The 144,179-nt window shown below is 40.4% G+C and overlaps 1 protein-coding gene across 1 annotated transcript; it reads right to left on the bottom strand.

The window, feature by feature from the left end:
* Positions 1-35,035: 35,035 nt before the first annotated feature.
* On the bottom strand, positions 35,036-128,457 carry Adgrg4 (adhesion G protein-coupled receptor G4). Its single transcript, XM_032890105.1, is given in 22 exon segments — positions 35,036-35,226; positions 37,223-37,377; positions 39,478-39,586; positions 44,510-44,790; positions 47,766-47,844; positions 51,207-51,475; positions 52,579-52,700; positions 54,142-54,245; positions 55,717-55,762; positions 58,677-58,796; positions 64,524-64,658; positions 73,788-73,950; positions 75,225-75,441; positions 83,323-83,441; positions 85,547-85,679; positions 87,544-87,707; positions 89,364-89,417; positions 90,593-90,631; positions 92,064-92,128; positions 93,742-93,836; positions 95,802-101,732; positions 127,845-128,457. Coding segments are annotated over 22 exon segments (9,132 nt in total). The 5' UTR covers positions 128,386-128,457.
* Between the last annotated feature and the right edge of the window lie 15,722 nt (positions 128,458-144,179).

Here is a 144,179-nt window from a genome sequence, read left to right as displayed (position 1 = left end):
AGGAAGTGGTTCACATTCTGGAAATGAGTAAAAGGTTAAAACGTCTATGTATATTATATCCTTTTGTACCTTATTTGTGTCATGTGATGAGGGTTTGGAGAGAGAAAAAGTAAGAGAGAAATATTATTAAATTATAATCTCAGAAATATAAATAAATATTAGTTGTTAATAAAAACAGAAAATTATAAGTGATTGAATACAATTTGACTGAGTCTCTAGGACTTAGCCGTGAATAGCAAAATTTATAGAAATGCAAACACATTTAGTTTAGTAGCTGGTAATGAATATAGGCAAAAATTCTCACTTATGTGGAATCATTATTTTTGGCAGTAGAAGCATAAATAGGAGTATAATTCAAATTTCTAATTATTCTCCTATGCCAAATGCATCAGATAGAGGTTAGTCATTACACATATTTAGAACAAGTGATATTTTCCTCTTATTTTCTGCACCATGTTCTCTTCAGCTTAGGATTGCTCATAAGAGAGAGAGAGAGAGAGAGAGAGAGAGAGAGAGAGAGAGAGAGAGAGAGAGAGAGAGAGAGAGAGAAAGGTCTCTGTGTCTCCCTGGGTTACTGACGGTTTGTCATCTCTTTCAAAGCAGCCTTCCTCCTCAAATACCAAATGAAATCTGGGTCCTTAATGGCTCCTCTATAAGCTAATGATCATTTAAAAGCCCTTTCTTTCCAGAGTGTATTCTTTCTAAGGATGAAAACTAAAGTATGTACACGTTGTATCACTGAAACTCTACAACAGTAATGAATTTTACTTGCATTAAATATCAGTTCCGCTCTCCCATGCAATGGAAACCTCTACCAGCCAAATAATATGCACATGAAGACTAGACAATGTTTTCCAATGACATTAAGGTGTCCATATGGTATCCCTGCCTGTTTGCCATGCTGTCCCCCTTATCAGCTTGGGAGTGCTAAAACCCTAGGTTGAACGGTGTAGCATTTTTACTCTTTAACCTGTCTCGTCTTTGCTTCCACAAACATTGGCATAGAAAATGTGTGCAGTCGGTTATTGAATGAGTTAATGAGTAAGCATCCCTCGCTGCTGTTTTCTGTCACAGTTTAAAAGCAGGAGTATTAATATTACCCTCCCCCCCAGCTATAATACCCCACCTTGTTTTCCCCCTTTCCCTTTTCATAGTATCCTGCTATCTCAGTCTCTAGAGCCCCTTCTCCTCCTTCACATGTGGAACTGTGCATAACGATAGTTGTTATAGAAAGGGGAGGAGTATGGAAGAGAGGAGATGTTCTGAAGACAGTGCTTGTGCATGAAATCTCAAAAACTAAAAATAACAAACTCTTTAAAAAATTTTAAGCAGAATTTTTTTTCTTTTTTTATTGGATATTTTTTATTTACATTTCAAATGTTATTTCCTTTCCTGGTTGCCTGTCCATAAGCTCCCCTATCCCAGCCTCCCTCCCCCTTCTTCTATGAGGGTGTTCCCTCTCCCCAACACTCCCTTGCCCTGACATTCCCCTACACTGGGGGTCCAGCCTTGGCAGAAGCAGGAATATTTAATGCATAGGTTTCAGGGTAGAAGTGGCAGAAAGCCTCAGGTTTGCTTTGCAGACTCTAATGAACTCCCCTGTAAATCATATGGTCATAGCTACTGACATATGAAAAGAATCAGGACTCATAGAAGCTTACACTGAACAAACAATCAGGGAGCCAGTGTGGGTCTAATCTAGGACTTCTGCACTTACGTTAGAGTTGTGTAGTTTGGAGGTTTGGAGGAATCCTAACAGAGGGGGTGGGGTCTGTTTTTGACACTTTTGCCTGTTTTGGAGACTCATTTTTTCCTACTGGGTAACCTGGTCCGGCCTTAATATAAAGAGAAGTGCCTAGTTTTATTATAGCTTCATCGGATATGTTGGCTGATATCCCTGGCAGGCCTGCTCTTTTCTGAAGGGAAAGGGAGAAGCGGTGGATGGGGAAGGGAAGGTGGGGGAGAGGGGCTGGGAGGAGAGAGTAGAGGGGAAACTGTGGTCAGGATATAATATATGAGAAATAAATAAACAGTAAAATAAACTAAAAACAACATCCTGAAGAGAGAGCAGAGAGATGGCTCAGCAGGTTAGGGGCTTGTAGCCAAGCCTGAAACCTTGAGTTCAATCTCTGGAACCCATGTGGTGTTAGGAAGAGACTTACTGCAAGCTGACCTCTGACATCCACCTGTGAACATGTTGAGTAAAATTTTTAAATGCTTTTGAAAGAATGCCAAAGAATAAATTGGCATTATACCTGAGCCTACTCTTGACCCTCACCCGTTTGTTTGGTTCATTGATTTTTTTAATTTTATTTTGATTTTTGCTCTTAATCCATCCCTACTGTAGGTGAAGCAATCTAGATAACATCTAATAGAAAAGCCCAGAATTCTGATGAATTTGCCTACAGCCGAAACATCTGCTCATCACTAAGTGGAAAATAGAAACAGTACGTTTGAGTCCATGGCCCTCCTTGAGTGTGCTACTTCTAGAAACTGGAAAGCCACTCATCACTGTAGGTAAAGTTTTAAGGGAGCACAGCCACAGCCTGGTTTTGTGTTGTCTGTGACTGCTTTCAGAGCACAGCCAAGTAGCTGTAACAGGGAACACATCACCCACTGAACTGAAATATTTCCTGGCCTTTTTACAAAAAATAAAATGTAAAAATAATTTTTAAAAAAAACCTTGGGGACCCCTAGTCTCTCTGAATGATCATTATTCAACAAGCAGGTAATAGTGCACTGAGCTCTAATAACTGTCCAGAATTGGGAATTAAAAGATCACAGAGGTCCAGAATAGCGTTTGTCTGGAACATTCTCTCAGCAACAAAAGAAAGGACAAATTTTCATATGACAGAGTAAACAAAGAGAAACTTCAAATCTGAGTGTCACAAAGAAAAGTCAAGACATAACGTCGATCTGAGACAGACTGTCTGCTATGGCTTTCTACAGAAGTAATTGTGTGTTTTTAGAAAACTGGACGGCTGTCTTGGTTTCAGCTGAAATTCCTAATTCAACTCACTGATTATCTCAACTAGCATATTAGATGCAAAGGATAAAGACTCCAACTCTGGAAGTAATATCAACTAGAAAATATTGTTCTAAGTGAGGTTATCTCAGACCCCAAAGGACATATATGGTATAAACTCACTGATAAGTGGATAGTAGCCAAAAACAAGTACAGACTGCCCAGGATACAACCCACAGAACTCAAGAAGGTTAACAAGCTGAATGGCCCAGGTGAGGATGCCTCAATCCCACTTGGGAGGGAGAAGAAAACAAACACTGGAGCAGGGAGGGAGGGATCTCGGTGGGAGAGGGGCCAGGGTGGGGGAAAGGGGAACATAATCAAGTATTGGGGGGGACAGGAGTTTCCCCTGAGAGCCAGCAGGAAGAATGCAAACAGGCAACCTCAGGAGAGAGGGGGTGTACCCTCTAGAGTGTACCAGAGTCCTGGGAGGTGAGAGACTCTCAGGACTGAAAGAGAGCGACCTTAGGTGAAATGCCCTACAGTGGGGAGAGGCACTTATAGAGCCTATCTACAGCTGAAAGACAGGGCATCAAGTGAGGGATGGGGTTGCTATCCCACAGTCAAAACTCTGACCCATAATTTTTCCTGTCTGAATGAAATGCAGGGATGGAAATGGAGAGGAGCCTGGGGAAAAGAAGGTCCAGCAACAGGCCCAAAGTGGAATCCAGCTCAAGAGGAGGTCCCAAGGCCCGACACTGTTACAGATGCTATGGTGTGCTTACAAACAAGAGACTATCATGGCTGCCCTCTGAGAGGCCCAACAAGCAGCTGAAAGAGTCAGATGTAGATATTTACACCCAACCAATGGACAGAAGCAGGTGACCCCTGTGGTTGAATTAGGGAAAAGCTAGAAGAAACTGAGGAGGAGGGCAACCTGTCCTGGATCCCCAAGATCTCTCAGACACACCGGACCACCAACCAGGCAGCACACACCAGCAGATATCAGGCCCCCAACACATACACAGCAGAGGACTCCTGGGTCTGGGCTCAGTCAGAGAAGATGCACCTAACCCTCAAGAGACTGGAGGCCCCAGGGAGTGGGAGGTCTGTTGGGATGTGTAGGGGTCTGGGGACATCCTCTTGGAGTTGGGGGAGAAGGAATGAGATGAGGAACTGTCAGAAGGCAGAACAGGAGGGGGATAATGACTGGACTGTAAAAAGAGATTAACAATAATAAATGATAATGATAATAAAATAAATGATAATTATAATAAAAATAAATAAGGATATTGTGAACATCTTTATTTATACACAGACATGCATACTAATTTGTCTAGTGTTCATCAATATTCTATGTGTCAAGATAATTATTATCCTTGCTTTACATGTAAAAAATTTGAAATAGAGAGAAGCGAAACAACTTGCACAAGTCACATAACTAATAATCAGGAGGTTAGAAAATTAATTTCTGGGCCAGAGTAGATGACTTCATGGCTAAGGGAGCTTGTTGACAGTCCTTGGGACAGTTCTGTCCCCAAGACCCATATGGTAGAAGGGAACCACCAACTCCTCCAGGTAAACATGTACCGTGGTAAGGGCTCTCCATTCCATACGATCATTCATTCACTCATTTGTTCAGTGCTAGCTTTAAAAGTTCTTAAAAGGAAAATCAGTCTGTGTAGTCCGGATTTGGAGTCTGAGAGTTCAAGGCCAGTATTGAGGACTGGAGTTTGGGTCCTAGCACCCACAGAAAACCTGTGCATGGGTACTGAGGAAGGGGGTGCTAGCTCTTGCTGGCTGCCAGTCTAGCTCCAGACTCCGTGAGAGACCCTACAAAGGAATGAGGTGAAGAACCACAATAAAGAACACTACACACACACACACACACACACACACACACACACACACACACACATACATGCACCCTTCCAACACATATGTAAATCACACTCATAGAAACTTTGATGCTATGGCTAGAGTTATCTAAGAGATTAAGGCCGAAAATCTTCATATTATGCCAAAAAACTTATAGAACTATTTCTCCCACTCCAGTATTAAAGGCTTTAGTAGGCATTTAGTAGGTATTTACATGTGATGAATGGTAAGAATTACAGGAATAATTGAATTATTCATTCTCTCCAGAAATAATAGGTGACTACACTGTACCAAAACCCCTGCTCTCACAATGCCTGCATCCTTATAGAAGACAATAATAATAGTGAGAAAGTCAGAATATTCCATATATAATCCATGTGACTTGCCTCCTTCGACCCACCCAGCTCTTATTAGCCCTACTGCACAGATGAAAACAGTCAGACTTAGAGAGGTTAAGGTACTCACTGGAAACCATGGTTAATAAGCGGCAGAGACCTGGTCTGCTTCCTCGCAAAGTCTGTATGAAGAACTCGATAATTCCCAGACTAGCCAGGAGCTATAGTCAACAACTGGCTTAAGGAGCCTTTCAGTGCCTCACTGTTTTCTTTTGAAGTGGATCAACTGCAATGGTAAGAACTCAGCCTGCAGAAGGCCTATCAGAAACCCGGAGCCCACAGGCCAGAACACAAAGGTTCTTATGGAAACGATGAACCCTTTGCCTGGAGAAAGGAATGACAAAGGAGATTTTTGAGATTCATAGTCTCCAAAAAAATGCCAGGATTGAGATTGTAAGAGAAAGAATCGTTCTGAAGACTGTTCTGACCTGACTGAGAAAAGGGTGTCCTCAGGACAACTCGCTCTAAGGAAGAGGATGGCTAAAAAATATCGTTGTGCCTTAGGCCTTGAGTTCAAACTCATCTAAGACTGTATTTGTTAGCCAAGGTAGCATTAGTCGAGCACCCTGTCACTCAGATCCATAAGGCAAGAAGCATTTTTACTGGCAAAACTGTACAAGGATTCAGAGTCCAGTCACTCAGTGATTACCACTCAAATGTGTGGGACCTTCAGACACAAAGTCTACAAAACTTGGATGGACTTGCCTATCCCAAAGTTTAGTGTTTAGGTTTCATGAACTCGTATTCATGTAGCTAAGACCTAGCTAAAGTCTGTATAATAATGTAGCAGTTTTCAATATTTCGTCATCTCAGCACTGTGTAATTGTTTTAACAATTGATTGCTCTACAATATTCTCAGCTGGATAGGTAGGTGCTAGGATTTGGCTCTGTCGAGGATGGTGGAAGGAAAAAGAATTGATGGTTGAATCTAAGCTAGGATCTATATGTCTAAGATTTTTTTTTTTTTACTTCACTGAGATTTTCCAGACATGTGTATTAGGAATCCTCATGTTCAACTATGGGAGTACTATGGGACAGACAAATAATTGAATGTCCAGAAAAGACAGACCAAGGCACCACAGAGAAGCCCAGAATAACATCTTTGCTACAAACAGTTCCCCTTCAGGATGGGCTCCCAAACTGGAAAGTGAGTAAATTCAGTCTGCAATTGAGTATTGTACAGGGCCATCAGATGCGATAGGTAAAGATATATTTTATTATCTCCTGTCTTATATTTTTCCATGTTCAGAAACCACTCCAAGAATTCCCTTTCCCCACTAATTTTGTGTGCTGTGCTGTGTCCATTTCCATAAACACCACTCCTGATCAGATCTGACCTCTTTAGTCATCATTACACCAAGCGAGTTCTGGAACCATTTCAACAACAACCTTTGTTATGGCAAATACAATAGGCACTTTTGAATTTACCAGAACCGTCTCTAGCATTAGAGGCTATGGGTTAGTTACTTCCTGAAACGTTCTCCCTTCTTGGTGTCTAGAACACTATATTTTGTGGGTTTTCCTCCTCCTTTCCAACTGGAAATTCCTTCTCAGTGTCTTCAAGGCTCTTCTACAGGATCTCTAACTGTGCCTCTCAGGTTAGAAATCTGTGGCCGGCTCCCTCTTGCAAAGGGACTAATAAGGACCAGAATGTCAATTGTCTTACAATAGCATTTACACAGCTAAACGTAAAGAGGAAGAGGAGTCCCTAAAGGGGAGTACATGTCAGTACATTTTCTGTTAGTTTTCCAAGGCCCTTAAATAAGCCAGGCATAATCAGTACAGAAGGATGATCCTCTATTTTGCTCCATTATCAATTGCTTGGAATTTTAAAAATAGATCTTTTTTAGTATGGGAAAATTCTATACTTTTATTGAAAAACTGGTTGTTACCTGGGCCACACACATTTTCTTCCTTGGCATGAAACAGCAATCTTGTCTGCTATGACTCAGTTGGAGTCCTCTTACATAAGAGCACAGTAGTTAGGGTACCAAACCAGTGAAAGAAATCCAGGGTGTAGCAGCAGCTCTCTAGTCCTCGGGACCTTGTGAGGTTATTTAAGTAACTCTGCCCAATGAAAGAGCTGTTTCCCATGTAAATTTAGAACAAATTTACTTCCCAGCCTTTTAGATATATAGTCTGTGTAGAAAAGCTTGTGTTCATGCCAAGGGAAACCCTGGCTAGCTATCATTCCTGGATCACCTCCTGGGGATATATATGATCAGAGCAATTACAGGAACTTGATGATCAGTATCTCTTCTATAACTGATGACAGTTTCCACAGTGAACTTCAAAGTACAAATAGCCAATGACCCTTTCTTCTACTAACTTCAGTTTTGGGGGTTTGTGATTGGCCTCTCTAATATTGGTCACTTTGAAGACACTGAAGTAACATTTTAAAAGAAGAATTGAGAATAAAGCTATAAGAAGGAGCATAATGAAATGATAATGAGACAATCAGGCTCCACAGACCTTAAATACATTATCTTAATCTTTAAACCATACTTATAGATAGATATCACTTACTATATCTGTATAATAAAAGAACAAATTAAAGCACTAAGAAATTAAATAAATGGGTTGAGGTCACATGACTAATACATGGGAGATGGAATCCAAATTCAGCTCTGTTTTAATCACACTCTCCCTATAAGTCTTTGCTCTGTTAACCTCTGAGAAAGAAAAAACAAGAAGAGATTTAAATGGATAAAATATAAATGATTACATTAAAGTGCCTGAAGATATCAACAGTGTATCTTCACTTATTTCTCCATATCTAATATAACCAAGGAACTCAGGAAAAAAAGAAAATCAGCTTAGTGTCATTGCTCCTAAATAACACATTCTCCTGTGCCCCTTTCCAAGAAGAAAGCGGTCCTGTGCTATTGTGGCTTTTGTCCTTGGGATTAGATTATTGAGACTTCAAAACGCATGACTAACATACAACCAAGGGCTGGAGATGAAGGGGAAGAATAAGACAGGGAATTCAGAAGTGGAGAGGATGTACAATTGGGTATGCCTAGCATTCTAGTCACCATAGCCTTCCCCCCAAGAGATTGTCACAGAAAATGGCAGATAGCAACTGGAACGGGGTGGGGAAATGACTGGAAGTTAATTAAGAGATTATAAGGTGACCCTTTCAAGCTTAGCCTGGCCTTTTGCATGCTCCAGTTTTCTGTTGGGTGCCTCTCTTGCTACCTTCCCCTGGGTAACCACACAAATGCAGAAGCAGCAGTCCTTTCTTTTTGGTGCTGTTTCTTCATCGTAGAAGGCGCATACACGTGTGTGGGCATGCACACATACATCATACACCCACACACGTGTATGCGTGTACACACACACACACACACACACACACACACACACACACACACACCCTGGTCCAGCAATATCAACTCATCTTTCAATGATTAATTTCAAAATCACTTTCTGTGTGAGGGTTTCTTCATCCTCCCCAATTTCAAATTAATCCACTACATCCGCCATGTTGTCATAAATTTTACTTGTACATATCATAGCATATCAATTCTATTTCTGCAAGACATGTTTCCTACTATGTGAGTTCTTTGAGAATCCTTTTTGTTTTTCTCCTGACACACAGTGTGATGGTTTGTATATGCTTGGCCCAGGCAGTGGCATTATTAGAAGGCGTGGCCTTGGCGTAGGTGTGTCATTGTGGGTATGGGCTTAAGACCCTCCTTCTAGCTTTCTGGAAGCCAGTATTCTGCCAGCAGCCTTGGGAAGAAGATGGAGAACTCTCAGCTCCTCCTGCATCATGGCTGCCTAGACACTGACATGAAACTAGACTGAACCTCTGAATCTGTAACCCAGCCCCAATTAAAAGTTGTTCTTTGTAAGACTTGCCTTGGTCATGGTGTCTGTTCACAACAGTAAAACCCTAACTAAGACACACAGGATAAGGACTTTAATCTTTGTTCTATTAATATGTTTTCAGGTCTTTAGAGACTGAAAAATGGACCAGCACAAAGCAAGGCCTGTGATAAATGCTTATTGAGTGAATGGATCACTATGGGATGATGAATTCATGAATGAATGGCAGAGACAAAGCATGGTGTGAAATATCATTTAAACCGTGGGCAAGATTTTTAAAATAATATTTTCTTTGCATCATTTTGTTTACTTCAAAAAAGATTTGGTATGGCTTAAAAATGCTTGGATTAGGGACATTTTGCAAAGGAGAACAAGTGAGTAATTTTGTTGCAACGACTAATCTCTTAGTTTAAAACATGATAAAATACATCTTCCAAGCTCCTTCTCTGATTTTCCTCCCTTCACACAAACACACAACCCTCAGCTAAAACAATAATGCTGTTGAAAGGCTTAAAATACTGACAGAAACGGTGTCCCTTTTCCATTATTTCTTGCTCAGTGCTAACTGCTAGAGGACATGGGTGAGAAAAAAAACCGTCAAGTGGAAATGAAGGAAGTGTCAAAAAGAAATAAAGTTTCAAGTCAAGGGAGGAAGTAACCTTTGCCCACTGAGAAAGCAACCTTTGCCCGCTGAGAAAGTAACCTTTGCCAGCTGAGATGTGCTATTACATGAGTCAGCTGTCCTTAAACCGAACAGCCACCAGATTCTAAAGATTTGAAGAGACTTATTGCAAGACACACAGGAAAGAAGTGGGGAGAGACAAGAAAAGAGGGAGAGGGAGGGGAGGGGGAGGAAGGAGAAGAGGGAGAGACAGAGAAAGATGAGTTAAGGGAAAGGTGAGAAAAGCCAACAATTCCATCAGAAATGGAAGCTTGCATTGAGAACTCTATGAAGATAGAAATTATTCTCTTGACTAGCTCTTTTGAACTATGACACACATAAGCCAGGTTGGCTGTGAGCTTGGGATAAAGGGAAGCTGAGTGTATTACAAAGACACTGACTGTAGAGGAACAGCTTGTTCCTTGTGCCAAATCACTACACTATCTCAGTGTGTGGACTGTGCATGAGGATGTGCATGCACATGCATGTGTGAGTGTGTGTGTATCTGTGTCTGTGTGGGTCTGCATGTCTGTGTGTCTGTGTCTGTGTGTTTGTGTGTCATGTGTCTGTGTATGTATAAGTAATTAGGTTTGTGCGACATGATCTCGTGTAACCTGGACTGGTCTTTTAACTCACCAGGAAATTAAGGATGACCTTGAACTTCGTATCCTCCTGCCTCCAGCTCCCCAGTGCTAAGATTATAGGCATGTACCACCACGCCAGGCTTAAGGATCATATTTTTAAAGGGAAAAGTGACACTTCAAATATAAACATTAGACTATTTACTTTGGCTTCCTTGTAAATTACAATAATCGTTTATTTATCAATGTAGAAAACCCTTTCAGAAAATATAGAAGAAACACCTAAAACTGTCTATTTGTTAATGAACTTTTCTCATTAAACTGCTTAAAATCCATCCCCTCCTCCCCAGAAAGACAAGTTACAGCTAACCCTCAAACATTCATCTTCTCCTTCTAATTACTGTGTAGGAGTAATTCTGTGATTCTGGGAGGAAACTGCAGCGAAGAAATGAACGATTCTCTCATTTGCTATTTGAAAGTTATAAAAATTACAAGACATCATTCCATTATATTCCCTCATTCCCTTGTCATTGGGAAAGGTTCCAACCTTTCATCATATTAAAAAGCAATTATCAAAATGTTTTATTCCATAATAAGTTTGACTACTAGGAGAGAAAGTATTCAGCAATCAAAATAAAGGGGCTCTTTTTAGCATATAAACAGGTGAGTCAACCCTCCAAATTTGAAAGAAAAAATTGTCAGCCAAAGCTTCCTCAGGAAGCCATCCATTTCGGAGTTTGGTGTCTTCATTTCAGTGTTTCTATACTTCCTGCTTCCAGCTATCCCATCCTGTTTGCACTAGACAGGTTACCTTCTTGATAAATAGGAGACCTGATAGAGTAGAGTTACAACTCCTACAAGTGGACACAGGGTGCTTTTCGCCAAGATGATCTGCGTTTTACTAAAAAGAATTCAGTTTGCCTTCCCATGGTCAGTCAACCAATATAGGTTCCCTCAGAAGCTACTACTTACAGGCACTGCACTCCTGAGCTGGGCAGAATTACCAAGAGATTTAAAGCTATACCTCCTAACCTCTCTGTGATAAGCCTTTACAAGTCTGTACATTTGTACAGACTCTTGCAATGTACAAAAGAGTTTCCCTCCTAGGTTCTCCCTTTTATCCCCACAGTAACCTAGATGAGCCAGTAACATACATCTTCATCACTGATAAATGAGATGCCAAGGCTCAGAGAGCCAGCATGCCTGGATGGTAGGCCTGAGGTCAGTTAGCAAAAGAGCACAGCAGCGGGAGCAGATGCCCAGTCCTTCGCGGAAGGGTACAGTGCTCTTTTACACCCTGCTGCTTCTCCCACAGCAACCCATGCAGAGGCATGCACAGAAGAAACAGAGCCAAACAGTGTTGCATTAAAAACTACCAGTCCAAGCAATCAGCCTAAAAGCAGGCTGAAGATAAAGGATGAGACGGGCTGGAGTGTCTGTCACCCAGGTCCAGAACTGCTAGGCTCCTTGGTACTGTTATTGTGAAGTAGGTAGGAGAGGTGTCCTGTTTTAATGAATGCAGTCCCGAGGATTCGTGGAACTCATATTTGTATGAAAGGGAAAGGCTGGAAGATAGGGCACTTCCTCTCACTGGATGTGGCCTGTACCTACCTGCAGCCGGGGGGGCTTGGGTTTCAATCAACATCACTGTTCTCTTCAAATGGATATCTTGATATTAGGCTTTTCTGAGTACATTCTGTTGTTGAGTTCTGGAACCAGGAAACCTAGGAGTACAGAAAAAGCCATAGGCTCTTTGCAGCTCAGTAGCAAGCATTTTCTACTGGGGCATCTTAAATATGCAGCATCCTGGTCTCACTCCCAAACCTATTTTGCCTCTGAATTTGCATTTCCATGAAATCCCAAAGGGGTTGGGATCAGAGAAGCTACAAGCAGGAGGTAAGCAATCACCTCTGAAGTGGCCTGGAGAAAGAGGCTCTGCCTGGAACTCAAGGTACTATCAGTGCTTTTTATTCCCTTCCGGTTTCCTTCGTTAGACTGACACTGTTTGAGCCCTCTCCAATTCACTAAGCCCCACACAGCTTCAGATCTTGGGGAGGTCATGGCCTAGAGATAACAGAGAACATTCAGACCAACACAAGAACAGTGAAGGTGTATGCAGAGTGCTGGAGTGAGCAACTGTAACTGTCTGATATGTGTGTCGGGTGGTGAAAGATAAAAGACTGCTCCCGTACATAGTGTTTCCTCAAGCAAAGGTGCACACCTCCCCTACAGAACTGTGGACCTGGGCAGGGGGTGGGATGGTGAATCTGGAGCAGTTTACATAGTCCTCTTTGCCTCTGCCTCAGGGCCTAGCCCAGTGACCAATGCACAGCTGTAGCTGTCACTCAATGAATACTAGCAGTAATTGACTGACTAAGGGCTAGGACTAAAAAGCATGAATGAATGGCAGTAGAAATAACAGGGGTGCAGACTAACTAGGCAAGTGGAAGCATCGTATAATTTTCCCCAAAATAATATGTTACATTTGGTTATGGCTAGGGAAGAAGCTAAAAAATCTAGTGTGATATTAGTATTTTCTATCAGAAAGGAAAATGAGACAGGAAAGTTAGAAACATTTTAAAACACACCTGTGTTAAACATGAATAATCTTTAACAATGAGCTGGACCAAGCCTGCAATCAAGTCTATTCTCTCTAAATGGGCTGATTGGAGGCCACCGAAAAACGCTGTTGTTCTGATTTTTTTTTCCCCAGTGCACTGTGGGGTTCCATTTTGCTTTGGGTTAGAGAATGGACATTTTCCTTTTACAAATATGGATTGTACAGAATAAGGCAAGAGTTCCCTGAATGAAATGCATTCATTAACCCTATCGCTTACAGTCTGCAAAAGAGTTTCACAGAGGGGCAGACTGAGCAAGTCACAGGGACCCAGTGGGGTTTATCTGGCTGGGCTCTGTTGATGCAGCAAAATCCATTACAACATGTTTGCCTCAGGGTCTCTGTGTACTGGCTATTCAGTTGTGCAGTGTGAATGGCTTGTAACCCAAATCTGCTGTAAGCTGAATGTAGATGACATTTTCTATAATGTGAGGAATACATTTCAGAAATGTAAGTTAGGTTCTGTTCCTGGGCATAAAAAGATTGCTGGGAATCCAGCAATGACTATGGAATCCATTAGGGCAGAAGTCAGTCAACCTGGTTGAAGGCCAAGAGGAATAAGTACTAGTTCCATGTGAAAGGTCTAGAAGGCATCTCCAACCTATGGCCTGAAGACAACAAAAATATTAGATGTATTTGTAACATTATGATACTATTTCTAGCATATAAAAGCATTCAACGTGCAGTTGGCGAAGATGATATAGGTAACAAACAATGTTCTGATGCAATTTCAAAAAGTTGGACAGGGCTTGGTGCAGGGGTATTACTGTAATGGGCCTAGCCATGTTTTTGTTTGAGAGAATGTAGATTGAGGAACTTTGAAAAGCAGTGGAATGCTTTAAGTGTGGCTTAATGGGCCATCCTAGTAGGAATGTAGAAGACATTGTTTCTGAGAGTAATTTGAACTGTTCAGACCTGGCCCAAGAGGTTTTAGTGAAGAAGAATTTCACTATTGGCCTAGAGATTGTTTTTGTGGCATTTTGGTGAAGAATGTGGCTGCTTTTTGCCCTTGTCTAAAGAGTCCACCCGAGGCTAAGGTAAAGAAGTTTCAACTAATTGCACTGACAAAGGAAGTCTCATGAAGAGTTTTGAACAAACATAGCAAACATAGAAAGGAAAAATGTAAAATGTATGTTTCAAGTATTAAAGGGGCAGCAGGAAGTAGAATGGAAGTGAATTCTATGCTCAAGGTGATAAAGAGATTAAGTTAGTGATAACCTTAAAGCAAGCTCCTACCCTGCTAAACTTACTATTTACTCTTTGGCAGTTGGTTATTATTTTGGGTTATTGTTTTCATTTGGACTTTTAATCAGAAATGAGCTACAATCCAGAAATGGAGAGCACAAATGTGGTCCAGATCTTGAGGCTGGAAGACATAGGCTTTGGATCAGGATCTTGAGAAATACTGCCTATGAAAAGCTTAGGCCCAGGCATAGCTGTAAATCCCAGGAGACAGAGGCAAGCAGATCTCTGAGTTCAAGGCCATCTGGGTACAAAGCAAGTTCCAAGTAGAAGAAAGCGTAGGTCCAGGTCTGTTGAAACAATCCTTTAATCCCAGAACTCTGGAGACTCAGGAGAACTGCAGATCTCTGAGTTCAAAGTCAGTTTACAGAGCAAGCTCCAGGACAGCCAAGCTTAGGCAGTGAGGGAGTTGGAAAACAGGGAGCTGGCCATAATGTAACAGAACAAGGGGGCCATGATCCAGCCCTAGCAAGAAGCAGATCTTGGGCAGCTTTAGTCATGTGACTCTGGTTTTAGAGTCCAGAATAGAAGGGACTACTGGGACAATGGATGCTGGTCAGCTGGAGCTAAGAAATTAGCAGTGATTAAGAAGAGGCCAGCATCACTGAGGCGAAATCTTCTGGGGAATGTTTTCTGAGAGTTCAAAGAAGCTGTGTTCTAGAGATAAACAAGGTTGAACCTCATTGTCTTGGTTAGGGTTTTACTCCTGTGAACAGACACCATGACCAAGGCAACTCTTATAAGGACAACATTTAATCGGGGCTGGCTTACAGGTTCAGAGGTTCAGTTCATTATCATCAAGGCAAGAGCATGGCAGCATGCAGGCAGGCATGGTGCAAGAGATGCTGAGAGTTCTACATCTTCATCTGAAGGCTGCTAGGAGAAGACTGGCTTCCAGGCAGCTGGAATGAGGGTCTTATAGCCCACACCTACAATGACACACCTACTCTAACAGGGCCACACCTTCTAATAGTGCCACTTCCTGGGCCAAGCTTATACAAACCATCACACTCATGGTGCAGATGTACTTGGTAATGTATACGAGTCCCCAGGTGGTACTGGTTTGAAGGCATGTAGGGGTCTTGGAGAGCATCTGAGGCTTGTCACTGTGAGAGGTCATGGAAGGCCATTGGTGAAGATACAGCTTCAGTTGCAACTGACAGCCCAAAATTGAAGGGATCATGCACAGAAGTTGAGGCTTGGCACCATGAAGAGAGCCCATGAAGCCTAGTTGCAGCAGAAGACCCAGCATATTGGAGAGGCCAGGACCATGGGGTGACCACCAAGAGGAGCAGCAGCAGTGGAGTGGAGTCAACCAGACAATTGAGGGATAAGAGAAAAAATAATGGATATATGAGGGAAAGAGGTGAAAGTTTATGACCTGGCACAGACCAGTGACACGCTTTCTAGTGCGTATGCCCGTCGAACTTTGGGAGACTGTGTTTTAATGTAGCTATATCCTAGGCCTCTGGTAGTTACAGATAGTTACTGGATCTTAGGAAACTCAGTCTTGATGAGCACAGCAGATGTATCCTTTGGAGACCATGGCTGAGATGTGGTTTGATGTACACTACACCAAAGCTTAGTCTAAGAAGGTGGTTGTGGTTGTGGTGGTTGTTGTTGTTGTCGTTGTTGCTCCCCCATGACGAATAATTTCTTGGTTTGAGACAATACAGTCTGTATAATTTTTTAAGCATTAGCATTGAAATATATTTTGAGTTGCTGTGTAGGCATTATAAGAATAATTGCCATTTATTACACATCTACTCCGTGATACACACATTACATATAATATCATAGCATTCAAAATCTTTATTGACTAAGTGTTCATGTTTTCCATAACCTGAAGAGATAGGCAATGCCTTTGACTAGAGGAAGAAATGAAAGCCTCATCTCACAGCTCTTTCCCACTTAGTTGTTCCTCTTCACAGCAGCAGCCATTAAAGAATTGCCTGTACTCCTGCACGTGCCTTCCATCTTGAAGTCATGCTCGTGAGCCTCTTGTCTCTACCACTAAACAAGACTTGCTGCAGCCGTGTTGCTGGTCTAAATCCATAGGCCCATTCTTAGTCATAATCTTCCTCGGCTGAGCTGCAGCACTTAAGAGAACAAATCAGTCTTCCTTAACATATTTTCTTTCTTTAGTTTTTAGAAAATCACTGTTTCCATTGTCCTGCAGCTTCGCTGATCACCCCAGGTTCCTTTTTCTCCTTTCTGAGTAGGTGAACCTCCTCTAGTTCTACCAATCTTCAAGTAGCCTCATCCTGTCTCATCACTTTGTAAGCCATCAGTATACCTATGATTCCCTTGTTTATATTCCTGGCAGAACTTTACCCTTGAACTTTAAATGTGGGTATCCAACTATCTGTTCATCAGTTCCATGGAGCTTTCTATCACATACATGTCCTAAACACTTCCATGATCTTGCTCCACACTTAAAATCTAAAATAAGTTGTAGTGCATATAGCATAACATTGCTTGGCATAAATTGTAAAACAATAAAATATGCAACTATAACTTATAATTTATATCACATATAGGAATCATCTTCATCTTGATTGTTCAGAATAAAACCTTAAGGTCATTAAATCCAGTCTTAGCCAATGGGCCTAGAAGTAATCACCCATCTTGGAGAAATTTTTTCTTTCTTTTTAAATTCTTTGAAAATTTTATACAAGTTTCAACCATGTTCATCACTCTCCTACCTCCTCCAAGATCTACCAAAATTCCTTTGTGTTGCCTACATATTTACGAATGTGTGGCCTTTCACTAGAGTGTGGTCGACCCACCAGTGACAATATCCTTTTTTTTTTCTTTTCTTTTCTTTTTTTTTGGAGCTGGGGACCGAACCCAGGGCCTTGCGCTTCCTAGGCAAGCACTCTACCACTGAGCTAAATCCCCCCAGTGACAATATTCTTAAAGAAAATTGACTCTAATTCTCTCAACAACTATGGAATACTAATAATTCATCTATTAGAGGTGAGACTTCATGCCTGCCCCCCTCATGCTGGGAGATAGTCTGTTTTGAGATTGCACTGTGACATGTGTGTGGCTGACCTGTTGTGTTGAGAGGACATTGTTTCCTTGTACGCATTCACCAGTGTTGGATCTTACAGTCTTTTTGTTCCCTCTTCCTTAATGATCCTTGAGCCTTGGGAGGAAAAGGCTCAATGGGAATATCCCATTTAGGGCTGAGAATGATGTAGTCTCTTATTCTCCACCCCTTGGCCAGTTATGGGTCTCTGCATTAACCCTGATCTGCTGAAAGTACAAGCTTCCTGCTGAGGACTGAGAACTAACTTGTACTTTAGACCTTGCCGTTCGCCACCTGCTAAACACAGCTCATAATCTATGTCCTAGCTGTATCAATTATATCATTTATTTCTTCGTATCAGAACACAATCCTCATGAGGGCAGAGACTTCTACATACTTGGTTCATTTCACTTTGGTGTTCCAAGCACCCAGAGTAGTACCTGGCCATATAAAGGCTCCAATAAGTGTTTGTTGGATTGAGTTAGACAGTTTAAACATCTTCAGCTGATAAGATGGCTCGGTGGGTTAGAGAGCACGCTGCCAAGCCAGACCTGAGTTGGATTCCCAGAGTTTACTTGGTGGGATGAAATTTGATTTCCTCAGTTTGTAAACTTCTGACTTTCCCATAGTTACTGTCACATGCACGCGCACACACACACACGCACGCGCTCATACACACACACACACACACACACACACACACACACACAAATTGCCCACACGTAGAACAAATAAGTAAATAAATAAATAAACAAATAAATAAATAATAGAAAGCTATTGTCTTAGTTGGGATTACTTTGCTGTGATGAAAGATCATTACCAAAAACAACTTGTGGGGGGAAAGAGTTTATTTTGCTCACAGTTCCACATTGCAGTTCATCATCAAAAGGAGTGAGGGCAGGAACTCAAGGAGGGCAGGAACCGGGAGGCAGAAGCTGATACAGGAGCCATGGAGTGGCGCTGCTTACTACCATGTATGTTTCACATGACTAGCTCAGTTGACTCTGTGTGTGTGTGTGTGTGTGTGTGTGTGTGTGTGTGTGTGTGTGTGTGTGTGTGGCTTAGAAATGACTTAAAGTAATTTAATTTATTTACTTACTTATTCTTCTCTCAAATATTTCATCCTGACCAAAGTACCCTCTTCAACCCTTTCTAGTTCCTCCTCGTCCTCCTCCTTCCCCCCCATCTCCCTCCTTCCCCCCTCTCTCCCCCTCCTCCTCTTCCCCTCTCTTCCTCTCTGCCCTCCTTTCCCAGTTCCACTCCTCCTTTGTGTCCCTTCAGAAAAGAGCAGGCCTCTCAGGGATATTAACCAAACATGACATAACAAGTTATAATAAGACTAGCCACATACCTTATATCAAGGCTGGGCAAGGCAACCCAGTAGGAACTGCCCCCCCCCCCCACGGCAAAGGAGTCAGAGGCAGCCTCTGCTTCCACTGTTAGAGGAGTCTCATGAGAACACCAAGCTACACAACTATAACACATATGCAGAGGACATAAGTCAGACCCATACAGGATTCCTGATTGTTGTTTCAGTCTTGCTCTTGAGCCCTGTTCTTGTGGTGTCCCTGAATCCTCTGGCTCCTACAATCCTTCCTCCCCTTCTTCCATGGGATTCACCAAGTTCCACCTAATGTTTGGCTGAGGGTCTCTGCATCTATTTCCATAAGTTACTTAATGGAGCCTCTCTCTGATGACAATTATGCTAGGTTCCAGTCTGAGTATAGCAGAATATCATTAGGAATCACTTCCGTGTTTGTTTATTTGTTTGTCCAGTTATGTTTGGTTCTATCCTAGTCCTCTGGGCTATCCAGCCTCTGGTTCCTGGCCATCCAGACAGTCAAGTCTGGGTGCTTTCTCAAGGCATGGGTCTCAAAGTGGACCAGTCATGGGTTGGTCACTCCCACAAGTTCTGTGCCACCTTTACCTAGCACACCTTTCAGGCAGGACAAATTGTACGTCAAAGGTTTTGTGATGGGGTTGGTGTCTCAGTACCTCCACTGGAAATCTTGCCTGGTTAGAGATGTTCAGGCTCCATATCCTCAGTTATTAGCACTCTTAACTAGGGTCACCCTCATAGATCCTGGGAGTTTCCGATGCACTAGAATTCTACCTGCCCCTAGTTTTCTTTCTTAACCTAGGACCACCAGCCCAGAGGTGGCACCACCCATCATGGGCTAGGCTCTCCCATATCAATCACTAATTGCAAAAATGTCCTACAGCTGGATCTAATGGAGGCATTTTCTTAGTTGAGACTCCCTCCTTCAAAATAACATTAGCTTGTGTAAAGTTGACATAAAGCTGGCCAGGACAGCTCTAGTATCTTGCTCAAGGTTTGCTATATTGAGACAAATCTAGCATCTAATGCCTAATTTCTCTGACACCAAGACTCAGGCCTTTGATGATTCCAGTCTTCTGCCTTCTACTTCTCAAGGGAGCTCTGGTTCTCAGAAGGTGTGCTGTGTGTGCATGAAACCCTTTTGTCATCCAAGGAGGCAATGTGTTCTTACAACCAAACATTAAGTGATGTGTTGATGACTATTAGAACATTGGTTTGAATAGGCCATTCACTATAATCTCGAGTTCAGACTATTGTAAAGAGATATAGGATGTCAAACCAGTTGCCTGGGATGGAGACATGGCAATTGAGTAGTTGGTATTCAGAGAATATGAAGTACCAATTACATTAACTGAATGAGTTCTAAAAATCTACAGCACAAAACAGTACATATATTTTGTTACTGATATGGTATTGTGATTTTCAAAAAGGTACTAAGAGTATAGCTCTCAAGTTATATGTTCTTACCAAAAATAGGGGCAGGGGCACAAGGAAACCTGCAGGACTCAATATGTCCATTGCTTTGACTGTGGCAATGTTTATGCACCTCACAGGTGTTTATACACCTCAACTCATTACACTACACAAATAGTTTTCCTTTGCATACCAATTATACTACAATAAAATTGTTACGTTCTTTACAAAACTTAACAGGCATAAAAAAATGTCACTGAGGTATATAGAAAGATTGGATGCTTGCGTGACTTAGGGGTATAGAAGTGTGATTAAGACAGAAAACTGTTCAGCACAAATTACAATATAATACTGAGGCCTGTTGACAAACATTCAAGCTTTCTCAGGCCCCATGAAGCCTTGCTATAGTAAATTAGGGCTGGCATTATTATTATGACCAACATGTTAACTGAACTTTTAAAAGGCATTCCAGTAGACTGACCAAAAGTCTAGCACTCAACATTGTGGCATCGATTGAAAAGAATTGTTAGGAAAAGTTGACAGCCTGTACAGTATAAGTATATCCAGCTGGCTTATGCTAATCGTTTTATGTTTAATACGGGAATGTTAAGTATTTGAGCATCGTACACTACCTATGGGCACCAGTTTATCATACAGCACTCCATAAATCAACACAATGAAAATAAAAATTTGAACATAGAATACAAAAAGTTACCAGGGAAAAAGATGAGCTCTCAGCTCTGGGTCAGTGTTCCTGGCTTAAATATGTCCTTCTTGTGAGCAGAGTAGAAGAGCATACTGTTTCCTGGACTTGGTTTCATTTTTCCAAGTATCATGGAATTGAGTCTATTTAAGAAGTGAACAACAACCAAGCAATAAGCACAAAAGCTATGAGATTCCTCCCGAATCCCTGCTCCCAGGGAACAGAGCAGTAGACACTTGGCTCTAGTCCAAACATTGCAATTAAATGAGCAACTTTGACTAGGTCGTTTTCCTACTTAGTCCCCAGTTTCTTCGATGGAAAAAAATCTGTGGTGAGATGAAAATTAGAACTAACATATGAGTGAGTAATCCCAAGCCTGTGCACTCATCGATCAGAAATCAAACCAGCTTGAGAAAGAGTCACTGTGTCAAATGTACCTTTCAAGTGCCATGTTTGTAGCAGCATTGTTTACTAATGCAAACTTAGTTATCCAACAACAGAAGAAGTTATCCTGTATGCACACAATGGAATGGAGAAGAGTGCTCTAAGTTCTGCCTTCCTGATATGACATGACCACTGCAATCATGACCACAGCAACTGTGGCTCCTTGCATAAGATATGCACCAAAACTGACATGGCTGTGGTAGGGAGAAATAGCTGAGGAAAGAAAGGGTCAGTAGGAGAGGAGTGGAAGAGGGTTCAAAGATGATGATGAGGAAGATAAGATGAAAACATATACATGGTGAAATTGTTTTCAAGAAAGATCCCCATCCTTTGTAACAACATGAGTGCATCCGAATTGTATTATTTAAGTAGAATAAGCCAGATGTTGCAAGAAAAGTGCTGTGCGACAGTATTTACATGTAGGACCTGAAAAATGGAATTTATGAAAGCAGAACCTGGGGTTATGGAAAATGGGAAAACACCACTCTAAGGATATCTATTTCCAGATACAGACTGAATCGGTGTTGAGGCTCTGCTGTACAGCTTAATGATTATAGTTAATGACATCATATTGTGTACTTGAAGTTTGATAACAAGAGTACTTAAGTGTGCATCTTGTTGGTTCACACCTTTAATCGCTGTACTCCAGCGGCAGAGGTTGGCAGACCTTTGTGGGTTTGAATTCAGCCTAATCGACATACGGAATTCCAAGTAGCCAGAGCTACATAGTGGGACTTTAATTCAAAATTGGGGGAGGCCAGAAGCGACGGTTTAATGCTTAATCGTGTATCCTATTCTTGCTAGAGGACCTGAGTTCAATTCCCAGCACCCATGTGGAGCAACACACAATTACATGGAAGTCTAACTACAAGAGGATAATGATGTCTCTAGCCTCTTCAGGTATCTGTGAATGTATGTGCATATACTTAAGCACTCATACATGCACGTGTGTGTAGATGTGCACACATACACACACACACACACACATACACACTAAATTTTGAAAGAAATGGATCTCAAGTACTTTTATCACGTGAAGAAAGCAACTATATGATCAATGTCTTGATAGTGGCAATGATGTAAGAAATAAATGTAATTAAAATGTCGTGTTGTCATGGCACTGGAGAAAATTTCCTGAACAAAACACCAATGGCTTATGCTCTAAGAACAAGAATCGACAAATGGGATCTCATAAAACTACAAAGCTTCTATAAGGCAAAGGACACTGTTGTTAGGACAAAACAACAACCAACAGATTGGGAAAAGATCTTTACCAATCCTACAACAGATAGAGGCCTTATATTAAAAATATACAAAGAACTCAAGAAGTTAGACGCAGGAGACAAATAACCCTATTAAAAATGGGGTTCAGAGCTAAACAAAGAATTCACAGCTGAGGAATGCCGAATGGCTGAGAAACACCTAAAGAAATGTTCAACATCTTTAGTCATCAGGGAAATGCAAATCAAAACAACCCTGAGATTTCACCTCACACCAGTGAGAATGGCTAAGAGATCAAGAACTCAGGTGACAGAAAATGCTGGCCAGGATGTGGAGAAAGAGGAACACTCCTCCATTGTTGGTGGGATTGCAGACTGGTACAACCATTCTGGAAATCAGTCTGGAGGTTCCTCAGAAAATTGGACACTGTACTGCCTGAGGATCCAGCTCTACCTCTCTTGGGCATATACCCAAAAGATGTCCCAACATATAAAAAAAGACACGTGCTCCACTATGTTCATAGCAGCCTTATTTATAATAGCCAGAAGCTGGAAAAGAACCCAGATGCCCTTCAACAGAGGAATGGATACAGAAAAATGTGGTACATCTACATAATGGAATATTACTCAGCTATCAAAAACAACGACTTTATGAAATTCATAGGCAAATGGATGGAACTGGAAAATATCATCCTGAGTGAGCTAACCCAATCACAGAAAAACACACATGGTATGCACTCATTGATAAGTGACTATTAGCCCAAATGCTTGAATTACCCTAGATGCATAGAACACATGAAACTCAAGACGGATGATCAAAATGCGAATGCTTCATTCCTTCTTTAAAAGGGGAACAAGAATACACTTGGCAGGGAAGAGAGAGGCAAAGCTTAAAACAGAGACAGAAGGAACACCCATTCAGAGCCTGCCCCACATGTGGCCCATACATATACAGCCATCCAATTAGACAAGATGGATGAAGCGAAGAAGTGCAGGCCGACAGGAACCAGATGTAGATCTCTCCTGAGAGACACACCCAGAATACAGCAAATACATAGGCGAATGCCAATAGCAAACCACTGAACTGAGGACGAGACCCCTGTTGAAGGAATCAGAGAAAGGACTGAAAGAGCTTGAAGGGGCTTGAGACCCCATATGAACAACAATGCCAACCAACCAGAGCTTCCAGGGACTAAGCCACTACCCAAAGACTATACATGGACTGACCCTGGGCTCGAACCTCATAGGTAGCAATGAATAGCCTAGTAAGAGCACCAGTGGAAGGGAAGCCCTTGGTCCTGCCAAGACTGAACCCCCAGTGAACGTGATTGTTGGGGTGGAGGGTGGTAATGGGGGGAGGATGGGGAGGGGAACACCCATATAGAAGGGGAGGGGGAGGGTTTAGGGGGATGTTGGCCTGGAAACCCGGAAAGGGAATAACATTTGAAATGTAAATAAGAAATACCCAATTTAATAAAGATGAAAAAAAAGAAAGCCACCAAATCAAAAACCAGAAAAAAAATGTTGTGTTGTGTATATTTTGCATGCACAGTTTTTAATTATTAATAAAGCTGGAAAAATAAGTGCTAGTTGAAGGTCAATCCATGCCAACCCTCCTATTCTGCTCTAGCCCTGATCCTGTACCAGGCTATTGTGCTTGGTCAAAAATAAAAATGTTGCTTTCAACAAAGTCTACAACAGGCTAGGCAAGCATTTTGATTCACTTATTTATTTCTGCATTTATTTGGTGCCTTATGTGCAGAGTGTTGAATTCATCACACTCAGCTCATGGCACATTTATCATCATTGGTGCCTTGTTTAACTTATTTATTCCTGTCATCCCCACACTTCACTCAAATTCTCCTTGCTTTCTCATTAGCAACTCATCTCTTCTGCGTAATGACTATATTTTATCTGCATATGTTCCTACTAAATGTTCATTATCATGTTTTAAAGAATGATTCTGAATATCTGTAAGTGAGATACTGTTTCCGTGTATATTATTGTGCTCATTTTTACCCATCATGACATTTTTTAAAAAATCTATACATGCTGCTGTTACAACTAATCCTTTGTTTTCGATTGCTGCATGTGACTCCGGAATGTGCATGTACCGCCGCACTTGAAGCATCCACTCTCAGTGATGGATGTCAGATTGTCTGCAAATCTCTATCACCAGAAATAATGCTGCAATGTGAGGCACTCTGATTTAGAAAAGAATTGTAGGTTAGAGTATGAGAGGGAAGCCGCTGAGCAGTGATTAGAATGGTCTGCCAGGGACTCCTTTGCCCCAATATGCCATAGAGCTTTGGGTGATGGGCTTAAATCCAAATTCCTCAGCTGATGTGATAATTAGCAGGTGGCCTTGTTACTTTTGCATCTTTATTGGATTAGTCTGGTGTGGTGATCTGCATGCATGTGTGAGTGCAGGTGTGCATGCATGTGGCACGTGTATGCATGTGGGTGGGTGTGTGAGTGGGTGCGTGCATATGTGTGGTGTGTGTGTGTGTGTGTGTGTGTGTGTGTGTGTGTGTGTGTGTGTGTGTGTGTGTGTGTGTGCTTGAGATAGGCTCTCACTCTGCAACCCACACTGGCCTACAAGCTCACTATAAAATCTATGGAAATTCTCAGGCTTCAGCCTAAGTGCTGGGAACATTGGTGTAAGCCACCACACTTGACTCAAATAATAACAAGTTGGTATTTGAATCTATTGACATCGCTCCACATCTGCCCTCACTTCCGAAAACGGACTTATCCAAACAACGGTCTGCACCTTCAAGCAGATCCTCGAGGAGGATTGCCAAGTGTGTTTCTGTTTGGGTCTTTCATGTGTTCTCTGTGGCAGCTGTTTCCAACCTTCTCCATCACACTACTTCTTCCCCCTTTCCCAGAAGGTTACGCTGCCTCCTTCTTTAGAGAGAAAATAGAATTTATCAGATGAGTTCTCTCTGGAATTATCACCAGTCTATAAATTTGCCTATATGTACGCCAACCCTTGCCTCCTTCCCTGTTCCAGTGGGGTGCCTACCTCCTGTGTGAGAGGAGTCCAGCCTTCTGTGCTGCACACGGCATCAGAGTCTTTATTCTGCTGGCTAAATTCTATTGCTAACAAGATCCAGACTCTATCTCCACGAACTGCTTCTATGACCCTGTGAAATTGTTTGGCTCTCACTGATTTTAATACTGCATTTTTGAAAGATGCCTTTGCCATTCTGCTACCTATTACTTTCTGTGGCACCTTTTGTTTTGTCTTCTAGACAGAGTTTCTCTATGTAATAGCCCTGACTGTCCTGGACTCATTTTGTAGACCAGGCTGGCCTTGAATTCACAGACTCATGGAATGGATGCCTCTGCCTCCAACGTGCTGGAATTAAAAGGCATGTGCCACCACACCCGGCTTCTATGCCAATTTAAAAACTAAAATCAAACCAAAGTTTCTTGTAACCTCAATTCAACCCATTGACGTCTTTTCTCCCAGCCCCAGCAACTTAGTAGCTACAGCTGCACAAAGGATTTTAAGCCTGCACTCACCACCACTATTCAATGGTGCCTGATCCCATCAAAGTTCCTTTGTGGCTAGCGCCGGAAGCCACATTTCTCTCCATAAAGGACTTACACCCTCAACAGCATTTGTCACCATCGAGTGAGCACATCATCTATTATAAATCATTCTTTCCTGGTTTATATAGCACCCGCTTCTCCTAGTTTATCTGACGACTTCTCTGGCCTGTCTTGCAAGGTGCCTTTTCTCAGGCTGATCTACCTAGACCTGTTTCTCATTGTTCTCTGTTTCAGGATGAGCTCATTTCTATCAGTTCATTTCATCATTCACCCCTTGAAATCTCACTGTACCTTTGGTTGACGTGTATATTACCCATATCTCTGTCCCCATTCCTAACTGGTCTCTTCTAAAGACCTACGCAGCTGGCTTTCTTCTTAACATCCCCACCTAAGCATCCCTGAGGTATCTCGAAATCCTCTGTGAATGGATTGAATTTGCCTTGTTTTTCAACAACCCTCTTTTAGTTACCTTTGGTTACTTTCACTGTTACTATCTCAAGAAAACTCATTACTCATTATAATCTTATCAGTAAATATTAAAATATACAACTTTAAGGTTCCTTATATTAAAATTAAAGCAATACAAAATATACATAAGTAAAAGCCTCAGTGATTTCTATCTTGAGAGGTAAACAACTGTCAATTATGATATGTGTGTGATTGCACATTTTTGTGTATATGTACGTAGATATACATGTATACATGTTTTATTTATCATGTATGTATCATAATGCAAATTTTATTTAGCAGAAAATACATTATGCATATCTTTGAATTTTAAACCATGTTGCCATAATTCAGTCTTTTGTTGGCCATGTGCTATTATTGTGCTATTAACAGACCACATCTGAGATTTATGATCTTTCCTTTTCCTTATCTCAAGGTTGCAATAAATAATATTTACCACAAATTTTGTATCCTTGTTATTAGGTATAGTGCTAGACGTGGGATGTCCAACCTGAATCTCTATTATACATTAAAGTTTGTGTGTGCACTACTGAGGTGTGCTCAGAAATGTTTCCAACCTCTGCTTATTAATTGAGGAACAATTTGTATGTGATATGGTGCAATATTTTGAGTATGCTACTGGATGAATTTTTACATGTACATATACTTCTGTAGCCATGATCTATGTAAAGTTGTATACCATTTCTATTTCTTCAGAAGGTTCCCTCCTGTAGCTTTTCAAATGTGTAAGTCTTCCCCAGAGGTCACAACTATTCTGACTTATTTAACCCTTCACAGGTTTTCCCTGTTCAAATGAGTGAAATCATGTAAAAATTACTTGGTGTCTAGCTTCTTTGACACTTTGAATTTATTTATATTGTCCTGTTCAGCCATAGTTCATTGTTTACTGCTATGCAATATTCTCCTGAATGAATATCTCACAAATTGTCCTTTACCACAAGCTTATTTGAATTGTTTGTTTCTTGGGGCTATTATGAATCTGTATACAAATATTTTGATAAGTCCATTTTTTTATTTCTCTAGGATTTGTGCACAGGAGTGGAAATGTTGGATCATAGGGTATATTTAACTCAGTTAGAAACTTCAGACTTTACAAATGGGCTGAACCTGTTAATCTTCTGCTTGTATTAATTTGTATTAATTAAAACCTCTGATAAGGGTGTATGAGTGAATCATACACTGTATTATCACATCTAATTGTCTACTTCCCAGACAATTGTACAAGCTTTGTCTGCCTTTTCCAATGCCTTGAACACGGTGCATGCTCAATAAATACTTCTCAAATTAGATGAATAATTGAAAAGCTACACTGAGTTATGCCTAAAGGCCTCTACCACACGATTTAAAGAGGTAACATATGCTACTTTGGAGAAATTGTTGCAGATGTAAATATGCTATCACTTCAAGGGCAGTGCCTGCTTTTATGGATAGAACTATATCTTTTGTGTTACCAGATACTCCTTTAAGTGGCTTAGTACAGGACTGAGCAAAACGAAACGCCCATTGCTGTTTGTGTGCCACGCTCGATTAAATAACAGATTTAAATAATGTCAAACATCACTGAGACATTTATCTGAATTTTATCTGTTCCATTTCTGGATTAGAGTCTTTAGGGAAATAAAGAGAAGAAAAAGTTCTCTCTCTCTCCCTCACTGCACCGTCGCCAGCCTTCATGCAAGGAAATAGTCTGTCCACCGAAGTCCACAATCTGATTTGCAAGGTAATCTACGTAAGGGAAATGGTTCACTCTAATGTATGTCCTTCTCCCTCTCCTCTTGAAAGGACCAGGGTTTGAAGAGTTTTTTTACTTGGTGTTTATCCTTTCCCTGTAGCTGCAGATAAATTGTCTATTCATCTGGGGGTTTGTGGGCTGAGGATTCAAAAACAATCTTTCTTGCATGAACTAGACCTTCATCAAAATTCACTGCAACTGAGACTCATTTCCATTTCCGGTCCCATTGCTACCCACAACCAAGTGAGCATGATGGATGAGTTGGATAACAATTTGAGGAGATAACTATCTAACCATCTATCTACCTTGTTCCGTGATTTGAGTGCGGTCACCCTATTAATGTACCACATCCTTCAATCTTACCCTCCCCACCTTCACCTCTAAATAACGCACGATGTAAGCAAAAGTCCTCAACTTTCTATAATAAACATGAAGTTAATATAAGTAAATCTTAGAAATTTGGAAATTTACCAGTCCAAATTTTTGTTCAATTTATATCATAGCTTTCACAGGGATGTATACGCTCAGGAAACATCTGTATGTTCCCTGTGCATTTAGATGAGAAAGCATTTTCAATATTTGAAGTCACTGTTTATTATTGATTTCTTTGGAGCCTGTTTGTTTTGTTGTTGTTGTTGTTGTTGTTGTTGTTGTTGTTGTTTTAATCTCTTTTTCTATCCAAAGGATAGAAGCCAGGGTTCTTTGTGAACTATAGCTATGACATAATCAGCAACATTTGTTTTTGTGTTGTTTGTTTTTTTCTTTTTAAGGAAATCTCTATATAGCTCTGGTTGTCCAAGACCTTGCTTTTAAACCCAGATAGTATGGAACTTACTCTATATTGCTGGCATGCAGGCAGACCTTTGAACTCACCCTTCTCCTGCCTTATCCTCTAGAGTCCTTGGATTATAGGCCTGCACCAGCATGCATTGGCTTGAGTCCACTTTAACATACAACAAAGGTTTGTCTGATGCAGAGCCCAGAGCAGCACCTGCTCCCATCTTTCCCTAACTCTCACTTTGGGAGTACTATGCTGTTAGCACAGAGGATGGAAAAGGTCTGCAACAACAGCCATTCCTAACCCAAGCTGAAGACCTCGAAAAGGATCGGGCATTTAGGGAAACTCTTATAAGACACCTTTGGGGGATATCAAGAGAAGAGCTTTAAAAGGTTTGCTTTAGTGTGAACTGTCACAGAGAGCTATGGCTAGACAAACAAGTAAGCATGTTTTTATAAGCTGGTGCCACAAATCTCAAAAGTCATCTCCCTCTCCCTCCTCCCTCTCCCTCTCCTCTCCTCTCCCTCTCCTCTCCCTCTCCCTCTCCCTCTCCCTCTCTCTCCTCCCTCTCCCTCTCCCTCTCCCTCTCCCTCCCTCTCCCTCTCCCTTCCTCCCTTCTTCCATCCTTCCTTCATTCTCATTATGTAACTCTGGCACACTTGGAACTTGCCATGTAGAATAGGCTAGTCAAACATGCGACAACTGTTGTGTCTCTGCCTACCAAGTGCAGGATCACAGACTTGAGCCACCACACTCTGGCAGGATCGCCTTTTCTAATGAACACTCTTTGGTCATACACCAGCATGCTTATGTTAAACTCCTCAGCCTGCTCAGTACCTCCCGATTCACCTCTGTCTTAGAAAAGCAAGGAGTACAGGGATGAGGCCTCGGACTATTTGAAAAGAAACTTCCTCATCTAAGCACTCTTCCCTCCCTGAAAAAGTGTGTCCACTGAGACGTCCTGCTGAGCCCCTACCTCGTGTGCAATGCTATACAGTCTTTTCAAATCCTCTCCTTCTTCACTCCCAACATTACTCCCACTTCCTTGTAGAATGCCTTCTACATTGTAGGTATTCTTCGAGGAACAATAAGTAGAGAGGTTTTTTCCCCTACCAAACCTGAAAGCCCCCCTAAAGGTTTTGGTGCCACATGTCCCAGTCACTGTTTAGTATAGCACAGTTCAGTTGTTCAGACACAGTCCCCTTGAACTGAATCTAAACTGGTAATGTGGGAATATAAGAAATTATTGTTTATACTTCCAAAGTAGTCTGCTCTCGTGAGAAGTGCCCTGGCCAGGAAGCTATCCCTGCCCCCTAAGACTATTAAGTGTCTTGCTTTAGCCACCTATACCCTATTTTGTGCCTTATTCTATAACCTTTCTACAAATGAGTCTAATTGCCAAAATATTTTCAGCAAGGTCCCTTTGCTTGATGACCTGGAGTGGACAACGTGGTCAGTTCAGAGACAACTGTTTTTCTGTTGCTGGCAACTTCAGAACATTGCCAGAAGCATTGTCCTGCAGACACTGATGGCACAGCTGGACTGTGCAGACAGGGAGGGCTCCTTTGGGAAGCTTATCTACTAATGGAAAGTATGTGTTTACTCAGCCTTAACCACCCTCACTTTGGAAAAAAAATTCCATATTGTTTCCATACACTTATGCATCATTATTTTTTAAGTGGGCAAGGAAGATTTTATTTAGGACTATGACAATATGACAATCAGAATTACTGTAGTAGAAGAGAAATCTTGAATTCAACTCTGTTTAAACTAACTGAAGGAGTTTTTAAGTGCTGCAACGAGCTAGAGAAAAATCACTGGACAAAGCTGAGGAAGAGAGCATCCATTTGATTTAGAAATCTGTGTTTGCAAAAACATCTACCTGAAGCTAGGCTCATCATGTCCCATGAAGACTAGGGTACAGAAACACCAGCTTTCATGATGACTCATTTTAAAGGGATGGTGTCTGTCTTTAAAAATACCCTCCTGCCATGGTGACTCACACCTTCAATTCCAGTACCTGGGAGGCTGAGGTAAGAGGATCACGATTTCCAGGCCAGCTTAGGTTATGAAGTTAGACTTTTTTTTTTCAAATACAGAATGTACTAGGGAAAAGGCTCTTCAAATAAAGCACTTACCATTCAAGTCTGAGGACAGCACAGTACAGAACCCTCAAACTCATAGGCAGCCATGGCAGCACTTAGGACTCAGGGACAGGAGATCCATGGGGTCAACTGGCTAGCCTGAATTGGTAAATTAAGCTAGAGACTCTGCTTCAGTAACTAAAGTGGGGCACAATCAAGGAAGACACTCAACATCAGAACATGCACTTACACAAATTGGAACACATATACACATACATAAACACTATACACGTATACAGAGAAGACAAATCAAGGGCTAGAAATACAATTCTGAGATAAAGTACTTGCCTAGACTGTACAGAGCCTTCTGTGCCGTCCCAGCACTGCAAATACAAACAACCAAAAAGGCTTCTAGAGACTGCCAAAGGATTTACATTTTAATGACATAAAGAATTCACAAATCCAAAGGTTCTATAAAAAAAGAAAAGGGGGTTCAGAACTTATGATCAAGAAGAAATCTATCTAAAATTTCTTCAGGCTGAAAGGACTTTTAACCCCGTCATGATTAACTACTTTTGATCAAATATATCAAATGAAAAATAGTTTTCATATGTATTAATTCATATACTATAATTATTTATTATCATTTGAGTCACATATATAGACACTGTAAAGAATATGAGCAGAGAATAATTGTTTCATTTGATAGCTAACCTAACTATCAAACTTAATTACAGATTGGTTTTCCAATATCAAAGTTCATCTGGGAATTTAAATTGCTCACTCATTTGTTTATTTAAGCAAAAATTGCTTCTGTATAAAAGCTCTTAGTTTATGATTTTGGTTAAGAATAGATAAATGCTTACTGTTATGACCTCTTCAGCTTTCTAAAGGAAATTTTTAAGGGCATATTGAAAAGATAAAGTTGCCCACACTTTCAGATAAGGGGAGGCAAGCAGAGTCTATCCATTGACCAAATCTGGCAGAAATTGGTGAAAGCAATTATCGTTGTCACCCCGTGCCCACTCATTTAAACATAACAACTAAGGAAGGATGACATACCATCTGTTCCTATCTCAGTGACTGTCAAGGACTCTCAACCCTTGAGTGTTTGGGGAAAAATTCCAGTAGTGTTCTGTCTTGGAAAACTATTGCTTTGGGAAGTAGCAAGGGCACTGTCTCTCCTCCTTCTCCCTCATTCACAATTTCACACCACTCAGTCATACATAGCCTGATACACACATGAAAAATATAAATTATCCATGACGTGCTGGGCATTGAAAGTGTGAGTTTATGCCATGTCACATAGTTTACCTAATCAACAACAGTATAAGCTGGACCTTTCTCTAGTGGTCCACACTCTTTGTGTCTCTCAGTTGCTTAAAAGCGAAGACCAGGAGCACACCAATTAACCCTAAGCTTGAGCTGTTGACAATATAAATAGAACCCTTATCTTCCCCGGCCCTGTTACCACCCCACCCCACCCCTGCACCTTCCCATATCCCTACATGTAGTGTAGATGAACCATCCCAGGTAGTCATGGTTACCTTTCAAATTTCTGGGGCAAAATAAAGACAGCAAAGGCTGGAGTCCTAGTCAAGAACGTTTCGAGCCTTAGTGTTTAGCACCATTTTGGTTTTGTCAGCATGCCCACAGGTACAGAAGAGAATGGGAAGCCAGATCACAGGCTCTGCAGCTGTAGCAGGCTTTGGAAGTTTGTTACCCAGGGCTGAATTATGAGCATTTGCCTGTAGTATTGGAACTGGAGCCTTGACTTCCTTAAGCTATCCACCCTCCACTTCCAACCCAACTAGACTCTGTATCACTCTGAACCACTTGTCTTGAACCACACCCATGTCATTCTCTACTGCAGTATGTGTGCTCCGTCTCTCTAGTCAAACACCTGCTAAAGGTAGTCGACTAAATTTCCAGCCACCAGAAAGGAGTGGTTGAGCGTCGGCTGCTGATTGAAAGCTTCCTTTCCAGAATTTCTTTGCCCTGTCTTCATAAAATAAACCATTTCATGACCTAAGAAGGACAAATAAACACATAAAATACAGACATTTAATCTCTGGCTCTCCGAGCTATTTCATATTATCTAATTTGCAGAAAGCCTGGTTTTTTGTTGTTTTTGTTTGTTCATTTGTTTTTGCTAATTAACACGAGGAGTCGTGACATGAATCATGAACTCTTATATAAAATAATGTTCCTGCTTGACACAGTATGTCAGAGCATTAGGGGCAAGCTGTGCACTCACCATTCGAGGAACAGGAGAACAACCAGGAGGGATCCTATTACTTGTTGACAATAAATACAACCACAGATATTTTGTAGGCAAAAGACCCACCCACCTCCACTGAATTATTTGCAGAATGCATAGGTTGTTTTTTGGTTTGGTTTGGTTTGGTTTGGTTTGGTTTGGTTTGGTTTGGTTTGGTTTGGTTTGGTTGTTGGTTTTGTTTTGGATATTTGTTCTGTTTTGTTTTCGGGGTTGGTTTTTTTGTCTGTTTAATGTTTCTCTGTGTAGCCCTTGCCATCCTGGAAGTAGCTTTGTAGATCAGGCTGGCCTTGAAGTCAGAGATCCACCTGCCTCTACCTCCTGAGTGCTGGGAGTAAACATATGTGCCACCATTGCCCATCTGCATAGGTTGTTTTGTTGATGGTACTGGTGGTAGTGTTTTGGATTTCTGATTGCAACCAAATCTTGTCCTTTATTTAACTATTTTTGGGTAATAGTAACTTAATGCTATCAATCTCAAAGACATATAACATTCAGGGCACTTTGGTCATCATTTCTGTTAGTCTTCTCTCTCTGTCTCTCTGTTTTTCTGTCTTTCTGTCTTTCTGTCTCTGTCTCTTTCTGTGTCTCTGTGTCTCTGTCTCTGCCTCTGTCTCTCTCTCTCTCTCTCTCTCTCTCTCTCTGTCTCTCTCTCTCTCTCTCTCTCACACACACACACACACACACACACACACACACAGTGTGGGGGGCATGCTATCCACCCCAAACAAATTCAAAAAATCTCTCATCCTGCTTAGCCACAGAACACAAAATCACGGGACTTCCCTTTATTTTGTCATCTTCAGATGGTTCTTTGCTGTCCAAGGCCCTTCTGTAATGCTTGCCCTGACCTACCCCTCACTTCTTAGGAAAATCAAGAGCTTCAGTTAGTTTCTGTTCTGTTACACTCTTCAGGACCCTGCTTGCTGCCCGCCTGAGGGACTGTCTTGGCTGAGAAATTGTCTCTACCAAGGAATCCCTGCATGTGTGAATAGATGATTCACCCTTTACGCACAACATGTTTAAATAAAGGGTTATAATCAAAAAGAAGACTTGAATGCTGGAGGTTTTAGTTTTGCTTTTCTGGGGGTTTTGTTTGTTTCTAATGACAGGCAAAGCAGGGAGGGATTTTTTTTTTTATCAGAAGTTCTGACCTTGTGACTTTCCGACCTACTTCTGTGGGTATCTAGCCAGCTAGAGGTCCTGATACTTTGGTCACTTAACATTGTTTGCCTCTCAGGACAGACCAAAGATAGATCTTTGCCTTGGTTTGTTTGGTGTTTTAAGACATACATTCAGCAGTATGTTAAACAAAATCCCCAATGGTGTGGGTACTTCTCAATTAATGTATCACACATAGATGTCAATCTCCTCCTTAAAAAATGGAAAACAAACAATATAAAACACTGGAGGAGGAGAGGTGGCTCTCCAATTAACAGTAGCATTTACTGCTCTTGCAGAGGACCCAAGTTCAGTATGAAGCATCCACAGGTGGCTCATAAACCACCTGCAACTCCAATGTCAATGGATCAAAAGCTGTCTTCTGGCCTCCAAGGGATCATGTGACACACATCCATTCACATAGGTACACACTCACACTCAGAAAAAATAATAAATAAGTAAACTTGAAAGGACTATCTTTTTCTTCATTGTCTTCTTTCTATCACAATATATTGAATTGTAAAAGTTTTTTAAAGTAAAAAATAAGACTGAAGAGAAGAATTTTTTCCAAGGCCGATATTTATTAAATATGATTTCATTCTGTCTCTCCCAAAGCAATCTTTAGAATACAAGGTAGAGGCAGATTTGATTCACAAATTGAACATTTCCCCAAGTCCAGGGCTGGGAGTCAGGTGAGCATCTCTGTTGACATTTATGGGAAATGATCTTTGTTTCTGAATGGAATTTGTTTTGATTTCTGTAGGCAATGCTCTTCTTATAAAAGTAGGTGCAGTTTCACAACTCAAGGAAGAGAAAGTATAGGGGCCGTCATCAAAGTCACCTGCATGAAAACAAAGAATATTTAAGCTAGGGACCTTAAGGATTTTGCACAAGGAAGGAACAAGATGAAAATTTCATAGAACGATGTGATGTATATTATGTATAAAAAAGGAAAGTTACGAAAAAGATACTGGGGGGCTGGAGAGATGGCTCAACGGTTAAGAGCACTCAGAGGTCCTAAGTTCAATTCCCAGCACCCACATGGTGGCTTATAACCATTCATAAAAGGGATCTGATGCTGTCTTCTAGCATGTAGTTGCATATGCAGACAAGGCATCATACATGTATGAATACATAAATTTTTTAAAAGAAAAAGATACTGTTAGCATAAGTGTGAGGAAGATGAGCTCATTCTGACAGCACTGCCTGAGTAACAGGTACATATGCACTTCCTGCAGAGAAACAGTCACAATCTATGGGTCTGCAGGATTATTGCTTGGTATTAAAGTGTTAGGATTGTCTAATATTTACTACTGTTTCCTCTAAAGAAAAATAAGTTTCCATTTGTGATACATAATGCTAGTGAATGAAAATACCCCTGGGATCCTATTTGCAAAACTGGCGTTTCCCAATCAGCCCCAACTATTAGTTACTAAGAAGATGCCACAACACAGGAACTCTTTATACCATGACTTTCCAGGGTTTCCAGAAGAGCGATAAATATCTGTAGTTAGCTAGTTGCAGGGGAATGAGTACCAGCGGCTAAGGAAAGATGGTTTTTATGGATACCCCTAACTTTTCCATACAACAATGGAGACTGTCTAGTGTGATTCAACCAGAACTGAATCACGTGCTCATCCAGACTTACAGTTAACTGGTAGAGTTATACATTCTAACACTAGAAAGAATGCAGCTCTAAACAAGTAAAAGAGACACAGCCCGATCTTAAGCCAAAGGCCTTTTTAACACACTATGCACTTTTCAAATCAGTTTCAGGCCTGGAAAATAGAATGAGCTTTTGGAGTCAGTGTAATAAAAACTAGGAGTGAGTGATAGAGTCCTGTCATTAGCCCTGAGAAGTGGCAAGTTGAACACAATCAGGCTATCTAAGCTGATCTGTGCATGTGTGTACCTGAACCTGAGTTTGGGCTTAGAAAGGCAAACATGAGCTATTGCATCATGGTCCAAGTAGAAAAGAATGCAGTCATCACAGCATCACCTTAAGGGATTTGCTTCCCCCTACCTCAGATGTTCAAGATAGGGCTTCATTCCACAATCCGGGCTAGTCTCAACTGGGACAATCTTCCTGTAAGTCTCCCAAGGACTGGAATTACAGCAGGTGCCTCTACACCCAGCCTTTAACTTACAGTTTTCAAATGTTCTTCATCCATTTTGCTTTCCTGTTGTTGTTTTCCTCTTCTTCCTTCCCCAGCAATTTCCCCACTAACACCCCATCCTTAGCTAAACATCTGTCTCCATCTGCAAGTATTGATTCCTGTGGTAGTAACTCAAGGGGTATTTGGGCTAGGAGGCAGTAATGGCATGAAAGCCAGAAGAACTGAGTTCTAGCCCAGTCTGCTGCCAATGGTCTTAATGACTGTTCATAAGCACCTTTACCATGATTGAGTTTCTCTCTGTATAAAGTGAGAAAATTGAACGAGAGTATGTCTAAGGTTCTTTCTGGCTTCAACAGTCTGTGATAACTTGAAGAGCCTTTGAAGTTTTTAAACCTTCTGTCTCTTCTCATCCCTTAGTCTAACGGCCTATCAGTCTATACATTCTTTCTCACCCAAGAATACCTCCAAATATGTATCTCCATGTATCTTTAGAAAATCACATAGATCTACATGTAGTTATAATATAGATTATATTTAGTGCTTACTTGGATATATATCATAGGTATTGTATTATATCATCATAACATATAATAAATATTAATTATATATAAAACATGTACTTGTTTTAAGGGAGACATATTATCCAAGATTCAACATATAGTCTCATGTTATTGAGTATCTCTGGAATACAGATGCAAACAAAAGTGTCTTGTACTTTACCATCTGGGAAGTTTATTTCTGAAGGAGTGCTGGGTACAGATCCTATAGATTTGAAAGTACAATTGGTTGTTGCTGACTTGAGTGATGGTGTCAATAATTTGGGCTCACTGATTTTCTTCAGTCTCTTCTGTTTATGCCTAACATTTATTCCAAAACTGTTTCTCCCACCTGAAAGAACACCAGAAAAAAAGTTAAACATGTAAAATTTATCACATTCTGTATTAAAATAGGCGAGACTGTGACATAGTAATTGTACCACCTTCAATAATCCCTCTAAATATAAGGTTCAATGTTTAATAGCTGTTCATTCTGGGCGTTAGCTTTTCGGTGAACTTATGAGAAGTCAATTTGTCCTGTGGTGTGTGACGCACTAAAAGCCAATATACTTACTAAGGATGTCTGCTTTTCCTAGAACATAAGGACTTGTAGGTCACAGGCATATCCAGTATAAAAGATATCTGGGTACTATTTGTAGACTCTTAAAGTAAGAATGTTGTCTCTCCGAAGAAAGAAGACTGGCCTTTATGTGGAGACTGATACAAGTTGCCAGAATTGAAGAGAAGATCATTTGATAATAGAACACTAGTTTATGTTGGAATTTTGATAGAGATTGCATTGAATCTGTAGATTGCTTTTGGTAAGATGGTCATTTTTCCTATTTAATTCTATCAATCCATGAGCATGGGAGATTTTTCAATCTTTTGATATCATCTTCAATTTCTTTTTTCAAAGACTGGAAGTTTTTGTCATACAGGTATTTCACTTTCTTGGTTAGAGTTACTCCAAGATATTTTACATTTTGGAGGCTACTGTGAAAGATGCTGTTTTCCTGATTCCTTTCTCAGTCTGTTTATCATATGTATATACAAGGGATACTGATTTTTCAAGTTAATCTTGTTCTCAGCCATATCACTGAAAGTGTTTATCAGCTGTAGGCATGCTCTGATATAATTTTTGAAGTTGCTTATATAAACTATCATCTTATCTGCAAATAACAATACTTTGGTTTCTTCCTTTCCAATTTGTATCCTCTTGATCTCCTTCAGTTGTCTTTTTGTTCCAGCTAAAACTTCAAGTACTATGTCGAATAGATATATAGAGAGTGGACAACCTGTCTAGTTCCTAATTTTAGTGGAATTGCTTTGTGTTCCTTTCTTAGATAGTAGCTTTGTCCCATCAACATCAGAGAGGTGTCCTCAGGCAACTGATGGGAGCAGATGCAGAGACCTACAACTAAGCAACAGACAGAATTTGGGGAACCACATAGAACTGAGCGAGAAAGGATTATAGGAGCCAGAGAGGTTGAGAACAAGGCCCATAGATTCAACTAAGCAGGGCTCATAGGGCTTCACAGAGGCTGAACCAACAATCCATGAGCCTGTATGGGTCTGACCCAGGCCCTTTGCATGTACATTATGGTTATTTAGCTGGGTGTTTTTGTGGACACCTAACAGTGGGAGTAGGGCTGTCTCTGACTCATTTGCCTGTTCATGACAAAACCATTCTCCTCCTACTGGGTTGCCTAGTTCAACCCTGATAAGACAGCTTGTTCCTAGGCTTATTGTAGCTTGTTTTGCTATGTTCAGTTGTTATCCCTGAGAGGTCTGCTCTTTTCTGAATGGCAATGGAGGAGCAGTCAACAGGGGAGATGAGATGAGGTGTGGTTGGGACATATTATATAAGAAAAGAATAAAGAGGGGAAGGGAGGAAGGGAGAGAGAGAGAAAAAAAATAACATCAGTTTGCCTTCACTGGAGATGTCCTAGAGTGAAGGGCCACTGTTGAGAAACAACATTAGAGGCCATAATATCTCACGTTTGGCCGAGTACCATCAGACGAGCCGCCCAGGCAGCTCACTTGTGAAGCATCTTAGAAATGCTGACATGTCACTCCACCTGTCACAATGCCTTGCTTCTCACAGCTATGCAACCTACTGTTGGCTACTGGCCAAAAGGCCCTATGACCCAGTTCCTGAAATGCATTAAGTACTTGGCCCATATTCTTCTAACTGAACCACAGGTGAGATGACAAGCAGTCCAAGAAATCTGGGCCCAAACAAAAGCTCTACTGAGTCAAAATAGGACCCAAGCTACAGTCTTCCCTTGCCTTCCTCATCTTAGCACAAAAATACAATCATTTTTATGACATGGAAGCAGATTCCATTTTGGAAGTCTTGTCATATGAATTCATTAGGAGACAAATTGATACGATCAACTCTATAAAATATGTACAATTTAAAACCACACCTAAGTGGACATCTTACCTGAAAAGTTGTCCAGCCGAAACCACCTGCAATGGAGGTGCATGTGCCACTGCTCCCGCACAGTCTCCTTCATCACACAGTAAAACACAAAAATGAGGAACCCTAAGCCAGGAGAACAAGGTCAGTCTTTTTCCCTTCTTCCACCTGTGAGCACCAATTCCTTGACTCAGGCCTATTCTCACCATCAATGCTGCTTCCAGTGAACCCCCAGGGCACGATGTCTTTCTAATTTCTTTATGATCTCCCAAAAGGTGATCATAGCACAAAATCAGTATTAAAACTCCATTGTCTTCCCCCTAGGCTGCTATCCATACTAGTGCATGAGATGCAAGTGCCATTAGGATACCCAGCCCCAGACATAGTGCTCAGTGATCCTCATCTTTGTGTATTGAATTCATATCCTTGACATGCTGCGTCCTCCCACATTACCAATGACACATGAACAAAGTCATGGTGTGTCACTTCATTGGGCTATAAAAGACATCGCCGTACATCCACTCACACTTCAAGAAATCATTTATTTTGTCTTGGCAACATCTTGGCATTTCTATGCAGATGCCCACATGGTGGGTCCCAGCTATGTGGCTGAGCCTATTAGGAAGCAGACAGCCCAGCCCTGGACAAGTCTTCAGATGGCTACAGGAGCAGTAGACTGCTTGACTCCAAATTCATAATGGTCTTTGACCAAAAGTGAATCATTAAGTTATGTCTGGATTCCTGACCCTTGGACATTGCTGAGATTAGAAATGTATACAGTATTAAGCTGCTGAATTTTGGGGATATATTGTTACACAGCCATAAATATCCCATGCATATGTTCTTTGGCATAACCAAAGCATGTGTAAAGCATTTCCAGCTCTGACTTCGTCTGGCAAGTGAGAGGGAAGGGCTGGAGATATCAGTCGTTAATGTGGGACATTTTTCATTTCTATCCTATGAAATAGTTCCTGGGGAAATGAAAGTAGGACTTCAGTTTATTCTAATGGAGAAGTCCCTGGAGGACTTTTGGATTTCTTCAAGATGGGAATAGAATTGGCAAAAGAAACTCTGCTCAATACTCTGACTTTTATTTACGGTCCATGCCCAAAGTCATTATCCATCAAAGCCATGCAGATACCTCAACCTGAAAAGCACTTCCTACTTGTGAGCTGCCATGATGCTTGCTTCCATAATATGGGCCCTCCTTAGCCACACCATGTTCTGCAGGTTACCCATCTTCCTGCTGTCAAGCCTCTGAATATCTATCTGCCTTCGGTCTCCTTTTCATCTTCATAGCACTTTTCTCTTTGCCCCCAGGACTATGTGTGGTAACTCAGTAGACAGTGGTTGACTTTCCCTTCTAGGCAGGTGACACATAAATTCTCATTGTCATCTGTAACCTTAGCAATACTTGTTTGGACTTCAAAATATATTTTGTGGGTCAAGTGCTATTTGGAAATCTTTGTTCTCTACAAAGAATGCAACTTGCCTCAACATTGGAAAGTTGTCCTGTGGGTAAATTATTCCTAGCACTCATTGAAAGCTGAGCACAAGTCAAAGGGGATAAATGATTTCAAAGCTACTGTCTCAGTGGAAATATTTTATTATTATTATTATTATTATTATTATTATTATTATTACATGTTTCGTATTAGGGATTGAACATGAGTTCTTATACATGTTCAGAAAGTACTCTACCACTGAACTATATCCCAGCCCTCTTTCTTAAGATTTTTATTTAGAAGCAAGGTTTTACTAAGTTCCCAGGGTAGTGGCCTTGAACTTTCAATTCTCCTGCTTAATCCTTCAAAATAGATGTGATTACAGGTCTGTGCCATGAGGTCCAGCACAATCAAGAGTCTTTGATTGAGGAAAGTGATAAGCTGTTGAAATTGACCCTAATTTGACCACCAGTTGGGTTCAAAGTCAGGACTATGTTTTAAGAAGATGCTGACAAACGGAAGTACTCAAAATGATGGGCATGGAAAACGTTTGGGGTGCTAGGTAAGGAAATGCTCGTGGTAAGTAATAGAGGGAGAGGAGATGCAATGCCATTAGTTACAGATCAGAGAGGGTTGTCATGAAGAGGGCAAACTATGCTTGCTCTCTCTGTGATTGCTAGGTCTGAATTAGGAGGACAAGAGAGGGGCTAAAGCAGCCATGTGCTAGTAAATCACGGCTAGTGTTTACTAGGGACTGACAACATGACAGGTATTGTGTTGCTGTTCTTCTGTTTCTAGGTAAGAGGCTTTGGACTCCATGATCTTTAATAAACTTTACCCAGATCACAGAGCTCATCTGGAGTTGGCAACATCAGCGCTGAGCAAGGCTCACTACAGACACCAAGGTCCTAACCATCTTACTTTCCCGCCATCCAAGGAAGAACAGTGGGATAAGAATCAGAGAGGATCAGGAGCTAAATGCTCTGCTTCATGGAAGGCTGAGCCTTCAGTCCCTGGGAAGTTGCAGAAGAGCCAAGTGACTTTCTGTCACTTGGTGGAGAGTTGGATTGGCAAGATCTTGTTTCCCTGGTCCCAGCCCTGAGGCTCCCTGATTCCAGGTGGGAGGCAGCAATCTGGAAGCCTGTCTCATTAACTCTCCCACGGGCTTTATTACTATGTGGAACTAAACAATGGCAGTGATGGATTCAGTAGTGTTGTCACTGGGCAACAGCCACCCGGAAGGCAGAGCAGCAACCTGAAGAGAGCGAGCCTCAGAGCAGGGAGATGCCTAGCTGCAGCATGATTAAGAGGCAGCTATGACAATGAGCTCCTATGGCTACTCTGACCCACTGCATGCAGTTTTGTGAGTCCTTATACTTAAAGCTTATTCTGTGAATTCCAGTGAGCAGACTGCCAGCTCTCCCTCTTTCCCTGGAAGCTTTCCTTTCTCTCCCACAGCACATTGACCTGCTCATTCACTGCAAGATAGGCTTGAGAGAAAGTATAGGGTTGTACGTTTGTTTGTTTGTTTGTTTGGGTTTCTCCACTAGCATTTCCATCTGGGTCCCCCCTCCTTCACAAAGGCCTTATGGTAAGCTTAATTTTTTTCTCACCTGGCCACAGGACATCCAACATTCAGTCATGGCTACAAATTGACCATTTGTCTTTCAAATTGCTAGTTTGTTCACCTGTTTCATTGCAGTGTGTGTGTGTGTGTGTGTGTGTGTGTGTGTGTGTATCTGTGTCTGTGTGCGCGAGCACGCGCGAACGCATGCGTGTGCGTACACGTGCTCGTGAGTGAGCACACACAACTTGACTTAGAAACTCAGGGTTTTGAAAACACCCTTACTATATGGGACAGCATACTCTATCCTACAGGCAGGACAAGGAATAATTAACATAAAACGTGTCTGACACACAGACGGTATGCCTCTGTTCAACATTGGTTCTGTGAGACTCTTGCTTTCATCTTCAAGAGAATACTTGATTATATTCTACATACTCTTTTCCCTCTGCCAAGGGATGGAACACTGGCTTTTTCAAAAACATCTTTCTTTCAAGTTTCAACCAGCTTTATAGTCTTTCTTCAACCCCACTTTTAATACTTGGGACAAATTTCTCCTCAGATTAGTTAGCCAGAAAGCATCCTGGGGTTAGCACTGAGAAGGGAGCCTGCCACGATCCTAATCCACTTCTACAGACACTCTCTATTGAGGATATCTAGTTCTTGTCATGAAGAATATCAAGTTAGAGCACCTCAGTCTGAGTCAGGTGGCTTCGTCCACTGTAGATCTATTACCTCATTCTTCAACCTCCGTCATAATTACAAAGCACCAAGCAAGAATTTGCCAAGAGTTGCTAAATTCATTTCTACCACCAGATGCAATCAAAAGGCACATGAGTGGCTAGGGAGGTAGCTTAGCAGATAAGAGTGCTTTCTGTACCAACATGAGGGTCTGTTTTTCAACCTTTAGCATTCATGTTAAAAGTTAAATGGCATAGACACCTGGAAGCCCAGTGCTATGTGGGGTGGAATCAGGAGAACTGCTAGAACATGCTGCCTGTCAGCCTATCTCCCAGTTGAGTAAGAGACCTTGTCCCAAATGAATAAGGAATAAGCGCTAGAAGATGTTAGCCTGTGAGTCTCCACATGCACATGCATAGCTCTCTCTCTCTCTCTCTCTCTCTCTCTCTCTCTCTCTCTCTCTCTCTCTCTCTCTCTGTGTGTGTGTGTGTGTGTGTCTGTCACCTGTCTCTTTCCTACACACATTCTCCCACATGCACACATGCATACACACCCACACACGCCACATACATAGCACACACACACACATACAACAGACACAGGCATATACCACACATACACATGTACATCACACACACACATATACAACATATGCACACACAGCACCATACATATACAGCATACACACACATGCACACAGCACACAGCACACAGCACACAGCACACAGCACACAGCACACAGCACACAGCACACAGAAGAGAACCAGCATATTTTGTTTCCCCACTCTACTCAGAGCTTTGGTCCTTGGCTCTTTGCACTGAAGCAGCTGTGTGACTCTGCAATTTTCTGTCCTGCTGGTTTAATAAAATATTAAGATTATATGATTTAACTGGAGCCTGTGGAATTCAAATTGCAATGTCTCTACTGTCTAGTAATAGATATTTTCAGCTAGACCACTCACTCCCCCATTTAAACAGAAGTGTGACCCTGTATATCAGCAAATGCAGTGTGTTGGTGCTATAAGTACTGTAAGAGCTCTTACCATGCTGCTATCTGATGCCAATATCACAACTAGAGAGAACTGTGCTAGCTTAGTTGTAATGCTCCTTCCACTGTTGAGTAAGAGGAGGCAACGTGTGCTCACTCAATGAAGGCTAATACCTAACTGGTATGTCCAAAGACCACCTATTGACTCACTTACTGGGAGCAGGGATTTCCTGAAGTTTGTTGTTTGTTTGTTTTTGTTTTCCTTTATTCTTCTTTAAATTCTGTTATGTGAGATTATTTTCCAAAACAACAAAGCTTTCTTTGTTGGATATCTAGCTAGCCACAGAAAGGGCCAACATGCAGTTAGTTACCTTGCAACGAATTACAAATGGCAAAAAGATACATGAAAAAGATCCTCACAGGTCCCCAGGCAAAAAAGGCAAAGCCCCAGGTGAGGCCAAGTAGAAATGTCAAACTGATGGTGCCTTTAAGGTCATTCAGGATCATTTTCTTCCGAGTCTTCTGGCTTTGGGACTTCACCGCAGTCAATTGAACAAGAACAATGCAGAACATGGAGAGATTCATGAGAAATATGAGGCAAAAATAAGCCACTACCGAGATGTAAAAGATGTGATCATCTTTAATCCAACAACTGCACAGAGCAAGAAAGAGAAAACTATTGTGAGCTGTAAACATCAATGACTACTTTCTGGGGACCCCACTAAAGTCCCTGGCAAGTTTCAACCAGACCTAGAAAGATGAAGCAAGACAAATGGAGTCCACTCCTACCCCGTGGAAGCAGGGTTGGGCTTAAACCTTATTCTCCGGAGCCCTACTTCTGGGTACCTTACAATGCAAGCTCACATCTTGCAGGACACACATGTACAGCAACTGCAGTAAATTTCCCTGAGAAACTATTCTCTTCTTCAACAAGAGAAAAGAAAATTATGTGTTTTTCCCCAAAGGAGCTCTCCTCCCCGCCCTGTGCACACCTTAAAACAGAGCTTTTATTTGAAAGATGAAATCTGTTTTGCATGATAAACATCACAATAAAAGGGCAGGGGTGAGCAAGAACATTCCTGAATGCTATATCAAACAATGATGAGATGATCAGAGTTAATGAAAAATGCAACAAAAAGCTCTCGTTGTGCTACTTTAAAATATGATGCATTTGGACCACAAAAGGCAGCAGTGACTACTGGATGGCTTAATGACCCTACATTTTCTATTATAGAAGATATGTACGGTGGTTCCTGTGAGCAGATGCCTCGTTGAACAACATTTCTAACTACGAGACACATTGCTTCTGAGTTTTGAAGGCAGACAAGCTTGACTAAATCAACTGTGTGTCTAATTAGCTGGAATCTCTTTCTGAATCCAAAAAAAAAATAATCCTTTGGGACATGTTATCCACACTGGTACATATCAGTGTGTGTGTGTGTGTGTGTGTGTGTGTGTGTGTGTGTGTGTGTGTGTGTGTTTGTGTATTAGGAGGCTGAGAGAAAACTTAATTCTCTGAGAGTCTCATTTAGGATTCTCAGTCCTATCATTTTCAGCCTGAGAAAACTACAGAAAACTCTAAAAATGAGGCAACACTAGATTTTGGGGTATAAATGACTGGGGCTGGAGAGATGGCTCAGGAGCACTTGTTGCTCTTGCAGAGGTCCTAGGCTTGATTCCTAGCACACACATGGTGGCTCACAAACCACCGAAAACTCCAATTCTAAGAAATTGTATGTCTTCTGACTTCCCTGGGCATCAGGCAAGCACATGCTGCAGTTCACATATGCATGTAAATGCTCACATGCGTAAAATAAATCAGTCTAAAGGAATTGTTAATGTTGATCACATAGAATGGGAGAGCAGATCAGCAGTCATCAGAGCCTAGAGAGAGTAGGGGGGAGAGTACAAGGCTCCAGCAGACCGGAGGAATACGTTCCTGTGTTCTGGTGCACAAAGTATCATTATAGCAAACAATATGTGTTGTACAGTTCAGATTACTAAGAAGAAAGGAGTTTGGATGTTGGTTACACAAAGAAATGATAAATTTTGAGATAATAGATAATGTTATTTGACCATTTTATAATGTAAATATGTATTCAAATATTTTGCTATATTTCATAAATAAGTACAATAAATGTGTCAAAAATAAAATAACTATCTGGGCTCAGGCTTGTAATATCAGCAATCTGAGAAGCAGAGGCAGGAGTATTACTGAATGTGTAGCCTGGGCTGCACACTAAGTTCCAGGACATCCTCAGCTATATAGCAAGACAAAATTCCAAAATAAAAAGTGGTAATAATAAAATAACATTTAAAATAATGCGAACAAGCCAAAAACTCTGCGTAAGGAAATAGTCACATGTTTGACTATTGGTAATAGGCGTTACCTGAAAGGAGCAGAATTTCATAGCTGGGGGCTGGGAAGAGGCTTTTCAGCCTCTACCCTTTTGTACTTTTGGATTTTGTAGCCTGTGGTGAATTACCTTTCAAAGTATAATTATTTACAAAACAAAACTCTTAGAGCCATCTGCCTCTTACTAACAAATCCACATATAAAAAGGCTCTTTGTGGGGGGAGCGTGGAGTTGATTTTGTTCTGGTTTTGTTTTGCTTTTGATCTTTGAAGAAGAATCACTATGAGACAGATACTGGGGACCTTTTAAGTCACGAAATAGGCAAAGAGGGAAGACAGAGCTGGAGACAAGATAGAAGGGGAAAGAAAAGAGAGGAAAATAAGGAAGAAGCAGGAATTTTAATTAGAAAGCCTCTGCTACGGAGGGCGGTGTAATTTTGACCCACTGGCAACTGCCATCTCACTATTAAAGACAGAGGACCACTAGATATGGGACTTTCTACACTTGATCCCAATGCAGAGGGACAAGAAATCTATAGTGGATGTGAGTTTTGAGAGGCCATGGTAAAAGAAGGCTCCAAAAAGATGGCGTGGAATACAAAGCTGTTCTTGGGAATCTGAGATGGCTTATTCATCAAGTTTAAAGAAAAAAAGGAGGAGGGAAGAGGGAGGGGAGGGAGGAGGAGGGAGGGAGGAGAGGGGGGAGGAGGGAGGAGGCCAGTTTACTACCATGGAAGTTTTTCAGTCTCCTGGGAAAGCTAAAAGAGAGAACATGGGGTTGGGGATTTAGCTCAGTGGTAGAGCACTTGCCTAGCAAGCACAAGGTCCTGGGTTCAGTCCCCAGCTCTGAAAAAAAGAAAAGAAAAAAAAAAGAGAGAGAACATGTTTTCCAACTCATCTCAGTATTTCCTTAGACTAGCCACTAAATCTTTCCCATGGTCTGTGAGATTCTGCAGCCAAAAAGGCTGCCAGTTACATAGCATTTGCCATGGATCAGGCAACAGGTAAAGCAATGACATTTTATCTTGCACATGACACTGAAAGCAAATGATATTCACCCCATTTTCCAGAAGAGATGCATCTAAAAGGCAGATGACTAGCCTACAATCATACAGACTCCAAACACCTAATCATTCCATGGCTGTGTTTGAACAGAAAGGCCAACACTGAGTTTTCCATAAAGCCAGTGCTAAGACTAAGTCCCTGGCCAGAAACATCCCACTATACCTAAAACCCCCACCACCCGAAAAGCGCGTGATATTGGGTACTTACAATGGAGTCGTTGGGCTCAGAATTCCATATAGGTCTTTTCTTACACTGAGTATAATGGCCACTGTGATTGCTGGGATTCCTAGAGTGGACAAGCAAGGCAAAAGAACCTGTTAAATCCAGGAAGAAGGATCCTAAACAAACAGCTGTGACTCTGTTACATTAACTCACTATATAAATGAGCCACAGATGTGTGGACATTAAAATAGCACTGTTTGCAAAATATTTGTGAATTCTTCCTAGTTAAATATTTCTAGGAGTTTTCCAATCTGCTAAACTAAGCAGCATGCCAGTGACTCCAATGCGATGCTCGATACTTATTAAAGTAGCTCAAGTGCCAAAAACCCAGTTTGGCAATAGAAGCGTTTAGTTGATCAGAATACAAATCTACACAAAGCATTTCCTCTTCTCTCGGATGATGGGCTATCACTTTTTCCTTCCTTTTCAATTCTGTTCCTTCATTCTCACTATGTCTTTGTCTAGGTCACCTTGGTGGAAGGGCACAGACCATCAGCTGCAGCCTTCATTACTTTTTTGACAGGCAAGTCATTTAGACACTTGTTACTAGTTTGACATTTTGACTAGATCGACCAGTTAACAGCCGCTCAATTCAGCCAAACTATAATAAAGCAATCGGCTCAGTTAAAATGGTCAAGCATGAAGGGACTACGGGCATGGGCTACACAAATTCAATTTCAAGTACAGTTCAAAGCTGAGCTTACTCTTTTATTCCTGAGCTTGCATTTCTCCTACTGGGAGCACATACGCTCATACATATACACTATATGTAGGAGTTGCAAAATACCCCCCAAAGCTATCCCAATCCCCATAGTGGCAAGCATCTTGAAAAGTCCTCCATTGTCCCAACTGTGATAAAAGACCAATCCCTTCTAACTCTGCTAGCCCACACCTACTACAGGACCTACCCTAATGTGTGTGTGTGTGTGTGTGTGTGTGTGTGTGTGTGTGTGTGTGTGTGTGTGTGTGTGTGTGTGTGTGTTTGAGGGACATGAAAAAAGAAAGGGCCCATTGGTGGGAAGAAAAAGGACCATCAAGAAGAGAATAGGAAGGATAGGAAGGGTCTACTGGAGGAAGAGGAAGGTGAATAATAATATAGTATAATGCATAGAGTATGAAAATGCAATATTGAAACTCATTACTTTCTATGCTAGCTTTTTTAATGCCTCCAGAGGCAGTAAGACAGGTCTGAAAGAAGGCCTCGTATTTAGGATTAAATAATGTGGAGGGGACTGGGGCTGACAGGATCCCTCAGTGGGTTAAGGCACTCGCTTCCAAGCTTAAGTTTGATCCTGGGAACCCACTTGATGGAAGGAGAGAATGAATACCCTCTGGCTGTCCCCTGACCTCCATTTGTACACCACACTACATACACATGCACCCACATAATACTTATCAATATAAAAAATTCTTTTAAGTAGCTCTAGGACTCGTTTTGTTGCTTTTTGTTTGGAGGCTGGGTTTCCGAGGCAGAGAATCACACTGGGAACCCTTCTAAAGAAGAGCTTACTGTGTAGCCTAGGATGGCTTTGAATCTGGGATAGCAGGCATGAGACTCCATGCTCACTTGTTAGTTTTGATAAAATATGGACACAATTACTTTCTTAGAAATTTAAAAGCATACACCTTTGTAACATATTGCTTTGACTTAAGAAGGCCAACTGTTAAATCTACAGAGATCCTAGTATTTGTCTTCCAGACCCCATGCAGCGACTTAGCGAGCCCATCCTCCATGACCTTATAGGCATCCACAACAGAGGCTTGCTGAGGTTTGACAAACTGTACCATGAGTCTTTTACCAATGGGAGAAGACAAGAACCTTGGGGTGGGATATCATATCTCCCTCTTTCCTCTGGAAAGTTGTTATGAGACACTTGGCTTTTCAGTGGTACGGGGCTTTGTACCCTGCTCCCTTTTAAATGGGGCTGTAGAGTAGACATGCACATAGCTTCCATTTGGAACTGACCCCTGACCCATGGAGACTGCCACCATGTGTACAGTGTCATCATTTCACTTTCTCTTTGGTGTTACTCCTTTCAGAGCTGAGAGAAGTAGAGGTCTGCCATTTTAGCTACTCTCCCCTTGGCTGTGAAAATAATAAACTGTATCTATGTGTAGCTCATTGTATCTTTCTTGACTGGTTCGTCAGTCAGACCTTGGCCATGGCTTCTTGACCTTAGCTTGTAATTATACTTCACTTTTCAAGATTCTCCTGCCCTTGTGTAGTCCTCAGACTTTCCTGCCTTTCCCTGTATCTTGGTAGTATAGAACGAGATGCTCTGAGAGACAAGATGTAAGCCGTAGGAACTATATGGTATGGACCAAGAGAAGGAGGAAGGATCTGTGAATGGAACTGAGGAAGAGGAAGCGTGGGAGAAAGGGAAGGAACTATTTATGCTGAGTTCCATTCCTGACATCTCCCAAGGGAAACAGTGGTTGTGTCTGTGAAAAGGTATGGTAAGGGTCAATATGGGGTCTTGTTTCTTGTCTCATAGGCAATATGGCCTGATCATTGGTATTAAAATCCAAACTTTGGAGACAGGCTCCCTAGTTCAAAACTTGGGTGTGTGTTTTACCAAGTATAAGCCATGCCCGCAACACACACCTCCTCGTATATTCAGTGAAAATAATAATGAGACTCATTTTATGCAGATACTGTGAAGACTAACTATGTGAACATGCAAAGCACTTTAGACTATCAGCTGGCACCTATAAAAGAGACCTGACCATTCACTGTCACATCGGGAAGTGGTTTTGCAACTTCTCTAAGGGGAGGGCTAAAATCCCACACAAGCTGCTGCTGAAAAAAAATATTTGGCACAAATTCTTTACTCTAAGTTTAAAAGTTGAATGTATAGAACCACATAAGCAGGAAGAGAAATGCATATCCAAACTCCACTGATGCATTCCTTCCTAAACTACACTAGTAAGAGGCTTGGGTCTGAAATATTATGTCTCCTGTACTTTGAACAGGTCCTCCCAAGAATATATTGCAGAAACTTGATCCCCATTGCCACCGCATTGAGAAATTAAATCTTCAAGAGTTGGTTCAGTAATAAAGGACCTGCCTTTAGGAATGTCTTCTCTATTGCAATAAACAGGTTCCTACTTTTTCTGCATTGGATCTTTTATAAAAAGGGTAAGTCCTGCTCTCTTCCCTTCACTCACGGTCATAAAGACAGTAGAATGGTCCACGCCAAATGTGGACTCTCTGATCTTTTACTTCCATCTTCTGGAACTTAGAAAGAATGCCTTTCATTGTAAGTTACCCAAGAGGAAAGAGGAGGAGGAGGAGGAGGAAGAGGGGAAAAGGGAGAGGAAGAGGAAAAGGAAAAGGAAGAGGAAGAAGAAAACAAAGGTGGCGTCAAAAATTTTTAAAAGACAGTATTTTAAAAGAGACATCAAGTGCAATGGTAGAATACTCACCCCAACCAGCTAGACAAAACTTAAGGATATAATTTGGAATGTATGTGTTGAAGACTTTGACTAAAGCAAAGTACATGTGGACTGCCTCCAGGCCCATCCAAGTCAAAGACACGAGCAGGAAGTAATGAAGTGCCACTGCCACTGTGATACAGAGTCCTTCTTTCTGAAACGATGTCAGCCAGGAATTAACCAGAAATGCTAGGTTGAGCATCAGTAATGCTGTGCATAGGTTGATCAGGATTTTGGAAGGATAATCTTTTCGAAGTTTGCTTTAAAACAAACAAACAAACGTTAGTCCACACAGGGTCTCCCTTTCAAATTCAGCATTGCCACATCTAATCTAGATAGTAAGAGGTGTGCCTTAGGGGCTCATAAGTCTCCTTGCTGCAATCTATGAGCCTTAGAGTGGCTCTGTTTTCTTGTGAACACTTTCTTCTGATACTTTAAATGTTTGTCATCCTGGTGGGTTCCCAGTCATACAATTCTAGGGTTTAGATATTTTGTTTGATCGGTTGTTTGGTTAGTTTTGAATTGTTAATAAAATTAAATTAGTTGCCCGTTTAATTTCTGTTTGTCCTTGAGAATTTCATGCAGCTCTGCAATGAAATATCATTCTCCCTCCATTTCCTCTCCAACTCTCTCCATGCTCCTTCAACTCATCCCCTTCTCAACTTAATGTAAGTTCATCTTTAAAAGAAAATAATTATGGTTTCAATTAGCATTTCCTGTGATGAGCAATGATGTTGAGGTTCTTTTTTTTTTTTTTTTTCAGACCTGGGGACCAAACCCAGGGCCCTGGGCTTGCTAGGCAAGTGCTCTACCTCTGATCTAAATCCTCAACCAATGTTGAGGTTCTTACCATATGATAATACACTACTAACCATTTGGATGTAAATTAGAGCTGCCCCTGGGCAATTTTTTTCTGTGATGTGTTCATTCAGTTCTTGTGTTCACCTTTCAACTTTCTGTCTTGCTTGTTAATTTTTATACATGCCCACTTACACACACACACACACACACACACACACACCACACCACACGGCACAAATCTTCTCCCAATCTGTAGTTACACTTTCATTATCTTAACTTTTTTCCTCTGATGAAAGTATCTTGTTTCTAATAAAACCAGACTTTTCCTTTTATGGCTCCTGTCCTCGTATCAGGGTAGAGAGATTTTACTCCTACTTTCAAGCTTCTTACTTTTAAAATACTCTGGTAATAGTTAATTGCTTTATTTCTCACTTGCCCATCTCAGGAGCTAATGATCTAGCCACTCCCTGTTGTGTTATATCCATGAACTTGACAAGGTTTCAGTGACAACGCATCAGCAGGCCAAGTTCAACTTACTCACAGCTAAGTTGTATCAACTTACTGGAAAGCTATGTATGTCGCCATGGCAATCCCTAGGAAAATGGAGGAGATCCCACATCCTGTATACGTTATAATCACTAATATCCGCTCATTCACTGCATCCACTGTAGACCTGGACAAATCCTAGAATTGCAATATACAGTACTTTACATAGTCATCAGAACAAGTTTAGAATAAAATGCTTCTGGTATGTATGAACAGTTGGTCCCCAGCCTGGGCATATAGCAACCCTGTTGTAACTCTTAGATAGCCAAATGATGTGGATGGCTATGTGATAAGACCATATATGGTTTGACCAGGCCTAGTAGATCTTCCTGTGGAAGAGCATAGAAAGCCATCAACAAGAGTGAAAGTACATTTAGTCCTTCGTTTCATTGTCATTAACATGTTCAGCACTTGAAAATATAACCAAGCTAATGGATTTGAATTTGGGATGCAAACTGAATCCTTATCTGAACCGAGTGTCCCAAAACTCTACACAGAACAGAAAAACAAATGTTCCTTTTCCTTAGACCTTAAATGACTTTTATAAAATTAAGAGATAAAAGTGGTCCTTAGTCTAAAGTAATAATCTAGTAATGTCCCGATCTGAAGACCACAAAAGATCTGAAATGACATGCAAGATTATTTGAATATATACGTGCACTGGTTTGGGAAGAGATCCATAGCTTTCATTAAATGCTTATAGTTTTCTGGCTCATAAAACGTTAGGACTGTTTTTTTTTTTAAGCTAGGAAGTGCTAATCTATTCTGGAAGTTCTCAGCTAGAAGGAATTTGTATCCCCTGCTGCAGCATTTAGCAGTACTTAGGGATAGGGTACAGACCTGAACTGCTGCTGACCATCTTACAATATGCAGAGTTTTTTTCCACATCATAGAATCATGTGTTCCAAATAGCAATAGTGTTTCGATAAGAGAAAAACTGATTCTCTCCCTTCTATTTGTCACACCTCAGAAGAAAGATCTAATTTCCAAGCAAGTAAGGCCCGTCAATCCAGACTATAAAGCTGGTTTGAGCTGGCAGAGCTGAAGTGTGAGCATGGGGCTTTTTGACTCCCGTTGTAAGGCGCTACCTGGTTGGGAGTGAGCCAAACAAAAGCATCATAATTTGAAAATTGCTGATTGGGGTTGGGGATTTAGCTCAGTGGTAGAGCGCTTGCCTAGGAAGCACAAGGCCCTGGGTTCGGTCCCCAGCTCCGAAAAAAAGAACCAAAAAAAAAAAAATTGCTGATTGAATGCTTTTGTGTTTCAAATAAAATTTTAAAGGGAATATAAAGAATGCTTAACTCAGGTATAGATGTGCACTGCTATGCACCCAGTAGTTGGGAGAGTATGTCAGGAGGACCATGAGTTCAAGGCCAACCTGGGCTACCTACCAACCGTGTATAGTACATAGAGCTTCTTCAGCTATCACAGTGCTCTATTTGGGTAAGCATGATAGAGGAGAGCCTTTTTTCTACTGGTATAAAATTTCTCCATTGTCTAGTTTGCAAGTTCATTAATAGCTTGAACCTAGTAGAAGTTGTCAAAATCCCATTGAAGAGTGATGAAGGAGACAACTCACCATCAGGACTCCGAAGTGAGTGAGGTGGTTACACTGACAGATTGTGTAATTTACATTGCTTTCCTTTAATTCACAGCCTGATGGATTCCATCCACCTAGCCCATCTGCGGGGGACAGAAGGGAATTTCAAAGCAATTTTGCTTTTCTCAGAAATGTTTAATTTTTCATTACATGCAGCATCCGAACGTGTGTTATAATTAGCATTGTTTGTTAAGACAGCAAGGTAGAGATACAATTGAACAGCAAAATTCAATTACATTTAATAGACCAAATTGACGTGTGTATCAGGGGTGCAGGGCCGTGGGGGGGGAGGTGGGCTTCTTTGTCACTCACTTCTGTTTCTGTACTACATCATTACAGATTAAGGTAGATTCTAATCATGAGCAATTGCTCCTGTCACTATGCTGGAGCAACATGTTTTGTAAGTAAGCAATAAAAGAAATAGATCTGGAAGTTTTGGGAAGACCTAGACCTTTGGAATATAGGCTGCCACTTAGCCAACTTGGGACTGGCTAAGTTATATTAGCAGTTCCATCCAGAAATCAAATAGGCTCAAGTGGTCCTGTCCTGAAGATCCGTACAACCCATTCGAGCCTTGTAGATCTTGGGTTACAGTGCTGGTTTAGGGCGCTAGTACACCAAAAGACTTATCTCACGACAGGTATACAAGTATGAGCAGATACCATAGATGCCAGATGTTCTAGGCTCACAGCATAGAGAGCCGGGCAAAGGGTCTCCTGGGGGTGTTCCAGCAACTGCCATAAATCAACACAGGGATAAACTTATTAAAGCTGTAGAGGACAGAGCTTGTCACTTTGTAGGAGTATTTTTTTTTTTGACAGACTTGGACAAGGTGGAGAGGATACATTGTTTCTGTTTGTCAGAAAGAGGTGGTATCCTGTTCCCTGAAGAGCTAAGTAGACAGTGTCATCTCTTTTCTCTCAGATTTCTAGATGGGAAAAGTACCCAAGCAGAGCTCCCTAGGTAGAAGTACGTTTCTCACCACTAACCATGACATTCCTAGGAGATTCTGGTTGTGTGGGAGAATTCTATGAGATTTGGTATTAACTATAGAGACTCCAGTAGCAAACCTAAGAGAAACCCAGTCAGGAGTAAGCACACCCATACATGGCATAGTTATCCAAGCAGGAAAGTCTTTGTGGGACGAATGACGTCTCATCTCTTTAATGAAATGATTAACGGATTGGGTCCCTTACAGGACATAGGGTTTACCCAGGGCTCACCATCAATAAAGATGGGGGAGAGTAAATAGTGGTCATTCCTGTAGGAAAGCACACCTCAGTCCTCTTCAAATAGTTTACAGTTATTCTGTACTGGGCCTTCTAATTTCATTTTTCCAAACTTGCTTTCCCAAAAGTTGGACTATTTTTATGATTTCTATAATAACTGTCTTACCAAAAGGAATATTCTTAATTTTTACACCCTAAAAACCACAAAAGGTATCTTGGTCGTGCAGAATCCTCTGTAGTGCCTGACAAGCCCTCTCTCTAACCATCAACTGGGAAAACGATTAGGGAGGGGGCAAAGTCAAAGTCTGATTCTATACATACTTACTATTAGTGTCAAAATCCCAAAAAGCACAGTAAGCTTGATCATAATTCTGCAAAATTAAGAATTATAGTTAAATACCTTTCCTTGTAAGGTTTACTGAACAAAAACAATGCACATAGTGTTTTCAAGGTTTTTAGCCAGTAGAGCAACAAGTGAGTGCGTGCACATGCAAGCGCACCTATGTACGTGTACACACACACACTCACACACTCACACACTCACACAATCATGCACTCACACACTCACACAATCATGCACTCACACACTCACACAATCACACACTCACACACTCACACACTCACACACTCACACACACACACACTCACACACACACACACACACACACACACACACACACACTCACACACTCACACACACACTCACACACACACACACACACACACACACACACACACACACACACACACACACACACACTCACACACTCACACACACTCACACTCACACACACAGACACACACACACACTCACTCACACACTCACACACTCACACACTCATGCATTACACAATCATGCAATCACACACTGACACACACACCACACACACCACACAATCATGCACTCACACACTCGCACACTCACACACTCACACAATCATGCACCCACACAATCACACAATCACACACACACAATCATGCACCACACCACACAATCATGCACCCACACACCACACACTCACACAATCACACATTACACACTCACACACTCACAATCATGCACTCACACACACACACACCACGCACTCACCCAATCACACATTCACACACTCACATACCACACACCACACACACACAATCACACACCACACACCACAATCATGCACTCACACACACACACCCACACACCACATAATCACACACCACACAATCATGCACCCACACACTCCACACAATCACGCACTCACACACTCACACACTCACACACTCACACACTTGCACAATCACACACTCACACAATCACGCACTCACACACACTCATTCACACACACAAAAACAAACACCACACACACACATACAAATACACCACACACACACACATATACATACATCACAAACACTCACAAACATATACAACACACACACACAATCACACACCCACACAATCATGCACCCACACACACTCTCACACACCACACAATCACACACCACACACTCACACACCACACACACTCACAGTCACACACACTCACACACACACACTCACACACACACACACACACACACACACACACACACACACAAACACACACACACACACACACACACACACACACACACACACACACACACACACAATCACACACACTCACACACACACACACACACTCACACTCACACACACACTCACACACACACTCACACACACACACACACACACACACACACACACACACACACACACACACACACACACACTCACACACACACACACACACACTCACACACACACACACTCACACACACACACTCACACACACACACTCACACACTCACACAATCACACATACACACTCACACACTCACACTCACACACACACACACACACACACACACACTCACACAATCTCACACACACACTCACACACTCACACAATCACACACTCACACAATCATGCACTCACACACTCACACACTCACACACTCACACACTCACACACTCACACACTCACACACTCACACACTCACACACTCACACACTCACACAATCACGCACTCACACACTCACACAATCATGCACTCACACACTCACACAATCATGCACTCACACACTCACACACTCACACAATCATGCACTCACACACTCATACACTCACACAATCATACACTCACACAATCACACACTCACACACTCACACACTCATACACTCACACAGTCATGCACAGGGACGGACTGGGAGAGGATCTTTTATAGTTTGGTTTTAAGTCTAACTCCACCTGGCTCTGGACTTCCAAGGAAGAAAACAGCATGTCACTGCATGACGATACAGCATTTGTCATTTAGTAGTTTGGGGATCTGCTAATTGGTACAAGACCCAGGGGGAAGCTATGGAGAACCAGTGAGAGACTGACATATGTTAGATGTTCTTTAGAAGGCTTTGGAATTTGGGACTCGCATCTAGGATCATCCTTTATGAACACACAGTTAAGGTGCCTCCTCATTAAGCCTGTTGAAAATTTCTAAAACTCCCCTGGCTCCTACAGTCTCTGGAAATGATCTGACAGTTAGAGTCCCAGTTCAAATTGGGAGATTTTACCCACGTAACATGTTTTATTTTCAGTCTGGTTTTAAAATTCCCTCTCCCAGATGTGCCTAGTCCTCAGTAACTTGTGTGTATGTTTGCTGGGGGTGGGGGCTCCACCTTTGCAAAGCAGAAGGGGAGGATGGAATGAGGGGAGGATCCGAGTGAAGGGAATACTGGGAAGAGAGGGGGCTGCTGTTGGGGAATAAAGTGGACAAATAATTTTAATAAAAAAGACAGAGACTAAATAAAGAAATAAATTCCCTCTCCTAATCTCCCTTCTCTTCTCTTTAAGACTAGTGGAAAATAGGTTATACCATATGATCCCTTAGATAGGGAATGAAAGAAGCTAATTAATACATGTTTTACCAATTTTCATGGAAAAATCGAAGAATGCAAATCTTATTTTCAATGAAGTTGTGTATCTCACGCAAATGAATGAATTAAATGGCATTTACTATTACAACTAAGAGATCTATTTATTCTTAGTTACTGTCTTGCTAGAATAGACCCACTATTCAGGATCCTTTGAGGATACTGCATTGTTTCTAGAAAATCGCAGTTATAACATACTTCTGCTACCTCAAATTCAAGAGTCCTCATGAAGTCTTTGAATTGAATGTTAATTGGCCATTTTCCCCCCAGGAAAATCACATTGGTGTCCTGAGGTCATTTGGTTCCCAAATGAAAATTGATATATTACCCAGTCTCCTCGAATATGCTTCAGAACGATAATCACTGGATCAGCCAAGTTTTCAATGGATGTATTTGAGATGCTCGCACTCACAACATATGTCATTAATTCAGGAGTGATGTTTTTAGCCTGCAGATGAAACAAAGGCTCTGAACATCTCATTTCTTATATAAGCACGATCACTCTAGAATGGGTGATGCACTACACAGTTTTGGCACAGAAGTGTGGAAGAATCACAATCTAAGGGTGAATTCTCAGAGTCATTCAGATTCACCACATAAAGCTCAATAATAAAAATTAGAAAAATTTATTTATTTGTTTTTCCATTCACCCACTCATCCATCTATCCAAAACCTATCTATCGAACCAACATTGGGTTTACACCAGCAACTCAATTCTGCCCTCCCACCAGAGCAAAATATTCTCTGCCTTAATAAGGCTCCACATTCAGAGACTTCACAGCGTACCGTAATTTTAACTCTTGACCATCCTTATAAGAATACCTTTTCTAATAAGGACTCCAAATCCATTATGATTTAGTTACAAAATAATTTCATGGTCTATAACCCATAGGTAAAGGAAAGTATGTTTACAAGCACCCATCTTGGAACATGTCTGAAAACATTGATGACTACCTCCACTCCAAGGCCAAAGTGTGCACATTATATCCTAGCATGGCCCACACAGCCTAATATACAGAACGTATTTCCCCTTTTGTAATCCAGATAGGTGGGTAAGTGATTTTCATGCATACTCTTTAGCCCTCTGACATCCTATGGCCTTTTTATCCAGCTAAACGGAGGTTTTTGTAGGCTCAGAACCTATATGTACAAAGATCACACAACCAATGAGTGGCAGGGAATGAGTGTTTAACAATGTTAACTTAAAAATAACAAACTAAAAGTTAGAGATATGAGAGTCCCTTATTAACAAGGCCAAAGTTTCAAATGCCAAAGCTCCAGAAGGTCAGATAGTTGAGTGATTTCTTCCAGGATTGCATGTACAAAACCACAGACAGAGCTGGAGTAAGATGGAAGGGAGATGAAAACATCCTGTAATGATTTTCCAAGAAAGCCTGATGTTTAGCTGACATCCCTTGAAGAGCATATTGCACATGGTCAGAAGACTCCACCAGGGAAAGTGTGTGCTTGAGTAACCAGGATGTGGTCTTGCTCAACTTGGAAGTGTCCAACTTTCAGTTCACAGCCATTTGTGTTCATGCTAAACAATATGTTGATGGTTAATATTGTCATCATGACAGTATCTAGAATCATATAGGAGATAAACTTCTTTGCATGCCTCAGAAGGAACACCTAGATTGGGTTGGCCTATGGGTATACCTGTTAGAGATTATCTAGACTAGGTTACTTGAAGCAGAAGATCCACTCTAAATGTGGGTGGCTCCATTACATCAACTAGGAGTCTTAGAATGAATTTTTTAAAAAAGGAGAAAGCTAGCTGAACACGGGTCATTGTTAGCTTCTTTGCTCCAGACACTATGTGACAGACAAGCTTTCTCAAGCTACCACTATCTGGATTTTCCCAGTATAGTGAACTGGACCCTCAAATTGTGAACCAAAATCAACCCTTTCTAATTTCCAACAATGAGACAAATAATAAATACACAAATAACAGATAAACACTCCTGATGTCATAGTGTTCCTTTCTCATCAGAGTTCCCTGAGGCAGACTACTTAGGGTGAACGTCAACAAACTATAATATTGGTAAGGTCTTACTGACATCCAAAAGACCAAGTGCTAGCCCAAGCCTCCGGTTCCTTCAAGACCTCCTCTCTGGGCCATTGGTGACATGAGGAAGGACAGTAGACTAGATGACCTGTAGCTATCCTCCCAGATAAACAGCTGTCTGCAGTGGAAAGGCCAAAATGACTTAGTCACAATGACTAAGGACCTAAGTAACCTCTTCTCTCAATTCATGTTTCTTACCTACACCATGGTGATCATGTGGGAAACGGGAAATCATTTCTCACTCCTCTGGACTGAAGTTGTACTGGTTTTACAACTTTTGCCTCTGACCAGTTACAGACATGTTTCCTCTGTGTCAGCTCTATTAACTCGTCTTGTGACCCCTTCACAGCTGAGCTCTCCCCTAACTCAGGAAGCCCCTGCTTTTCCCTCCTCTGCAGTCCCAGAGTCCCCATGCCACAGTGCGCTCGCCTTGTGCTTTTGCTCCTCCCTGAGAGCCGGAGCTAGTGGAAGAAAGGAGAAGGCGTAAGAGCTCAAGAGTGGTATGTTATCACAATTTCTAAGGTAATATGTTGTAATGACTGTCAAGATATTGATCAAAAGATGTTAGAGGAAGCTGTGTAAAACTAAAGCTATGGGGCCTGGGCATTGAAAATAAAGGTAGTTACAGGGTAGCGTGTCTTCAGTCATGTACTCCTCAGCCACCAGTGACACAGGCCCTACCCCATGTACCTCTTTTAGTGTTGGAACCTTCTACTTCCTGTTCTCTCCTAATTCACTGTTTTCTATGAGAGGAGGCCCAGGTCTTTCTTGCTTAGCACTATAGCCCCAGTACCAGCATCATGGAAGATACATAGTAGGAACAAAGTGGCTATTTGCTGAATAAATAAATTAATGATTGGGTGAATAAAAGGATGAATTGTGTCACCTTCAGCAAAATGCCTTCCCCTTTCCGGGTCTTGGTGACCTCACTGGCAAAATAAAGATGGACACTGTGAGTTTATGAGGGACCTTCCAGCTAGGCATTTGATGCATAACTGGATCTAACCCGTCTTCATCTGGCACTATGACGTCTGTAGGCTAATTTTTGCAAAGGTCTTTAGTCTATTTCAATGGAAGGTGCTAGAGAATCAAAATTACTTATTAAGTGTAAAATCTATGCAAAGCAAGTTTATCTCTTATTCTGAGAGACAAGCACAGTCCTCTGAAGGAAGGAGGAAAATTAAGACCGAAAACTAATAGCATCTCGGATGATGCAAAGCAGTGACAAGAATATCAAAAGGTTGAGAGAGCTATGAGACACATTTTAAATCATTACTACAAAATTTTGTCCACTAATGTTTCCAGGGCACAGAGAATAGAGAATGGACTTATTAATTCTGGGGAGGCATCCTTGGTAGAAATTGAACTAAACCCACTGAAACAAATAGAATTTAGCGGGAGTGAAGACTGTCCACAGAAAGCTCAAGAAACAAAATACTTTGCAAACACATTTGGTGGTAGTGTGGTCCACCTAAATTGGTAGGTGCTAAATGTATCTGTTATATTTGTATCGGCCTACACCTCCTGCCTCCTGAGTTCTGGGATTCACCTATACGATCAGATAGTATATTATACCCCCCAAATCTCTAAATATTTGACCACTAAGAATTCATTCATGTGGATAACTCCTTACAAATTCAAACACATCTGGGCAAATTAATGCATTACCTTTGAATAGAAGGACTTTGTAGTTGGGGAGATGGCTCAGTGGTTAATTTCTTTCTGTTCAAGCAAAAAACCATTGTTTGGATTCCCCCAGAACCCCTGAAAAATTCCAGGTAGGGATGGTGTTCCAAGTTTCTTTCCTTGGAAGGCAGAGACATGGGATCCTCAGACTAGTTTCTTCTGGCAAATTGGTTTTTTGACAAAGAGATCTTGCTTATGTATTTCAAGCTCTTTTTGGGCTAATATCCACTTATCAGTGAGTACATACCATGTATGTTCTTTTGTGACTGGGCTACCTCACTCAGGATGATATTTTCTAGTTCCATCCATTTGCCTAAGAATTTCATGAAACCATTGTTTTTAAGAGCTGAGTAGTACTCTGTTGTAAAGATGTACCACATTTTCTGTATCCATTCCTGCCTCCTGAGTTCTGGGTAATGCATCTGGGTTCTTTCCAGCTTCTGGCTATTATAACTGCTATGAACATAGTGGAGCATGTGTCCTTGTTATATGTTGGAGCATCTTTTGGGTGTATGCCCAAGAGTGGAATAGCTGGGTCCTCAGGTAGTGCAATGTCCAATTTTCTGAGGAACCTCCAGACTGATTTCCAGAATGGTTGTACCAGTCTGTGATGTCACCAAAGCTTCCAGGGACTAAACCACCAAGCAATGAGTACACATGGACAAACCCAGATATGGGTGTCTCCTGAGAGGCTCTGCCAGAGCCCTATTGATACAGATGAGGATGCTTGCAGCTAACCATCGGACTGAGTACCGGGACCCCAATAGAGGAGCTAGAGAAAGGCCTGAAGGAGCTGAGAGGGTTTGTAACCCTATAGGAAGAACAATATCAACCAACCAGACCCCCCCCCCAGAGCTCCCAGGGTCTAAATCACCAACCAAAGAGTACACATGAAGGGACTCATGGCTCTAGTCACATATGTAGCAGAGGATAGCATTGCCTGGCATCAATAGGAGGAGAAGCCCTTGATCCTGTGAAGGCTTGTTTCACCAATGTAGGGAGGGTAATGCCAGGGCATTGAGGAGGGAGTGGGTGGGTGGGGGTGACAACATTCTCATAGAAATGGGGATGGGAGAGGCAGTATGGGAAGAGGAAAAGGGGATAACATTTGTAATGTTAATCATAAAATATTCAAGAAAAAAATTAAATTAAAAAAATTTAAAAAGAGACCTTGCCTTAGTGAATGAAGCAGAAGAACTATTGAGGATAATTCTTGACATCAGGTGAATGTGCAGCCTCCACACATGCGTGTGTGCATGCATGTGTGCATGTGCATGTGTGTATCACACACACACACACACACACACACACACACACACACACACACACACACACAAAAATGAGAAAGAAAAAGCAAAATCAGAACTTTGGTGTTAGATAGCCAGAATCTGATTCTTAACTCTATTACTTCACCATTTTGTGACCTTAGGCAAAACTATTTAACTTTGCTGAGCCTCAGTTTCCCGTGAGAAGCAGATGAGGTAGTAGGCATACACAGTAACAACTAAGCTAGGCATGGTGGGTGGCACATGCCTTTAATCCCAGAACTCAGGAGACAGAAGCTATAGGATTTTTACCATTTTTGGTCTATATAGCAAGTACTAGGCTAGCCAGGGTACATAGTGAGACCTTGTCTCAAAAAAAAAAAATAGCACTCACTGTTTTGCACTTCATGAAATCTCTGGTTGCTGTCATCTGAACAGCAAAATGAGATGATAGAGTGGTCGTAGGTAGAGAACCTTCCCCATCATAACCTCAGCAATGCAAACATTTACTCAGTGCTTTGGATATGCCAGGCAATCCCACGAACACATTATTTGTATTAACTCGTTCAATCTTTTAACAGGCCAATAAGATGTGATTCTTAGACTAATTCACATTGCCAAAAATAATACAAACAAACAAAACCCCTATGGTACATGGATGCTGAATCATACAAACTGATTTTTGCCAGAAATCACACAGGTAGAAGACAGCAATATCAGCCTCGGATCTCAGCATCTGGGCCCCTAGATCCATGCCTCACCACATTTCTTTGCCTCCAGTTTAAGGTAAGGTTTAGAGCACTCAGAGCTAGAAGTCAGGAAAGATTGAGAGGGTGGGGAAGATTAATAAGCTGAAAGGCCATCTCATCAGGAGTGCATGGTATTCTTTTCTGGCTTTGAAACATCTTAGGGCCTCTTTGGTCACCAGGTAACCCTTAAGTTACCATCCAAAGCTTTGGAGCTGTGAAAATTAGTATGCATAAAACATCATTAAAATAAAGCTGATTCATGTGGAGGGCCGGGGTTATGCTGAAAAACTTTGGAATCAACCAGAGCATATTCTAAAATAAACAGAACATCATGAAAGTAGCAGGAGTTCATAATTCCAGTGAGTCATCATGTCAGTTCATGACAGTTACCAGACGCAGGAACTTACCTTAAAGAGTGAGGTTTGGCCAAAAAAATTAAACAAGATGGTTTGCAAGCCATCAAGAGGAACCTTTTCGCTCACTGACTTAGGCAAATATATGGAAGCCAAAGCCTTCCTTAGAGGGATGTCACCGAGAAAAATCTGCCAAGAAAAATCAGGAAATGAAAACAGGAGTCTTCACCCATCACAGTGACATCCTCTCCTCTTCCCATCCCAACCAATTCAGAGTTCCCACAGAGGACTGAAGCTGGGGGTTGTAGCCTGTTTCCATGGATGGACTATAACACACTTTCTACACACACACACACACACACACACACACACACACACACACACACACACACACACACACACAAACTTCTCCTTCCAAGGTTCTCTTCCTTTAACCTAAGTCTACATATGTAATAACAGAGGTGAAAAGGAGACTAACAGATTACATTATTTGTCCCAATATTGAGAAATAAAGTGAGTTGAAACGTCAGACTACCTTCCCCCGTATAGTTCTGAAAGCAGAAACAGCAAAATGCAGTAGTATAGGCACTTGCCTCACAGTACATTGAGCAATGCTTTCACTACATGTGAGCCTGGAAAGGGAGGTAATTGGCTTTAGAATTCTGCTAGAGACTCATAGTTAGATGGATATTTTAGTTACATTGGTCATAAATAGTATTTGGCATATTTTAGATTATTTTTGAGATGAAAATGAGTTTTTAAAAAATTACACTCATTGGAAACACAAACCTCTATCTCTCAGGCAAAAAGGGGTGTATGGACACCCTTAAATACATTCTCTTATTTAATATCTTTGCCAAGCTTGAAACATGTCATGGTAGGGTATTAAGAAACAGAGGTTCAGAGAAGTTACAAGTCACATCCAGAGGTCACAAATCAAAGAAGTAACTGAACAAAAATATGTGATTTAGGACTGAACTTTTCCTATTATCCATGATGCTGCTCAATGAGCTATTACCTAGTTGAGTGTAGTGTGTGTGTGTGTGTGTGTGTGTGTGTGTGTGTGTGTGTGTGTGTGACAGTGTATAATGTTTATGGAATGACTTCTTGAACCTAAAACCCATATGGACTTTCTAGCACAGATGACCCATGCCCAGTCAATTGATGACCTTAGAGATCACAATTTAGCTTCAGCATATAGGTAATTTGGTACCAAGAATGTGACTAGGGTTGATGGTCTGTTTATCTGCTGATGCTCATAATGGATACCTCATATGTAAACAGAGAGGTCAACATCTGCTTCAGCTATAGCTAAAAGGGTCTTAATGGATGAGGGGTTTCCTGCATATAACAGCCAGATAAACGAACAGTCATTTGAAAGCCCAGGAAAATGAACACTAGCAGAGAGATTCTAGAGCGAGTAAAAAAGGTAAAAATACAAGGTGAACTACCTGTTTCAGCTGTTCAGCTGATGCTTGGTTGAAACTACTCTGGCTTTGAAGGGAATCTGAAAATTGCTGCTAGGAAAGTCTATTTATTCTTGTAGTGAAGAATTAGAAGCAAAAGTCAAGAGAACCACAGCCATTGGAAGGACAGGATGGAGACCATCTGGAATGAAGAGAGCTAAACTCTGCACAGATTATATGCATGGTCTCTGAGTCATATATGCATAGGCCAAATGCCAAATAAAAATCAAGGAACTCAACTGAGATTTGAACTGCCACCCAAGATACGGAGTTTACTTTGATTCCAGACAGTTTCATTGCCCATTATAGCCAAATCTATAGCCTTCAGAGAAATATTAGAAGTGAATTTTCACATAAGAAAATTCAGAATGTATGCAATCACAATAGTATGTAATCAACATGTAATCCAGATTTCTCAGTCTATGGAGAAAGAATGCACGTGATCCATATGCAACTACTAAGATAAGCAAAGACGAATCTAATATACTAAAATTAATATACAGTGATTTTAAAGCTTCAAGTACAGCTGTGCTTAGGTGTGTAAAAGAAAGCGTGTTTTCAATTAATGCAAAGAGAAGGAATAATACTACAGAAGGAATAATACTACAAAAATAACAAAACAAATCAATAAGAATAAAAAGGATAAAGAGGAAGAAAAGAGAATTTGAGGATAAATTTTGAAAAATTCTGGTTGTGCTAGATGAGTTCAACAATTATATGAGAACAACAAATGCCATTGAATTTTATGATAAGTGAATAGAAATTATTCTATCAGAAACAGATAATAAATTAATTAGAATATGAAAAGAATCTCAAGGACTCTTGAAGCAATATTAAAAGGTCACATACACATGAAACTGCAGTCTCAAATGGACAAATAACATGGTGAAAAAACAGGATTTGAAGAAATAATAAGTAATGAATTAAAGAAGCAGCAAATTCCAACAGAATAAATACAAAGAAAAACACATGAGGGCACATTATTAGTCAAACTGCAGAAAAATCAAAGGCAAATATTAAAAGTCAATAGGTGCAGATGATATATTCCACATCTCACACAGAAAAACAAAAACTTAAGTGAGACTGCTTTCTCCCCAGGAAAGGGTTAAGGGCAGAAGACAGTGACGTTTATGAAGCTAAAGGGAATTGATGCTGGATGAAGTCTGCTCTTCAAAGAGGAACAAACCTAGTGAGTGCCCAGGTGATGTTAAACAGCAAAGCAAAACAAAAACCAACAACTTTCTGTCAACTTTTTTAGCACAGTTGCATCTGCCTTTAATCCCAGCACTTGGGAGGCAGAGGCAGGTTTCTTTTTTTTTTTTTTTTTTCAGCTTTTTTTTTTTTATTAACTTGATTATTTCTTATATACATTTCGAGTGTTATTCCCTTTCCCGGTTTCCGGGCAAACATCCCCCTCCCCCCTCCCCTTCCTTATGGGTGTTCCCCTTCCCACCCTCCCCCCATTGCCGCCCTCCCCGCAACAGTCTAGTTCACTGGGGGTTCAGTATTAGCAGGACCCAGGGCTTCCTTCCACTGGTGCTCTTACTAGATATTCATTGCTACCTATGAGGTCAGAGTCCAGGGTCAGACCATGTTAGTCTTTTAGGTAGTGGCTTAGTCCCTGGAAGCTCTGGTGGCTTGGCATTGTTGTAATATATGGGGTCTCGAGCCCCTTCAAGCTCTTCCAGTTCTTTTCTGATTCCTTCAACGGGGGTCCTCATTCTCAGTTCAGAGGTTTGCTGTTTACATTCGCCTCTGTATTTGCTGCTGTATTCTGCTGTGTCTCTCAGGAGCCATCTACACTTCTGCACTTCTTTTTGATTCATCCATCTTGTCTAATTGGGTGGCTGTATATATGGGCCACATGTGGGCAGGCTCTGAATGGTGTCCTTCAGTCTCTGTTTTAATCTTGCTCTCTCTTCCCTGCCAAGGGTATTCTTGTTCTTTAAAGAAGGAGTGAAGCATTCACATTTTGATCATCCGTCTTTGAGTTTCATTTGTTCTAGGCATCTAGGGTAATTCAGGCATTTGGGCTAATAGCCACTTATCAATGAGTGCATACCATGTATGTCTTTCTGTGATTGGGTTAGCTCACTCAGGATGATATTTTCCAGTTCCAACCATTTGCCTACAAATTTTATAAACTCGTTGTTTTTGATAGCTGAGTAATATTCCATTGTGTAGATATACCACATTTTCTGTATCCATTCCTCTGTTGAAGGGCATCTGGGTTCTTTCCAGCTTCTGGCTATTATAAATAAGGCTGCGATGAACATAGTGGAGCACGTGTCTTTTTTATATGTTGGGGCATCTTTTGGGTATATGCCCAAGAGAGGGATAGCTGGATCCTCAGGCAGTTTAATGTCCAATTTTCTGAGGAACCTCCAGACTGATTTCCAGAATGGTTGTACCAGTCTGCAATCCCACCAACACTGGAGGAGTGTTCCTCTTTCTCCACATCCTCGCCAGCATTTGCTGTCACCTGAGTTTTTGATCTTAGCCATTCTCACTGGTGTGAGGTGAAATCTCAGGGTTGTTTTGATTTGCATTTCCCTGATGACTAAAGATGTTGAACATTTCTTTAGGTGTTTCTCAGCCATTTGGCATTCCTCAGCTGTGAATTTTGTTTAGCCTGGAACCCCATTTTTAATAGGGTTATTTATTCTCCCAAGTGTTGGGGGTGCATTTCTATTAGCTTGAGGCCAACCTGGTCCACATAGTGAATTCCAGGGCAACCTGGGCTGTACAATGAGACCCTGTCTCAACAACTCAAAAAATAAATAAGTGATCATAAAATTCTCTTGCGGAATCTATAGTGTTCCTTGGTTAAAAAATAATACCCCACATATAAAAATTAGGGACTAGAGAACAGGTAGTATAATTAGGTATTTAAGGTCTTAAAGCTCTATGTTTTGGCGGGGAGCAGCTAATATTCACTTTAACTAGACTGTGACAGTATCAAGAATTGCATTTTAATCTAGTGCGAGAAAATTGTATTAGATATGTGTGTGCTGGGTTTTATGTCAACTTGACCCACTAAAGTCATCAGAGAAGACAGAACCTCAATTAAATAAAATCAGGTCGGAGGCAGGATCCTACGGCATTTTCTTTTGTTGTTCTTGTTCTTATTGGTTTTGTTTAGTTTGGGTTTATTGAGACAGGGTTTCTCTGTGTAGCCCTGGCCATCCTGGAACTTGCTCTGTGGACCAGGCTGGCCTCAAACTCAGAGATTCCCTGCTCTGCCTCCTGAGTACTGGGATTAAAGGGCACGCACCACCATCACAGTTATTGATGGGAAGTTCCCAGACCATCAGGATGGGGCCAAACTTAGATGGTGGTCCTGTGCTGTGGTATAAGAAAGCAGGCTGGAGTAAGTCATAGGGAGCAAACCAGTAAGCACCCCTTTATGGTCTCTGCAACAGCTCCTGTCTCCAGATTCCTGCCCTGTTGGAGTTCCTGTCCTGACTTCCTTTGATGTTGAACACTGACAAAGAAGTGCAACTTCTCCCCAACTTGCTGTTGGTCATGCTGTTTAATCACAGGAATAGAAACCCTAAGACAATGTGATTAAAAGGACAAATGCTGTGGGTGGAATATAACATAGTTCAACCACTATAGAAATCAGTACGGAAGTTCCATCATAAACCAATTAGTACAGCCATATATATTATCTACCGATACAGCCCCTGAGTTATACCCAAAAGAATCAAAGTCATATGTAAGGCAGATACTTGTATTCATACCTTTATTGTGATACTACTCTTCGTAACAGCTAAGATATTGAATTAGCCAAGGTGACTAGATATAAAAGTGGATTTAAATTGCAGTTATACATGCCCAATAAAATCTTATTCAGCCATGAAGAAGAATGAAATATGCCACAGGAAATGAGTATAACTAGAGATTGTCATATCAATTGAAATACATCAGATTCGGAAAAACAAATGCTAAATTTTAGAAGGCATGAAAGTATAAAGGAGATTATCTAAAGGAACCAATAGAAGTGGCAACAAGAGCAGAGGGTGGCTGTAAATGTCATCAAAATCCATGGAATGAAAGTGTCATAAAAGAAATAAATTATTTTGTAAACTAATATTTGCTTATTTAAGATATATAAAGAGTAAATATTAATAATAATATTCAAGCAGATGTAAAAATTCATATAGACTTAGAAAAGGCTTAGCAATCTTAAGTAAAACAAAAGGTTGAAGGGGCTCATGCTACCTAACGCTCACACCACAGGTAGCAAAGAATGAAGAGAGGGCCAAAGGATCTAGCCTTTAAAACAGCAAGCTTTGGGTCTGTCCGTGTGTAATTATTTTAGGTGGTGGTATTTTGGAGCTCTGGTTGGTTGGTATTTTTGTTCTTATGGGGTTGCAAACCCCTTCAGCTCCTTCAATCCTTTCTCTAACTCCTCCCATGGGGACCTGTTCTCAGTTCAGTGGTTTACAGCTACCATTCGCCTCTGTATTTGACACACTCTGGCAGATTTCTCAGGAGACAGCTATATCAGGCTCCTGTCAGCATATACTTCTTGACATCAGCAATAATGTTTGGGTTTGGTGGCTGTATGTATATGGGCTGGATCCCCTGGTGGGGCAGGCTCTGAATGGACATTCCTCAGTCTCTGCTCCAAACTTTGTCTCCATATCTCTTCCTATGAATATTTTTTTTCGCCCCTCTAAGAAGGACTCAAGCATCTGCACTTTGGTCATCCTTCTTCTTGAGCTTCATGTGGTCTATGGATTTTTATCTTGGGTAATTTAAGCTTTTGGGCTAATATCCACTTATCAGTGAGTGCATACCATGTGTGTGTTTTTGTGATTGGGTTACCTCACTCAGGATGATATCTTCTAGTTCAATCCATTTGCCTATGAATTTAATGAATTGATTGCTTTTGATAGCTGAGTAATATTCCATTGTGTAGATGTACCACAGTTTCTGTGTACATTCCTCTGTTGAAGGGCATCTGGGTTCTTTCCAGTTTCTGGTTATTATAAAAAAGGCTGCTATGAACATAGTGGAGCATGTGTCTTTGTTGTATGTTGGAGCATCTTTTGGGTATATGCCCTGGAGTGGTAATGCTGGGTCCTCAGGTAGTTCAATGTCCAATTTTCTGAGGAATCTCCAGACTGATTTCCAGAATGGTTGTAGCAGTCTGAAATTCCACCAACAATGGAGGAGTGTTCCTCTTTCTCCACATCCTTGCCAGCATCTGCTGTCACCTAAGTTTTTTTTATCTTAGTCATTCTGACTGGTGTGAAGTGGAATCTCAGGGTTGTTTTGATTTGCATTTCCCTGATGACTAAGGATGTCGAACATTCCTTTAGGTGCTTCTCAGTCATTCGATATTCCTCAGCTGAGAATTCTTTGTTTAGCTCTGTACCCATGGCTCCAGCTGCATATGTAGCAAACGATGGCCTTGTTGGGCACCAATAGGAGGAGAAGTCCCTGGTCCTGCCAAGGCTGGACCCTCCAGTGAAGGGGAATGTCAGGGCAGTAAGGGGTGGGTGGTTGGGTGGAAGAACACCCTCATGGAAGAAGAGGGAGGGAAAGGCGATAGGGGGGTTATGGAAGGAACCCAGGAAATGGGATAACATTTCAAATGTAAATTTAAAAATCATCCCCCAAAAAGCCAGCAAGCCTCAGGTTCATTGAGAGACTTGTGTCAAGGGGATAAGGCAGAGAATGATGGGTCAGGAAGTTTGACATCTTCCTCTGGCCTGGGCACATATACATATATATGCACATAAATATAATACACATGCACACAGAGTATAGGTACCAAAAGAGAGTAGCAATAACATAAGGATATATAAAAAATAAATAACTGTAATAACACAGAAAGTCTAAAAATAGGTTTATTTTCCCAACTCTTCTTTTGAGAATTTCATGTTTGAGAACTATATTTATATTATTTCCCCCTCCTTCTTCCAATCCTCCTACGATTTTCCCACTCCTTTCAAATTTCATGACCTCTTGTTCTTAAATTATTGTTACATATCTAGAGAAATGTAGATATACACACATTTATAAATATAGCCTGCTGAGTTCACATATGTGCCCAGGGCTGATGATATGGGATTGGACTGCCTATCAGAGGCTCGTCCCTGGAGAAGACTGAATCTCCCCCTCTCAGCCGCTGTTAACTGTTTGCAGCTCTCCATGTAAGGCTGAGGTTTTATGAGATCCTCTTATTTATCTTTTAAAAACGTATTATGACTTGATTTTTTTTTGTCAAAGGTAACAAAGAACACCAGTAGGAGAGGGAAAGTTCCCAGTAAGTGGTATTGTTTTAAAAGCTAAATATTCATATGTAACAAAATGATTTCATACCGTGTAAGAAAATTAGCTCACTGGGGAATCTTCTTCCTAAGCATAAATTTAAAACCAAAGAGTTTTTCAAAGAAAGCAAAAAAGAATGGTTTCATGACTGCCCCATGCCAAAGATTTTTTCCCCAGAGAAATCATATATGGTTACTAGAAAGGTAAAAGAAGTACAAATTAGATTTCAGAGAAAAATTGTAAACATGTGTTTATGAAAAGACCCCACTGAGAAAATGATAGGGAAGTTATAAAACTGAACTACAGGCCAATTAAAATATGAACTAAAGATTGACAGCCAAGTCAACAAAGAAGTTCTGTGAGCAATCAAGATGAAAATGAAAGCTTCGTGTCCATCATTAGCCACAAAAGAAAAGAACACAGGAATTTCTTACCAATAGAAGTATATACCCTATGGCCAGCTACTCAGTTTCTAACTATTTGTTCAAGGTTCATGAAGACTTGTATGCAAATATTCATAGGAGTGTTATTTGTAATATCTCCACATTGGAACAGACAAATAAACAGCAATTGTAGAATAAATAAAAAGGACATGTTTATCCAATCAAATATTATTCAGCAATTTAAAAATATGGACAGCAAAATGATGAATTTCAAAACAATGTAATATGGTTGAAAGAAGACTTCTAGCATAGAATCACGTACATATCACATGATTTTGTTTGGAGGAATCAAGTTCTAGAGCAGAAACAAATTATGGCTGAAAAAAATGTCAGGGTGGTGGTGGCCCTGGAGGTAACATCTTCAGGGATTAACTGGGAAAAGGGGGATCTTTCAAGAGCACTTGTAATAGTCCATAACTTGATAGGGCTTGAGTTATGTGGACATAAGCCTTAGTTAAATTCAGAAAGCCCAGTCTTAGGATGTGCATACTTTCCACATATAAATTTACAATTTTAAGGCATAAAATAAAATCTGCTCCCTCAGATTGCTTTGAAGTTGCATATGACCTGCTAGAGGTGGAACTCCTGTTAGATGGTGGAAAGGGCTGAGACTTCTAATTGATACATGATAGTTGCATTTATCTATGGAATACAGTGGGATGAATCACGGTAATTACTATCTACCTCACATCAAACATTTGACATTTGCCTCTGTTACCTAACTTGAACCCAGAATTTAAAATATGGCCAGACACAGATCTGGTCCAGCTTAGCTACTAGGTTGTCCTTGGGGCACATCCTTGATTTTTCTGTTACCTTATGTGTTCCAAATACTCAGTAGCATAACATCCAACACACAATAAATTATCCCTATATGGTAGCCAATAGTCACTGGATATTTTGGAGGATTTCCATCACTGCACACCACATAGACATTAGTACAACTAAGATGTTAGCCTACCAAGGCTATACACAAAGCTTCCCTGGGGTCTCTATACTTTCCTAATATTCCCATTCATGTTAAAAGTTTCCAAGGGCGCACTTTTTCCTTCTCAGGAACTTCGTGGGTGAGATCTAGGACAGCATTTGGTTGCCTGGCTTTCGGTTTCCTATGCTGCACTCACCTGGGGGGATGTGACTTCTTCAGAGGAGTTGATGCTGAAGGCCATACCCTCAAACTTGTGATCTACCCGCAGCACAGCCAAAGCCAGCTTGGCTACAGTGAGATTTGCTGTTCTCCCTGCAAATTCCATCTTGTGACCAGCCCGTTCGATTATCCTCAGAATCCTGAAAAGAATCACAGGCAAACAGCACTCTTTCTGCCTTGTTGGTAAAACTCATCCTCCCTACAAGACATCCCCACTGTGAATCTTGACTTTGTGATTTCCTTGTCATTGATGTTGTTTGGTTTAAGAGCCCAACAAACCGAGGTCTGCATCTTAGGGCCTCTAATTTCTGTAGCGGTAAACAAAATGACCTCCTTGGCCTGCGTTTTCCCTGCAAGCGAAGTCAGAGGTAGTACCAACATGCATCTTAAAGGGTTGTTTCAAAAAATCAGCTGAAATTATCTTTTATAAAGTCAGATCTATCATGGCCTCATTTGCCTGAGAAGTTCAGATTTTATCAAACCTATAGAGGAATGCCACCAAGTGGTCTGAACAGCATGGTGTGATCCGATGTGTACATCAAAACATATGTCTGACTACTGTGTCGAAAATGGGCCACAAAGTGGCAACAGTACAAGCAGAAGGCTAGGATCAGAAGCTCAAGTAGATGGACAAGGGAAGGAAATAAAAGTAGAACCGAGAGAGGAAGAGATGGATGGATTCACTGATTCTACTAGAATAGTTTAAGGTAGTCGTTCTCAACCTGTGGTTTGTGACTGCTGGAGTCACACATCAGATATCCTGTATATCATATGTTTACATTATTATTACAAGAGTAACAAAATTACAAGTTATGAAGTAACAACAAAATGATGTTATGGTTGGGGATGGCCACAACATGAGGAACTCTATTAAATGGTCCCAGCATTAGGAAGTTTGAGAGCCACCGCTCTAAGAGGTTAAAGGGTGTAAGGACAGTACTTTATATAACAGTTATTTTCTTCTTTAATGTTCTTATCAATAACCCCTGCATCTTATTTAATTAATGCTACATAAGATGGGGATCAAATTATATTGGATAATATAGAAAGTTTTCAGAGAATATATAAACATTTAATAAAAGAGTAAATAAAAATAAGACATTTATAAGTCAGCTTCCCAAGGGGAAATCAAAAACTTGTTATTGACTGTGAAGTAGAATGTGTCAACCAGAACAACTCCTAAGTTTTTCAGGATCCCATGGGTTGGGATCATTTTATATCCAACAGTTAGAGAGATTTATTTCAGGCTGGGTTTGGGGTAGGAACATATTTGAAAAGTCATTATCGCTGAGAGTTCATTCATATTCAAATGGTGCTAGCCACTGCTCTGGACCTTGTCAAGGCATAACTGTCTGTGTGCTGAGGAAGTGATAGGATAAGATCTCCGTTTCCTGAGCAGAGCCTTCTGACTTACTCATTGCTTACTGGAGCCAGGTTGGAAGCTGAATCACTCTGCTTTTCCGTCACAGTGCTGATGATTCGGAGTATGATCTGGGTTAGGTTGATACTTATCTCGTCACAGTTAGAAATATCAGCTACTTTAGACACAAGAATCTTTGTCTCTTCTTCATCCAAAGGTGGGGACTCATTGAGCAGATTTAAAATGTGCTCTGCAACATCGTCCACATTCTCTGGGAGAAACAAAGTGGAAATGGGTGACCTCCATTTTGGCCCTTAATGTGAGGCTATGTTGGATGGCCTCCTTCCTTTTAAAAAGACAAACCAGTGAAAGGGAAACACACAACAAGGAAATGAAGTTCACCATAGGAAACCATTGAAGCCCAAGTTCTGGGAAGAAGAAGAAAAGTCAATTTTGTATTCATTAAGTCTGATTTCAAATGCACTAGGGAAATCTTTTTGTCACTGAAGAATTATCTTGAAACTTGATGCTAATTAAGTTAAGACATTTCAAGTGTTGGCTTGAGTTAAGATCCCACCTATACTCAAATATCAGCAAACATTGAGTCTAAGTTTTTATAATCAAGGGTGGTGATTATGATTTCCTGTCAAGAATTGGCAACCCACAGGTAGAAATCAAATGTGGACCACAGAATAAGAAGCAATTAATTAAGATTTTTCTAAGGAGGAAGAACAATAGCTATTAGCTCGCCCACTTTTTATTCACTTTTTATTATGGAAATTTTCAAGTACAGTAAGAAAGCAAAAGAATTTTTTAAAAAGGCAAAAGGATAACCTAATGAATCGTCATATACTTCATAAATCACCCAGTTTCAACACGTGGCAGTGACAAGCTAACCTTATTTCGCATTCCTTCTCACCCACCATTGCCCCATCTCCACATCCTATAGTTTCACGCACACATACTTCATTACATATCTTTAAAACTAGACAACTTTTATCTTAACCATAACCGTAATCAAATTAAAATTAAGGTGAAAATGATCCCAAATGCACAATTAGTGCTCAACTGTCCTTAGTTGTGTCCTAAATGCTGGTCTAAATCATTCATTTATGGGAATCCTCACCCCCCTTTTTAAGGGAAGGATGCTGTTAAGAAAATACAATGCAAATTAGATTTTACTGTACTAAAATCCATATAAAGCTGATCTTCCTGGCCAAAAAATTGATCTTGCTAAGAAAAAGGGCTCCAGAGAGAGAGAGAGAGAGAGAGAGAGAGAGAGAGAGAGAGAGAGAGAGACTCATGATGTATTTATTCCAGCTCATATTATGAATAACTAGCTATGTTTGGGGGAAAAAACAATTTGAGATAAAATTTTTACACTCTCTCCCCTCTTCCTCTTCCTTCTTTTCCTCCTTTCCTCTTCTTCATCATCCCCCCACAGCTGTCAACAACAGTCCAAACCTCTCCCCCACCTCAAGCTCCCCACAACTTTATTCCTTACGGGGGATTTTTTTTTTTTGCTTTTCTTAATTCTCATCATTTGAAGTTTTCTCCCATTATTCATTTTTATTTCTACAAAGACTCTGAGGTCATCTATGGAGTGCAGAAATTTTAACCAAGGTCTTCTTTAGCCTCTCTCCACTACCCCAATATTCCCATGGCTCATTTAGAAACAAGTTCGCAAGCAATGACAGAATTATCTCTGAAGGGACACAAAGGAAAGAAAGTGACTAACTTTGTAATTGCTTCTAAATGAATATTTCATCCCTGCTAGTACTCATCTTATGGTCCATTCAGAAACAGAAAACACAGGCTTAAGAGATGGCTCAGTGGGTAAAGGCACTTGGCCTGCTGCCAATGTTGACTGCCAGAGTTTGATCCCTGAGATCTACATGGTGAAAGGAGAGAACCAACTGATACAAGTTGTATGTGTGTGTGAGCGCACGTGTGTGTCTGTGTGTGCGCACACACACACAGACACACACACACACACACATGCACAACCACAAACTAATATTAAACGGTGAAAAGAGACTAAGAAAACAAATTATTGGTGGAGAAAAAAATTGTACACTCCTTCCCAGATCTTTCTACTGCTGTTATGAAATTGTTCAGGTTTTGTTGAAAATGGAAAAGTCAGAGCTGCCTAGTCACGATCCTTCGGGCTTCTGTGGTGCGACTTCACTTCTCGCTGTCCCTGCTGTGGCAGAATGAAAGTAAACAACAGGCCAATGGGGAACTAACTACACCGAGGAAAGTAATTATAGACTTCTCATCTGGAGTTAGATACTTTTTAACTTCAATATGAATTATAGTCATTGCATAAAAATTCTAGGTTCCTAAACAAGAGTAAAAAGAAATCTTCCTCTAAGGGTGGCAGAGGAGATTCTCGTTGCTTGAACCATCGTTTCAGTTAATCTGCCAAGAATTTTAACAATCAAACAATAAGGGCATAGTTTTGCTTTTTTTATGATACTCCTGCTGTGAGCCAATGCTTCATAACACCCTCCCCCACACACACACATTCTCACTTTGTAACTTAACACAGCAGTTAGCCATTATCTCTTGTGGTTCTGTGTGTTGAGTGAGCTCAACTGAGCAATTTTCTCTTGGGACTTCACAAGAAGCTGCAGTGGGATTGAAGCCAGGGCTGGACTCATCTGAAGGCTAGGCTGCCCTGGAAGTTCCTCTCACATCTAGCAGTTGATGCTAAACAGATGCTAATCATTTGGGGCTGTGAATGGCACTCCCTCCATATGTCATTTTCCAGTGACTTGGGTTCAGAGGTGTGTTGAATCGAGGGTGTATACAACAGCCAGCTTGTAGAAGCTTATAAGAACCCAATTTGTGAGTTTCTGAGAATTTTCATAGTCTGGTTATTAAACAGAGGCAACTATTAAGTTAAATAGAATAATTAATTAAAAATACAAACTTACAATGAAATTATTAAAAACAATAAGGATTCTCAAAAAAAACATCATCTGCCAAATCTTTGGTTACCTTCCACTAGTGCATTTTGGACTATTTTCATCCATGGTCTCTGTGAGCACCCCTCACTGACTTCACAGGTCACTGACTGAGTTGGTATTTGAATGAGAATATTACAAAATAGCAAATGCTACAAATCATTAATCACCCTTTGAGAGTAGAATTGGTTAGTGAATATTTCTCAGCATATCACTTGACTTCTCAAAGCACAGCAACCGTATCCTGAGAGGAAGCACCCTAAATGAGAATTACCAAGAGAAGGAATGCCTACACTTCAGTCCCCTTGAACACTAGCCCCCTTTGCCTGCTTTTGGGTGGTTTTCCTTCTACTGAGTTGTATCATCCAGTCTTGATTTGAGGGTCTGTGCCTAATCTTATTCTAATTTGTTGTGTGTGTTTGATTGATATCCCTGAGAGACTAGCTCTTTTCGGAAGGGAAATAGAGGAGGAGTGGAACTGGGGAGGAGGCTATGGGGTGGGGGAGGGGGAACTGGGAGCAATGGAGGGAGAGGCAACTGCAGCTGGCATGTATTATACGATAGAAGCATTAGAACCATCATTGACAGTGTTGCTTTTGTCAAATTCTACCACTAGAGCAGCCAGAAGCCAGTTCTAGTGGATTGAATGATATTGGGCGTCTTGAGGATGGGCTATAACAGCAAAGCATTAGCCACCTTACACAATGGTTATTCATATTACCACCTTCACACGGATTAAGACATGAAGACATAGAGACCATCTAACACTCTCTGACTCCAGAACTTGAGTCCTTTTGCATGGTTTTTTGATAGTTTCTGTAGCCTTTCATTGCTTTTGGCCATATGATTGGGGGTCATAGGGCATCATTCTGCTTTGACCAGGGTGTGAAGGGACCCAGAGCCTTCCACATGTTAGTAATGTATTCATCTCTGAGCTCCACCACAGTCCCTGTTCCCTGTCAATCACTCACTCATCATCCTACCTACCATGATGGTGGAAAATACCGGCCAACTTCATCCTGGCCTGGCCTTCTTCAGTATCATGTGAATAACAAAACCAGGGAACCAAACAGAACTCAAAGAACTTGGAAAGAAAGAATCCTTTTTTCTAGTAGTGTGATATAAGGGAGCTGAGTAAAGTAAGGATTTACATGGGAGATCTATAGAGTTTTTCTCCAACTAAGATGGCTAATGTTTGTCACCAGCATTAAAAAGGAATACAATAAACCGTTTCAGTATGAGTTCATTTCTTTCCTTTACACAGTACTCATCCCTGTTAAGTTCCTGGCTTAAAAAGAAGAGGACTCCTCCGAAGGTAAGTTTTCTTTCAGTCATACGCAGCAGAGCCAGCATCCATCCGACTGTTCCCTTTCTCTGTGGCAACTTCTCAGTTAATTTTCTAAAATTCTCAACCCAGTACAGTGCTTTTGTTCTTGTTATGGTTCTTTGTTGCCTTTTTCCTCCACAAGAGAAAATTCGATTAGCATGTCTAAAACAAATGTGTCACTCAGAAGGAGGGAGGTCAGCATGAGGCAGGCCCTCTGTCTCTCCTCCCACTCGCTATAGCCTGCAGCGCCATGTCCTGTTCTGATTCACGATTCCCTGTCTAGGACATCAGAGTTGGGCTGACTCTTCTAACTCAGCCACATTTTCTTTGCTAAAGATCTCAAATGTGAATCTTCCGTAAGGAAGATTATCCGAAGAAGTGCTCTCCCTTCTGACCAATCCTTTGCTCCTTCTGTAAGTTGCCATTGTACCCTATGCCTCAAGTAGTGCCCACATATTGAAGCAGAAGACCTAATCTGGCAGTAGAGCTAAAGTGCATCTACAAAATTACTCAGAAATTGGAAATTCTATAAAGAAAAAATAGAGTTCTTATATTTTCCAGGCCTACTTCCTGGTTCAAAGACAGCTCTTTTTTCATATATATACATATATATATATTTGGCTGAGGTTGGGCATGGGAGCAGAAACATTCAGTCTATAGCAAATATTTCACAGAAAGAGGCATGTAAAGGACAGATAAGCATGCATGAAAAGACGCTCAATCCATATGTCACTGGGGAGTTCCAAATTAAAGAAGTAATGTGGTAATAGTCCAAAGCTATTAGAATGGCCTAAATCCAAAGCATTGATAGCAGCATATGCCGCAGAGGATGCAGAGCAAGAGAACAACTTAGAAACAAGCCAGATGCCCTAATGGAGAAGAATGGATAAATGAACTGTCATTTATCCAGGCAATGGAATACTAGCCAGGACTAAAAAAGAAATGAGTTAGAAAGTCCTAACAAGACATAGGGGATGGGTATGGACATTGAGAAAGGCAGGAAGTCAACCTGGAGAGAGTACACATTGCATGATTTCAACTGTGTAACATCCTGGGGAAGACAAAACCATGAAAGCAATAAAAAACCACGGAGTGCCAGGAACTAGAAGGGATAAAGGAATGAATAAACGTACCACAAGGAGTCTTTAAGGGGGTGCGGTTCTGTAGATACATGCTGCGCTGGCTACTTTTATGCCAACTTGGCACACGAACTAGAGGTATCTGAAGGGACATTAATTGAGAAAAGGCCTCCAAAAGGTCCAGCTATAAAGCATTTTCTTAATTAGTGGTTAATGGGGGAGGGCCCAGCCCATTGTGGGTCGTGCCATCCCTGAGCTGGTGATCCTGGGTTCTACAAGAGAGCAGGTTGGAAAGTTATGGGGAGCAAGTAAGCACCCCTCCATGGCCTCTGCAGCAGCTTCTGCCTCCAGGTTCCTGTCCTGCTTGAGTTCCTGTCCTGACTTTCTTAAATGATGAACAATACTGTGGAAGTGTAAGCCGAATAATTCTTTCCTCCCCAACTTGCATTTTGCTCATGATATTTGTTACAACAACAGTGACCCTAACTAAGATGCATGTCATGTAAATTCATATCTACAGTTACAAGTATCCATTGTCCTTGTTAGTTTTATGTGAAGGTCACACAAAGTAAAGTTATTTGGGATCAATTGAGAAAATGCCTCCGTCATGTTGTCCCATAGGTAAATTTGTCAGGCATTTTCTTAATTAGTGATTAATGTGGGATGACTCATCCCACTGTGAGTAATGTCATCCCTGGGCAAGTGGTGCTGGGTTTATAAGAAAGCAGACTTAGCAAGCCGGAAGGCATCATTCCTCCATGACCTCTGCTTCAGTTCCTGCCTCCAGGTGGCTATGTTGACTTCCTGTTCTGGCTTCTTTCAATGATGGCGAATGGCCTGAGAGTTGTAAGCTGAAATAAACCCTTTCTTCCCCAAGTCGGTTTTGGACATGGTGTTAGGTGTCAGGAATGAAAGCCATAATTAAGGCAGACACTGGGCAGTGTCAAGAGTGAACCCCAATATAAATTTTCAACTGAGTCAGGGTAGAGCCATCCATTGTAACAAAGCTAACTATCTGGCGACAGTGTGGGAGGACTGAATGTATTGTAAGCGCACAGAGGAGCTCTGTATTTTCTTCACCTTGCTGGGCACACTTAGGAGACTGAGGCAAGAGCGTCAGGAGTTCAAGGCCATCATGAGCTACAGAGAGATTTACAGGTCACATCTACCGTGACTCTACCTCCAAAGACTAGATCATAGCTATTAGCCTGCTTCTTCATCTAAACAAATAGATTTTATGAGAAATTCAAAGCTTCTTCTCTCAACTAACCAGGACAAAAAGAGAAAAGACACAAAGTACTAAAATCCAGAATAAAAGTATATGTGCTAGGGAGGAGAGGCACTGCCACCAACTGTAACTAAAAGATGGCTGTGTGCTTACAAGAATGTGAGGACATTGGAACCTTCATGTGGCATCAGCAGGGATGCAAAATGGCTCAGCAGTTTCGGAAAACAGTTTTGCAGTTCCGGAAAACAGTTTTGCAGTTCCTTCAAAGGCTAAAGATAGAGTTACCAGGTGACTATAATTGTACTCTTCAGTATGTCCTAAGTGAAGAAAACATGTCTACCGGTCATTTGCACCACCAATATTCACAATCTGTCTATAAATAATAGCCCAACATGAAAACAACCAAATGGCCAGCAATTGATAAATAACTAAATAAAATATAATATGTCAATTTATCGCAATAGTATTCGACCATTAAAAATGTAGTACAGGCCCATGCTACAATATGAAGAAGCGTCACAAACATATTGAGATGCCTACAATAAGCAAAATCCACACAGGTGGAAAGTGGATCAATGGTTGCCAGGAATTATAGGAAGAGAGAAATAGAGGTTTTGTTAACAGGTACAAGGATTCTTTGTATAATGAAATGGTCCGTTTACAACTCTCCTCTATGGAATTCACAATGATGGTTGCACAACTGAGTTACTGACGAAAAACACAGTAAAACAACCCAGTAGATCGTTTTTGCTAAATGGGGAACCTGTGATATCACCACTGAAAAGGTTTTACTCTACTTTGAGATATCAGGTCTTGATAGTCAAATGACCCAAGACTCCAAAGCCTGATAACATACTTTGTTAATGAAGGAGTTATGAACCAGATACAATCCATACTCTATGAACTAGATTATAAATTAATGCAACTATTACAAATGTATTTGACATTATATGATTGACTTCAGCAATCTCACTTTCCAGAATTTATGCTTAGAACTCATTCACACTGCCCAAATAGTTTATAAAATTAAATAATCTATTTGCAAAATATTGTGACATGTGAAATATTCACTAGAGAAATCTTTCTCCTTTATAATTAATAAATGTCTGAATTGGGAGTTTTGTGAGTGTGAGTGTGAGTGTGTGTGTGTGTGTGTGTGTGTGTGTGTTCTTTTATTTTGTTTGTGAAACAGGATCTCTCACTATGTGACTGAGGCACTGGCCTTGAACCCAAGATTCTGCTGCTTCAATCTCCAAAGTATTAGGATTACACAAATATGCCACCAGGTCAGCCTCTTTAGAGTTTTTAAATGTAGAAAAGAATGGGAAAATAATACTAAAAATGATAAAATGAAAATCTGAAAAATAAAATATAGAAATCTGATAGTCCTGACTCCTGCCCTACTGCCACCTTGACCAACAAACAGGACTGCTGTAAGGTGAATTTTCATAGAGTGACTTCTGCCTATATTCTCTTATCTCAGATCAAGTAGGCAAGCTAAGAGGGGGGGGGCTCCCAGGACATCTCTATGTGCACAAACCTGTCTTACCATCGCTTATGGTGATATTAGCAAGATCCACAATCTTATCAGGGAGTCCTTGAAGCAACTTGCATTGCTTAAGCCTTGGTTTTTCCCATTGACTCTTTCCAGTCTGGATGCTGATGGAACTGCAAAAGACAGAATGGAGGAAGAAGAGGAATTATCCAGCTTTCTCATTAAAGAAACAGACAAGGATAATCCTAAGGGAAATGTTACAGTGGCTCACATCTGTAATTGCAACACTCTAGAGGCAAGAGGGTCACCATGAGTTCCCGGCCAGACTGGAATGCAGGGTAAGACCTTGTCTCAAAATTAGTAATAATTATTAGTAACTTATGAATCAATTAAATAAGAGCAATAATGGAAGACTTCTCCATGCCTATGGCATGGTTTCCATGTCCATTTCTAGCCTGTAGGGCTAGATGGGTGCCAGATTACTAGTAATGGAATAGGGCAAGATTGAGCTCACCAAGAATCAAGGAAGAGTCTTTGCCCATGTAGATATATAACTCCTTTCTATCACTTTCCTTTCTTGCCAGTTTTTAGGAGTCTACTGGAATAGTCTTGTCTCTACACAGTAAATGACTCTAAGTGATTAAGGACTTTCTGTAGTGCATTGTCCTTCACTATCAACCCACACCTTTGCCTCATTTACTTCAGGCCAGTTCAACTCAGCCAATGCCCGCGCTGAGTACTACAGACTCTAAGAATGGTAGCAGGGGATATAGACAGACAGGGTGGGGCTTGAACCTCACCAGGAGTTTGGAATTGAGTGGTCCTGCTCTCGGATTTATACAAAACATAAGAAAGTTTATGTGAACAAAATGGAATCTATCATAACACCACTCAAGAACTTCTTTTCTTTTTTTGCTTCTTTCATTTGTTCTTTATTTCTTTTGTCCTTTCTATGTGTTTGTTGTGGTAGTGGTAGTGAGTTTTGATTTGGGCTTTTTGTTGGGGGGAGTTGTTTGTTTGTTTGTTTGCTTATATGTAAACACGATCTTCCTTTGTAAATCAGGCTAGTTTTGGAACTTCCTAAGGAGTGCTAGCTGATCTTAAACTCACAGCAATTCTCCTGTCTCAGCTCTTGGAGTTCCAGGTATATAAAGCACTCATGTCTGGTTAAGGGGAGAACTTTGAGCATTTGAAGTGAGCAGAGCCTGATATACCTTTCCTGCTGCCACCAACTAGAGAAAGAGACACATGGAAATGGCTGTCACGTCTGCAATAACAAATTATCTCTTAGGCTATAGTACATGGTGAAAGGATGGAGCCAAGCGGTAACAGGAAAGGCAACCTGCTGTCTTGATGACTGTGTTAGAGGTTTGCACTTCATTCCTTAACAAAAGTCTGCCATGTAGCAGCCAGACTCCAGAACATCATGCTGGCAGCAGAGTGAATTGCTGTTGGGGAGTAGCGGACTGCGAGAAAGCATAGAGACAGCTCTGATGTAGGCAAGAGCTAGGAAAAGGCTTGGACTAAGGAGCTGGCTACAAAGGCGAGGCTCCGTGTGAGTTTTCCCTGGGACTGCCAAGGTTGCTTGCTTTGTTGGGTTATTAGGTGTGAGCAGGGGTGGATACCATACAGGCAGAGATGTGACTTTCTACCTGTGCTCTTAAGCCTCTGTTGAAACCTGCTGCCCCTCTGTTCTTGCCCATTTAAGTTGTTTGGCATTAGCAACAGAGTAAGAAACAAGGCTGATGATTTAAAAAGGGGAAATGATCAACCGAACAATACAAAGTGATGGAGTAAATTATGATGGCCCATCCACGAGGCAGCAGCTCGGGCTGCCTTCGAATTGATCATTAAAACGATGAATGCAAAGCATGGAATGTTTGATAAACCATTGAATGAAAGGGCAAATTACATTATTTGGTATGTAAACCGTGGTTACTGCTACAGAAAACCTAAAGGCATTCAAAGGAGGGCCAGGCTGGAAGTCAGAGAGAGGCAAAACAACAACAACAACAACAACAACAACAACAACAACAACAGCAACAGCAACAGCAACAACAACAAAACATGCCAACCTAAACGCAGCCATGTTGAAGTGGCTGGATTTTTGGTGAGTTTTCTCTTTTGTCCTCATGAAATTTGTATTCTATTTTATGTGCATGTTTACCTCTGAAAAGAGAAAGGGAGCCAGAAAGAGGCTTGGCAGTAGAGGAGAAGGAGAGGGACTAAAAAAGGACATTGCAGGTAAGCTAGCATTTGGAACTTGACAGACACATACCAAATTCTTGTGGCGTTCCTATTCTCATTTTTAATGCACCTTTCTTGGGCTGTCTCAGTAGGGTCAGTTAATGGCCACTTATATGTCCCTTTGTATTTTGAGGGTGTTTCATCTGCTTCACATTTTCCTGGTTCTACAGAGAAAAAATGTATGCAACATTTTTCAAGGGCAAAAGGCACTTAAAAGTATCATGAACATCCATTATGACCCATCATTATTACCCTGTGCATAACCATCAGCACATACAAGAGGAAACTATTTCAACCAGAATATTTAAACTAAGCTTCATGGAAATGAGTTCTACAGGCAGCCTTTGTTTAAATAACCCTTTCAGCATGACCTCATGTTTAGTTCTTTTCATTAGAATCCCCCCACCATGGGAGAGGGAGGCTGCTTTTCTCCACTTTAAAAAAAATTCTTTGACCATTTTACAATGTATATAATGAAGTTTAGAGGTTGTTTGTAAATGTGCTATAAATGTATTGCATAGGGGAAATTAATCCACGAAAGGGGTCCTAGACGAGCAAACACATCTGGAACATCTGTCTGCAGGTTCTCTTTCCTCAGAAATTGCTATGTAAACACAGGAGGTTGGGGCAACATCTCTTCCCATGGTAGTCATCCCCTTCTTAATGGTCTCTGGTACATTTGATTTCAGTAAAATCAATATGTCTGCCATGAACAATAAACCCAGAACCCCAATGTCCTGTTGATGGTGGTTCCCCAATGAAAGGCTGCTGAAACACATTTTTGATACCAGGCTTGGTCATGTTAAGAGAGATGTGGTCTAGGCTAAGTCTATGTGAAAGTCCCCAGTCCTTACAGTGTGCCTACACATGTTTCCCTTAGGTGGTGACAGAGTGACCCAATAAGTGATTCATCCAAGGTCTGTCCAATCTCCTCTATGAATGCATGAATATCACCTCCTCGCTTTCAGGACAGACAGATTAGTGTCGTTTACATGGTGAGTTCTGCCTGTGGCCTCCAGTCTTCTCCATTTTCATCCCACTCTAACCCTGTACATCCACAAGTCTCTGCTATTTTCTTGCTGCCAAGGACAGTCCATTCTTCTTTTCTTTTTAAATATTTATTTATTTATTTATTTATTTATTTATTTTACATGAGTACACTGTTGCTGTCTTCAGACACACCAGAATTGGGTATCAGAGCCCATTACAGATGGTTGTGAGCCACCATGTGGTTGCTGGGAATTGAACTCAGGACCTCTGGAAGAGCAGTCAGTGCTCTTACCCGCTGAGCCATCTCTCCAGCCCAGGACTGTCCATTCTAATGCTTGTGTGTTAACTCAGTTTTTTCAGCCATCTACTGGGGAAAAGGAACAAGTCAGCAGTGATGGTCAGGAGGAAAACCGGCCTGGTAGCCTTTCTCTTTCACCACTGAAGCTTTCCTAATTAGAAAAGAAAAGGTTCAAGAGGGAAATCTGGGACAGTTCCCAGATCATTTCCTAAGATGAATAGGTTGGCTGAATCGGTCAATAAATTAGCAGTTATCTATACTGCATGTATTGTGTGTAATGATGAAGCTCGCCATGTTTCCAGGTTTTTATATCAGAGAAGCAAGCACTGTTGATATTCACGACGACCAAGAGTCAGCTTAGAACCAGTCCCTTGCAACTTCTTTGTTGTTTCTATGCATTTTATAAGCCCTAAAAGATAGAAGAGTCTTGAGGACATGTGGAGCATAAGGTTATATGGAAAGATGCTATCTCAGCTCTGCAGAGCGACTCATACCTATAAGCCCAGCACCCGCCACTTAGGAGGCAGAGGCTGAGGTATGAGGGTTTCAATGAGTTAAAGATTTACTTGGTTATGTAATAAATTCCGGACCATCCTGGGCTACAGAGGGAGACCTTGTCTAAACAAACAAAAGATTTTCTTCCCTTTGAACTTAAGAATTGATACAGTATGTTTATTATGAGTTTCATATATTTTTTTAAAAAGTGAATTCATACTGAAATGCCTTGTCAAAATAATTACCTATCTTTTCCACTGCAATTTGGTCAGACTTTACCAATAGAGTCAGTAGATCTTGTGTGAAGTTCCCATGTGTGAAGTTCCCATGTATTTTAGTTCGGATCCTGCTGATCAGTTCCACAGATTCTAAAGAAGAGTTGGCTTTTATAATGACCCAACAGGCACAACTGCAAAACAGGGCAAAAAAGAAGCACTAGTCAGGTCAACAGAGTGTAATTTGCCTGGTGCTGCTGCATTTCTATAGACTTGGCCATCATTGGTAGTCTGCAAGTAGTAAATATTCTATAACTTCTAAATGATAGCTGTTGAACAATGATGAAAGCAGGTGGAGATTTTCTTACATGCATCCAAAAAGGACAACTCAAAACCTATTTTCAAAAGAATGGTCCACAGCATTTGTACTATGTTGAAATTGCCTCACCAAGAGATTTCTCTAAGAGTTTGTAATAATTAATAGGGAAGATGGAGTACTCGGGAGTTATTATCTCAGAGAAAACCTTTTATTGTTCTGGTCCTTCAATTTATCCATCACTACTGCAATAAGGCAAATAAGTCCATGTCCAATTACTCAGAAGTGTTCTGCTGGAGGCTGAGTCCTATAAAATACTAACAATGATGTTAATGACAGCTAACATTTGTGGAGTTCTTGCTCCATATGTTTTGATTCGTTTAATTCTTACAATAACCTTATTAGGTAGTGATGTTATTATTCCCATCCTACAGATGTGGGAGCTGAGAGATAACATTTCCTGAACACTCTACAAAGTATTTTTACCCATTAATAAAGAATAAAGAAAAGAACTGTCCTTGACCTTAAACTCTACAATAAGGTCTTTAAATAGTCCAGGTTACCCTGGTATTCTAATAGAGAGAAGATTTCAAATTCACAAACTTGCCTTCATCTTTATTTCCATCTCGATTTTACATATAGCCTTTGATGAACATGCTTGCTGAGCATCCTCAGAATTATTAGATGTTAGATGCTCTTGTCTTTATGTCAAGCCTCTCCATATGGCAAATCAAGATTGCTTTATTCTTCCCCTGACCTGTAGGTGGTACCCCTTTTGATTCAGCCTATTTTTTCTCCATGTTCATATTTCCACTGTAAAAGAGACCCTTCATTGCAGCTGACACTCAATCTAGCACCTTAGACATATCAATAGTCTCTTCATGAGCCTTCTTTGGGCTTAGATAATTCATTTTCAACCTTCCTAATGCCATGACCCTTTAATACAGCTCTTCATGTTCTGGTGATCTGCAACTATAAAATTGTTTTGTTGCTACTTCATATCTGTAATTTTGCCACTGTTATGAATCATAATGGCAATATCTGTTATGAGACTCTAGTGAATGCCTTCAACTATCCAAGGGGGCCACAACCAAGAGGTTGAGAATCAGTGTTCTATGTCCTTCATGGTAGGTATCAAACAGACCAGCAACAATAGCCATTGTTCCAAGAGGAGCTTGACTGTGAGTGTGAACACTATCTCAGATTTTTTTCATGGTAGTGGTGGTGGTTTTTTCTCAGCATTTTATTGACCACATTGACCACAACAAACACTCCCCCTCCCCTAAATCATATCCACTTTGAACCCCATTTCTTCACTATAAAGAGGCACAGGCTGCTAAGGCTATGCTGTGACCAACTGGAACAACTTAGTCGGTGAATGCAAAAGCTTAATTAGAGCATCTGAGAAATAAGCACCAGGTACTTTGATCTCCCTCCGACAACTCTGACCAAAAGGCCGCTCATTGCACATACAGAATTAAATGGAAGGAAAATCAGAACCAATGTACCAGCTATGAATAAACTCAGCTCCTACCTGTATGGTACATGAAAAATTGTATCCATTCCTTGCCCTTTTTTCTGTTCCAAGCGATGCCACAAAAAAAAAAAAAAAAAGTGCATAGTCACTGAAATCTTTGAACAAACATCAAATTTAAATAGAGGGCTTATCATTAACAAGAAAATCATAATCATTCTTTACATTTACACAGCCACTGCCTTCTTCAAATATCCCTTAAGCACATTAACATGTTAGTGTTCACACCAAGCCTGAAGGGTGGATAATACAAAGACTGTCTGTCCACTCTCTAGATGCAGCTGTTGACACTCGGGAAGTTAATGATCTACTCGGCAGCACCATCCAGCCCTTCCGCATACTGGCATGCTGGATAATAAATGTAAGTGGCTAAAACAACCCTAAGCCTGGGCACTTAAAGAAGCACTCACTAAATACTAGTTAGTTCTGACCATCTAACAGCACTCATTTGACAAATAAGGAAACAGGGGTACAGAAAGGTTGATTCATTCGCCCCAGGTCCCCCAGTCAGAATGTGAAGGATCTGGGAGCTTTGGCAGATTACCACATGAGAGCTTTTACACCTAGTATTTAGAGAAATTTCAGTTATATCTTGTTGACTGCGTGTTACATTTTACAATTCTGACATCTGTTTACAGCAAGTATTTGAAATGATGGCAGCTGACTTCGAATGCGCTATAGGATTTACTGTATTTCATATAGTCAAAACATTTACCTCATATTTAAATACCTTGAAAGCTATGTGGTTTCCAACCATTTTGAGTACACCATTGCACAGCCCTGAGGAGCTGAAATAACTACTCGAATTTGGGTCAAAGGAGATTGAAGATCATTCTGCCTTACTCTACAGATGTACCTTAAAGGAGGGATTTAGTTTTGTTCGGTGAATGGCAGACTTACAAACAATTGCACCTTGGAGGAGGGAGGCTTTTTTGTGAGTTGTCCACAATCAAGAAATTATACTGCCATTTATAATCCCTAAGTCCTTCCCCTCACCCAGCCCACAAAATCATCCTCAAAAAGCTACCAATGGCCAGTTCATAAGAAACAGAGAGATACTTTCTTTACAGGTCCTTGGGCCAACCCTAAAGGGAATAACTTAATTTGACCCTCAACTTTCACCATTGAACTTGCCCAGAAATATACTCCTAGGTAGAAGAGCTGTTTGCTAATGTCTAATTATTTTTAGGATGGGTCACAAGTATCTTCAATTTGAAAAATTACTTACAATATATCTGTACATGGCCATCTCTTCTTTGGAAGTCTTTCTGTATCAAAAGCATCACAAAATTAGAGAACAATAAATGAAGCACCCAATCCATGAATCACAAGGTAAGGACAGTGACAGGTGGGGGTAGCAGAGATCCAACTACTATTTGCATACTAAAGTGGTGGTAAGACTTACTCAGCAATCAATCCCATGGTGTTATAAGCAAAGAGTGCATAAAATACATGCGCAATGGTGGGAACTATTCAAATATCTATGCAATCATTAAAATAAATAAGCTAAGCTGAGAATGGCAGTGCGTGCCTATAATTCCATCACCCCTGAGGCAAAAGCAGGTGGATCTCTGTGAGTTTGAGGCCAGCCTCAGTCTACATTGTAAATTCCAAGACAGCCAGAACTAGAGTGAGACCCTGTATCAAAAAGAGAAAAGAAAGAAAGAAAGGAAGAAGAAAGAAAGAAAGGAAGAAAGAAAGAAAGAAAGAAAGAAAGAAAGAGGCTATTTTTTATAGCCTGACATAAAAGATGCAGATGATGAATTATGAAAGACAAGAACATTGTTTAACAGTATACAAAGTAGGAACTCTCTAAATACATTACAAAAACTATAGGAATATATGATGTTAGATATTCGCGGGCATTCTTTTGTGGGAATTGTGAGTAGATATTTTTTGTAGATTTTCAATATCCATGTTATAGATTTTTATACATTATTTCTACAAAGATTTCGCAATGGCTACATTATTACTCTTGCAGAATCTCTGTATCTAGTCAAAATTCTTATGTTCAAGCCTAATATGCTATGAGATGATATTAGATGATGAGCTCATTGGGAGGTAATTAGGTAATGAGGCTGGAGCCCCCTTGAACAGTATTTATGAACTAGTGAACATGGTAAGTAAAGACAAAATGTTGGTGCTCCTTGGCGTGTGAAGATGAAGTCTGAGGAAAACATTTGCTGGGACTGAAGCCAACCAGTAGGGAGTATTCTGTTTGCATAGCTCAAACTAAGGCAATAACTTATGGTAACCTTCATTTATGCATAAACCTTCGCAAACCTATTTTTATTTGAACACATAACAGAAACCAAAGAGCTAACATAAAGGAAGTAGGACGTCATATGGAAGAGAAGCCACATGTGGCAGTGTTCAGAGGTAGCACCTGGTAAAAGATGTCTAGGTCCTGAAATCTGAGGCATTATGAATCTGCCTGAGCACTTCTTCCGTGAGAATTGCCATTCTCCTGAAACTGGATTTGTTACATTGAGAGTGGAATGTTGCAAAATAGTTCTCAGATTTCCCTGTTTCCTCTGTATTGTCTCAGTTTGGGGTTTTGTCTTATTGTGTTCTTCCATTGGTTTTACAACGTACAGTGAAATAAATGTGTTCTTCATTCCTAGATATCAACAAAGGAAACTCACAGACCCAGGTGGTCCCTTGATCTCCTTCAACTCATAGAAGATGTCATTTACACACCTGCTTTTAATTTGAATAGCCAGGTTAGCAAGGGAAAATTCACTGTTTTGAAACATAGAGTTCAACTGTAAAAGAGAAAAAGAAAACAGATGGTCAGTGTTTGTGTGGCCACTCCTCTGCTGTCACCCAGTGACATCATGGGACAACGTGAGCTGCAGTCGTCCTATCAGTGAGCCCAGCCTTTCCAAACCTGCTCCAGGTTTTCAGTTCCCATCTTTACACAGTTAGGAGCTAAGCTAACCTCCATCCTAACTTCAAATATGGAAGCCCTAATCTGTAATCTGATCATACTTGTGTACAAAGCCATGAAAATTAGAGGGTCCAAATCCAACATGAACTATTATACTTATAAGAGGGCAAAGAGAAAGTACAGACGTATGTGCCCAGAAGAAATACTATTTGAAGGCACACCCAGAAGGCCAAAGAACAAAATCTCACCAAAATCCAACTCTTCCCGTCCTTTTCTCTTCAAATTCTACCCCTACCCCGACTCCTTCTACCCCAGCCTAACTCCTTCTCCCCAAACGTGACTCCCACCTACAACTGCGAGATAACAAACGCTGTTTTAAAGCCATCTAGTCAGTGTGTCTCTGTAAGGCAACCCAAGCACTTTGAAACACTTGCTTATTTTCAAGCACTTAGAATTGGGTCGTACACACTTGAACATAATGGAGTAAAGGAAAAGCAGCCTGCTCATTCACTGCTGCGTCCAAGGTGCACACTGCTATTGTTACTTATCTGAAGACCATTTTTGTAATAATTTTTAAAATGTAAAAATGTTCATGAATTTTGAGCCAATGATTTAAAATTTGAAAATGAATCTTATAAAAAATTTCAAGGACCTCTAAAATAATTGGAAGAACACTGGTTTCTGAACTATTTAGAGAAAAAAAATAACAGAACCTAAATGCCTACCTAAACACATCTAGATTTGAAAACGAAATGCAAGTTTCCATTGCAGACACATAATAAAATCTTATGCTTCTGTTAAGCTGTATGTCGTAGGGCTACATTCAGGACCACGTATATTATCAATGATACATTGTAAAATGTTCTCAGTGTTATAGATTATGTAAGAAGGTTGCCTAATCTGTACAAGCAGCTTGTTTTGCTCCTCAAAATTGAATAACACACATCTGTGACTGTGTAGAAAAATGTCACAGAATATACCTCAACTTATTAAGAGCAGCAGTAGTGGACTGACATTACCTATATTAGATGTCTGCCTGTGAACTTCAATGGCTCAGCATGTATTAGTCTTATAATCAAAAATGTAAGGACAAGTAAACTGGTCACTGTTTTGGAGAGGAAAAATTAAAGTATGGAAAATAAAGGCACAGAAACACTACGCCATAGAGTGTGTGATCACTGCTCTGTTTTCACCAACTAGGAAAATTTAGCAATGACTCAGAGTCTGTGTCCATGGAGGAAAATGTACAGATCTCAACAAATGAAAATAATAACATCTCATAAAAGCTTTCACCACAGCTACTATAAGAGAGATTGCAGATATCTTCAGTGTGTTGCCTACAGAGTAAATACATTTGCAGTAAAAACAATCAAAACTGATTATCTATGAAATGGATTTTCAGTAGAAAACAGAGTCTACTTTCCATCTATCCAGTCCTTGTCCCGTGTATTTAACAAGCACCATAAGTATTTTTAAAAAGCATTTTACCCAATCTTTTGTAAATTCATGTATAACAGTTGTAATAAGGACCCTTGGCTCTTCATCAAAGACAGAGAAGCTCATTTTGATATTGTAGAAGGAAACTGTAATTAAAAATAAACAGGTTAATTTTAGTTATTTACATCAAGAATTCTGACTTTTTGCCAAGCAGTAGCACTCAGGAAGCAGAGGCAGGTGGATCTCTGTGAGTTCAAGGCTAGCCTGGTCTACAGAGCTAGTTCTAGGACATTTGAGGATACAAAATGAAACCCCATCTCAAAAAGAAAGAAAAGAAAGAAGGAAGGAAGGAAGGGAGGGAGGGAGGAAGGAAGGAAGGGAAGGAAGGAAAGAAGAAAAAGAAAAAATGAAAGAAATTTGACTTCTGAAAATTAGATCAGAGCTGCTCTCCACTATAACGCAAACAAAACAATAACTTTTTTCAATCCTAAATTTTGCTTAGTTTAATATCAAGAATCGGCAATTTTGGCTACATAACTAAGAGAAAAACATACAAGATGCTACAATCCTAATTTTGCTTTGATTACCTGCCCATTTCCCTGTGTTTCGAAAGAGTTGATGGACTTGTGGCAAACCCCATAAATTCTCTTTCATTTGCCAAATGGTTTCCAACTTATTCAACAGCCACAGTAAATGCTATGTTTTAAGATAAATTAATCTAAAAAAATGTCTCCCCATTGCCTTCCTTCCTTCTTTAGAGTTTTCTCTCTTTATATTCCTCTTGATTTTGTCGTGTTATATCTTTATTTTGAATCTTAAAAGTTACAGACCCAAACCAAGGAAAAGGCTCAGCAAATACAAGCACTTGCTACCAAGCCCAATTATCTACCAAGCCCAATTATCTCGAGTTTGATTCTTGGAACCCAGGTGCTGGAAAGAAGATGTGACTTGCACAAGTTGTTCTCTTCTTCCACAATACACAGGGGTATGCACATGCCCACACACATGCATACACAGAGAGATAAACAAAGGACTGGAGAAATGACTCAGCAGTTAAGGGTATTTGCTGCTTTTGCAGAGGACCTGGGTTCAGTTCCCAGCACCCATATGATGGCTCACAAACCCCTGTAACTCTATTTCCAAGGGATCTGACCCCCTTTCCTGTCCTCTTTGGTCAGTAAGCATTCATATGGCAAAGATACATACACGTAAGCAAAATATTCATATAAAATAACATAAATGAAATATGTTTAGCAAAATTTGCAGAACTGTTCAACATTTGAACAACATGGAAGCTAAGTACTCCCTAAATATGTATAACCATTTCTAGCCAGCTAGATATAATGATTAGAGAGAGAACTCCAAACCTGCACAGAAAAAAAAATACAAAAAAAAACGGGGACTGATTAAATGTTATTCTGATAAGATAAAAGAAAAAAGAAATTCAAAAATACAAGGTACAATTGTATGTGTGGTTGTTTTTGTTTTGGGGGTGTGTGTGTGTGTGTGTGTGTGTTCTGTTGTGTGTTAAGCACCATCAGACCTAATGGCATGTGACCATTTATGTATTTATTATACATATGGGTGTTTTGTGTACATGTATATCTGTGCACCTTGTTCATGCCTGGTCCCTGAGGATTCCAGAAGAATAAATCAAATCATTGGTAAAATCTCCTATAACTGTAGTTACACAGGGGTTTGAGCCTCCACGTGGCTACTGGGAATTGAACCAGGATCTTCTGGAAGAGCAGACAGTTCTCATAACTGAGCCATCTTGCCAGCCTTCCCACCCCCAGTATGATTCTTTTACAGGGTAAAGATGAGTGTCTTAGTCTGTGTTCACATGGGCAGCATCACAGTCATGACATCAAGAACAGCTGTAAGGAAAGCTTCAAAATTGCATGCTGAGTGAAAAGATCCATCTGTAATATATTTCAATAAAGACAAGAAATATCGGTAGAGAGTTCTGTGCTAGCTAGACAAGGTACTTGTATACCAATGTTCTTGGGATCAAACATATGCACCCTTTCCCTCTTTTCTGCCTTCAGAGATCATGGAGAACACACGGCCCATTGTCCATGCAATTTGTTAAGGATATATGAATAAAATACCTGTAGACACTGTGGCAACTGGTGAAGTTGATGTTTGTGTAAATACAAAAGAAAATACAGAGTCCATCCAAGTTGTCTCAAAAGATGAAGAGACTAGTGAAAATCCAGTTGCTGTAGAAGGGTGTGTCATCTTACTAGACATCAGGGGAAATGAGGCTCCTACAGCTGTGGATGTCTTAGTGGTTATACTCAAAACAGGGTCCAGCGCGGATTTAGAGGGAATTAAAGTGTGAGATTCTGATGTAGCTGGGACTTCACTCCACACAGATGTGTTTGTAGGGCTAGATACAGTCAGAGAACCCATAGATAGGTCATGTCTTGTTGTAGGTGACACACTAAAGGACACGGGTTCAGACATAGCTGTGGAGTTGACAGCCACAGAAGTTCTGGAGGATGGTTCAAGGAATGTAGAAGTGCGCAGACTGTCATCTCTGGCTTTTGCAGATAGGGATAGAGAAGTCAAAGAGTCAGCAGTGGTGATGCCAGTAGTGAAGCTGCAGAAGTGGTTTGGGGGTATGGCACTTCCATCAGAAAGGGGTCCCATTGTAAAGTTAGGGGACGTTGTTATCGTGTCAGAAGCCGGAAGAGTGGATTCTGACATTTCTCCTGAAGATGAAGCTAAAAGCTGAGGAGTAGATACAGATGTCTGAAAGTCTGAAGGGAGACTAGCTAAGCTCCAGGTGGGGGAGGTAGCCTTGGAAATTACAGAAGGCTTTGCTGAGAGTGTAGTTCCAGAGGTTACAGGCACGGCTGTTTTCTCAAATGTCTGCAGAGTGGCAGTCAAAGTGGCAGGGGGAAACGTGGAAGATATTGACAAGGAAGTACTCTCAGAAACCCCCAAACTTGGAAGGTTTTCTGATGTTAAAATCGATGGCATCGCTGTAACATCCCTAGAGCCCCAACCGATCTGAGATGTTGTGGATGTTGACAAAGTCCCAGAAGGAAAGTGCAGAGTCTCTGCTTCCATTCTGTTGGGTGTCATTACATTTGTTGTGAAAACTGGAAAATGAGAGTCTTCAACTCTGGGTGTGTTTCTGGACGTTGTAAGCAGAGCCTGAGCTATACTGGGTGTGATTCCTGTTGCCCATGCTGGAAATTCAGCCATTTGAGATGCAAGCGGAAATGCCTTTGTACAGGAGGGGGTGTGTGATGCTCAAGAAGGTAGTAGAGTTGTACTGGTCTCAGTCCATGAAGGATGGAAAACAGGAGCAGTCACACATGGACTGCTCTTCATTAGTTCACTGGTTAAAACGTTTGTCTTTCCAGTATCAAGGAAAAGGTGTGTCGGTGTGGGTTTTACACTTTCTGTAGGTCTATGGGTCCCTTTAAAGTTAGTTAAAGATGGGGAAACCTGAATATTCAAGGAAGTATAAACACTATCTGAAGGAGTAGATGAAAGCCCACTTGCAGGGACAGTAGCTCTGGAATGGGTATTAACGAGTTCTGTCACTCCACCACCGCTCGAAGTAACTAGGAAACTGTTGGTGATCCCAGGTAACAGGTCCAGAGTGGAAGCCTCATTTTCTTGTGATAGTTGCTGCGTTGTTGAAAGTAAAGGTGAAAACGTGGTCTTTGGGATGGAAGAAATAGCTTCAGTATTCTTAGAACTGGGCAGAGAGGAGGGAGTGGCACTTATAACTGAAGTCATTGTCCCAGTCACACTAATGGTTGGAATTGTTTTCATAGATAAAAAATCTCTCTGTATTGGAGAGGAAACATACGCAGTTGTGTAATTCAATGGTACCTCTACCACCGAGGAATTTGTGAAAGTAGAGGAAACCACTGTGCTTTGTGAAGTAGACCCAGCATGTGCCACTGGTGTGATATCCAATGTTGATGCTTGGGTGGTGTTAGTAGTCTTATGGGGAGGTGAAGACAATGAAGTAAAGAATGCCCCAAGTCTTGTGGAAGTGTCAGAATAAAGCGCTGTAGTTGAGAAATTAGAGTTATTAACTGGCATTGAGGACTTCTCAGACTTAAGCCCAAAGGTACCTATAGAGACACTTTTCAAAGTGCCTGAATGTATTGTTCTAGAAGACTTAGTCATGAGCATTGTTGAAGTGTCAGGAACTATTTTAGAGGTGAAAGCAGTGACACTGAGGGGCAATGAAGCCATTTGGTAAATGGGAGTGGACACCTCCATAGAAGTCTCCTTAGAAAAGTTTGTTGGTTCATTTGGAACAGAAAAGACTGTAGTGCTCCTGTCAGGAGTAATCATTGTAAAATTGGTGCCTAGTAGTCCAGTTGTGAAATGAGAAAAGGACTTAGAGAAATTCTCTGTGCTTGTAGAAGTGGAAGAAGCAATTCGTGTTGCTTCAGGTTGCGTATTAAGTGAAAGTAGGTGTGAAAGAGTTGTGTTGGTGAGCATGGGATGCGATATTCTAGTTGTCTTAGAAGTGTCTACAAACGAAGTAGCTAGGTGACCTGTAGCTTGACGAGTCACAGGAGAACTCACAATCTTTTCCATAGTCCTGGAAGGATATTCTGAAAAAGCACTTGTCCTTTCTTTATCATGAGACAAACATTTGGTTGCTGTCTGAACTTGTGAAGGGAATGCTGTTTTCTCAAGATTAGTAGACCCTTCTGAAACACGAACACCTACTATGGTGCTTGAGGTCAAGGTTGGGGCAGACCGTGTGCTCCCAGAAGATGTGGCAGCTGAATTCCCAGAAGATGAGTAACTCAGTAGAATATCTGAAGGCAAATGTGTTTGGTGACTAGATATTTCTGTGGTCTCAGAAAGTTCTGTGTCTGTCATTTCCCAAGGGAAAGTGCTCTGGGAGTCCAAAATAAGGGAATTCTTGGATGGGGAAATCTCTGCCACCCCCATAGTTCCAGGGGTTTTCTCCCTGGAGATGTTGGTCTGTTCTTTGTCAGAAGATACCATAGAGGTGGGTAACACTGACTGTGTGGAGACTGGTGTGTTTACAAAATATGTGGTAGATTCATGGTCTACCGAGGTAATAAATTTATTGGCGAAGGTGTTGGGAGGCCTGACCTCACCAGCAGCAGAGGTTTCTGTAGGTCCAGAAGCCATACTGACATCACCACCACTACTAAAAGCATAGGGAAAGCTAAAACTATAAGTTGAACCCTCAACTTGAGAGGCAGATGGTGTTGCTACTACTGATGTAGATGTAGTTGAGTTAACATAAGTAGAGGATACAATAGTAATGTTATTAGGGGAAGGCCTTGAGCTGACAAGAGTGTGTATGGATGGACTTACTAAGTCAGCTGAGATGGAGGGAATGGTACTTATAGCCTTAGTTATCACAGAAGTGGGAGGTCTCAGTGAGGTTACCAAAGTCTCACTCAGAGAGGAATCTGCCATGAGTGTCGTTGTGGAAGAGATCTCTGTGACCTCTGAAGTAGTATGACGTAAGTCTTTATGGGTAGACATGGTATAACTGATTGTGGAAGTTGTTGGACTAGCCGGTGGCACCAACTCTGTGGTCAATGTCACTGTTGGTAGAGCTAAACCATCCGAGTGCACAGATGTAGTAAAATCCCTGGCCAATGTAGAAGGCTGAGACAGGGTCACCTTAGACTCATCAAAAAGCAGCATAGTGGTGACAGGAGAGGTGACAGCAGAGATATTAACCAGCAATGAAAACGTGTGTGTAATCGGCTGGGAGGTTACTGAAGAATGAGTAGCAGCAGTCTGTGGAGACAAGACACCAGCAGACAAAGATGCAGCTGTCCTCTGGGAAGGATTATTGGAGAAAGTGACTCCCAATGTCTTTGTTGTTGAAGAACTCAGAAGTTCAGTTAGTGCCTGGGTGCTCACAGAATTGGGTGATGAAGCTGAATTCCCCTTGGATGCCTCTGAAGTCCAATCTACTATGTAGGTGTGGGTCGAGTTAAAGCTTTCTGCAGTTGCATTGTGTGAACTCTCAGGTGTGCTTTCCTTCAATTTTGTTGAAAGCCAACTCACTCCCACCTCGGTAGTTGCAGTTTCATTACTCAATGCAGTAGTCAATTTTTCTATATCTGGAAAGGGGGAAACAGTGACAGAAGTTGTCACCATTTGTGCTGATTCATCTGTCGCTTCCAGCATTGCTGAAAATGGAGAAGCCTCAGCTACTGCTGCTATAGTTGACTTTACCTTAGGATGACAGGAAGTGGTTTCTTTGGTCACAGTGGTATAGACTCTCTGTGTTGTTGCAGACACAGGCAGAAGAGCCATAGTATCACCAAATGTGCTCACACCATTTGTTTCTATTTGTATTGTCTCAGAAATGCTCTTTTCAGTAGAAAAAATTGGTTTAATGTCAGTGAGGGTAGACGTATCCACTGGTAGAACAACTGTCTCCCTTGGTATTGAGGGAAGTTCATTTGCAGCTACTGTGGTCATAGAGTTGCTTTTCAATAGTAAGGTAGTGAGTTTAGACTCAGGCTGACTGGCTATAGATGTGATTCCAGAAACACTTGTGAAATTACTAAACCACTGGGATGTTGGTTTGAATAGAGCTGTTGTATAACTGGCTATAATAACACCAGAGCTGGTAGTAGCCTTGCTCTCTATGGATGCTTCAATTGGCGTGATGTTAGTAGTCATGGATGAATGATCTATATCAGTAGTATTACCTTGGAATGGTAATGTGAGAGTTTCATTAGGCTTGAATGTGGGTATGGTGGTTGTCTTCATAGAAGTCAACGAGGTCTGACCTGACTTAGAAGTCCAAGTGGTGTCGTTGGTGAAGAACTGATAGTCAGTTCTAATTGTTAGAGATGTGAGACCTGATTCCAATGCATTATATGTAGACGGTGATTTAGTAGAAATCAAAGTATGCATGGGCTCATCAGTTGTGGGTATGTTCGGGCTGTATACTCTCCCTTCCATGGTAGGGAAGAATGAAGCATCAGCCAATGTAGGGACAAGTTTGGTTCTGGGGGTTAAGGTTGGATATGTACTCTCAGCATCAACAACTATCTGTTTACCTTGAGTTCCAGTGATTGGAGAGGAGGTAATGAAAGAAAAGGCCACGAAAGAGGTCTCTTTAGGCTCGGAGGCAGATATAGCATCCTTCATACTGGGTGAAGAGACATCTTGGAGATTTTCAGACTCTGACTCTGGTTTCACTGTTCTTAGGGCAGATATGCTCTCCATAGGCAGCACTGAATGGACTGTGAATGGTGTTTCTACATCAGTTGTTGACAAGGTTGATGCAACCTGAATTTCAGGAGATGTATAATTTACAGGAGCTGCTGTGGAAGTGAGCAAAGACTCTGGTGGTAAGGCTGATACAATCCCAACAACAGTAGCAATAGGTGAAGTCTCTTCTAATGTGGACCAAGACACAGTTCTGGCAGCTGAAGATACAAGAAATTCTTGCTGAGATTTAGAGGTAGGGAGTATAGCAACATCTGTGGATTTGTGCTTGGGACAAAGTGTTGTAGCTATGGATGTTGATTCACTCATCAAGAATAAAGTTGTCTTCCCAGCGGCTGGCTTGGATTTAGTTAAAGTTTCAGATACAGTATAATTCTCTGTAAATACAGATGTGTCAATGAAATCAGTAGCTGTAGTTGAATGGAAGATCTCAGTAGCCATGGCCTCCACCATATTTGTTGTCCTTGTTTTTCCTAGATCTGAGTGTTCTGTTACATTCATAGAGTCACTAGTTGTATGAATAGGTGTCCTCTGGGTAGGCAGAGGGATGACTGTTGAAGTAAACAAGGTATCTGCTGAAAATGTAGCTGTCTTTAAATCTTTGGATGCACTTACTGTTGCTAGAGGTGAGGGTACTGTATTAGAATATGATGTGACTGCATGACTGATTGTAGAAACAGACATGTCTTCTGGCAACACTGTGGATGAATAGGCAGTCTTGTGTGGGTTGAGCCCAGTACTTTGGGAAGGAGTTGGTAGGTCTATTTGCTGTGAAACAGTCGCACTTGTCTCTTGAATTGTCATATTTTCAGAAACAACTGAAAAATCAGAAAGCATGTGTTACTTTAGATTCAGCCTTGGAAATTAGGGACAATTCTTTAAGAAAGAGCTCTATAATTTCTTTTCATTTTAAAGAGGGGTAGGTATCAGATATAATCATGTTGTTTGATTACTTAATTTTTCTTAAGATGATTTTCTACTTTGTAAATCTCTATCTGATTTTCATAGTACCCTGGGTAAATAACTAGTAGGATGACATCTATTACATAGTATCTGCATAAAAGATATGGGCACTTGTACAAAACTGTACACTGATTGAGGTGATTCACCTTTGGAAAGGGACCTATCAAAACTCATGGAAGAAGAAATCAATAGCTTGATTAGTTCACATCCATTACTGGAATTCAATTGTGAAGTTAAAAATCTTCCCTCAAACCTCAGGTTTAGAAGCAGACTCAGCTTTAGATGCTGACTCCATAGCCTACACCATTATAACCTCAGTCTACCTCTCTGTGCTTTTAGCACCTTCCTTTTTGGTATAAAAATTATAATCCTACCTTATAAGACTTCTCTGAGACTTGGGTAAGTTACCGCATGTGAAACATCAAGTTTAGTGTCTGATGCATAGAAAAATAAAAAATAGTTGCTTTGATTTTGAATTGATTAAATCTCTTTTTCTTTCCTTTTACCCATAAGGCAGAGTCCTGCTATATAGACTAGACCAGCCTCGATTCCTCACCTTTCTGGTCAAGGCATTGCGGGCTCACACTCCTATGACCAGCTGCCTTGGTCAAATTTCTATCAGTCATTTGAACACAGGAGATTGAAAATGGTCTGATCTGGAACCTCAGAGTTAAATAGTCTTGACACTTTATGGTGTGATTATGAATATATATTTAATGATTATGGATGGATGTAAGATGCCTTGTATATGTTGTAAATCTGTAGTATAAACATTATAAATACATGTAGTAGGATTTTCAAAGGCTGTGATAAAATAAATACAAACTTTAATACTTTCTAGCACCCTATCATAGTGTCTGTTTTCCCCATATGACAGTACTTTGACGACCATAGGAGCACAGTTTATATTCCCTTTCAAGTCAATTAAACTTCACAAATACGGTGAATGCTATTAGAAGTCCTTTGAGAAACAGAAAGATTTCTAGCATGTTTCCTTACTTTAAAGAATTCATACTCTTATTGGAAAAGTTACACATGATTGAAATATGATTGTTCATTCTTTTGAAACAGGGTCACACTATTTAGTTCAGACCTAAAACTCACTATGCTACATAGGCTAGCCTAAGTCAAGATCGACTCATAACTGTCCAAGCACTGGAAAGCACAAGTATGTGCTACCACACCTGGGTTGAATCATTTTCTTTTAAAAAAAATAGACAAAATAGTATTTTAAGCAAGAGCAAAATGATAGGATTTCTAATAATGCCAACAATGGGATATAATCCAGCTCCAAATATCTTTTAAGTATAATAGAAGATCAGTACAGCAAAAGAGCAAAACTGACTCAAAGATAATGAGACGTGAATATGGATGAGTGGAGGAAAAGGTCAGTCTAGATAGGAGGGAGAGGCATTATGTATTGAGTCCTGGCGATGAGTTTACAGATGACTCTGGGGTCTGAAGGGGAGGTAACATGCTTTAATGTATGGAACACATATTCCCAGCCAAGTGCTGTTCCTCATGCCATCTTGATTAAACCACTTTTTGTAGAAAATATAATAATTACCTCTATTTCAAAATAGAAGAAATAGAGCACCAGAAAGTTCACACAATTGGCCCAATTTCATCTTGGAAATTCAAGGTTCCCCATCTGTTCGTCTCCTCTGTGCCTTTATTTGCATATTCAAACATTGATGGACCCAGTTACAAGAGGATACATTTCTCCGAAAAACTCAGGATCGCCAACCTCAAATGAGTCTTCCATACTGCCTCCTACTACGTCTCTCTGTTCAGTTTATGCTGCTATTCTACAATAACCCTTTCAAACATGCCCCATTGTCAAATACCACCTCCACATGTTTATCAGATAATCATGCCTCCTGCTTCAAAGGAAAAAGTAATTGAGATCATCAGACAGAAGTTCAACTGTAATTTAGATCCTGTCATCCGCTATTTCTCAAACTTTGCTTTTCTTTTCCCTAATGAGCCTTTACCTCCTGCTTTAAAACATATTCTCTTCTCTTGCAATAGAACTGAAAATGCCCCATCCCTCTGCCCCAGCTCTCCTCATCACATCTAAAATTCTTTAACGTTATTTATGCCCGAAGTCCCCACTCCCCTGGCTCCTGACCTGGAACAAGCATTGTTCTAATCCCTCTTCCTTTTTATTCTGTGGTTTTTACCCACCTACATTAGCAATTTACGTCAATGAGTCTCATCCCTCTCTAGGCCAGCTCTCAGTTCTGAACTCCACACTTTTAAGAACCAACAACTTTCTTGGCATTATCTTTTGGCTAGCTCCTTAGTATCTCAGACTGAACCCACCTTACCCTAAACACATTATCTTTTGCCCACATTGGGTCTTCTAGGATTTCCTCACTGAGTAGTCCATTCCGTTATGCTGGCCCAAACATTCTCCAGGTGCACTTCCATTCTCTCCCTCCTGTGTTATAACTAATCTATCATTTTGTCCTAGTTATCATACCTACTACATAGCCTTATTGACATTAATTTCTTTCAATCTCCATCACTTACCTTCCAACAGCCTCATGTCCTCCTTTTGTTTGTTTGTTTTCCTATTATTTTTGAGATTATAATAGGTTATTGTTTCTCCTTTCCTTTTATCCTCCTCAATCCTCACATACACCCCTCCTTACTCTCTTTCAAATTCATGGTCTTTTTTTTTATTAACTGTTGTTATGTGCATATATGTATATACAAATATATTCCTAAATATAATCTGTTCAGTCTGTATAATATTACTTGTGTGTCTGTTTTGAGGGCTGACCATTTGGTATTGGCTAACCAATTGGTGTACAATACCCTGGAGAAGATGGTTTCTCCTGCTTTCAAGTACTCCTTAGTTACCTGTGAAGTCTTGGCCACTACTCTTAAGTGTCTTCCATTCTGTGTCAGATGCAAAAAGAAAGAACATTTGGAAATGTGAATCTCATACACACTTTGAGCACACACACACACACACGCACACACACACACACACACACTAAGAGTTCCTTTTAAGGTTTTTCCATTACACTGAGTAAAAAATATTTTTACTTAAAGAGCATTAAAAGAGTGTGAGGTCCTATGGACCCAGCTCCTATAAATGTGTGCTAAACCCTACCCTTCCTTTTGAGCTTCCATCCACAGCTCTCATCTCCCCCAGTACTTAATGTTTAATTCCAACGTTGCCTCTATTTACAGCTTCTGCCATGGTTCTTCCTGTCAGTAACATGTACTCAGTATTCAGATTTCAGCTCATCTGTCCCTTCTTCAGAAAAGCCTCCCCTCCCAAATGTCCATAATGCGCTCAAACTAATCTACAGAGGACTGCTGTGATCTCACTCTCCTGTTCTTTGTAGCAGTTATCAGAGCTACAGTTTTACTTGTGTTTCTACATGGCTGCCTTCCTCAGGACCAAAGCATCATCTTTTTACTGCGCACTATTGTAAACTAAGCTTCCAGTGAGTGCCTTTGATGGGTGTTCAGTACAGAATGTTCAGCTTACTAAATAAACAGAAAGGATGAGGTCAAAAAAGTAGGAAGACCTTTACATCTACTCCTACTGGAGAGGAACTGCTGGCCTGGTATGTTACCAAAGAAGATTAAGAAACAAAGAAGATAGAGAACGCTCAGATGCCATGCATTTCACTTTTGGGGAAAATCACAGAGGACTGATAATGTTAACAGAATTAAGAAACCATCCTGTTAGACCTGCATGTGTGCAACTTGAGGTAGGAGTGAAAATGGCACTCGGGAAACTGCACAAGTGAGTCACAGTCGTTCTTCAATTCAAATCTGTCAAAATAAAATCATGCGTATTTATCTTAGACAAATTGGCATTTTGAATTCATCTTCCTGAGAAGCATATTATCTATGATGTAGAAATAATTGTAGCAGAAGACAACTACCAGCTTATGCCACAGCCTGGATCATAATTAATTCTCCTTGCTATACAGAAAATCTGAATTGTGTATAGAACGCTTTAAGATCGTGTTGTCAAGAGAAAGTTAAAGAATCAGACATTTTCAATCAACTATATAGACCAGTTAATTAAAGTACATTAGTAAAGGGAAAATTAAAGGCAAAATTAACTAAAAGGTACATCTTATCGTAAGCTAATGAGGACATTGTTTTCACCATCAGAGTGATGTCCTGTCAAGGCTTGTCAGAGGGCCATTTTGTTTCATTAGAACACAATTTTAAGATTTCTGCTTTTAAATGTGGCCAAACCGTAAGCAAAAGGAAGAACAGCAAGATTTGGGGTTCCAGTTTTACAATGATTTCGTTTCAGCCTATTAGATTGGTAACTCTCTGTCTAAAGCCTCACTTCTAACACATACAAGGAATGTGCAACCGGGAGCTTGAATCACTCTATGAATTTGTTGATGGGAAGAGGTTACAATTCCCACTCCCTTAGCAAATGAGCTGCACTCAGATTTTTGGGGTGTTTGCTTATTTTGTTTTTGTTTGGAAGGACCTTAAATATCACCCCCAAAAAAGCCTGTTACCTGCTTAGACAACATTCAGAGCACTATCAAAGCAACCTGTAATACGTAATGGGAAACAGTCTTGATTTTTACAAAAGAGGGGATAAGACTCGAAGTAATTTTATCAGAAGGAGCTGAGTCACAACTATAACTATTTTTACTATTTCCTGTAAGCACATCAAAAAGAAAATGAACATTTAGGAAAAAAAATCTTACTAAAAAAGAAAATAAATGCAAAAGAAGACGCATGCCTTTAATCCCAGTTCTCCAAAGACAGAGGTGGGTGAACTCTGTTTGTGCAAGGTCAGCTTGATCTCCACAGTGAGTTCCACGACAGCCATGACTACATAGAGATGCTGTGTTTCAAAAACCAAAATGAAACTTAGATGCTTGCCAAGTAGCTGGCATTTTTAAATGGCAGAGATGGCTTAGGTTAACATGGGTCAAGACAAGAAGCTTGGGCTTGTAAATTTCAGAAAACTTCCTATTGGATCTTTCAGATGCAAAGACTTCTATTATTTTTCTCCATAAAATTATTAATAAAAATTGAAATCTATATTCATTGAAAATCACAGAATTTTAGCTCACTTATTGATTGAGTTGTTCGGGTTTTCAGTGTTCAGGGTTTTAAGTTCTTTGTATATTCTTGATCATAACTTCTGGCAGGAGTGTAATGAAGATTTTCTCTCATTGTAGGAGTTACCTCATTCTCGAGAGGTTCCTTTGCAAAGTCATTTCATTTGAAACTACCTAATCTGCCCATTCTTAACAATAAATACTTCCTAAGCTATTAGAGTCCTGTTCAGGAAGGTCTCCCTTACACCTATTCTCTTGAAGTGCTTACACTCTACTTTTCTTCAGCAGCCAATAAGCACATGAAAACCTGCTAAGTATCTTTGGGGAAAAACAAATTAAAACCATACAAATCTTATCACAACCCGTCATGATTTCAATCCTTGAGAAAACAAGGATCAGCTAATGCTGGCAAGGGTATGGAGAAAAGGGAATATTTACACAAGTCTTGGTAAAAAAGAAAACTGGTCCAGGCACTATAAAAATCAGTATAGAGTAATGGAAGTTTCCAGATAAAATAAAATAAGAAAATAACTAAATATGTTTATAGGAGCAGTCAGCAGCAGAAACCTACTGGTTTCTGCTTGCACCTGTAACGGAACTGAACTGGTCACACAGCTCCTTGAACCCAAATCCCATGGGGGAGAGAGCTGGACCCTCAGAAGTGTGGATACTCCTAAGAACTCAGAGGAAACAACTACTTTCTGCCCACATTCCTGGCAAAAGAGGAAATCACCTAGTGCCATCTGTGCTCCCTGGGCAGAAGGACCTAGGAGCAGTCAGGGGCAGGATGCTTTGGGTTTCTGCCTGCTTCAATAACTGAAAGCCAGTTGCCAGGAGTGCATAAAGAGCTGAGAGTGAGTGACTTCAGGCCCAAGACCAGAGGTAAAACCAACTTTTCTGCTCCAAGTGAGCTACCTGGTGGACTCAGGACACACAAAGACAAAATTCCTCTGGGACCAGACACTTCCAGTTTCTACCTGGCACTCAGACCTCGCTGATCCCTGCACACAGATTCCTGCTCCCAAACCCCATGGGAGAGAGAACAGATCACCCAAAAGTGTGGGCAATCCTGAGACTGCAAGGCAGGAGAGACCACCAGTTCTGCCCAACTTTGCCCACATCCTTGGCCCAAGAGGACACTGTATAGTGTGTCTGGGCTCGGGAAGATTGTAGTAGTCAAGCTGCAGGAGCCCTGCAGTCCAGACTGTGCCCAGATCTGAAAGGACCCGGTCAAACAGCTCCCTGCACCCAAATCCCATGGGAGGGAGAGCTAGACCTTCAGAGGGGCAGACACGCCTGAGAAACCAAAGGAGACTACTCTCTGCCCACATTTCTGACTCTAGAGGAAAACACCTAGCGCCATCTGGGCCCCCTGTGCACAGAGACCTAGGAGAAGTAGGGGCAGGCCCTTCTGGTTCCTGCACACAGGTACAACTGAAAGACAGTGGACAGGAATGACTACACGTCTGAGAGCAGAACACTCTGTTCCCATAACTGGCTAAAGAAAACAGGAAAACTGGTCTACAGCACTCCTGACACACAGGCCTATAGGAAGGTCAAACTACTGTCAGAAATAGCAAAACACCAGAGACAACCTGATGGCGAGAGGCAAGCACAGGAACCCAATCAACAAAAACCAAGACTACATGGCATCATCAGAGCCCAATTCTCCCACCAAAGCAAACAGTGAATATCCAAACACACCAGAAAAGCAAGATCTATATTTAAAATCACATTTGATCATGATGATGGAGGACAATAAAAAAGACATAAAGAACTCCCTTAGAGAAATGCAGGAAAACACAAGTAAACAAGTAGAAGCCCTTACAGAGGAATCACAAAAATCCCTGAAAGAGTTACAGGAAAACACAACCAAACAGGTGAAAGAATTGAAAATGGAAATAGAAACAATAAAGAAAGCACAAAGGGAGACAACCCTGGATATAGAAAACCAAAGGAAGAGGCATGGAGTCGTAGATACAATCATCACCAACAGAATGCAAGAGATAGAAGAGAGAATCTCAGGAAAAGAAAACAGGAGAGAGCATATATTAGCTGCTTGACAGCACACCTAAAAGCTCTAGAACAAAAAGAAGCAAATACACCCAGGAGGAGCAGAAGGCAGGAAATAATCAAACTCAGAGCTGAAATCAACCAAGTAGAAACAAAAAAGACTATACAGAGAATCAACAGAATCAAAAGCTGGATATTGAGAAAATCAACAAGATAGATAAACCCTTAGCCAGACTAACCGGAGGACACAGAGAGTGTGTCCAAAATAACAAAATCAGAAATGAAAAGGGAGACATAACAACAGAATCAGCGGAAATTCAAAAAATCATCATATCCTACTACAAAAGCCTATATTCAACAAAACTTGAAAATCTGGAGGAAATGGACAATTTCCTAGATAGATACCAGGTACCGAAGTTAAACCAGGAACAGATAAACCATTTAAACAACCTCATAACTCCTAAAGAAATAGAAGCAGTCATTAAAGGTCTCCCAACCAAAAAGAGCCCAGGTCCAGACGGGTTTAGTGCAGAATTCTATCAGACCTTCATAGAAGACCTCATACCAATACTATCCAAACTATTCCACAAAATTGAAACAGATGGAGCGCTACCGAATTCCTTCTACGAAACCACAATTACTCTTATACCTAAATTACACAAAGACCCAAGAAAGAAAGAGAACTTCAGACCAATTTCCCTTATGAATATCGACACAAAAATACTCAATAAAATTCTGGCAAACCGAATCCAAGAGCATATCAAAACAATCATCCACCATGATCAAGTAGGCTTCATCCCAGGCATGCAGGGATGGTTTAATATATGGAAAACCATCAACATAATCCACTATATAAGCAAACTTAAAGATAAAAACCACATGATCATTTCATTAGATGCTGAGAAATCATTTAACAAAATTCAACACCCTTTCATGATAAAAGTCCTGGGAAGAAAAGGAATTCAAGGCCCATACCTAAACATAGTAAAACCCATATAAAGCAAACCAGTAGCTAACATTAAACTAAATGGAGAGAAACTTAAAGCAATCCCACTAAAATCAGGGACTAGACAAGTTTGCCCACTGCTTCTTCTTATTCAATATAGTTCTCAAAGTCCTAGCCAGAGCAATCAGACAAAAAAAGGAGATCAAATGGATACAGATTGGAAAGGAAGAAGTCAAAATATCATCATTTGCAGATGATATGATAGTATATTTAAGTGATCCCAAAAGTTCCACCAGAGAACTACTAAACCTGATAAACACCTTCAGCAAAGTGGCTGGGTATAAAATTAACTCAAATAAATCAGTAGCCTTCCTCTACACAAAAGAGAAACAGTCCGAGAAAGAAATTAGGGAAACGACACCCTTCGTAATAGTCCCAACTAATATAAAATACCTCGGTGTGACTTTAGCCAAGCAAGTGAAAGATCTGTATGATAAGAATTTCAAGCCTCTGAAGAAAGAAATTGAAGAAGATCTCAGAAGATGGAAAGATCTCCCATGCTCATGGATTGGCAGGATTAATATAGTAAAAATGGTCATCTTGCCAAAAGCAATCTACAGATTCAATGCAATCCCCATCAAAATACCAATCCAATTCTTCAGAGAGTTAGACAGAACAATGTGCAAATTCATCTGGAATAACAAAAAACCCAGGATAGCTAAAACAATCCTCAACAATAAAAGGATTTTCGGGGGAATCACTATCCCTGAACTCAAGCAGTATTACAGAGCAATAGTGATAAAAATTGCATGGTATTGGTACAGAGACAGACAGATAGACCAATGGAACAGAATTGAAGACCCAGAAATGAACCCCACACACCTATGGTCTCTTGATTTTTTTTGACAAAGGGCCAAAACCATCCAATGGAAAAAGATAGCATTTTCAGCAAATGGTGCTGGTTCAACTGGAGGTCAGCAGGTAGAAGAATGCAGATCAATCCATGCTTATCACCCTGTACAAAGCTTAAATCCAAGTGGATCAAGGACCTTCACATCAAACCAGATACACTCAAACTAATAGAAGAAAAAGTGGTGAACCATGTCCAACACATGGGTACTGGAGAAAATTTCCTGAACAAAACACCAATGGCTTGTGCTCTAAAATCAAGACTCGACAAATGGGATCTCTTTTTTGTTTGTTTGTTTCTTTCTTTCTTTTTTTTTTTTTTCGGAGCTGGAGACCGAACCCAGGGCCTTGCGGTTGCTAGGCAAGCGCTCTACCACTGAGCCAAATCCCCAACCCCGACAAATGGGATCTCATAAAACTACAAAGCTTCTGTAAGGCAAAGGACACTGTTGTTAGGACAAAACAACAACCAACAGATTGGGAAAAGATCTTTCCCAATCCTCCAACTGATAGAGAGCTTATATCCAAAATATACAAAGAACTCAAGAAGTTAGACTGCAAGGAGACAAATAAACCTACTAAAAATGGGGTTCAGAGATAAACAAAGAATTCAAAGCTGAGAATGCGAGATGGCTGAGAAACACCTAAAAAATATTTCAACATCTTTAGTCATAAAGGAAATGCAAATCAAAACATCCTGAAATTTCACCTCACACCAGTGAGAATGGCTAAGATCAAAAACTCAGGTGACAGCAGATGCTGTGAGGATCACGGAAAGAGAACCTCCTCCATTGTTGGTGGGATTGCAGACTGGTACAACCATTCTGAAATCAGTCTGGAGGTTCCTCAGAAAATTGGACATTGAACTACCTGAGGACCCAGCTATACCACTCCTGGGCATATACCCAAAAAGCCCCAACATATAACAAAGACACGTGTTCCACCAATTAGATAAGATGGATGAAGCAAAGAAGTGCAGGCCGACAGGAACCGGATGTAGATCTTTCCTGAGAGACACAGCCAGAATACAGTAAATACATAGGCAAATGCCAGCAGCAAACCACTGAACTGAGAACGGGACCCCCATTGAAGGAATCAGAGAAAGGACTGGAAGAGCTTGAAGGGGCTCAAGACCCCATATGAACAACAATGCTAAGCAACCAGAGCTTCCAGGGACTAAGCCACTACCAAAAGACTATACATGGACTGACCCTGGGCTCCAACCTCATAGGTAGCAATGAATAGCCTAGTAAGAGCACCAGTGGAAGGGGAAGCCTTTGGTCCTTGGACCCCCAGTGAAGGGGTTTGTGGGGGGGGGGGCGGTAATGGGGGGGGGATGGGGAGGGGAACACCAATATAGAAGGGAGGGGAAGCGTTAGGGGGATGTTGGCCTAGAAACTGGGAAAGAGAATAACATTTGAAGTGTAAATAAGAAATACCCAATTTAATAAAGATGGGACAACAAAAGAAAAAGAAAAGAAAACAGCTGAGAGCAGAGCTCTCTGTTGCCAGATCCAGCTGAAAGAAAACACACAGACATACAGACCTTTGGGAGGGTCAAGCCACTATCAGAGGCAGCAAGACAAGCTAACACCAGAGACAACCTGATAACAAGAAGCAAGTGCAGGAACCTAAGCAACAGAAACCAAGGCTACTTGGCATCATCAGAGCCCAGTTCTCCCACCAAAGCAAATAATAGATATCCAAACATACTGGAAAAGCAAGAATTAGATTTGAAATCACATTTTATAATGATGATGGAGGACTTTAAGAAGGACATAAATAACTCCCTTAAAGAAATACAGGACAACACAAGTAAACAAGTAGAAGCCCTTAAAGAGGAAACACAGAAATCCCTGAAAGAATTACAGAAAAATACAACCAAACGGGTGAGGGACTTAAACAAAACTGTCCAGGATTTAAAAATGGAAATAGAAACAATGAAGAAAGCACAAAGGGTGACAACCCTAGAGACATAAAACCTAGAGAAATGATCAGGAGTCATAGATGCAAGCATCACCAACAGAATACAAGAGACAGAAGAGAGAATCTCAGGGGCAGAAGATTCCATAGAAAACATTGACACAACCTTCAAAGATAATGTAAAATGCAAAAAGCTCCTAACCCAAAACATTCAGGAACTCCAGGACAAAATGAGATCACACCTATAGATAATAGGTATAGAAGAGAGTGAAGACTCCAAACTTAAACGGCCAGTAAATATCTTCGACAATTTTATAGAAGAAAACTTCCCTAACCTAAAGAAAGAAAATCCCATGAAAATACAAGAAAGGTACAGAATTCCAAATAGATTGGGCAAGAAAAGAAATTCCTCTCATCACATAATAGTCAAAACAACAAATGCAGAAAACAAAGAAAGAATATTAAAAGCAGTAAGGGGAAAAGGTCAAGTAACATATAAAGGAAGACCTATCAGAATTACATCAGACTTCTCACCAGAGACTATGAAAGCCAGAAAACCCTGGCAGATGTCATCCAGACCCTAAGAGAACACAAATGCCAGGCCAGGCTACTATATCCAGCAAAACTCTCAATTAACATAGATGGAAAAACCAAGATATACCATGACAAAACCAAATTTACACAATATCGTGCCACAAATCCAGTCCTACAAAGGATAATAAATGGAAAACTCCAACACAAGGAGGGAAACTACACCCTGTAAAAAGCAAGAAAGTAATCTCCTTGCAATGACAGCAAAAGAAAAGAGACACACAAACATAATTCCACCTCTAACAACGAAAATAGCAGGAAGCAACAATCACTATTCCTTAATATCTCTTAACATCAATGGACTCAATTTCCCAATAAAAAAAGACACAGACTGACAGACTGGATACGTAAAGAGAACCCAGCATTTTGCTGCATACAGGAAACACACCTCAGAGACAAAGATAGAAGCTACCTCAGAATAAAAGGCAGGAAAACAACTTTCTAAACAAATGGTCCAAAGAAACAAGCTAGAGTAGCCATTCTAATATTGAGTAAAATCAACTTTCAACCAAAAGTCATCAAAAAAGATAAGGAAGGACACTTCATATTCATCAAAGAAAAAAATCCACAAAGATGAACTCTCAATTCTAAATATCTATGCTCCAAATGCAAGGGCATCTACATTCATAAAAGAAGCCTTACTAAAGCTCAAATCACACATTGCACTGTACACAATACTAGTAGGAGATTTCAACACCCCACTGTCATCAATGGACAGATCATGGAAACAGAAATTAAACAGAGACATAGAGAAACTAACAGACGTTCTGAACCAAATGGACTTAACTGATATTTATAGAACATCCTAAAACAAAAGGATATATTTTCTTCTCAGCACCTCATGGTACTTTCTCTAAAATTGACCATATGATCGGTCACAAATCAGGCCTCAACAGATACAGGAAAATAGAAATAATCCCCTGCATCCTATCAGATCACCACAGACTAAGGTTGGTCTTCAATAACAACAATACCAAAAAAAAAAAAAAAGAAAAGAAAAGAAAAGAAAACAGAAAGTCCACATATACATGGAAGTTGAACAACGCTTTACTCAATGATAATTTGGTCAAGGAAGAAATAAAGAAAGAAATTAAAAGCTTTTTAGAATTTAATGAAAATAAAGGTATAACATACCCAAACTTATGGGACACAATGAAAGCTGTGCTAAGAGGAAAACTCACAGCTCTGAGTGCCTGCAAAAAGAAACAGGAGAGAGCATGTGTCAGCAGCTTGACAGCACACTTAAAAGCTCTAGAAAAAAGAAGCTAATTCATCCAAGAGGAGTAGGCAGGAAATAATCAAACACAAGACTGAAATCAACCAAGTAGAAACAAAAAGGACTATACAAAGAATCAACAAAACCAGGAACTTGTTCTTTGAGAAAATCGACAAGATAAATAAACCCTTAGCCAGACTAACCAGAGGGTATAGAGAGTGTGTCCAAATTAACAAAATCAGAAATGAAAAGAGAGACATAAAAACAGAATCAGAAGAAATTCAAAAAATCATCAGATCCTACTACAAAAGCCTATATTCAACAAAACTTGAAATCTGAAGGAAATGGACAATTATCTAGACAAATACCAGGTACCAAAGTTAAATCAGGAACAGATAAACCATCTAAACAACCCCATAACTCCTAAAGAAATAGAAGCAGTCATTAAAGTTATAAAGCAGTCTCCCAACCAAAAAGCCCAGGTCCAGACAGGTTTAGTGCAGAATTCTATCAGACCTTCATAGAAGATCTCATACCAATATTATCCAAACTATTCCACAATATTGAAACAGATGGAGCACTACCGAATTCCTTCTATGAAGCCACAATTACTCTTATACCTAAACCACACAAAGACCCAAAAAAGAAAGAGAACTGCAGACCAATTTCCCTCATGAATGCTGATGCAAAAATACTCAATAAAATTCTCACAAAACGAATCCAAGAACAAATCAAAATGATCATTCATCATGATCAAGTAGGCTTCATCCCAGGAATGCAGGAATGGTTCAATATACAGAAATACATCAACATAATCCACTTTATAAACAAACTCAAAGAAAAAAAAACATGATTGTTTCATGATAAAATTCCTGGAAAGATCAGGAATTCAAGGCCAATACCTAAACATAGTAAAACCCATATACAGCAAACCAGTAGCCAATATCAAACTAAATGGAGAGAAACTTGAAGCAATCCCACTAAAATCAGGGACTAGACAAGGCTGCCCACTCTCTCCCTACTTATTCAATATAGTTCTCGAAGTCCTAGCCAGAGCAATCAGACAACAAAAGGAGGTCAAAGGGATACAAATTGGAAAGGAAGAAGTCAAAATATCACTATTTGCAGATGATATGATAGTATATATAAGTGACCCCAAAAGTTCCACCAGAGAACTACTAAACCTGATAAAAAACCTTCAGCAAAATGGCTGGGGTATAAAATTAACTCAAACAAATCAGTAGCCTTACTCTACTCAAAGAATAAACAACCTGAGAAAGAAATTAGGGAGATGACACCCTTCACAATAGCCACAAATAACATAAAATACCTTGGTGTGACTCTTACCAAGCAAGCAAAAGATCTGTATGACAAGAACTTCAAGTCTGTGAAGAAGGAAATTGAAGAAGATCTCAGAAGATGGAAAGAACTCCCATGCTCATGGATTGGCAGGATTAATATAGTAAAAATGGCCATTTTACCAAAAGCGATCTTCACATTCAATGCAATCCCCATCAAAATACCAATCCAATTCTTCAAAGAGTTAGACAGAACAATTTGCCAATTCATCTGGAATAACAAAAATACCAGGATAGCTAAAACTATCCTCAACAATAAAAGGACTTCTCGGGGAATCACTATCCCTGAACTCAAGAAGTATTACAGAGCAATAGTGATAAAAACTGCATGGTACTGGTACAGAGACAGACAGATAGACCAGTGGAATAGAATTGAAGACCCAGAAATGACCCCACACACCTACGGTCACTTGATTTTTGACAAAACAGCCAAAACCATCCAATGGAAAATGATAGCATTTTCAGCAAATGGTGCTGGTTCAACTGGAGGTCAGCATGTAGAAGAATGCAAATCGATCCATTCTTATCACCCTGTACAAAGCTGAAGTCCAAGTGGATCAAGGACCTCCACATCAAACCAGACACACTCAAACTAATAGAAGAAAAAGTGGGGAAGCATCTGGAACACATGGGCACTGGAAAAAATTTCCTGAACAAAACACCAATGGCTTATGCTCTAAGATCAAGAATCAACAAATGGGATCTCATAAAATGTTAAAGCTTCTGTAAGGTAAAGGACACTGTGGTTAGGACAAAACAGCAACCAACAGATTGGGGAAAGTTCTTTACCAATTCTACATCAAATAAAGGGCTAATATCCAAAATATACAAAGAACTCAAGAAGTTAGACTGCATGGAGACAAATAACCCTATTAAAAATGGGTTTCAGAGGTAAACAAAGAATTCTCAGCTGAGGAATATGGAATGGCTAAGAAGTACCTAAAGAAATGCTCAACATCCTTAGTCATTAGGGAAACGCAAATCAAAACAACCCTGAGATTTCACCTCACACCAGTCAGAATGGCTAAGCTCAAAAACTCAGGCGACAGCAGATACTGGCGAGGATGTGGAGAAAGAGGAACACTCCTCCATTGTTAGTGAGACTACAGACTGGTACAACCATTCTGGAAATCAGTCTGGAGGTTCCTCAGAAAATTGGACATTGAACTACCTGAGGACCCAGCTATTCCTCTCTTGGGCATATACCCAAAAGATGCTCCAACATACAAAGAAGACACGTGCTCCACTATGTTCATCGTAGCCTTATTTATAATAGCCAGAAGCTGGAAAGAACCCAGATGCCCTTCAACAGAGGAATGGATACAGAAAATGTGGTACATCTACACAATGGCATATTACTCAGCTATCAAAAACAATGACTTCATGAAATTCACAGGCAAGTGGATTGAACTAGAAAATATGATCCTGAGTAAGGTAAACCAATCACAGAAAAACACACATGGTATGCACTCACTGATAAGTGGATATTAGCCCAAAAGCTTGAATTACCCAAGATAGAATCCACAGTCACATGAAGCTCAAAAAGGATGACCGTGTGGATGCTTCACTCCTTCTTAAAAGGGGGAACAAAAATATTCATAGGAGAGGATATGGAAGCAAAGTTTAGAGCAGAGACTCAAGGAACGGCCATTCAGAGCCTGCCCCACATGTGGCCCATATACATATACAGCCACCCAAACTAGGTAAGATGGATGAAGCTAAGAAGTGCATGCTGACAGGAACCGGATATAGATCTCTCCTGAGAGACACATCTGGATCATGTCAAATACATAGATGAATACTAGCAGCAAACCATTGAAATGAGAGCGGGACCCTGTTGGAGGATTAGAGAAAGGATTGAAGAAACTGAAGGGGTTTACAACCCCATAAGAGCAACAATACCAACCAACCAGAGATCCCAGGAACTAAACCACTACCTAAAGACTATACATGGACTGACCCTGGGCTCCAACCTCATAGGTAGCAGAGGATGGCCCTGTTGGCCCAATGGAAGGAGAAGCCCTTGGTCCTGCCAAGGCTAGACCCCCAGTGTAGGGGAATGTCGGGTGGGGGGCAGGAAGGAGCTAGATGTGAAGGGGAACACCCTTATAGAAGAAGGGGGGAATATGGACAGGAAACTGGGACAACATTTGAATTGTAAATAAAGAAATACCCAATAAAAAAAGCTAAAAAAAATGTACCAGCTCTGCCATGCCTATGTATTACCTGAAAGAATCCGAGTCAGCATACCACAGATACATCTGCACACCCCTGTTCACCATAGCACTATTTATAATAGCAAAGCTGTGGAATGAGGCTAAGTGCCTGCCAAGTGATGGATGAATAAAGAAAACATCCTATATGTGCAGAATGGAGTTCTATTTATCCTTAACGAAGGATTATGTCCTTTGCAGACAAATGAATGCAACCAGAGACCATCGTATTAAAGGAAATAAGTAAGGCAAGGAAAGACAAATACAACACCTTTTCTCTCATTTGTGAGTCCTAGAATTCTTTATAGATACAAAAAACTATATGCATCTATACATATATAATAAAAGATGAAAATACTGGGAGAAGAAAAGATCAGAGAGACAGAGAAAAAGGAAGGATACACTAGCACCCCTAAATGCGTGCCCCCCAAATATTTCAAAGCCAAGAGAAAGAAATGCAAAGACTGTATTCAAAATAACCAAGGAGAAACAACCACTGATACTAAGAAGCTAAGTTCTAGAATGCTGAAAAGCACAAAAAACAGCAATCATCCAAATAGCGAAAGATATACATTTCAAAGGAGGGCATCACACTGCTAAACTAAAACATTACAGTGAACTTGCTAGCCCAGGAATTGAAAACCAATGGGGAGCTCAAATTACAGCCATTCCCTGGAACAATATCCACCTTAAACTTGTTCGTATCTCCCATAGAAACCAATCAAATATCAATAGCTGTTTAAAACAGGACTCTGTTAAGAATGGAGGATTGATATAGCAGTCATCCTGGGTAGGGGGTGGATTTCGCATCAAAAAGATTGAATGGGAGATTTTGGGAGATTTTTCTGACATATACGAACACAAACTTCCATGGTTAAAATAGAGCAATATAAGAAGTGTTATTCCCTAGGCAATCTCTGGTATTTTCAACTGCTAAGTCTAGCAATCTGTGACAATGGGTTATCGAATGTGTTCAGGGTCATTAGCGTGCAATATGAGCTGATTGTGAACATAAACCGCTTCGATAATTTCATTGGTGCTCCTAATCCACGTGTACTTTGTGTTTTATTAAATTAAGCAGTGCAGACTTTCTCTATAGCCATCATTCCAGAGATGTTAAATTTACAGGACTTCCACTTCATCAAGTCTGTCTCTTTTCTCCTTGTGGTAAAGATTTTTTCTTATAGCCTTTAAATGGTATACTTATCGCCATTGAATATAATGGGGTGTCCTGCTCAGAAATAAAATTTCGCAAGTGATTGAAGCAGCTACAATGCTAACCATGTCAGATCCCTCATTTTGGTACATGCTGTCTACACACACACACACACACACACACACACACACACACACACACACACACACACACGAACTTCTACTTCCCGACAACTGGTATTAAAGGAAAGGCACATTTCTCAACTGAACAAGATGACATAGAATCGCTTTCCCCTGCACCTCACCACTAAGTACAACTACAAGCCCTTTGGGGGATCAAACGGCCCCATTCACAGGGGTCACATATCAGATATCCTGCATATCAGACATTTACATTACAATTCATAACCATAGAAAAATTACGGTTATGAAGTAGCAATGAAATAATTTTATGGTTGAGGGTCACTACAATATGAGGAATTGTATTAAAGGGCCGCAGCATTAGGAACATACAACTACAACAATAATTAGGAGGCATTTGGACTAAGATTTAAGAAAGCAAGCCTGGTCAGCACCTACCAATTCATCATTAGACAAACAAGTGGTCTTTTCCCTTGTTGCTAAAAGCTCCGTTTTTGCAATATTTTAAGTAGATAATGCAGTTACATGGTTCCAATAGTTTTTTTAGCAACAGAATATAGTCCAAGTAGGTTTACTCTCGTTCTGGACCAAATAGGAGACTCTCTATCAAAATTCTAAAGCCCGACACCATCAGCAGAGGAAAGTAACAAGCATCCAAATAAACAGCCAAAAAGCTCTCTGCTCCTGTCAGGACTGAGTTCCTTGACTCGCCAGTAAGCACTTGTTTAATAGCACGTGATCTGGGGAAGACCTTTTCTCCCATTGCCCAAAGAGTGTCTGTACCCAGAGAAACTCAAACCTAAAAAAGAGAGGAACAATGGAGTCAATCGCTCCAAGTGCTCTGAGACTCTTTGTCTCTGTAGCCCATACATTTTTCTCCCCACTCAGAGACAAGCAATAGAGACCCGGGAGCAGCAGGTGGCATAGCCCAGGGAGCTTGATGGAAGGTTTCGTTTTTCTCAGAGACACAGGGAAAGCTAAATCATGAGACATCACCAGTAAATCATAGCACCACCCAGCTCCACTCTGAGATAATCTGGATGCCCTTCCTGAGGAGAATCGTTTATGTTTCTCGAACAGGCAGCACCACCAAGGACCAATGGCTCCCATAGTCACATAATAAACAATGTAAGACAAAGTAACACTGCAGAGACTCAAAAAGTCAATTCGTAGTCAGAAGTATAACACGCAAAGGTAGATTAAGGCTTGTGTACTAAAGAACTACCTGATGAAATTAAAAATTTTAATAAGACCTAGACTCTCCACACGTTAACAAAACATCCAGGACACAAACCCAATTAGAACAAGGAAAAAGAAGCTCAAGAAGAAGGATGACCAAAGTGTGGATGCTTCCACTCCTTCTTAAAAGGGGGAACAAAAATATTCATAGGAGGGGACATTGAGGCAAAGTTTAGAACAGAGGCTGAAAGAACGGCCATTCACAGCCTGCCCCACATGTGGCCCATACATATAAAGCCATCAAAACTAGATAAAAAATTGATGAAGCTAAGAAATGCATGCTGAAAGGGACGGATATAGATCTCCTGAGAGACACAACCAGAGCATGTCCAATACAGAGGTCAATGCTAGCAGAACTGAGAATGGGACACACCCCTTGGGGGAATTAGAGGAAGGATTGAAAGAGCTGAAGGAGCTTGTAACCCCATAAGAACAACAATGCCAACCAACCAGAGCTTCCAGGACTAAACCACTACCTAAAGACTATACATGGATTGACCCTGGGCTCCACCTGCATTTGTAGCAGAGAATAGCCTTGTTGGGCACCAGTGGAAGGGGAAGCTCTTGGTCCTGCCAAGCTTAAACCCCCCAGTGTAGGAGAATATGGGGGGCTTATGGACAGGAAACCAGGGAAGGGAATAACATTTGAAATGCAAATAAAGACATATATCCAATAAAAAAAAAGAATGAGGAAAAAGACAGTCATACTAACATCAAGAGGAATCAGATGTTGGAACTATCTGACAAAGATGTTTCTTTAATTTTATTGCCAAAAATGTACAAAGTAATGGCTTTCATCATAGCATTTTTATGCATGCATATAGTGTATGTTAATCATATTTGCCCCTTTATTACATGACCCTACCCTACCTCTTTCTGGGCCTGCTCTTCCTCTCTAATAGCCAACTTCTATTTTCATTTGGACCATTTTCTAGATTCCACCCCTGAGAGAAAAGCATGCTATATGAAATATCACTACACATTTACAAACATGCTTCATATAGGCAGCACAAAATGCTGTCAAGGAAGCAGAGAAACTAGGTTACTCGGCCATTATGGGTAGGAATGAATGTCCACCCATACACCGGTTCTTTATAAAAGTAAACCTGTAACTTCCATATGGTCCACAAGCCGCAGTAAGCACTTAACCACAGAGGAACAAAAGTTTTGATTTATACAAACCCTATACAAAACACCCAGAACATTTTTATAATATCCCAAATTGGAATCAGTCCAGGTATTCTCCACAAGTTCAAAGGTTAGGAGAACATCCGTGAACCATCCGCACCGTCTACAACGAAGATGCAAACTGTGAATACACGTAACCACATACTCCGCAGAGAGCCTGTGGTCGGAGGAGGTCACACTTTAAAGGCCACATGCTGCAGAATTGCATTCATAAATATTTTTATTTTTATGTCTTAATTTATTTCTGTGTATGGGTGCTTTGTCTGCATGAATGTCTGTGCACCGCATGCATACCCACTACCCTCGCAGGCGAGAAGAGGGCAATGGATTCCCCATAACTGGAGTTACAGATAATTAATGAGCTACGAGGTGAGAGCTGGGAACAAAACCTAGGTCCTATATAAGAGCAGCCCTCTCTCTTAAGAGCTGAGTCATCTCTCAAGCCCCATATTTTTTATGTTTTGAAGATGACAAAAAATTATAAATATAGGACATCATTATCAAATGACAGAGACTTGAGAAAAATATGTGTGGTGGTCAAGGATAGACAGGAGCTGGGTACAGTTATCAAAAGTTCAGCATGAGAAAGGTGTATAGTATAAAACTACTCAAATTTGGGGCTGGAGAGATGGCTCAGTGGTTGAGAGCACTGAGCGCCCTTACAGAGGTCCTGAGTTCAATTCCCAGCAACCACATGGTGGCTCACAACCATCTGTAATGAGATCTGATGCACTCTTCTGGTGTGTCTGAAGACAGCTACAGTGTACTCACATACATAAAATAAACCAGTCTTAAAAAAAACTACTCAAATTTGACTCTAATGGTGAGTATAGCAAAGCACACATAAATATGTATACTGTGTAACTAGAGAATTCGGAAACATACCGATCCATTAGAGCAACATCAGTATCCCTTTTCTTATATTGAAGTCTTAGATAATGTAGCCATTAAGGTAAGCAACAAGGCACACCAGGGATCTCCAGCTGCACTGCAATCTACAAGTCTTTCATTAAAAGTTTTGGTTAAAAATAAAGCAAAGTGTAGGGCTGGGAAGATGGCTCCATGGATTAGAGCACCCAGGTTCAATTACCAGTATCCGCATGGCTGCTCCCAACCATCTGTAACTCTACCAGGGGATCCAATGCCCTCTTCAGCCCTCCTTGGTCACTAGGCATGAACATGGTAACAGAAATGCATTAAAGCAAAACTGGCATTCACATAAAATAAATAAACAAATAAATAATTTCTAAAAAAACAGAGCAAATATGAAGTTTCATATTGCCCAGGTAGTAGTATAGTGATATCAACTATCCTCGGACTGCAAGGACCCCAAAATCCATGGGATCCAGCCTCCCTAGTTTTCCACCCTCATTCTGATTCTTTTTATAAATAAGCGAGCACTTCATACGTTATGTCCATGAGCCTCACTGTATGTTAAGGTACGGATAATCCACGCAAATTCACAGGGGCCCATGGACTTAATTGTCATTTGCTCTTTCACTCTGGATTAAATTGTGTTAGTATAATCATTTGGAGCTGGAGACCAGAGGTATAGAGTAGCTGAATATTTATGAGGCATTTTGTGGCAGATGTACCTGCCAACAGAATATTAAGTAGAACATTTAGTAAGATACCAAATTCTGGTTGTGATTTGGATATATCAACTCATATTAAATCTGTGTGTTGTTCTAACTCACACACTGCATCTGGCTTTTTTTTCAATCACGACCTCTGTAAATATAATTCAATGTGTTGATTAGATTTGTGAGAACTAATGGTGACCAGAAACTGCCACAAACAGATTTACCCATGAGGTATGAAAATCCAAAATGAGTATCTTGGAATAATAAGAAGCTGGCCAAAATTGTGCTTGATTTCAGTTTTCAAGTAAGGAAATGAGAAAAATGAATCTTGTGTGAGAGAGACAGGCTCCATCTGGGAATCTATAGAATGTTACCCTGTGCAGGAGAATACCAATAAGGGAGGTCAAAGTGAACTACAAACTCTTCATGCTTATCTTTCCTGATGAAAAGGGATAGCAGACAGAATTGATGTACAAGGGCAAGACCAAACTGCCTGCTAGCAGCAGAGCCCATCACCACAGAATTGTCCGTATGATAACTGATAATTGGATAGAGGGATTAATGTGAGGCAAACAAAGGCCTTTAGAAAGTACATGGACAATACAATCCATCTCTGCATATTCTCAAGAACGGACAGTTCATAAAGTAATCCAGGGCACATGGAACATTCTACCAATTGATAAAGTTCAACAAATCAATGCCTCCACAGATGGAGGACTACTCTGCCTTTAATAGACTGTCCATTTTCCACGATGGACTCAATTCATATAATTTCATTCTGTTCAATAGAGGAGATTGTCAAATACATAACTAAGATGAATTTGATTTCTGTATCTTTGGAAGACTCGTTGTCTTCATATATTCACACTTTAGAACAGATTCTTTTTCACGTCATGTGTCTGGATGGGAATTAAGAGAACTCAAGTTTGTCATTGGTGCTTATAGTTGCTTCAAGGATTCCTGTCACCACTTATTACTTTTTTAAAAATCATGGAACTTTGGGGAAAGGAAAAAAAACTAGAAGCAAAAGGTTCATCAGATGATTTGAATTTGTGGACCTTTACTATATCCTTCAGCCTACACCCCCAAAATAATCAGGGAACTCCACATTTTCTGAAATTGAAATATCACCAATCTGTACTGGTAAAGCATATACATATATCACCATGCTGTTTAAATATTCCTGAGTTATCTTCAACTGTCATGAATACTTGTTCTTTAAACCCAGATAGAGTTCGTGGTTTCTGTTACATGTTCTCCCAAAGCCTTGTCCTCATGAATATAAATATATATGTATATATATTTTATGTGTAAATAGATTTATTGAGATTTGTAACCTAGTAATAAGCTCATTAAAATTTATTTTTAAGGGTCATAATCCTTCTATGGACCATAAATAGCAATTTATTAGACAAAAGCTAAAGCTAGGCATGTTGTAATCACTCATACTTATCCACCATTTTCCTAGCTGTCATATGGTCAAAACAGAAATAGACATTTTATTCTATTACTCTGCCTTTACTAATGAGGATGGCAGTGACTCGAGCTGTTGCCTAATTCCCACAGGTGGGTTATTGGCACCAGAAATTCCCTATAAAGGAAGCCCCTACGACCATATAAGTTTGTAAGAGGGTGTCACAGCCTCCTTAAACCAGTGATCGCAACCCCTTGGGAAGTGTCAAATGACCTTTTCACAGGGGTCATGTAAGACCACTAGAAAACACAAATAATTGCTTTATATTATTTCATAACCACCAAAATTACAGTTAAGAGGTAGCAATTAAATAATGTTTTGGTTGTGCCACCACAATATGATGACTCTATTAAGGGGTCACAGCATGAGGAAAGTTGATAACCACTGCCTTAGACAGCTCTGCATAGTGTGAGAATGAAAGATACATGGATCTTGTGACTAGACACAGTTCTCTACAAATGCCAGCTTCACCACTTACATGACTGGTGACCTTAGAAAATGCTTGTAACCTCTCTTTTCTCATCTTTAAAATACCCTGTCCTTGATAAGAACTTAGTAAAGGGCAGCAGCCAATATTATTAAAATGGATTCGGAACTAGAGCCTCTGTCTTCAAGGGAAAAATCTGCTTTGGAGGACCTCAAGGGCCTTTTCAACTCAGTCTAGGCTACTCTGGCCCTCAGCTTAGGACCTTCTATTCAAAGGTTTAAAAAGAACACTTGTAAAATCATGAATAGTAGAGAGAACATGTTCTCCTCTTGCTTAATTGTCATTTTCAGTAATGTTTTTCTTCTGTTTACTATGTTGGAATATTTTATCCACTAGGACTCAATCAGCTCAAGATTGTGGGGTGCATATTAAAAGCTATACAGGAAAGAAAAATAAACGGGAGACCTTACCAGTAATTAGACTTTGTGCCTATCAGCCGCATGGTGAGGGAGGGGAAGGCTCCATTATGTTCAAAGGCTGCTGTAAAGTTTGTGTGTTTCTAAGGGCTAGACTTCTGGTTCCTTGGAACAAAGGTAACATTAAACTACATTGCATAGGCTATTCAGGCATGATTTCTCACTGTCTAACTCAGTTTTGTCATTAGAGTCAACTAGAACTAGTCTCCTATATTTGGAAAGCCTCAAAAAAGAGGTAGACCAACAATGAGAACAAAATCAATGTCTTCAGCTACAATAGAATAGCTTTTCTATTCTTCTACACTAGTGTCAAAGCAAGAGAACCCCAGTGCAATGTGTTTCCCAATTAGCACCCAGACTACTGGGGAAATAATATCCCCACAACAAGCGAGAGCATTACTGGGTTTAGAGCTAGGTACCATTCTTTCTGTAACTGGCCCCCAAAATCAAAAGAACAAAACACACACATTTCAAGAAATGTGGAAAATTCTATTGTTACTGATTATCTATACTTCAGGCTATTGGTCATGATGAAAACTGAAAGGAAAATGACATTGTATCGAGAATATATATATATATATATATATATATATATATGAAGACTTTGATTAACATCATTAAACCAACAAAAGAATAAATTATCACAATCACACGTATACAAGTTATATATATATATATACCAAAAGGAACCAAGACTCCTTGGCAAAATGACTAATTCTTAGGCTGAACACACACACACACACAAAAATACGAAATGAACCTGCAGTATTCTTCTTTTCCCAGAAGGCCAGAAAATGTGCAAAGAATGATGAAATGTGTCAAAGGGACAGGAGCCAGATTGAAAGGCTCCCACTGGCCAAATATGGAACAATTGTCATATCAAAATAAACAATGCTAACAGTGGAAACCTAGTGAATAAAACTTGAATCTATAATTCCATGCCTACATAAATAAACATGAATTAGTTAAATAATTTGGAAGAAGTCTCCCTTAAATGGAATAAACAGAAGCTAATGTGAACTTTACCATCATCATTTTACCACCATCCTAGTTGTGAGTGATCTAAGCAAGAGCCATGATTATAATGTAAAACTATTGGGTGGAAGGTAAATTAGAGGGCATTTACATTGTCTCCAAGCACCTCCATAGAAATTAATAATTGAAAAGGAAAAAGACAATCCATTTCCAGAGACAAAATCTGAAGGCAGTATTCTTACCAAAAATGCACAGCCAGAATCTAGTTACCAAAGAAGTAACAAATCCAAACTAATACATGATCTACAAAACAAGTGGACTACACAACAGAAATGCCTAGGATTTTAAAAGGGGGAAAAGACTGGGGATCTAAATAGACTTGGTAGCTAGATGCAATGAATGGCTGTAAAACAAATCTTACGCCAAGCAAAAAGCATAGTTACAAGGGAAATTAAGATGATTGACTAAATTTTTAAGATCAGCTAGGAATTTAATGTTGTACCCATGTTGAAGTTTTTTATTTTGTTCATTGTGATATGGTTAAGACAATTCCTTATCCTTGGGGAGCACACTCTGAGACAAATGGTAATAATTAGGAATTATGCTTTCTTCATACGATCAAATGACTCAAAAACAAATAAAGGGTATGATATAGAGGGTGTGTGTGTGCATATGCATGTGAGTGCATGTGTGTTACAGACAGAGAGATGCAGAGAAAGAGAGAGGAGAAAGTGCATAGCAGGAAAATTAAGGACCAAGATGAGGACGGGGAGAATGACAAAGCCTGTGAGTGGAAAGGGTTAACCATTAACAAGTGTGGGAAATTAATCTATACATTTTCTTGTACTTATATATTGCCTATGAGTTTGAAGTTATATTAAAACAAAAGGGAAAAGAAAACAAGTTTTTTCCTCTACATCAAAAAGCAGGTGGCAAAATGATGGGAACCTTGGGCGCCTTGGAGGAAGGCAGAGCCTTGATCTAGGAATGGATAATTTTAGCCTTGTTTGTGAGCAGAGCTGTGATATACCAATTCTACTCTTGCTGAGGAAAAAAAAAAGTGAAGTTACTCACAGCAGCGCAGTCTCCTGTCAACAGTTGGACTTATCTTGTGGATGAGCCAAACATCATCTTCCCAACTAACTACATTTCCATATAAACATGTCATAAACTCCTCATTTTCCAGGATGCGGTCCCAAAGCTGAAAGTAATAGAGGCTGCTTGTAAAGCGAGGTACCACAGTTTTAATCTGGCCCTCTCCATTCCTCCGAAAGTGCCCCAAGACCAATGTCCCATTTGGAGACAAACTGTGTGGCTGATCCATTATTGCAAGTATCCTTTCCTTGTTCCGGAAGAGCTCTAATCTGCCCCTCACACCATCCCATACCAAGCAGAGGGTATGCCAATGAAACGGAATCAGGCGATAACTGACATAAAAGGTCTTGCCAAAGTTGTACAGTATCAGCTGCTGATGGTCTCCTGCAAGTCCAAGGTCTACATCTTCTCTGCCCAGGAGAGTGTTATTAGTAATATAGAAGAAGGCCATCCAGTAATGTGAGCTGTTAGTCATCGATATCAGATCAATACATGCTGTGAGTCGGCTGAGTTCTGGCATGGTGTTGGCGAGGCTGACATATGTCTCGCATTCTCCATAAAAATCCAGCCTTTTTCCTTTCAGTGAAAGTGAATCTGTCCAAATTTGGAGAAAAGAAAAAGAGAAAACAAATGAAATTTCAGTTAATTTTTTTCTATCATCTTTGGCAGTATAGTCAAATTGTACAATAAAATTATGAGTCAATCTTGATGCAAATAAGGAAATGGTAGATACACAAAAATCATCTCTATTTGACATTGACATTGACGTGTGATTCTTTGGCAGGAGAATTTCTCCCTAATTATATTTGCTTGGGCTAATAAGAAAAGTTAGCTTAGTGTCCCCCGAGCACACACCAGCTGAACGGTTTGAAGACATAGTTGATAGTAAATGGCTAGTGGTAGGAGAAGGCTGAGGGAAGGCAGCCCAGACTTCAAATTTGCTCACAATCCTCATGCATATAATCAAAAGAGAATTATTTCCACCCACCTAACTGCCTTATTACATTCATGATGCAATAGCAACTTGTTTCTCAGATGCCTTTTTCTGGGCCAAATTACAGATTTCTTCTGCCTCTGGAGACTGCTTCTCACTGAGCAGCCCTGACAAAGGATTGCAGCCTGCATAGCTGGACAACACAGAAGCTCTGGCGTGTCTGCTGGGCCTCAGGAATAGTAGACATAGCTAGACCCAATGGCATCCTTGCATATCCTTTCTGAGGCCCACATAGACTTAAAGACCTCAAGGAATCCACAGAACCAGTTACAAACAGTATGGGAGGTCTGGCTCTGGCATTCATCAGCTTTCTGAACTTGGCCTCAGTGTTTGCTTGGGAAAAATGAAGATTTGGAATGAAAAGGGTTATTTATGCAGCTGCCTCCAGAAGGAGCCACCATTTATTTACATTAGAATCTATACCAGATAACCCCTACCTTCAAGGTCTTTGAGAATATTCGAAGACTAAGTGAGATGGTATTCACAGAGTCTCCCCAAATATCGCTGAAACATCTCAATGGTACTCTTTTTTCTTTATTCTTCTATAATGGTTCCTTGATCTAAGTTTCCATTATCCTCTCTTATCCACTTCCCCCTCCCACCAAATCTTTTTTATCCTCAGTTCCTTCCCTACTTTCTTGTCTATTTTCTGCGAATCCACTCCATTTAATAAGGATCGTGTGCATGAGTACATGGGATATATTTATTCAAGTGAGGACAATGCACCAGTGTCTATACCACTGAGGAATTCAACTCACTCTCTGTATAACTTTTAATAGTCTATAACTACTCTGGGAAGAGGGAGGTCTTATGAGCCCTGTGATAGAATGTTAATGGGTCCAGTTGTGATGGTTTTATATGCTTGGCCCAGGGAGTGGCACTATTAGGAGTTATGGCCTTTTGAAGTAGGTGTGTCACTATGGGCATGGGCTTAAGACCCTCCAAATTGCCTGGAAGTCAGTCTTCTGCTAGCAGCCTTCAGATGAAGATGTAGAACTCTCAGCTCCTCCTGCCTCTCCTCCATGCCTGCCTGGATGCCACCATGTTCCCACCTTGATGATAATGGACTGAACCTCTGAACCTGTAGGCCAGCCCCAGTTAATTGCTATCCTTTATAAGACTTGCATTGGTCATGGTGTCTGTTCACAGCAGTAAAACCCTAACTAAGACAGAAGTTGGTACCAGGGACTGGGGTATTTCTGTAATAGTCCTGACCATGCTCTTGTTTAGAAGAAGGTGACTTTGGGGATTTTAGATTTGGAAAGTCATGAGATGCTTTAAATGGGGTTTAATAGTCTATCGTAGTAGGAATATGGAAGACTTCATTGCTGAAAGTAATTTGAACTGTGCAGACCAGGTCCAAGAGGTGACCGAAAAGAATTTCAGTGTGTGGTGTAGAGACTGTTCTTGTGGTATTTTGTGGAAGAATGTTGTCGCTTTTTACCCTTGTCTGAAGACTTTACCTGAGGCTAAGGTAAAGAGATTTATATTAATTGCATTGACAAAGCAAGTCTCAAAAATGCCCAGCAGAGATTTTGTTCTCTGGTTAAGTCTCATAAAGAGCACTTTGAAGAAGCATAGCAAGCTTAGCAAGGAAAAATATAAAATATACAGTTCGAGTATTAAACGGGCACCAGGAAGTGAAGTGAAACAGAGTCCTGTGTTCTAGGAGAGAGCAGATTAAGAAAATGAGACTTTGGAGAAAGATCCTACCCAGCTAAATTTAGATCCAGGCATGGTACACACATTTAATCCCAAGAGATAAAACCAAACAGATCTCTGAGTTCAAGGCCAGCCTGGGACAGAGCAAGTTCTTGGTGAAGAAAAGCTTAAATTCAGGCATGGAGGTACAGGAGACTGGCATGCAGATTTCTGAGTTCAAGGATAATCTATAAAACAAGATCCAGGACAGTCAAACTTAGGCAGTGAAGGAGTTAAAAAACAGAAAGCTAGTGAAAATGTAATAGAATAAGGGGGCCATGTTACAGGTCCTGCAAACAACAGGACTCAGCAGCTTAGGCCACGTGACTCTCGCTTTGGAGTGAAATATAGAAAGGACTTCTGGGACCATTGAATCAGATTAGCTGAAGCTAAGAAATTATTGGTGATTAAGAAGAGACCAGCATCACTGAGGGGACTTCTGGGAAGTGTTTTCTGAAAGCACAAAGAAGTTGTGTTCAGAGATAGCCAAGGTTGTACCTGGTGATGCAGCCATACTTGGTAATGTGTAAGAGTCACCTAGGTGGTACTAGATATGAAGGCATGAAAAGGTCATGAAGAGAAGCTAAGACTGGGCACTGTGAGAGACTATGGAAGGCCATTGGTGAAGGTGCAGCTTCAGTTGTAGTTGATGGCCCAGGACTGAAGGGGTCATGCAAAGGAGTTAAAGCTTGGCACCATGAAGAGAGCCTATGAGAGGGTATTGATGAAGTCTACTTGCAGCAGAAGACCTCAGTGTATTGGAGATGCCAGTGCCATGGGATGATCACCAGTAACAGCATCAGCAGTGGAGTGGATCAACCTTAGTTAGCTTAGAGTGCTACAGAGGGCAGAGCTGGAGAAGTGATGCAAGCCCTTTGGTGGACCCCAGAAGATCATGTGTCAAACCCAGACACATGTCAAACACAGAAACAAGAAGCTATAACAATGAAGTTGCATTGGAGACCCCAAGATGTTTGAGATGCCATAGCCATGGGTTATCTGCTGAGGAAAGCTGCTAACGGAGTGAAAACATCCCAGGAGAAAGATGTTTGCTGCAGTCAACAAGGATGAAAAAGGAGTTGGAGATCTGAAGACAGCTTTGCCATCAGCCATGGAGATGCAGAGTTTGGAGTTTGCCCAGGTGGTTTCTCATCTTCTTTTGGAGATTACAGTTAAGTGATTGGATGAATCATAGAAAAGACTTTGAACATTGAACTTTTAGCATTGTTGATACTGCTACAGACTATGGGGACTTTTGAAGTTGGACTAAATGTATTTTGCGTTATGCTCACATCTGAACAAGACTATGGGGGCCAGGGAGTGGAATGTGAGGGTTTTATATGCTTAGCCCAGGGAGTGGCACTATTAGGAGTTATGGCCTTTTGGAGTAGGTGTGTCACTATAGGCATGGGCTTAAGACCCTCCAAGTTGCCTGGAAGTCAGTCTTCTGCTAGCAGCCTTTAGATGAAAATGTAGAACTCTCAGCTCCACCTGCACCATGTCTGCCTGGATGCCACCATGTTCCCACTTTGATGATAATGGACTGAACCTTTGAACCTGTAAGCCAGCCCCAGTTAAATGTTGTCCTTTATAAGACTTGCATTGGTCATGGTGTCTGTTCACAGCAGTAAAAGCCCAGGACACCAGTCTTCTGTAGGTCGACAGTGCCTCTCTGAGTTCATAGGTGTGACATCCATGTCATGTCCAGAAGACAGTATTTCACAACATTCCCTTCCATCATTCTGCCTTTGCATTCTACCTCCTTTTCTACAATGTTCCCTGAGTCTGTTTCAAGCTGTGGCACATACTTCCACACATCCTCAACTTTCATGTATACACATATACACATTCTCATTTGCATGTGCACATACACAAACACACACACACACACACTTTACACACATGCAGGAACTCCTATTGTTCCCAGCTTATGTGATCATATTATCCTATTATCACATGGCTAATAAATTATTAAAGCCACAAGATGAAAATTGCCATGAAGTCCAGGTATCAGTTATTATTAGTTAACATTGTTTTGTTGGTGACAGTGGTGGTTTTGCACAGCTCAATAAGATGATATCAAATCATTGAAGAATGCCATTTATGGTGGGCATAAATCTTTAGAGTTTACTTAGCCCTTTAAAAAGAATGTATCAGGGGTTAGGGGTTTAGCTCAGTGGTAAAATGTTTGCAGGCTCTGGGTTTGGTCTTCAACTCTGAGAAAATGAAAAGAGGTAAAAAGAATGTATCATAATCTTGTAGGCTCTCTGGGGCCTCTTCTGTCTTTAATTCACTAATGCATTCAGATATCAAGAGGAATGAATGATCAGCTTACAAAATCAAAAATATAAAGACCAACAGTATAAAAAAGGTATACATTTCATTATTTTCAAACATATTAAAAGAATGATGCATCGTTTTTTTAATAGACAAAAATTTTTATAACTAATTTTTTTAGTTAAGGTCTTAGTTTATAGCCCAAGCTGCCCAGGCTGGCCTCAAACTCATGATCCTCTCATCTCTATCCTACCCCTCACTGTTCTGGGTATAGAAGTATATGCTACCATGCCCTGCTCTAGACAAGTTAAAATTTTAACAAGTTGAGAATACCTAGTATTGACAAGCCTGTGGGGAAATGAGTCATTCTTACATGCTGCTAGTGGGAGGGCCAATTAAGAAGCATTTTGGAAGAGCAATTTGAGAATCCCTATGACAATTCTTATTGTGTATAATTGTACGTATACTTTTGACCTTGCAATTCCAGTTCTACTAGTTTATTCTAGACAAATATACATATACACAGAGAAAGACTCACAGAGATGCAGGTACAAGCATATATCGTTGTGGTCATGGATTTTTTTTTCAGTTTAAACAACTTCATACTCATATACAATACGCTGTGATCACGATTCACCTCAGTATCCTGTCTCAATCCCTCCCCAATCCTGTCAACCCTCTTACCCTCTTCTTTCCAACTCATTCCCTTCCTACATTCTCATTCCTTCTTTCTTCCTCCTTTTTTTCATGCAGGCCATGTGCAGGTAGTCAGATCATGCTGTGTGGTCATGATTGTATGGTTCATGTCATATCCAAAAGCTTAACATCACTCCTCTCCATCCTCTAGCTCCCAAAACATTTCCAATCTCTCATCCATGATGTACCCTGGGATTTGGAAGGGGTGACACAAATACCCTATTTAGGGCTGAGCACCACTCAATGGTCAATTAGTCTCAACAGTTATTCAAATCTGCAAGGATATAGATTGAAGCATTGTTGCTAATGAAGAAAATTACCAATCTCTGGATATATCAATAAATGATTAGTAATGTGGCCTCTGCAACAGAGTATGAAAACACATGAGGTAGGCTTCTGTAGTCACATACTTTTCAATGCTGAATAGTTTGTGAGATGGGACTCAAGTGTGTATTTCATGGTGGCACATGCCTTTAATCCCAGCACTCAAGAGGCAGAACCAAGTGGTTCTCTGTAAATCAAGGCTGCTTTGATCTACATAGCAAGTTTCAAGCCCTCCAGAGTCACAGTGAGTCCCTGTCTCAACAAAAAGTATTAAAAGATCTGAAAGAACACACATTAATTTAAAAGTTTTTTTACCTAAGTTGAGATTCTGGGGGGTTTCATTTTCTATTCTACTTATTACATGAATGTCTTCATATTTTAAACAATATACAATTAATGATCACTTATAATCAGTAAAATAGAGATAAATGGCTGGTTTAATGGATGGATAGATACATACATGCATACATACATATGTACGTACATATATACATACATACAAAGATACATAGATATAGATAGGTAGGGAGAGAGAGAGAGAGAGAGAGAGAGAGAGAGAGAGAGAGAGAGAGAGAGAGAGAGATCACTGTGGCTTTTCTTAGGATTCTGTAGACTTTACTTAAATGTAAGAATAGTGTGGTGTGCAGTCAAAAATGCTACACTGCATTGTAGTTCTTTCTTCTCCTAGCCCCTTGGGCAAGGGCAATTAGTGCATATAAAGCTTTCAGAGAAGTTTCTGGCAGATGAATGCTATACAAATGTTAAACAAACAAATCCCTGTCACTTCTTTATGCTTCCTTTTACCATGGCAAGATGGGAATAGTAATTACCAGAGTCAGAAGGTGGGTGGGGCATCATAAAATATGATGCAGTGCTAACATTTAGGTTATTGGTGTGATCATGTTCACAAACTGTGAAGCACTTTGTAAATGTCGACTGCGGTGTTTTCCCGTGTCCCCAGTAGAAGCCTCTTTCTTCTGTGACCTCATCTGCAGCCCTCTAAGCCCTCTTGCTACCTCCAGGCTTCTGGCAGGGCTCTGAGGAGGCAGGACTATGACAAAGTGAGCAGGCTTTGGCCCCTCTGTTTCACTAAGCAGGCGGCCTTTTCCATTGAGCCTCTCAAGGGCCTACTTTAAAGGCCCCTTGCGTCTTTGTATATGATTTTGCTGCCCATTGCCCATGTCTGCTTACATGCTGCCATCTGTTCCCTGGCGATTCTCCAGGCCACAGTGCATGATCACTCCCCAAAGTGTGTTCTCTCTTGATTTGCCTCTGCGTCCATTGACCTATACATATGCTTTCCATCCTCTCTAAACTCCATTTGTAGGTTTTCCTACATAAAGGGGGCGAGGTTGTTTCTATCATAATAGTGATATTTTGCTTTATTTTTACATGTGTGGGTTTTTTTGCCTGTACATATATCCATAAACCAGGTGCATGCCTAGTACCTGCAGAGGTCAGAAGAGGGCGTCCAAACCCCTGCTACTGGAGATACAAATGGTTCTGTGTCAGCATGTCATGTGACATGAACCCAAGTCCTCTGGAAGAGCACCAAGTGCTCTTGGAACAAAGAACTCTCTTTAGCCCTCTATTGGATGTTGGTTTAAATGAATAGTGAAAATCATCTAAAAAGTAAAAGATAAGACCAAAGTCAGCTAGAGAGACCTGATAGCAAGAGACAGGTGCTGTTAATATGTTGGTACATTTTCTCTGACTTGATTTCTCTACGTGAGGGTTTTCCTTGTTTTTGGCTCCTTGCATTTTCACATACTATTATAGCATGAGCATGTTCTACTGTAAGAAAAACTCATCAGAAACTTGATTAGAATACCTATTGCTTTTGGCACAAGGAGCACCAGGCATCATTTTATTTGTCCTGGAAGTGTCACCATTTTCAAGTGTAGAACTTCAATAGTATTTATCATGCTCACGTTAGTATCATCATCCATCAACCATCATCTTGTTATAGAATGTTTGCTTCAATGCAAAAGAAAAATTGTACCCACTAAGCACTGGGTCTATCTACGTTTGCTCCTTCCCAGACCCCTAGTAACTTGTAAGCCAATCTCTATGGATTTGCCTGTTCTGGGCAGTTCAGTTGGCTAGTTAGTATTAAACACCAACTTGACACAGCCTAAAATCACCTGGGAATACTCTCAATTAAGAAATCAACTAGCTGTTGGTTGACATAGGAAGAGTCAGCCTATTCCGGGCAGCACCACTCCCTGGACAGGGGAAAGCTAGCAGTAAGAAGCAGGCAGGTAGCACAGATGCATTCACTCCTGCTCTCCTACTGTGGGTGTGCTGTGATTGGCTGTTTCAGTTCCTGTCTTACTTCCCCAAAATGATGAACTGTTTTGGAATTTGTGAGCCAAACAAGCCCTTTCCTCCATTAAGTTGTGTTTTTCAGAGTGTTTATCACAGTAACAGAAATGAAGTTATCATATGCAATTGTACGGTATGTGACTTCTTATATCTAGCTTTCTTTATTTAACAGAGTGTAGCAGGTAGTAGTGCGCTTCCCTCCCCTCTCCATGGCTGAATGACATTCCATTACATGGATATTATATTTTCTTGACTAATTCATATTAGCTTTTTCATCTTCACCTATTACTAACATTTTAGGATGCTTATCAGTTATTTTGTTTCAATAAAATGTTTTTAATTCTTTCTGCGCCATTTGTTTTGCTGCAATTCATTCAATGCTATTCAAAATGAATGGTTTTGTTTTGAAAATTTTCATTTAGCTTTCATTTAGTTTGTTTTGAGACTGAATCTCCATATACAGCCTAGCATGGCCTTGAACCCATGAACTTTCTGCCTCAGCTTCTCACATGCTGGAATTACAGGTATACACTAACAGCATGATTATTGTATGCCATTCATTTTGTTTCAGCATGTTTTTATTTCTTTTGGAATTACTGGTTAATATAGTAATTTTATGTTTAATTATGTTTAATATAAACAGCCAAATTAATATAAACAGTTAAACAGTAATTATATTTAATATAAACAGAGAAATTGTTATTTAGAATAACAATTTTCAAAAATGCATCATTTTACATTCCAAATAGCAATGTATAAGGATTTCGATTTCTCCACACCCTCAGTAGCATTTGTTATTATTAATTTCAGAGGTATGAAAAAGTATCTCATTGTGGGTTTGCTTTGCATTTTGCTAATGATTAATGACACAGACTATTCATATTCTCCTGAGATAATTCCATATCTTCTTTGGAAAAATGTCTATTAGTCCATTATCCATATTTAATTGAATAATGAAACTAAACTAAGCATTTTTTATGACTTATGAATACTAAGCCATTAACAGACATAAATAGCAGATATAGTCTTTCATTCTGATGGTTCTCCCAATAATGTTTTTGGATACATTTTTTTCTCTTTGTATCTTTGGATACAGTTTAAAGTGTTGATTAACACTAACTTATCAATTTTGACTTGTTATTGGTGTTTGTCATCTTGGTGTTCTTTCTAAGAATTCATTACCAAAGCTCACTCCGGCCCTGAAGATTTGCATCTAAAAGTGTTACATAGTTCTGGCGTTTAACTCTTGTGTTCATTTTTGTGTCAATTGTACATTCTATGAGGTGTTAGGTTCCCACTTTGTTAGCACATAGGAGGATTTTTGTGTCTGTTTACCCCATATGTGGCTCTGTCCTATTTGAGGAGACAGACTTACAGGTGGACAAGTAGGCGAGTGGAGAGCTGTTCATTATGCACCAATGTCAGGACATAGACTTGGAATCCAGAAAATATGATCATTATGAACTTGTGCCCTTCCCTGGGTTTTAGAGAACTTTTGGCAAAAGAACAGCAGAAAACTGCTTCTCCCTACCAGAATCTCAAAGGAAAATATATTAATTTTAAAATACATGAATAAAATGTTTAGGACTCTAAAATACAAATGATCTCAATAATGTACTTAATGTACTTAAGCTGAAAACAATAGTAAGTAATCATCAGAAGTAGTCTTGCTAACTTATGTCTTTTCCATTGCAAACTTTTCTCTTAACATGTTCAAGTGGTAACTGGGGTTCCAGATGTACCAGCTAACATAATTTTAGAAGACAACAAACGGGGTTCTCCTATGATCAAGCATTGTGGGTATGGTCTGCTCATGGAGATCCATCCACGAAAGCATCTGCTTCCTTCTTTTTGACTGAAGACCTCTAAGCTAATCAGTCCAACAGAACATCAGTGCTTGTGTTAATTTTCCTAGGCTACTATAACAATAAACCACACACTAGACATCTTAGAAAATTTAAATCTACTGTCAAAAATCTACTGTTTTTGTAGTCAAGGTCAAAGTGTTGGCAAATGTGATTCCATCTAGGGAATGTCCAGAAGAAATCTGTTCCATGGCTCTCTCTTAGTTTCTGGGCGTTTGTTGTTGTCTTAGTATTCATGGACCTGTAGACAAATCCTCAGTGTATGACTTTAGTTGTACATAGCTTTTTCCCTGTGTGCATGTCCAGATACAAATCTATTCTTTTAATAAAGATATTCACATTGCACTGGGAGCTAACTGTTCCAGTATGATGACGTCTTAACCAGTCACTTTTACAATAACTTTATTTCTAAACAATATCAGGGTTGGGGATTTAGCTCAGTAGGGTTGGGGATTTAGCTCAGTGGTAGGCTGGCTTGCCTAGCAAATAAAGGTCCTGAGTTAGGTCCCCACTCCAAAAAAAAAAAAAAAAAAAAAAAAAAAAAAAAAAAGAAAAAAAAAACAATATCACATTCTGAGTTAGGACTTTAACATATAGATTTGGGAAGGCATGAATCAACTGACAACACTGTGAAGGGCTCAAAGCCCAGTATCTTGAATTCAATGACCATGTCTCACTCAATAAGTGTATGTCCTCACACATAAATCCAGAAACTCTCTGAAAATGAGCATTGGAGTCAATGCTACAGCAACTGTAGAAATGTAACCCATCAGAGAGAGGAGAGAAGGAAGAGCAGTTCTGGGAAAAAGTCCATCCAAGGCCATGATAACACTTGTACTTTGGAGAGGTGTTAAAAATATAGCTTATTGCAAAAGGGTTCTCCCAGTGCACACAAAGCCTTGCTTTCAATTCCTAGCCATGCAAAACAATGACAAAGAAAATGTTTCTATTGCTATAGTTAGAGAACCTGAGCATTCGGCAAAGGGCACTCCATGCATGTCAAATGGCAATATCACTCATAGGGGAAGGGAAGAGCTTTTATTATCCTGAACCCTTGCTAATCGATATTGCAAAGCATTGAAAGCAGTTGTAGACCAGATCTCTGCTTAGGAAGCCCATAACTTCTTGAGAAGCTGTATTATACAGGCACCTGATAATGCGTGGGGTTTTCATTATGTGCATCACCATAGCCATAGTGTGAATAGCCACAGAGAACCAGAGTTGCTATCTGCCACCCACTAACAACACTTCCTGCTGGTCATCCCACAAAATAAATCACCTTACTCATAAACCCAGAAGCCCTTTGGAAAATTAATTTGCTATGTGTCAGGATTAGAGCACAGCAATATAATGAATATGATACAAAAGGTCTCTGGCCTTGTTAGATTACATTGCAAGGATAGAGGCAGTCAATAAGAAAGTAAATAAAATAATTACCAATTGTGAGAAGTGCTCTGAGGGAAATTAACAGACTGATGAGCTAGATAATGGGAAAAATCAGAAACAAGAGGAATAGGAATGTCTGAGGTTGTCATGCTAGTTAAAAGCTTCTCTGGTGAAGAGCTGGTTTACTCCTCAGCAAACAAGGTTCACGGAGACATGGGATAAGTGGTAACCCAGAGGTGGGTAAAAGCATGCAGGAGAGTCTCTCAGTGGACTGTAGTTCTCATTTTCAAGGAACTCCAGGAAGCCACCATATCAGAGTAAGACAATGGAGAAGCATCATGGAAAATGGGACCCAAGAGGCAGCTGGGCACCAGATCATGCCATGTCTCTTAGAGTTTGAATTGTAGTCTGTGGTAGGAGCTTCATGGACAGTTTTGAGTAAAAGAATTGCATGGTTTTTACTGATATTCTGAAAGGTTCCTCTGGCTGCTACAACAAGAAGTGATTGCAATAGGAATAGGGATTCCACTTGGGAGGCTACTGAAGTGAAATGAAAGGAGATAGTAGTAGCCAGACCATGCTAGCAAGGGTGGAATACACACACACACACACACACACACACACACACACACACACACACAGAGAGAGAGAGAAATTTGGCATATAGAAGTGCATAAACTATAGTCAATGAATTAGATGTGGATGGAGAAAGAAAAGGAAAGAATTCAGCATGGGCAAATAGTATACATAGAACTAAAGGAAAATCATAAAGTTAGCTAACAGTAAAATTACTAGAACCTCATCAAGGTTTCTATGTCGTAAGAAGAACATATATAATAAAATTCTAGGCTGGATATCTTTCTCTATATGCAAGGCAAACAAGGGGAAAGCCAGCATTTGAGATCTACTCTTCAAGCTATGCGTTTTCCCCATTAATATTTTTACTGCTGGTAAATAAAAATTCTATTATCTATTTGCCTGAGGCAATACAAGGTTTTTAAACCACCTTCAATGTAATGCTCAGTCCCTCAAAAAATTGGCCCATGTTAGCCTTTCCTGTGTGTAATATACTAGCTCAGCTCTATGACGATGCCAACTCAAGAAAACATATTATTTGAAATTTTTCAAAATAAAAATTATACACAGCAAAGTCTGAAAGGTCTAATTTTGCAGTCTGGGAGCTCTGACTATTGTCAGATGAAATGTCTGGGGCAGGCACAAAGCTCAATGATAAAGCTCTTACTGGGTATGCACAAGGCCCTGGGTTCAATATCCAGAATCGTAAAACAAATAGGCAAGGCAGCAAAACTGTCTGGTTAGTATAGTAGTACGTGATAGGCTCAGCACTCTGGGGGCTGGAGCAGGAAGATCATGATTCCTACATCAGCCTGGGCTGCACAGTGATTTGTAGGCCAGCCTGTAGTATAAAGCGAGACCATTTTCAAATAAATAAATCAAAATCATTTATTATAACACATGAAAGATGTTCTACATTATAGGAAAACACAAAACCACAGTAATATATCAGTTCGTACCACTAAGATGGCTATAATCAAAAGACAGACAGAAACGAGTATTGGCAAGCGTGGAGAGAAATCTGATTCTTCCCGTACTGCTAGCAGCGATGTAAAAATGAAGCAGCTCCTTTGAAAAATAACCTGAAAGCTTCTTAAAATGTTGCTCATAAAGTTACCATATGAATCAGCAATTTCACTCCTGGACACACTCCCAAAAGGAATGAAAGCATATGTTCATTTAAGAAAAAAATGCTTGTGTACAAATGCTCTCAGCAGTATCATTCGCACTAGCCAAAAAGTGAAAACAAACTTAAATATGTATCAACTGATGAACGGGAAACTTCAATGGATATCCATAAAAGTAAAGTCATGGCACATGGGTGAACCCTGGGGGAAGTATGTTAAGCGATGGAAGCCAAACACAATAGGTCAAATACTCTGTGACTCTTAAATGGAATTCTCTTAAGAGACAAACTCATAGGAATAGAAGGCAGACCAATGCTTGCTAAGGTCTAACTTGGGGGAAAAGGATGAGCTTTCTTTTAAGGGTGATGAAAACTCTCTGAAATTAGATAATAGTGATAGGTACACAACTTTCTAAATACATCAAAAAATCATTGAATTATATTTTAAAATTACTTATGAGATGGAAATTATATATCTGTAAGCCTGTGTTTTAATAACCTATTTATTTTATGGACATTGGTGTTTTGACTGCATATATATCTGTGTGAGGGTGTCAGATCCCCTTGAACAGGAGTTGCAGACAGTTGTGAGCTGCCACGTGGGTGCTGGGAATTGAACCCAGGTCCTCTGGAACAGCAGCAGTTCCACTTAATCACTGAACCATCTCTTCAGCCCCCATAAGCCTGTGGGTTTTTTTGTTTGTTTGTTTTGTTTTTTTTTTTTTCGGAGCTGGGGACCGAACCTAGGCAAGTGCTCTACCGCTGAGCTAAATCCCCAACCCCTAAGCCTGTGTTCTTTGCCGTCTGTCAAATGGCCAATTCTCACAACCTCCCAGAACAGCGGAGTTCCTTTTTGTGATGTCAGAAGTGTTCTTCATCGTCACTGTCTATATAGTAGTAACTAATCACTTGTAGGAGCTCAGTACTTAACATGTAGTTTGTGTTACTTTTATTTAAATTGACTGAGTTTAAGAGCTCTGTAGTGTAAGTATTCACCACATTGTACAGTTCAGCTCTGGAGTTTACAGAGGAATTTCCAATAGCTACTCAAACTTCATCCTTTTCGCCTTTCTCAGAAAATAAGCATGACTCAAAACAAACAAAACAAAACAAAATGGAGGGGTAACCTTTCCATGACTACACAAATATCTTTCAGATAAGGTCTCCTTACCTGACTCTTAACTATATCCTAATATTCTCTGACCAAGTAGATCTTGGCCAATTTTTTTGACATGGTTCTAGGGCCTTCCTATGCCAAATGAGTCCTGATCAAGTTGTCTCTCAATATGTGAGAACTTATTAAGAAATTTAATTCCATACCAAATGAACTATTCAGGATCAGAGTAAAAGATTCAAAGGTATCAAATGTTGAGCTTGTTTTCAATGCCCTATGATTATGTAAAAAAACCAGCAAACACCCCAGCTATCCTTCCATGAAGACTGTTCTGAAACACATTATAAGGAAGGCACAGTGGTACATTCCTATAATCTTAGCACTTGAAAAGCCGAGGCAAGAAGAATATGAGTTTTAGGCCAGTGTGGACTACAATAACAAGACCCTGTCTACAAATAAATCTTAATTTATTCTTGTTTGTTTGTTTGTTTTGGCATTTTAGGTGTTTTATTGTCATTGCTGTTGTTTTGTGGTTTGTTTGTTTGTTTGTTTGTTTGTTTGTTTGTTCTTGAGACAGGATCTCTCTATGTAGTACTGAAACTCACTGGACCAGGCTGGCTTTAAACTCACAGAGATCCTCTTGCCTCCAGAGTGCTGGGATTAAAGGTGTGCACTGCCACACAACACCTAGCCTCTAACACATTCTCTACAGCAAAACCTGCCCTGTTACAGTTGACCTGTTCTCTCTCTCTCTCTCTCTCTCTCTCTCTCTCTCTCTCTCTCTCTCTCTCTCTCTCTCTCTCTCTCTCTCTCTTCCTCTTTCCCTCAATTTTGTGAGGACTTTGGGGAAAGGTTCATCTGAAAACCAGGAGAGCCTTCACCAGTCATGAAATTGGCTGACATTTGACCTTGAATCCCCCATTCTCTGCAACAGTGATAAACAAAGGCTTAAAACATCTCATCAGGGCAAACTTAAATTTGGGGTCTTTTCTACCTGCTCTTGCGTGACCCTTTACCTCTTGCTACATCTTGCAAGTACTTGACCCCCAAGTCTACTGTTGGGCCCTTCTTGTCACCCCTGCTCTTACCCGCTGGACTTTAGAACAGATGTTTTCTTCTTGCTGACCCTTGGGATTCTTCTATATGTGTAGTTTGCTCTACTGTCAACCCGTCCAGTTAAAGCGTCTCTGAATCACTCTCTGCTTGATCTGCCCTTAATCTCTCCCCAACAACTATCCTCACAGTTAGGAGGCTGGTGACTCGTCAAGAACCTGAAGGGAACTGAATCTTAGTTATATTATAATTTCAAGGACAAGAGATTTTTTTTCCAGGAAGAAAGTAATGCATTGCTCACCAATGGAAGAACAATTTTACCTAATGATTTGATAACCACAAAGAATTACCACTTGGAGTCATAAACTCAAGATGTAAACATTTTGAAGAAACTTATAATGCTTAAAAATGAGATCCATCCATTTAAAACCTTGTACATATCTCATAATTTTGACTAAGGACATTGCTCAAAAACATGATGCAGGCCTTTCTGTACCACATCTCTTCCGTTTTTCATGACAACATTGAACTCATATACCATTCTTCATGCCATTCTGAGTCCTGTGCTCCATTACCAACAACTCAGTAAGGTTTGTGTAGCATTGCCACCAAACAGAGGTCTAAAGTTTTATAACATTAAACTGAGTTGATTTATAAAATAAGTACATGTGTACTGTATACCAAGTGCCTAACGAGACCTGTGGTATAGATTTTGGATAAGAAAATAAAAGAAAAAAGTTTTCTGCCTTGAGGAAGCAGACCAGGGAAAGATAAATCAACATCTTAGCAGGTAGGTAATGCCAAGTGACAAAGTTGCCACTGTGCCCTGCAGGTCCCATTTCAAGCTTTATTATAAGAAATGCAGTTTCCCATCAGG

This window comes from Rattus rattus, chromosome X (assembly GCF_011064425.1).
Source record: "Rattus rattus isolate New Zealand chromosome X, Rrattus_CSIRO_v1, whole genome shotgun sequence".
NCBI lineage: Eukaryota > Metazoa > Chordata > Mammalia > Rodentia > Muridae > Rattus > Rattus rattus.
The sequence above is the reverse complement of the archived record's forward strand: the minus strand, read 5'-3'. Positions and strand labels throughout refer to the sequence as shown.